General features: G+C 43.4%; 2 protein-coding genes across 3 annotated transcripts in view; both read left to right on the plus strand.

Annotated features, from left to right (window-relative positions):
• The first annotated feature begins 1,728 nt into the window (after positions 1-1,728).
• STAM2 (signal transducing adaptor molecule 2) lies at positions 1,729-81,618 on the plus strand. Its single transcript, XM_073634154.1, has 14 exons — positions 1,729-2,258; positions 32,906-32,990; positions 33,769-33,844; positions 33,941-34,036; positions 36,447-36,593; positions 36,717-36,786; positions 40,255-40,444; positions 42,588-42,682; positions 52,112-52,191; positions 54,773-54,860; positions 60,739-60,793; positions 62,909-63,062; positions 73,148-73,311; positions 75,643-81,618. Exons 1-14 carry the CDS (start codon positions 2,219-2,221, stop codon positions 75,857-75,859), a joined length of 1,557 nt encoding a protein of 518 aa, XP_073490255.1. The 5' UTR covers positions 1,729-2,218; the 3' UTR covers positions 75,860-81,618.
• Positions 81,619-111,064: 29,446 nt separating this feature from the next.
• The window catches only part of CACNB4 (calcium voltage-gated channel auxiliary subunit beta 4), a 284,190-nt gene continuing 251,075 nt past the window's right edge, over positions 111,065-144,179 (plus strand). Inside the window, exons 1-2 of one of the 2 annotated variants that reach the window (XM_073634155.1) lie at positions 111,065-112,106; positions 123,860-123,943. In XM_073634155.1, the coding sequence (XP_073490256.1) occupies positions 112,044-112,106; positions 123,860-123,943 (147 nt within the window). In that variant the 5' untranslated portion in view covers positions 111,065-112,043. The remainder of the gene's footprint in view (positions 112,107-123,859; positions 123,944-144,179) is intronic. The other variant, XM_073634157.1, reaches the window with a different exon arrangement.

Genomic DNA, 144,179 nt, shown 5'->3' on the forward strand with positions numbered 1-144,179 from the left:
TTGCTGGCGCTGTATTGTAATCAGGGCACTGATCATCAGTGCCCTGATTACATGTCTGGGTGTCCCCTGCGAGGAGATGCCACTGATCGGCTCTCCTCTCCACACACTCTGTCAGTGTGAGGCGATGAGAGCCGGTTACCAGCATTTCCGTGTTTACATGTGACCGGCTGTGATTGGACACAGCTGATCACATGGTTAAAGAGCCACATCATCGCGTGAGCATGCAAGAGCGGTGACACTGGGGCAATGTCATACAGAGATCGGGGTCCCGCTGTGTCCTAGCAACAAGGCGCGATCACCGCGCTGAGTGCCCCCGTGGGAGCGGCCGTTTGGGTGCGCCATCATATGAAGTCCACCCAGAACGAGAGCTGCACTGTCCCTCCGTCATTTGACGGTGGGTGGGCGGCAAGCGGTTAATCACAGGTGGGTTTTTTATTTTTTGTTGCCTAAAAAAATGAAAAACCGTTTTTCTTAGTTCCTGTCAGTAAAATTTTGGAAATAAATATTTTTTCTCCTTCACTGATGTGCGCTAATGAGGCTGCACTTATGGGCATTGATAGGCTGCACTGAAGGGCACGGATGAGGAGGCACTAAGATTCTACACCGATGAGCACTAATAGGTGGCACGGATGGGTGGCACTGATGAGCAGGCACTGAAAGGCAGCACTGATGGGCACTGCTGGGGATGCACTGATGATCAGTGCAATGATTATTTGTACAGTCTCAAGATGCCGCTGATCGGCTCTCCTCGCCTTGCACTCTGTCAGAGTGAGATGAGGAGAGCTGATAAAAAACACTTCTGTGTTTACATGTGACTGGCTGTGATTGGACACAGCCGATCACATGGGTAAAGAGCCACGTCATCACGTGGGCACGCAAGAGCGGTGAATAAAAATATGAGAGGATCCTGCCCGCCGTCATTTTACTATATGGCGGGTGGGAGGTGGTAAAGTAAAACTAAAGCCAAAACATTCTTTTTTTTTTTTGGAAAGGGGAGGTTATAACCCCTGTCAGTTTTTTGGTCATCTGTATCCCATACACTTTAAAGTATTTGTAAAGGCTCCAGGTTCTTTACCTTTATATGTTCTATGAATGAAGGTAAAAAACCTTCTCTGTGCAGCCCCCCCCCCCCAATACTTATCTGCTCCTGCAATGTGCGCGAGAGCCTGAGCTCTCCCTCCTCATTGGCTCCTGCTGCTGTCAATCACAGCCAGTGAGCCAATGAGGAGAGGGGGCGGGCAAAGGCATGGATCTGTGTGCATGGACAAGCAGAGCAGCAGCTCGGGAGCGAGTCGGCTCGGGTGCCTCCATTGCAAGCTGCTTGCTGTGGGGGCACTCGACAGGAGGGACGGGCCAGGAGGGACCCGAGAAGAGGAGGATCGGGGCAAAGACTGCATTTAATATCACTTTAAAATGTAACTAAAGGAAAAATACTATTTTATAGTTTTGGATATAGTGGAGAGGGGTTAGAAGGCCGACAGGTTTTTGTTACAGTCTGTATCCCCGCTAAGGGAGATTTAGCCTATTTATCTGCTTTATTGTTAATAATAATAATTCAAAGTAAAGGAAAATCCAAATGTTCTGGTTGAAAATCTTCCATTGGGGACACTAGTTTTGGTGACAACCGGCTATTCCCTCACTCTTACTTCTTATATTTTGCTATGGGACATAAAGTGAAAGGGAAACTACCCGACGGGGACACAGATGCAAAAAAAAAAAAAAAAAAAATGACAAAGGTTATAACACTTCCTTACTCCATACAAAATAAAAAAAGAACAATATTTAGCCTTTAGTGTGACTTTATCAGCCCCTCACTATCACATCTACAGCCCGTATAACGTCAGAGCTCCTGCGGCGCCATTACGCCGATGACGTCACCAACGTGACATTCCGGCTCCCAGCCTGCCTGCCCTTCCTTCTGCCGGGTCCTCAGAGGAAAAAGGGCCTCTAGGTGAGCTGCCCCGTGAAGCGCCTGCATTTGAAAAGCAGTCGGAAGCGCCCGGGGCGGACACGAATCCTTCCTGTAGTAGTCGGTAGTGTGTAACGTGAGTCGGCGGCGGTGCGAGGATTGGATTTAGCGTGTGGCGGGACGCGGTTAGGTGAGACATTGCAGACAGGCGGGAGGAGGGGCAGCCAGTACGTACTCCAGCTTGTTGTGACGGGAGAAGCCGGACAAGGAAGAGGGTGACGGGGCCCGACCGAGCCCACCACCGCCAGCATGCCGCTCTTCAGCACCAACCCCTTCGAGCAGGATGTGGGTGAGTGTGGAGGGGTGCCCGGGCAGATGCCTGTACTGTGTCAGCTGGAGCTCATTTCTAGGGACCACCCGGGACTGTACAGTGTGTCCCCCTAATGTCATCTCAGGAAATGTCCCCATCAATGGCCTGGACTGTCAGCCACTGTCCCTATAAATATGACGGATCTTCAAGGGATATCCTGGATCTATAGGGCTGTCCCTAAGACTGGGACCTCTGGTCTTCAAGGGTCAAACCCATAAATGTCCTGGTTTTATAAGACAGTCCTCATCATAGTCCCTTCACTTCAAGGGTTTGTCCTCATAAATGTCCTGGTTTTATCGGGTTGTTCCCCAGTTTCAAAGGAGCTTCCCAAGAAAATGTTCCTGATTTTTGAGGGCCATCTTAAGGACTTGGAGGATTGTCCTCATCACTGTGCCAGGTGAAGTGCCGATATACAGTGGGGACGGAAAGTATTCAGACCCCCTTAAATTTTTCACTCTGTTATATTGCAGCCATTTGCTAAAATCATTTAAGTTCATTTTTTTCCTCATTAATGTACACACAGCACTCCATATTGACAGAAAAACACAGAATTGTTGACGTTTTTGCAGATTTATTAAAAAAGAAAAACTGAAATATCACATGGTCCTAAGTATTCAGACCCTTTGCTCAGTATTTAGTAGAAGCACCCTTTTGATCTAATACAGCCATGAGTCTTTTTGGGAAAGATGCAACAAGTTTTTCACACCTGGATTTGGGGATCCTTAGCCATTCCTCCTTGCAGATCCTCTCCAGTTCTGTCAGGTTGGATGGTAAACGTTGGTGGACGGCCATTTTTAGGTCTCTCCAGAGATGCTCAATTGGGTTTAAGTCAGGGCTCTGGCTGGGCCATTCAAGAACAGTCACGAAGTTGTTGTGAAGCCACTCCTTCGTTATTTTAGCTGTGTGCATAGGGTCATTGTCTTGTTGGAAGGTAAATCTTCGGCCCAGTCTGAGGTCCTGAGCACTCTGGAGAAGGTTTTCATCCAGGATATCCCTGCACTTGGCCGCAATCATCTTTCCCTCGATTGCAACCAGTCGTCTTGTCCCTGCAGCTGAAAAACACCCCCACAGCATGATGCTGCCACCACCATGCTTCACTGTTGGGACTGTATTGGACAGGTGATGAGCAGTGCCTGGTTTTCTCCACACATACCGCTTAGAATTAAGGCCAAAAAGTTCTATCTTGGTCTCATCAGACCAAAGAATCTTATTTCTCACCATCTTGGAGTCCTTCAGGTGTTTTTTTTAGCAAACTCCATGCAGGCTTTCATGTGTCTTGCACTGAGGAGAGGCTTCAGTCGGGCCACTCTGCCATAAAGCCCCAACTGGTGGAGGGCTGCAGTGATGGTTGACTTTCTACAACTTTCTCTCATCTCCCCTCTGGAGCTCAGCCACAGTGATCTTTGGGTTCTTCTTTACCTCTCTCACCAAGGCTCTTCTCCCCCGATAGCTCAGGTTGGCCGGACGGCCAGCTCTAGGAAGGGTTCTGGACGTCCCAAACGTCTCCAATTAAGGATTATGGAGGCCACTGTGCTCTTAGGAACCTTAAGTGCAGTAGAAATTTTTTGTAACCTTGGCCAGATCTGTGCCTTGTCACACTTCTGTCCCTGAGCTCTTCAGGCAGTTCCTTTGACCTCATGATTCTCATTTGCTCTGACATGCACTGTGAGCTGTAAGGTCTTATATAGACAGGTGTGTGGCTTTCCTAATCAAGTCCAATCAGTATAATCAAACACAGCTGGACTCAAATGAAGGTGTAGAACCATCTCAAGGATGAACAGAAGAAATGGACAGTACCTGAGTTTTATATTTATATATATATATATATATATATATATATATATATATATATATATATATATATATATGTGTGTCACAGCAAAGGGTCTGAATACTTAGGACCATGTGATATTTCAGTTTTTCTTTTTTAATCTGCAAAAATGTCAACAATTCTGTGTTTTCTGTCAATATGGGGTGCTGTGTGTACATTAATGAGGAAAAAATGAACTTAAATGATTTTAGCAAATGGCTGCAATATAACCAAGAGTGAAAAATTTAAGGGGGTCTGAATACTTTCTGTCCCCACTGTAAGTCCCGGATCATCAAGGACCATCCCTTTTAAATGTCTCTTGGTTTTCAAATGGTGCCCCAATGAATGTCCCTGGGTCCGAAGGCTCATCCCAGGAAATGTTTTTTTAAGGGCCATCCTAAGAAATATCTCTGGTTTTCAAAGATTGTCCACACAGATGTCCATAATTTTTAAGGTCTGTCCCCATAATTGTCTTAATGGGCAGTCCTTGGTTTTATAAGGCAGCTCCCTAGTTTTGAAGGGTCATCCCAGGAAAATGTTCCTGCTTTCCAAAGCCATACTAGGGTTTTGAAGAGTTATCCTCATCGCTGTTCTTGTTTTGTGCCATGCCAATTTAAGTCCTTGGTCTTCAAGGTCCAACCTATAACTGTCCCTGTTTTTCAAGGGATATCACTGACTATCCCTGGCTTTCAAGGATGTTACATAAATATGCTGGATTTTCAGTGGCCGTTCCCATCAATGTCCCTGGTTTCAAAGAACCGTTTCTGGTTTGGAAGGGTTGTCTCTATGAATGTTCTTTGATGTCAAAGACTGTCCCCTTAGGTATTCATGATTTTCAAGGACTGTCTCTAATAAATATCCTAGATTTTCAAGGGATTTCTCCATAGATATCCTGGATTTATAGTACCATCCCTGGAATTCTAGGTCAATTCCTATAAATGTCCCTGGTTTTATAAGACTCTGCCCTAGTTTTAAAGGGTCATCCCAGGGGAAAGTTTCTGCTTTCCAGGGCCATACTAGGGTTTTGAAGGGATGTCTTTATCGCTGTTCCTGTTTTGTGCCATTCCAATTTGAGTCCCTGGTCTTCAATGGCCATCCCCATAAACGTCCTTCGTTTTCAAGGGATGTCCCCATAAACGTCCTTCGTTTTCAAGGGATGTCCCCATAAACGTCCTTCGTTTTCAAGGGATGTCCCCATAAACGTCCTTCGTTTTCAAGGGATGTCCCCATAAACGTCCTTCGTTTTCAAGGGATGTCCCCATAAACGTCCTTCGTTTTCAAGGGATGTCCCCATAAACGTCCTTCGTTTTCAAGGGATGTCCCCATAAACGTCCTTCGTTTTCAAGGGATGTCCCCATAAACGTCCTTCGTTTTCAAGGGATGTCCCCATAAACGTCCTTCGTTTTCAAGGGATGTCCCCATAAACGTCCTTCGTTTTCAAGGGATGTCCCCATAAACGTCCTTCGTTTTCAAGGGATGTCCCCATAAACGTCCTTCGTTTTCAAGGGATGTCCCCATAAACGTCCTTCGTTTTCAAGGGATGTCCCCATGAACGTCCCTAGTTTTCAAGGGATGTCCCCATGAAGGTCCCTAGTGTTCAAGGGATGTCCCCATGAAGGTCCCTAGTGTTCAAGGGATGTCTCCATGAAGGTCCCTAGTGTTCAAGGGATGTCTCCATGAAGGTCCTTAGTTTTCAAGGGATGACTCCATGAAGGTCCCTAGTTTTCAAGGGATGTCTCCATGAAGGTCCCTAGTTTTCAAGGGATGTCTCCATGAAGGTCCCTAGTTTTCAAGGGATGTCTCCATGAAGGTCCCTAGTTTTCAAGGGATGTCTCCATGAAGGTCCCTAGTTTTCAAGGGATGTCCCCATGAACGTCCCTAGTTTTCAAGGGATGTCCCCATGAAGGTCCCTAGTGTTCAAGGGATGTCCCCATGAAGGTCCCTAGTGTTCAAGGGATGTCTCCATGAAGGTCCCTAGTGTTCAAGGGATGTCTCCATGAAGGTCCTTAGTTTTCAAGGGATGTCTCCATGAAGGTCCTTAGTTTTCAAGGGATGTCTCCATGAAGGTCCCTAGTTTTCAAGGGATGTCTCCATGAAGGTCCCTAGTTTTCAAGGGATGTCTCCATGAAGGTCCCTAGTTTTCAAGGGATGTCTCCATGAAGGTCCCTAGTTTTCAAGGGATGTCTCCATGAAGGTCCCTAGTTTTCAAGGGATGTCGATAGTTTTCAAGGGATGTCCCCACAAATGTCCCTAGTTTCCAAGGAATGTCCCCATCCCCCCCCCCCTGCTTTTCAAGGGATGTCCCCATCAACATCTCAGGGTTCAAAGGGTCAACCCAGGAAAGTTCTTGTTTTTTATGGCTGTCCTAGCTAATATCTCTGCTTTTCAAGGAGTGTCCCCATAGATGTCCCTGATTTTAAGGTCTGTCCCCATAATTGTCCCTGGGCTTAAAGGGCAGTCCCTGGTTTTATAAGAATGTTCCCCAGTTTTGAAGGGTCATCCTAGGAAAATGTTTTCCAGGTTCATACTAGGGTTTTGAAGAGTTGTCCTAATTACTGTTCCTGTTTTGTGCCATGCCATTATGAGTCCCTGGTCTTCAAAGGTCATCCCTCTAAATGTCCCTGGTTTTCAAGGGATGTCTTTGTAAATATCCCTAGTTATCAAGGACCTTCCCCATAAATATCTTGGCTTTTCAGTGGCCCCATAAATGTCCCTGGGTTCAACTAGTCATCGCAGGTTTTCTAGGGCCAGCCTAAGAAATGTTCCTGGTTTGGAAGGGTTGTCCCCAGAAATGTTCCTTGGTTTTTAAACAATATCCCCATAGGTATCCATGATTTTCAGGGACTGCCCCTATACATATTCTGCTTTTTTAAAAGGAATGTCCCCAAAGAAATCCTGGTTTTCTAGGGGCATACCTATAAATGTCCCTGATTTTTGTATGGCTGTTGCCTGGCTTCGAAGGCTCATCCCAGAAAATGTTCCTGTTTTCTAGGGCCTTCCTAGGGTTTTGAAGGGTTGTCTTTATTGCTGTTCCTAGTTTTGAAGTGCCGTGCCAATATGGGCACCTGGTCTTCAAGGGCCGTTCTTCATAAATCTGGTTTTCAAATGGTGCCCCCATAAATGTTCCAGGGTTTGAAGGTTCATCTCAGGAAATGTTCCTGTTTTCTAGGGCTGTCCTAGGAAACTTCTCTGGCTTTCAAGGATTGTATCCATAGATGTCCACTATTTTCAAGAACCTTCCCCATAAATAAATGTCTGGTTTTTAAAGGATGTTCCTAGATTTCAAGGGTCATACCCAGATATGTTCCTGAATTTCATGGACTTTCCCTATAATTGTCCCTGGTCTTAAAGGGTTGTCCCTGGATTTAAAAGGCAGTTCCCTGGGTTTGATAGGTCATCCTAGGAAAGTGTTCCTGCTTTCCAGTGTCATACTAGGATTTTGAGGAGTTGTCCTCATCACTGTTCCTATTTTGAAGTGTCTTGCCAATATGAGCTCCTGGTCTTCTTGGGCTGTCCTCATAAATGTCCTAGGTTTTCAAGGACTGGCCCTATAAATAATCCTGATTTTTCAAGGGTCACTCCTATAAATGGGGCCATCCTTGGAAATGTCCCTGGTTATCTCCAGAAATTTCTTAGATTTTCAAGAGCTGCCCCCATAAATGTCCCTGGTTTTCGAAGGATGTCCCTTTAAATAATTCCCTGGATTTCAAGGGCCATCCTTTTAAATGTCTTGCTTACAAGAACTGTCCCCATCCCTGTTTTTCAAGGACTGTCTCCATAAATGTCCCTGGTTATCTAGGTCGTTCCCCATAAATATGTTTGGGTTTTCTACATCCCTACCTTTTTATTACCCCTTTCACACTGGGGTGGTGTGGGCGTTAGCGGTAAAGCGTCGCTACTTTTAGCGGTGATTTACCGCCGTTATAGCAGCGATATTCGGCTGCTAGTGGGGCGCTTTTAACCCCCCGCTAGCGGCCGAGGAAAAGGTTATTAGCTCCCATGTTGCGGCACTGCGCGCTTCGGCAGCGCTGCCCATTTATTTCAATGGGTAGGGGTGGTAGAGGATTGGTGTACACACTGCCCCAAAGCTGCTGCTTGCAAGATTTTTTTTTCCCGTCCTGCAAGCGCACCGCCCCAGTGTGAAAGTACTCAGGCTTTTACACTGGGGTGGCTTTAGAGGCGCTTTTCAGGCGCCTATTTTTAGCGCTAAAACGCCTGAAATGTGCCCCAGTGTGAAAGGGTTCTAAATGCTGCTGAGTTCGAAGGTTTGTCCCAGGAATTGTTCCCGTTTTTCTAGGGCCATCCTAGGAAATGTCCATGGATTTGAAGAGTTTTCCCCAGAAATTTCCCAGGTTTTCAAAGATTGTCCCCATAGGTGTCCATGATTTTCAAGGGCCTTCGCCCATAAATGTTCCTGGTTTTCAAAGGAAGTCCCTAGATTTCAAGGGTCATCCCTATAAATGATTTTTAGAAGATCTGTAAAGAAAAGTGGACCAAAATCCCTCCTGGGATGTGTGTAAACCTGGTCACCAACTACAAGAAACATCTTACCTCTGTGCATGCCAACAAGGGTTTCTCCACCAAGTATTAAGTCATGTTTTGCTTTGCGATCAAATACTTATTTTACTCACTGAACTGTAACTTAATTTATAGCATTTGTTTTATGTGTGTTTTTTCTGGATTTTTGGTTGATATTCTGTCTCTATCATTTAAAATACACCTATGATAACAATTATAGACCCTTCATTTCTTTGTAAGTGGGCAAACCTACAAAATCTGCAGGGGATCAAATAATAATTGTCCCCACTGTATGTTCCTAGTTTTAATGGACCGTGCCTATCAGTGTACCTGGTTTTCAGTTATTGTCCCCACAGGTTTTCAAGGCCATCTGGTTTTCAAGAGATGTCCCCATAAATGTCCCTGGTTTTTAAGAGCTTCCTCATAAATATCTTGGATTTTCAAAGGCCGTCCCTATAAATGTCATATTCACCATAGAAGAGGAACAGCCGGCTGTGTCTGTCCTAATGGTACGGGCTTCCTAATGGATAAGGAATATTCATTGAAGGATGGCCAAATAATTGTAGAGCCAGCAAGTAATTTAAAGTGGAACTCCATTTTTATTAGGAAAATAATGACCTGCTTTATCTGTGTTACAAGCATTCTATTAAACTTTATTGGAGATCCTCACCTGTTTCTGTTCTGTAGATATTGAGGTAGGCATTTCTAGTGCACTTGCTGAATGTGAGTGCTAAGTGAGGAGAGTCTGCCTTTATTAGAATGGAAATGTTTACATTCCTTGTAATAGAAACAAAAGTGATCAACAAAAATTTTTTTGGAAAAAAAAAAGTGTCAAGCTAAAATAAAAAAAGTAAAATTAACAAAAAAAAATAAAATTTGAAAGCGCCCCTGTCCCCGTGAGTTTGTACGCAGAAGCGAACGCATACATAAGTCCCACCCACATATGAAAATGGTGTTCAAACCACACATATGAGGTGTTGCCGCAAACCTTAGAGCGAGAGCAATAATTTTGGCCCTAGACCTCCTCTGTAACTCAAAACATGTAACCAGTAAAAAATGTTTAAAGTGTCTCCTAGGGCTCGGTTCACACTGGGACGACTTGGGATCCGACTTGTACGCCCTCAAGTCGCCCCAGAAAGAGATTCAATGGGAGTGAATGGGAGCGTCTTAATAGACACTACTGAAGTCGCTCCGACTTCAGAGCGTACTCCCTGTACTACTTGGATCCGACTTGGTAGGCGACCTGTACCATAGAAATCAATGGAAGTCGCCTCCAAGTCGGATCTCTCTCTTAAGTCAAGCGACTTTGCAGGCAAAAACTTTCGTTTGCCCAGGCAAACCCCTCCCTCCCAGAGAGCTGATTGTTCTGTGATTGGCCACAGCCGAAGTCGCCTGTCATGGAGGCGACTTCAAGTCGCGTTGTAATTTGCTAAAGTCGCGTTGAAGTCGCCGTGCAAAGTCGCGCTGAAGTCGTGTTGCCCCTGTGTGAATCGAGCCTCAGGGGATTTTTAAATAGTAATGAAGTTTGGCGCCATTCCATGAGCGTGTGCAATTTTGAAGCATGACATGTTGGGTATCTATTTACTCAGCGTAACTACATCTTTCAGGTTATACAAAAACATTGGGCTAACTTTCTTGTGTTTTTTTTTTTTTAAGCCCAAAACTGTTTTTTTACCCAAAAAAACGCATTCAAAAAATTGCTGCGCAAATACCGTGCTAGATAAAAAGTTGCAATGACCGCCATTGTATTCTCTAGGGTCTCTGCTAAAAAAACATACATAATGTTTGGGGGTTCTATGTAATTTTCTAGCCAAAAAATTATGATTTTTACATGTAGGAGAGAAATGTCAGAATTGGCCTGGTAGGCAAGTGGTTAATCTCCTTATATTTTGCTTTCTCTAGTTCCTCCTTTACTTCCTCATCAACCTGTCAAGGAAATGTTTAAAGAAAACCCTTTCATTCCACTCCTTACCTTAGTCCCAGTGATGTAATCAGCGTTATGTACATACCATATTTCCCCAAAAATAAGCCCAGGTCTTGTATTCATTTTGGCAACCAAAAACACAGTAGGGCTTATTTTTGGGGTAGGGCTTGTCATTTAATGTGCTGTCTTCTCTCCCCCTGCCTGGTAGGAATCTCCTGTGTGAAGTGAAGTAAAAGTGGTTGTGGGCTGCTAGAGTCCTCTCTATTACAGTAGTATATGGTGGGAAAGGTGTGTGTTTCTGCTATCTGTTTTGTCAGGTACCTTATTATAGCACCGCTCTGGGCTTCCATAGCCTGCCTGAGCTCTCTTCCACTATCTGAGCATTGCAGAGGGAGGGGGTTGAGATCCCCCGCTGACAAGCAGGAGAAGAGGAGGAGATCAGCTGAGCACCGCTCTGCTTTGTACCGAGGGTGTTTGAATACAGATTAGATTACAGGGACACACAGTTTGCATTGTGTAGTGCTTTAATAGAAAGGATTCTAGCAGTTTACAACCACTTCCAACTAGGGCTTATATTCAGGGTAGGTCTTACTTTCGGGGAAACACTGTAGTTTACTGAAAACATCACAGCACCCTCCCTCGGTACAACCTCCTGAGCCCTCAGGCCTGATCCAAGCAGTAGGCTGGCTCTTGGGAGACGTTACATAGAAATGTCTGCTGATTCAGGGAAAAGTCGGCAGTCCTAGGCAGGCTGCATTTCCATGCAGACCACTCCACTCTAGGTGGCGCTCACAAGTGATACTGAACCTCCATGACTGAATAGAATGTAAAGGAGCTCCAGGCTCCTTCAGAAAAAATTAAGTCAGCAGCTACAAATACTGTAGCTGCTGACTTTTAATATCAGAATTCTTACCTGTCCAGGGATCCCACAATGTCCTCACCCAAGCCGAATCTTCCGTCGGCTTCAGGTTCAGGCACCGGCATCTCTAGTAAAGGAAACCTAAAGTGAAGCCTTGCGACTTTACAGCCTGTTTCCTACGGCGCATGCACAAGTTGCGCTGTGCCTTGAGAATGGTCCTGTGGTCTTCTTGGACCTGTGATGTGTCCCAAAAGACTGGGTGGGGGAGGAGGGGGGCTGAACTTCTGGCTCAGTTTGTTCCAGTGCAAAAAAAATTGGATTTTTATAACAGTTTACCTGTAAAATCCTTTTCTTTGAAGTACATCACGGGACACAGAGCCATAGTAGTTACTATATGGGTTAAAGGCCTCTGCAGAGGCGCTTTGCCGGCAGTATAGCTGCGCCGTCCCATTGATTTCAATGGGCAGGAGCGGTATACACTCCGCTCCTTCATCGCTCCGAAGATGCTGCTAGCAGGACTTTTTTTACTGTCCTGCTAGCGCACCGCTCCAGTGTGAAAGCCCTTGGGGCTTTCACACTGGAATCAAAGCAGCGGCACTTTCGGGTCGGTTTGCAGGCGCTATTATTAGCGCAATAGCGCCTGCAAACTGCCCCAGTGTGAAAGGACCCTAAGACAGGAAGTCAACTCCCTATATAACTCCTCCCACTACTGGGAGTACCTCAGTTTTTGTAGCAAAGCAATATACGTGTATACCAGAAAGATGGGAGGGACCTCTGTGTCCTGTGATGTACTTCAAAGAAAAGGATTTTACAGATAAGCTGTTATAAAAATCCTATTTTCTTATCGTACATCACGGGACACAGAGCCATAGTAGTTACTATGGGGGATGTCCCATAGCAATGCCAACTGAAGGGAAGGAGACACAACAAAAGTAGGGCACCAAGAGTTCAGAGGACTTATACTGCTGCCTGCAGTATGTTGTGCCCAAAGGCGATATCCTCATGACCTTTTACATCTACTTGATAGAATCTGGTAAATGTATGGACTGAAGACCAAGTTGCGGCCTTGCAGATTTGAGCCATGGAGGCTTGGTGATGCACTGCCCAGGAAGTACTAACAACCCTGGTGAAGTGCACTTTAACCTCTTCCCGCCGAGCGTACGCAGATATGCGGCCTCGGCTTTCGGGGTTTATACTGGGATGATGCCCGCAGCTGCCACTTCCGGTGGCTAGAGACAGACTGGCACGAAGCCGGAAGCGGCTTCGTGCCAGTCTCCTGAATGTAAACACAGAAGCGACGTCATGTTTACTTGGCTGACAATGGCGCTGGATTTAAAAAAAATATACAGTATTTCCATTTTTGGCGACCTGAATACTTTGAAGTGCAAAGGAGGGATTAGAGGTCTTTCAGACCCCCGATTCCTCCATAAAGAGTACCTGTCACCACCTATTACTGTCACAAGGGATGTTTACATTCCATGTGACAGCAATAAAAGTGATCAATTTTTTATTTATTTTTTTAAACACAATTTAATATAAAAATAAATAAAAAACAATTTTTTTTTTTAAAGCGCCCCCATCACCATGAGCTTGCGCAGCAAAGAAATCACATATGGAAGTCGCGCCCGCATATGTAAATGCTGTTCAAATCACACATGTTTGGTATCGCCACGATTGTCAGAGCGAGAGCAATAATTCTAGTATTAGACCTCCTCTGTAACTCTAACCTGGTAACCATAAAAAAATTTAAAGCGTTACCTATGGAGATTTTTAGGTACCATAGTTTGTCGCCATGCAACTATAAAGCGTGACATGTTTGGTATCTATTTACTCGGCATAGCATCATCTTTCACATTATACAAAAAAATTGGGATAACTATACTGTTTCGTTTTTTAAAATTCATGAAAGTGTCCCTTTTCCCAAAAAGTTGCTTTTAAAACACTGCTCCACAAATACCGTATGACATAAAATATTGCAACAATCGCCATTTTATTCTCTAGATTCTCTGCTAAAAATATATATATATATATATATATATATATATATATATATATATATATATATAATGTTTGGGGGTTCTAAGTAATTTTCTAGCAAAAAATAGGGTTTTTAACTTGTAAAAACCAAATGTCAGAATTAGGCTTAATCATGAAAGGGTTAATATAAAAAGGTGGAACTTTCCTCTTTAAATCATAAGCTTGAACAATCACTTGACGAATCCATTTAGAAATAGTAGATTTCGATGCTGCCTGTCCTCTTAGGACCTTCAGGCAACACAAACAAAACATCTGTTTTCCGAACCTGAGCAGTTGCCTTCAAGTAGACTTTGACTGCTCTCACCACATCAAGAGAATGTAGTAACCTTTCTTCCGCAGAACAGTGTTCTGGGAAAAATGAAGGTAGAACAATATCCTAGTTTAAATGAAAACCTGACACTACCTTCGGTAGAGAATTAGAATGAGGACGTAATACAACCTTATCCTTATGAATAATCAAATATGGCTCTTTTTCAAGAAAGAGCAGCCAACTCTGATACCCTTCTTGCAGAAGATATGGCTACCAGAAAAACTAATTTCTTTGTCAAAAGGACCAAGGGAATATGTTGTATCGACTCAAAAGGCTGTTTCTGTAATACTGATGGGACTAAATTCAAGTCCCAAGGGTTCAGGGGTGACCTAACTGGAGGATTAAGTTGCGTTACTCCCCGAATAATGCTACGAACCAGAGAGTGCGAAGCAAGTGGTCGTTGAAATAATACCGATTAGGCTGAAACCTGGCCTTTAATAGTACTCAAGGTAGGGCTGGGGAAAAAAATCGATTTGAATCGAGTTGAGAGGTCAAATCGATTCAAATTTTCAGCAAATCAGTTTTTTTTAGATTTATTTATTTTTTTCTCACCAGGACCGGCGCTGACACCGCACCAGTCCTGAGGAGCTGCGGGCAGGAGTTTTTAGGTGAGGCCGCTGCTTTGGCCTAGTCCGCGAGGCTGGACGCCGCAGACTAGGCCGAAGCCTCGCCTAAAAAATTCCTGCCCGCAGCTCCTCAGGACCTGCGCGGTGTCCATCAAAAAAAAAAAAAAAAAAGCACGATTCAAATCATGAATTGAGTTTTTTTTTTTTTTTTTTTTGGAGAAAATCGCCCAGCTCTAACTCAAGGCCAGTTTAATTTCTAATCCCATCTGTAGAAAGTCAAGGATCCTACCTATGACATATATTTCCTGGGGTGCCAACCCCTGGATTCACACCAGGAGACATATGCCTTCCAGACTTTATAATAATATGACTCTGGAGGCTGGCTTGCATTAACCAGAGTAGACACTACTGAACCTGGTAGTCCACGCTTCTTCAGAATATGCATCTCAATAGCCAAACCATTAAATTTAGCGCTTGTAGGGTAGGATGGAATACCGGACCTTGCAAGAGAAAGTCTGGCCATGGCGTTAGGGTCCATGGGTCTCCTACCACCATCTTTACGATCTTTGCATACCAAGATCTCCTGGGCCATGCCAGGGCCACAAGAATCACCACCTTCTCTTCCTGCTTGATACTGCGTAGAAGCCGCAGAAGCAACAGAACAGGAAGGAATGCATAAATCGGCGAAAACTGATTCCACGGGAAAGCCAAGGCATCTGTTCCGCATGCCAGCAGATCCTTTGTCCTTGACACAAAGTTGTCGATCTTTTTGTTGAACCTGGACGCAAACAGATCCACCTCCGGAATTCCCCATCTTTGACATATTGACAGAAAGATGTCGTGAAGAGACCATTCTCCCGGGAACAACTGCTGGCGACTCAAGTAGTCCGCCTGGCAATTCTCTATTCCTGGAATGAAGACTGCAGATAGGGAAGGTATGTTGTTTTCTGACCAAGTTAGGATATGATTCACCTCTCTCTGGGCTGCACAACTTCTCGTGCCTCCTTGCGTAATCTGAGCATCCAGCCCTTCAGGGCCAGGCGTGCTGCCCGACTCTCTAGAATATTGATGGGCAAGGTCATTTCTGATTTGGACCATTTTCCTTGGACAGACGCTTCTTCCAGGACTGCTCCCCAGCCCATCTGTTGTTACCACCTTCCAGGTAACTGGCAGGACGGATTTTCATTTTTGGAGATTCTTGGCCATCAACCACCAACTGAGGCTTTGGCACACCTTTGGGGATAAACCCATTGGGAAGTGTAGAGCTTGGACCTTCTTGTTCCAAGTCGATAGGACACTGTTTTGCAGTAGTCTTGAATGAAATTGAGCATAAAGAACGGCCTCGAATGAAGCCACCGTATTTACCAACAATCTCATGCAAAGGATTCGTCTTTGCTTTGATCACCTGAATCAGTTTCCTCATGGAACTGATCTTTGCCTGGGACAAGAACTCTCTCTTCTGAGCTGTATCTATGATCAGACCCAAGTATTCCAATCCCTTTGATGGTTTAAGGAAGATTTCTCTAGGTTGAGAATCCAACCTAGGTATTCCAGGTAGCTGACTGTGGTGACCAAACTTTGGTCTAAGTGAGCTACCGACTGGTCTATCATGAGTAGATCGTCCTAAGTAAGCTAGAATCGTTATACCTTGAGCCCTTAATCTGGCTAAAGGGGGAGCCAAGACCTTTGTAAACACTCAAGGTGCAGTAGCTAGACCGAAAGGCAGAGCTACAAACTGAAAATGAAGATTCTCGAAGCGTAGATATTTCTGGTGAGCGGGAAAAATAGGTACATGGAGTTAAGCATCCTTGATGTCAATTGATGCTAGCAGTTCTCCACCTTGTAAAATTGATCGGATTGACTCCATGTGAAAAGAGCGGATATTCAAAAACTGGTTTAGATCTTTAAGATCTAAAATGGGTCTGACATCCCCATTTGGTTTTGGTGAAAAGGTTTGAATAAAACCCTAACCCTTGCTCTTCCATGGGGACCACCGATATCACCTTTTGAGACAAAAAATGGTCCAAAGCTTGAAAGAGAGATGACTTTTCCTCTGGATCCCTGGGAACGCTTGATCTGAGAAAACGAGGAGATGGGAACTTTCGGAACTCTAGATTTTGTATCCTAGAGATATTGAGGAAGCCACCCATTTGTCTCGACGCTCTTCCTGCCAGATCCTTGAGAACTGCAGAAGTCTTCCCCCCACTCGAGCCAGCGGGGGCGCCCCTTCATAATGAGGTCTTATTATTTTGTTTTGTGGGTTTCCTTCCCCAGGGCCTCTTTTGTCCCTGGGGTTTACCCTGAGGTTTACCTCTTGAACTTGACGGTGGAGGCCGTCGTGACTGCCTGGAGACTGATGCTCCTGGCACTGTAGAAGAAGCTTGCTTAAAAGAAAAATGCTTACTCCTCCTCTTAACTGGCAAAAGGAAACTTTTCCCATTAGAAGTTCTTTGGATGTATTTATCCAGATCGTCCCCAAACAGCCATTCACCACGAAATGGGATACACCGATTGCTGCCAGCGCAGGCTGAGCCATTGAACCTGCCAGAGAAAAATAGTTTTTAAATAGGAATTCCAACTTCTTATCCATTGGATCCTTCAGCATTTGAGCATTTTCTACCGGACAAGTCAAATTTTTATTCACAGAGGCTATAGTAGTGTCAATTGCTGGCATCCTCCTTTTCTTATTAAATTCCTTTTCCATAGGATAAGGTGTTGAAAACCTTTTCGGAGGAAAAAACTGTTTATCTGGGTTATCCCACTCAGAATACATAAGCTTTTTCAGCATTGAATGGATAGGAAAAGCATAAATAGCTTGGGGAAACTTTAGTGAACTCAAACAAGAAGTAGGCTCATCAACTGACTCCACTAATGGCAGCATGAATGTGGAGCGGACCAATTTCAGTAAGGGATTGTGCCATCAATCTTTCAGATTGTGAACCTGATCCTTCTGCATTCGACCCCTCAGAAGAGGAGTCATCAGCCTCTTCCTGGTCCCCTGAGCGAAATTCGTTATCTCCCACCCCTGGTTCCTCAGTTTGAGGGTTCTGGGTAATGAAAGGGGACCTATCGCGCTTAGTCCCACTCTGGGATGCAATTAAAGCATCAATCTTCTGTTCCAACCCTAAAATGGTTGAGGAAAAAAACCTCTTCAGTAATATAGACAGGGGCTGCAGTGTTGAAAGCAGTTGCAACACCTGATGGCTCACTCTGACCAGCCACCTCAGAACTCTCAGGGGAGGATGCCATTTTTTTTCGAGATGGTTCTAGGCTTTTTTGTGGCTGAAGTCCTTCTTGAGCCTTTTTTTGAGGTGTTTTTACCCCCCCTTTCGACTATAGCCCGATGCACAAAAGCCGAGGTTCTACCAGAAGGATCGCATCCGCAATAGTCCCGCCACTACCGCTGCTATTAATGCTCATCCTGATGCTAATAGTAAATGTGTCAATAGAAAATGCCTGTGTCAGCAAACCTCTTTCATGCCCCTCTTTGCTCTTGTGTCCCTCCGACAACTTGCAGCCAGCACAAATGGAGTTTTTAAAACACACTCCCGCATCGGACATTGGAGGACGCCAACGCCGCACTAAGCCCCGCCCCCTCTGTCGCATCTCACCCCCCCCCTCTCCTTCAAAAGAGAGTTTTCCTGAGCGAGCGCGGGCCTCCGATCCAACGGGATCGGCTTGTGAGGGAGGGATGGCGAGGAGGAGACCTGAGAGCCGCTGCCATGCAGGGGCGGTGAAAGAAAATGGCTGATCGCTGATCCTTTTAGCTCTCTCCTTCCCCGTGAAGAGGGGGGAGAGTTTAGCCCAAGTGAGGGGTGTCTGGTGGAAGCAACCCCCCCCCCCCCCAAACTCCCCGGAGGTCTGACCTGCTAGCCGGAAGAAAAAGCCTGCTGCTTCCTAACCCAGCGTGATCTCTGAGGAAAGCATGAGAAGGTATGTGCTCCATACAGCCACCAGTGGTGACACATAGGCATAACTACATTATTTACATTTACATATAACTACATTTCATAAGAAAATTTTAAAATTCCTTAGAATACTCCACTTACCTTTCCCGCCGCAGGGTTTTCTGTGGTAAAACCAACAGACCCAATCTTCACCCATCATGTTGGGTTCTGTTAACAAACCTTCAGGAACTGGGGCCCCTCGGGGAACCCACAGTCCTGGACCCGTAATAGCACCCCGCCAGTAAAACTTTATGGCTTTAAAATACCAAAGTACTGGATCCCGGGGTCCAGCTCTCTAAAAGAGAAGCGTTACAGGTAAAACCTCGTTTCTTCGGACACGAGGCCTGGGCACCATTCAATTTGGCCTAAAAGACACTTTGAATGGATCTGGCTGCATATCTAGCCCCAGGAAGGATTGCTCCAGTGGAGCTCAGCACAGCACATCTTCACTTGTGACCAACACCTTAGACACTGGCAAAAAAACTGAGGTACTCCCAGTAGTGGAAGGGGTTATATAGGGAGTGGACTTCCTGTCTTAGGGTGTACCAGTGTCCATCACCTGAAGGTGGCCTATAACCCACATAGTAACTACTATGGCTCTGTGTCCCATGATGTACGATAAGAAAGTGCCAAATGTGGCAGTGGAGAGGGTGCAGACAAGCGGAGCTTCACCTTTTGGGTTTAGATCCAATGAATGAAGTGAGTGGGTTAGGGGCAGTAAGGCTGTAGGGAAAGGGCTAGATCATGGGTGCCCAACTGGCGGCCCGCGGTGTCCTCTGATGTAGCCCCCGACCTCCTTCTCTGGGATGGTGGGTTGGCAAGCCCAGATCACATGTTGCCAACCCACCATCCCAGAGGATCAGGGTTGTCGCTGGAGCTGGTGGTAGAGGAAGCAGAGCCGCATTGGCCGCTTCATCTAAAGCGCTGGCTCCTGTCCCAGGTGGAGTGATACCAAATGCACTCCACCTGGAACAGCAAGACTACAGCCGGCGATGCCTGCAGATCAGAGAGTAGAGGATAAAATTAAAGGTCATTGTATCCTTCAGTTTAGCAATGGGCATCATATCTATGTTATCAGTTCTGCAATGGTTAATAGGCTGCTTTCAAACTGATTTGGCAGGTGCAGCTCAGTACACCTGTGGGTTAGCTAAACTGAGCCATAGACTTCTATTATATCCTGCAGGTTTGGTGTGCTTTCAGGTATTGCACCACACCTGCAAGATATAATAGAAGTCCATGGCAAACTGCAACTAACCCGCAGGAAAGCCGCAGTTGCACTGAGCTGCACCCGCGGTGTGGGTAAATCACAGCATCAGTGTGAAAGCAGCCTTATAGGGGGCTCAGGAAAGTAAGGTCTTGTTTACATTTGTGGTTTGGGGGGCAGTAAAACCCCATAGTTCATTGTGGCTAGGGATGCACCAATACCATTTTATTTACGACTACCGATACTTTTGTTTTTTGTTTTTGTTTAAGTACTCGCCGATTCCAATTACCGATACCTACCACAACTGTTTTGTTTTCACTTCAGCTGTCAGCAATTGAAAAGTTATTTACAAATGAAATTGATTTTTTTTTTTTTTTTTTTTTAAATTTTGCGCTTTTTCAATGTGATTTTAATTGAATGGGAGTTAATTAAGGCTGATTAGAGTAAATTAGGGGTTTATAAGGGGTTAAACAGAAGAACATTTGTTCATCCCTTTGATCTGCAGATGAAGAAACAGATTCAAAAAGAAACAATGTTTCTTTTTATTTTAGTGTTTCAGGCTGAGCAATGTTGTTAATAAACCTTGCCGGCTGCTTTTTTTTTTTTTTTTTTTTTTTTTGACAGCTCCAATTACCGGACTTTAACACTTCAGGTGTCAACAAGGGAGACCCACTGACAGCTCAAAGAACCGAGCCTGAAAGTAATCGGTTTGAGGTATCGTGCACTTGCACGAGTACTGATACTTGTGCAAATACTCGGTATCGGTGCAACCCTAAATGTGGCCCTTGACCGGTTACCAAATCGCTTAAGTGGCCTTCACTCTTGAAAAATTTGAGTACCCCTGGGCTCAATGATGCTGGATGTCCTCCAGTCAGGAAGGCTTTTTCAGCTTCTTATGCACACTGTAAGAGGGCATGAGGATTCTGGGAAATCTGATCTACAAATTAAGCTGTTGCTTTGGTTTTGAACAAGAGCACCCCCCCCCTTTTTTTTTTCTTTAAATCCTAGCTGGCTGTGTATAGAATTGGAATGGTGATATAAATGTATCAGGTACACATGCTCTCTCAATTTTGCAGTAACATCCCCTTTTACCTTATTTTTCCTTACTAATATACGGTGATTGTATTTGATGAGCACTGGCTTTGTGTATTACGTCTAAGGCCCAAAGCTGCCCAGAAATAAGTGTGTAGGACATACTGTAGTTGTCCATCTGTTCTGTTTTGGGTTGATGAGATATAACTGGACAGCACAGCCACCATCTGGTATGTGTGCGGCTTTTTACAGAATTCCTATGAATATTGGTCCAAAGAGTTGCTGGTCAAAGAATATTTAATGAGTAAATGCAACTGGACCAGCCAGTATAGGCCAACTGCACCACATCCCTATAGTAATCCTAGACCAATAAATGGGCACAGGGACTTTTCAGGTGCTACATCGATAGATCACACACACAAAGCATTTTAAATATTGTGAGTAGAACTTAAAGGGGTTGTAAAGGCACAAGTTTTTTTATTTTTTTTATCTATGCATTAGGATAAAAAGCTTTCTGTGCATCAGCCCCCCTAACACTTACCCAAGGTCCCACTCTGTCCAGCAATGTCCACAAGTGTCTCAGTCCTCCGAGATTCCCTCTCCTGATTGGCTGAGACACAGCAGTGGTGCCATTGGCTGTCGCTGCTGTCATTCAAAGTCAGCTAGCCAATCAGAGGAGAGAGGGGCTGGGTCAGGGCTCCATGTCTGAATGGACACAGGGAGCTGTGACTTGGCTCAGGTGCCCCCATAGCAAGCTATTTGCTGTGGGGGGAGGAGCCAGGATCCCAGAAGAGGTAATTATAACATGTTTGTAAGGCGCCTTTCACACTGCGGCGGTGCGGTAGCGCCTTTTTACCGGCGCTATTCGGCCGCTAGCAGGGAGGTTTTATCTCCCGCTAGCGGCCGAAAAAGGGTTAAAGCCGCCCACAGCAGCGGCTGTTTAAGGGCGCTTTGCAGGCACTATTTTTAGCGCTGTAGCGCCTGAAAAGCTCCCCAGTGTGAAAGGGGTCTTATTTTTATGGGGGGGGGGGGGAACACAAGACTTTACCAAAAGGAAAAAAGTATCATCTTAAAGTAATTGTAAAGTAAAGGAGGGTTAAAGCCCATCGGGGTTTTTTTTTTTTGCCTGTTATGTCTGATTGGGGAGACTTTCCTTTACTTCCTATCCCATGACCGAAATGAGAGGGAATCCCTCCAAAGTAAGCGAATCCCTGGTTGTCACCAGAACTATTGGAAGATTTCCCCTGTATTCCTGTTCTTGTTACAACCCAAAATGTGGGATATTCTTTCACTCTTGGTGATAATGGTAAACATGACAAATAGAGAGGGTCAATCACTCTAATGGGGCGCAGACAGCAATTCCAATCCCTCTCCACTTTATTTAAAACTTAAAAAAAAAAAAAAAAAGATAGCTTCAGGTATACTTTAACCTCCTCAGACCCACTCTATAGCCAAAAGACAGCTACAGTGCGGCTCTCTCATTCCAGGAGGGTGTCCATGGATGTCCTCCCAGAACCACACCCCCTGGGGCGCACACTCTAAGTTTGCAGTAAAGGGCCAATCACAGCGGCCCGTTACCATGTGATCAGCTGTGTCAAATCACAGCTGATCACATGTAAACAAACATGCCAGTTATCTACACTGATAATGGGGGCACTAAGTATCAGGGCCTCCCCATCAGTGCAGCCACATCAGCAAAGAAGAAAAATTATTTATTTGCAAAAAAAATAACCAAAATGTTCAGTCTTTTTTCGTTTGTTTACCAAAAAAAAAAGTATATGTTTAGGGTCGTCCTGCTGGAAGGTGAACCTCTGCCCCAGTCTCAGTCTTTTGCAGACTCTAATGCCGCCTTTTACACGACCGGACTTTCCGTCAGAGTAGACTCTGACGGTCTTTCTGACGGAGTTTAGCTGAAACGACCTTGCCTACACACGATCACTCCAAAGTCCTTTTGTTTAGAACACGATGACGTACAACGGGACTAGAAAAAGGAAGTTCAATAGCCAGTAGCCAATAGCTGCACTTGGGTCGTTTTTGGTCCGTCGGACTAGCATACAGACAAACACTTTTCCCGATAGGAATTGAGTCCGTCAGAAAGATTTGAAACATGTTCTATTTCTAGGTCCGTCAGAATTTTAGAAAGAAAAGGTCAGATGAAGCCCACACACGATCGGAATGTCCGACGGAATGATTCTGTTGGACCTTTTCTGCCGGAAAGTCAGGTCGTGTATATGCGGCATTACAGGTTTTCTTCTAAAATTGCCCTGTATTTGGCTCCATCCATCCTCCCATGAATTCTGACCAGCTTCCCTGTCCCTGCTGAAGAAAAGCATCCCCACAACATGATGCTGCCACCACCATGTTTCACAGTGAGGATGGTGTGTTCAGGGTGATGTACATTGTTCGTTTTCTGCCACACATAGCGTTTTGCTTTTAGGCCAAAAAGTTCAATTTTGGTCTCAACTGACCAGAGCACCTTCTTCCACATGTTTGCTGTGTCCCTCACACGGATTCTTGCAAACTGCAAACAGGACTTCTTATGGCTTTCTTTCAACAATGGCTTTCTTCTTGCCACTCTTCAATAAAGGCCAGATTTGTGGAGTGCACGACTAATAGTTGTCCTGTGGACAGATTCTCCCACCTGAGCTGTGGATCTCTGAAGCTCCTCCAGAGTTACCATGGGCCTCTTGGCTGCTTCTCCGATGAATGCTCTTCTTGCCCGGCCTGTCAGTTTAGGTGGACGGTCATGTCTTGGTAGGATTGAAGTTGTGCCAGACTATCCATTTTCAGATGATGGATTGAACAGTGCTCTGTGAGCTTGTTCAAGCTGTTCAAAGCTTGGGATATATATTTTTTTTAATAACCTAACCCTGCTTTAAACTTTACCACAACTTTATCCCTGACCTGTCTGGTGTGTTTCTTGGCCTTTATGATCCTGTTTGATCACTAAGGTTCTCTAACAAACTTCTGAAGGCTTCACAGAACAGCTGTATTTATACTGAGATTATATTACACACAGGTGGACTCTATTTACTTATTAGGTGATTTTCTGAAGGCAATTGGTTCCACTAGATTTTAGTTAGGGGTATCCGAGTAAAGGGGGCTGAATACAAATGCACGCCACACTTTTCACATATCTATTTGTAAAAAAAATGTTGAAAACTATTTATCATTTTCCTTCCATTTCACAATTATGTGCCACTTTGTGTTGGTCTATCACATAAAATCCTAATAAAATACATTTTAAGTTTTTGGTTGTAACATGACGACAAAATATGGAAAATTTCAAGGGTATGAATACTTTTCAAGGCACTGTACAAAGATGTAGAGCTTCCTTTTTATGGAGCACTAACTGGGATAAAAAAAAAAAAAAATTAGAGAACGTTATCTGCTTTCATTCTCTGTACTTTATGGTCTGTAATCTGAGTGCCCCACCTTGAGAACTGCAGAACTCTCACTACACACTCATTACAGCCACCTCTGGGCTATGTTTGTGTATATATATTTATGTATTTTTTTTACAGGTCTTTATTTCACTCACCAGGTACAGGCCTGGCAGCCTTCAGCCTGCTCTTTGGAGTAGATTCTATCTCACAACAAACACATTGCCTATCATTTTGGTCAGACCAGACTGGTCACCGGCTGTAGGTGTAGCTTTTGCATAGAAAACGCCTGTTTGTTGACAGTTTTCTTACAGGGAAGTGTTACTCTGAACAGTCTGTTAAAGGTAAAATTTAACTTTTAGTAAAAGTGGCTCTGCAGGTAAGGGGCCCCAGTAGGTTAAAAAAAAGTGTGTAGCTTTGAAATATAGTGATCATCTGTAGGCCATCTGCAACACCCACGAAGCCTGGCCTCAAAAACTCTCATACATTTTTTTTTTATTTTTGTATTTTTTTTTTTTATTCCCAATCCTGCCCTGTTGTGTTCATACTCTCCATTGGTTGGATGCTCTCCATTGGTTGGATGCTCTCCATTGGTTGGATGCTCTCCATTGGTTGGATGCTCTCCATTGGTTGGATGCTCTCCATTGGTTGGATGCTCTCCATTGGTTGGATGCTCTCCATTGGTTGGATACTCTCCATTTGTTGGGTGCTTTTCCCATGAAAAAACGGGCCAGCGCTCTCCCTAGTGCTGTATAATTCTGGGGGGGGGGGGGGGGACACATTCACATCTTTTAAATCAGGGAGAACGCTCATTCCTGTGGTGCTGGGAGCGAGTGTTTAGCATATGGAGGCAGGTTGGAAAATGAGAACTATATAGGAGTTGATTGGCCAAGCTTCAGAGATGCCACAAATGTCCTACAGGTATGGAATCTACATTTTTTTACATATAAACACACCATCAGCCATAACATTATGACCATTGTCAGGTACAGTGAATAATTAATTATCTGGTTACAGTGGCATCTGAAAGTGGGTGGGATATATTAGGCAGCAAGTGAACATGTTGTCCCTCAAGTTGATGTTTTGAAAGCCGAACAAATGAGCAAGCATAAGGATTTGAGCGTGTTTGACAAGGGCTAAATTATAATGGCTAGACGACTGGGTCAGAGCAACTCCAAAACTGCAGGTCTTGTGGGCTGTTCCAAGCCTGCATTGGTCAGGACCAACCAACGGTGGCCCAGGGAAAGAAAACCAGCGAAGCGGCAGCAGGGTCATAGGCAGCCAAGGCTCGTTGTGCGTTTGTATGTGACACCGACGCAAACAAATTAGTGATTGGGAAAAAATATACAAATTTTTTTTGTGTACATCAAAAAAAAATTTCTTTTCAATAAAAAATAAAATAAGTGGATGCTGTAGTCAAAAAAACAAATTCATCAAAGAGTGAATATCAAATGTGTATATATAGTTAGTGTTTGACCGCGCTACCTCCAACGCTTTAAACCAAATACACCAATCTATTCCAATAAATCATGTTTGTGATATAAACAAAAAACAAACAAAAATCAAATATAAATCCACTATTCAGTAACTATCATGCATGAATAATGTTACGTATAGTCCATTAAATATATTCTGCAAATACAGGGCTTAAATCCCAGTGTGGACTTTCCACTATGCCTGTGCTGTTTTTTGGTGCTCTTATTCTTAAAATCTGTGCAAAAAAAATGTGACTTCTTCACCACTCCAGTGACAACACCACCACATGGATCGGCCACTCACCAGATACTGGCATATATCTGCCTTTGGTTCATTTAGGGATAACCTTTCCACTTTGCTGCTTGTTATATGTTGACCCCAATGTAGTAATAAGCAAACACATCCGCCCTCATAGACAACAGACAGTGGTCATAGCGCAATATGCTAACACTGTTTATTAAAAAATCGTATAAAAAAAACTATAAACTCACATGCTTTAGGTGCCCTCGGGCCGGCACCAAGCTATTCCAGCAGTTTGAATGGGTAAAAATGCAGAGATACCAGCGCAGTGTTCCCTCCGCCTGTGTGGCATGCAAGCCTCGCTCCCACTCGGCGCACTGTTTGCGGTTCAGTCCTCGATTTCGCCCGGCCGGCAGTGACTTAATGACGTAGCGAGTATTTCCCCACAGCCTCTACGCATTTCGCCAAGGCTCATTGATGCAAGTGGGGAGCGACTGCTGGTCCTTGTAGTCTGATCCAATAGAAGAGCTACTGTAGCTCAAATTGCCTGAAAAAGTTAATGCCAGTTCTGATAGGTGTCAGAACACACAGAGCATTGCAGTTTGTTGTGTAAGGGGCTGTATAGCTGCAGACTGGTTAGGGTGCCCATGCTGACCCATGTCCACAGCCCGAAACACCTACAATGGGCACATAAGCATCAGAACTGGACCACGGAGCAATTGAAGGTGTTGACTTGGCCTCCAAATTTTCCAGATCTCATTCCAATCGAACATCTGTGGCATGTGCTGGAAAAACAAGTCTGATCCATGGAGGTCTCACTTGGCAGCTTACAGGACTCAAAACACCTGCTACTGACGGCTTGGTGCCAGATATCACAACGTACTTTCAGTGGAGTCCATGCCTCGAAGTGTCAGGGCTGTTTTGGAGGCAAAAGGGGGACCTACTCAATATTGGGTGGGTGGTCATAATGTTATAGTTAATCAGGGTGTGTGTGTTTTTATATTGTGTATATATTTTATTTTTTTTTTATTTTTTTTTTTGAAAGCTAATGATGTCCACACTTGCATATTTTAATATTCTTTTTCCCAGGAAAATGTTGTTTTTTTTTTTTTTTTTTTTTTTTTTTTTTCTGACAGCCCCCATCTTCTGGTTATAAAACTTTCCAGGGTTGTGGGGAAGAGGCCCTTGTCCCCATCAACATGGGGGACAAAGTGCTTTGGGGTAGGGGGCACAGAGGGCATGTGGCCTGGTATGGTCTAGGAGGTGGGGGGGGCACTTGCTCGTTTCCCCCTCCCCCCCCCCCCCCTCCTTACCCGCCGGGCCACATGCATGGATAAGGGTCTGGTATGAATTTTGGGGGGTAGGGAGGGGGGGCAGGCTACATAGCTACATAGTAGGTGAGGTTAAAAAAAGACACAAGTCCATCAAGTCCAACCTATGTGTGTGATTATGTGTCAGTATTACATTACATATCCCTGTATATTGCGGTCATTCAGGTGATTATCTAATAGTTTCTTGAAGCTATCAATGCTCCCCGCTGAGACCACCGCCTGTGGAAGGGAATTCCACATCCTTGCCGCTCTTACAGTAAAGAACCCTCTACTTAGTTTAAGGTTAAACCTCTTTTCTTCTAATTGTAATGAGTGGCCACGAGTCTTATTAAACTCTCTTCTGCGAAAAAGTTTTATCCCTATTGTGGGGTCACCAGTACAGTATTTGTAAATTGAAATCATATCCCCTCTCAAGCGTCTCTTCTCCAGAGAGAATAAGTTCAGTGCTCGCAACCTTTCCTCATAACTAAGATCCTCCAGACCCTTTATTAGCTTTGTTGCCCTTCTTTGTGCTCGCTCCATTTCCAGTACGTCCCTCCTGAGGACTGGTGCCCAGAACTGGACAGCATACTCCAGGTGCGGGCGGACCAGAGTCTTGTAAAGCGGGAGAATTATCGTTTTATCTCTGCAGTTGATCCCCCTTTTAATGCATGCCAATATTCTGTTTGCTTTATTAGCAGCAGCTTGGCATTGCATGCCATTGCTGAGCCTATCATCCACTAGGACCCCCAGGTCCTTTTCCATCCTAGATTCCCCCAGAGGTTCTCCACCCAGTGTATAGATTGCATTCATATTTTTGCCACCCAAATGCATTATTTTACATTTTTCTACATTGAACCTCATTTGCCATGTAGTCGCCCACCCCATTAATTTGTTCAGGTCTTTTTGCAAGATTTCCACATCCTGCGGAGAAGTTATTGCCCTGCTTAGCTTAGTATAGTCTGCAAATACAGAGATTGAACTGTTTATCCCATCCTCCAGGTCGTTTATGAACAAATTAAATAGGATTGGTCCCAGCACAGAACCCTGGGGAACCCCACTACCCACCCCTGACCATTCTGAGTACTCCCCATTTATCACCACCCTCTGAACACGCCCTTGTAGCCAGTTTTCAATCCATGTACTCACCCTATGGTCCATGCCAACGCACCTTATTTTGTACAGTAAACGTTTATGGGGAACTGTGTCAAATGCTTTTGCAAAATCCAGATACACCACGTCTACGGGCCTTCCTTTATCTAGATGGCAACTCACCTCCTCATAGAAGGTTAATAGATTGGTTTGGCAAGAACGATTCTTCATGAATCCATGCTGATTACTGCTAATGATATCATTCTTATTACTAAAATCTTGTATATAGTCCCTTATCATCCCCTCCAAGAGTTTACATACTATTGATGTTAGGCTAACTGATCTGTAATTCCCAGGGATGTTTTTTGGGCCCTTTTTAAATATTGGTGCTACATTGGCTTTTCTCCAATCAGCTGGTACCATTCCAGTCAATAGACTGTCTGTAAAAATTAGGAACAACAGTCTGGCAATCACCTGACTGAGTTCCCTAAGTAACCTCGGATGCAAGCCATCTGGTCCCGGTGATTTATTAATGTTAAGTTTCTCAAGTCTAATTTTAATTCCGTCCTCTGTTAACCATGTAGGTGCTTCCTGTGTTGTGTCATGAGGATAAACACTGCAGTTTTGGTTACTGAAGCCCCCCGATTCACTCGTGAAGACTGAGGAGAAGAATAAATTCAATACCTTTGCCATCTCCCCATCCTTTGTAACCAGATGTCCTTCCTCATTCTTTATGGGGCCAATATGGTCTGTCCTCCCTTTTTTACTGTTTACATAAAGAATTTCTTGGGATTTTTTTTGCTCTCCTCCGCTATGTGTCTTTCATGTTCTATCTTAGCCATCCTAATTGCACCCTTACATTTCTTATTGCATTCTTTATAAATTCTGAATGCTGTGGATGATCCCTCAACCTTGTATTTTTTTGAAGGCCTTCTCCTTTGCTTTTATATGCATTTTTACATTGGAGTTAAGCCATCCAGGATGTTTGTTCGCTCTTTTAAATTTATTACCCAATGGGATACATTGGCTAATGCCCTTATTTAATATGCTCTTAAAGCAAACCCATCTCTCCTCCGTATTCTTTGTTCCTAATATTTTATCCCAATTTATGCCTTTTAGCAAGGTTTGTAGTTTAGGGAAGTTGGCTCTTTTGAAATTCAGTGTCTTTGTGTTCCCTTCATGTCTCCTATTTGTGTGATTTATACTGAAACTAATTGACCTGTGATCGCTGTTACCTAAATTGCCCCGTATTTCCACATCTGTTATCAGGTCTGTATTGTTGGTAATCAGTAGATCTAGTAATGTTTTATTTCTAGTTGGTGCGTCTACCATCTGACCCATAAAATTGTCCTGCAAGACACTAAGGAACTGGCGAGCCTTAAATGAATGCGCGGTTCCCTCCGCCCAGTCTATGTCTGGATAATTAAAATCCCCCATTATGATAACACTTCCCATCCTTGCTGCTAATCCAATTTGTGATAGGAGATCCGTCTCCACTTCCTCCCTCAGGTTAGGGGGCCTATAGCATACTCCCAGTATTATTTTCCCCTTAGCTTCATCCCTTTGGAACTCTACCCATAAAGATTCCACCTCCTCCCTAGCCCCCTCAGTGATGTCATCTCTCACATTCACTTGTACATTATTCTTGATATATAGGCATACCCCTCCCCCTTTTTTACCCTCTCTGTCCTTGCGGTATAGGGTATATCCTTGAATGTTTGCCAGCCAATCATGAGAGCCAATCATGAGAGCTGTTGAACCAGGTCTCTGAAATTCCCACAAAATCCAAATCCTCCTTGTACAACAGTATCTCTAGTTCACCCATCTTGTCCGCCAGGCTATTTTTTGTTTTTTAAACGCCTTTTTTTTTTTTTTTTTTTTTATCTGCATATTTTTTTTTTTTTCATTCAACTGTCGGTGGGGTAGCCCGCTAACAGCTGATCACTCATCGGTTGTTGGCTTCCCAGCCCCCTCCTTAGCGACCAGTTATTGTAGGCGTTTGTGGTGCGGTTTTAACATCCAAAAGCGCTTGTCAACCGTGCCGCAAACATGCATAGTGTGATTGGGGGAGTGTTTTTTAATGCTCATTAACCACTTGCCGCTCACCGTCATATGACGGCTGGGCGGTGCGGCTCTCTTTCTGAGTGGACGTCATATGACGGCCTCCAAGAACGACCACTCTCGCGCCCCCCGTGGGCGTGATCGGGGCCGCGCCGTGTTGCTAGGACACGGCGCGACCCCTGATCTGTGTAAAGAGCCGCTGCTCTTTAACCATGTGATCCGCTGTGTCCAATCACAGCCGGTCACATTTATACACGGAGATGCCGGTAATCGGTAGAGGACATCTAGGGTTGCAATCGGGGCACTGATCGTCAGTGACCTGATTACAATTAAGTGCCCACCAGTACCAGCAATGCCACTGCCAGCAATCGGTGCCCACAAGTGCCAGCAATCAGAGGCCATCAGTGATGCCAGTCAGTGCTGGCTATCACTGCTGTCCATCAATGCCGCCTATCCGTGCCCACCAGTGCCGCCTATCTGTACCATCCATCAGTGCTCATCAGTGCCACCTATTGGTGCCCATAAGTGTGGCATATTCGCGCCTCCTCATCAGTGCCACCTAATCAGCGCCCATCAGTGAAGGAGAAAAATGACTTGGTTTCTGTCAGTACATTTTTTAAATAAGAAAACTTTTTTTTCAAAATTTTTGGTCTTTTTATTTTTTCATAAAAAAACAAACCAAAAAAATCCAGGAGTGATTACCACCAAAAGAAAACTATTTGTGTGAAGAAAATGATAAAAATTTCACATGGTTACAGTGTAGCATGACCACACAATTGTCATTCATAGTCTGACAGCGCTGAAAGCTGAAAAATGGCCTGGGCTGGAAGGGGGTGAAAGTGCCCAGTATTGAGGTGGTTAAACGCTGATCAACCGCACCTATTAACGGGGGAATCCCCAGATCCTCTCTTCCTCATTGAAACATTTTGCAAGAGAAACATGTATATGTGTATTATAAAATATGATTATATATGCTTTAATTTCTTGTGTAATAGTTTTTGGAAACAGACTTCAGTAGTATTTTGACATGAGCAGGGTCAGAATTGCAATAATTGCTGTGTGTCCTGATTTCAAAATTTAAGGGATTAGCTCATCACATTGACAGAAGCCTATTTATTGCTCAATGCAAGACAGAAGCATATGCTTATTAATGGAAAAGGCAAATCAGGTGTTTTTTCCAGCTACTTTTTTTTTTTTTTTATCCAAAAGGAGGCCATCATTTAGTAATTATGATTTGCAGTAGCACCATCAACAAGTAAAAGCCCTTCCTTCCTTCCTTCCTTCCTTCCTTCCTTCCTTCCTTCCTTCCTTCCTTCCTTCCTTCCTTCCTTCCTTCCTTCCTTCCTTCCTTCCTTCCTTCCTTCCTTCCTTCCTTCCTTCCTTCCTTCCTTCCTTCCTTCCTTCCTTCCTTCCTTCCTTCCTTTTTTCCCCCATGGTAAGCAGGAGTACATTAACATGCCCTTTTTTGTTTTTTGTTTTTTTTATAATGAACAAAAAAGTGTAAACCCTGAAATTTAAAAAAGGCATGCAGAGGACGGCATACTCCTGTCTATAGCACAACAATGCTGGAAAGCATGGTTTCCCTTTTAGGCGCATGTTGCTCTCAGCTAGAATTACATGGTTGTGTGGTGTTTTTCGGCACTCCAGTGTATTTCTCCAGCAGCGATGGCTTCCACTGACGACATATGCCCCTTATGCCACCTACCTGTTTGATACACAGCATCTCCTGTATTGACGGCTGCACAGAGGAGAGCAAGTACTTATGGAAGCGGCCTATGGTCTTGGTGGCATGTCATGTGATACACAAGTATGCAAAAAAAAAAAAAAGTCCTCGGGTAGAATTGTACAATCCAAATTATTATTAAAGTACGGGATTTATATAGTGCCAACAGTTTGTTCAGCGCTTTACAGTATAGAGGGAGACATTACAATTCATGAGGGTTAGGAGGGCCCTGCTCCTGGGAACTTACATCTAATAGTTGCTTGTAATGACCAGCACAGAATGGTGCTGAGTATAACCTGATTAACAAAACAGAGTTGCCAACACTAAGGCCGGCCATAGATGGTCCGAATCTCGGCCAGTTCAGCAGGAACCAACTGAGATTTGAACCCTGTGTTGGCAGGCTAAATGTACCAAGTTGATCGATTGATCAACTTGTGTACCAACAGGATGCTGGAAAACATCATCCCCCCCCCCCCCCCCCCCGGCGGGAACAGACATTTGCCCAGCAGGAGGAATTCAGAGTGCTGATGGGGGAATAGTTGCAGGAAAGAGATTTGCCTCATCTATGGTGGAGCTGCACGATTCTGGCCAAAATGAGAATCACGATTTTTTTGCTTAAAAGTAAAAAGATCACGATTCTCTAATGATTCTCGCGACGTAAAATCTTTCATTTCTGACCTCACAAATGTGCTTCTGGAAGAATGGTCAAAAATTCCCAAAGAAACACTCCTAAACCTTGTGGACAGCCTTCTCAGAAGAGTTGAAGCTGTTATATCTGCAAAGGGTGGGCCAACTCAATATTCAACCCTACGGACTAAGACTGAAATGCTATTTAAGTTCATGCGTGTGTAAAGGCAGGTGTCACAATACTTTTGGCAATATAGTGTATCAGGGAGTCCTTAGCACACATCAAGACACTTTGCCCATATTCACACTTTTACAAGCCATCTAAGCATCTGCTGGTTACTTTATGAGCCTTTTTTCTTCCATAATATTGTCACTTTAAATTTGCATGTTTCTTTTTTACGTGGTGACAAGGTTTGTGAATCTCCTTTTTATTTGCAAGTGTTTTTTTCGGTTTTGTGTTTATTTTTTAACATTCGAATCATCATTTGCCTTTTTTTTATTTTGCAGAAAAAGCAACAAATGAATATAATACTGCAGAAGACTGGGGTCTCATTATGGATATCTGTGATAAAATTGTTAATACACCTAATGGGTAAGGTTTAAACAGTTTGTCAGTGCAAAATGTGTAGAAACATATGTAGTACATTTTTGTAATCCATGCCTATTTTATTTCTCAACATGTTCTATGTTACACCCATATTTAGGGTGTACCATGTTCAGGATCTGCCCACTCCCCTCTGTGACAGCAGACCAGGGATATTGACCCTTTAGGGAATGCGTTGAATGATAACTGTTACAGTTACTAGTCTGCTTACATTGGCTCTCAACCAAACTGTCAAGCCATGAAATGGCTGATGTCCTAACTGATCACATGTTCAATACCATGGTACCTGCAGATTAAACAGAGGCCTAATGGCAGCTTCCTTGGCTTTAAAGGATAGGAGGGTTTAGTTACACTTTAGGGCTCAGTTCACATCTATGTGGGTGGCTGCGGGCATTGGAATCACAGCAATTCCCACACCCGCAGTAACCCACAGTGAAAATGTGCTGCTGTTAGAAAATGGAGCGCAGGAGCATGGCGGGGCGGGGCAACCCCCAGTGCGGAAGTGGGATGGGGTAACAGTCGCTACCTTTGTTACAGGTATATTTCTTTAAGAGCTCACTTTAACACTAAAAAATATGTAGTTGAATTTTCTAGTCCCGTGAAAACATTTTGCTGTTATGCCTCCTATAATAATCCAATGAGCTCATGCATGGGGCTGACACTCAGATATGTAGGTTTACCTTGGCACAGCTCATTTAATACATTCATCATTTAATCAGTTAATTTAAATTAGGGCATTAATAAATCCTTTTTCTTTTAATTCCAGAGCTAAAGAAGGCCTTAAAGCTATAATGAAAAGAGTGAATCACAAAGTCCCTCACGTAGCTTTACAAGCACTGACAGTAAGTACACTCCTCTCCGTATTGATTGTCGGTTGCATAACATCCTGTAGCTATAAAATATCTCCTGTCATACTGTCCTTTTCTGTACCTTCATAGCTATTAGGAGCCTGCGTATCCAACTGCGGAAAAGCCTTTAATCTAGAAATATGTTCCAGAGACTTCGCAAGTGAAGTGCGAGGAGTTATAAATAAGGTATGCTAATAGTTCTCCTTTGAGTGATATGTGTGTTATTTTTAACAAAGAACTTATTGATCTATGCCTTACCTTGAATCGACTGCCTTCTCCTCCAGAACACTAGTGGTAAAAACAAGCTGTCTGTTCCGCAGAATGTCAGATTCACTGGACATGGGAGAAACGGTCGATTTATTTACTCTTTCATTCTCTGGAAAATGCTACATGAACATTGCTTGGTTATTCTATATAAAAAGCTGTTTTTTTTTTTGTTTTTTTTTTAAATCTGACCCATTGTCTGAGAATTACATTTTTTTTTTTTTTTTTTTTTTGTTATACCTAAAATTTGAAGGTCAAATGCTGAGGATTGCAGTAGATTTTCACTTCTATTGCTGAGCAATCCTGAACCGAGAATCCTAACTAAGTTGGGTCATTAGAATGTAAAACAAAGTGTAGCGCTAAAATGACAACATAATAAATCATGTGCAAATATATCATAAAGTGCATGTAAGTCATACAACAGTGAAGAATATTAAAGTGCTGAGTGCAAATGGGTACAAATTCCACTGGACAGAACCAGATGAAATAGGACCATAGGAAGGTGAAAAAAGTTCAAATAGGTGAATTAATGGCAACGTATGCTGGAACGGTCCACACTGGAAGATAGACTCAGTGATGCAATCCAATATGGAAACAAACGGGATAACCACAACCGCGGTAAAATCACCAGGGATGGTGTGTCCTCCACCCAGGGGAGGGGGTAAACACTCTTACTAGATGTTGTGGACAGGCATGCCAGCGACAGTGGGTCAATCAAGCTGAAGAGATCAGGAGATGGAACTCCGATGATGGACACTGGAACTCTTGAGGATGTGGACTCACCAGCCAGCGGCAGTGGGTCTATGGAACGGAGGAAAGCAGGACTGGAACCCAGGCAGAGTCACTCAAGGTGCAGGTAATGTATGCAAACACTCTCATCCGGTAAAACCTTGGGGATCGGGAAGATGGGCAGGCTACACCGGTGCTGATAGATGCTGCACGCAGAGAGGTCACACATAGAAGATGCTCGCCGGTGTCGTGGCTGGCAGGAAACATACACAAAATGCGCATTAGTTGGTTCCCAGTAAGTTTTCAGTATGACCACAAGTAGATAAACAACCCTCCAAATGGTTAAAGCCAGCCATAGATGGAGACCCGGCCAGGAGAACACACACTGATTATTGCTAGCATTGCATGACGTTGCTCCAGTTCTCCAAGGCCATAGAGATGAGCGGAGGCCATCTTGCCTTTACTAAGCTCTATTGCAAGCCATTTATGATGCCGATGCCAGACGGGTTTCCCCAATCAGTCACATAAGCCCAGGGAGGGGAGACTCCTCCCGCTGCTTCTAAAAGTGATCAAGTGGCGAATTCGCCACTCGGACCACTTTTATCTTGTACAGAATCGCCGGCTGAAAAAAAAATACCGGGGTTATGGCATATTGCTGCAGCCATAACACCGGTATTCCACTTGCTGACCAGGACTTCATTTGTGTATGGTCTGGTCGGCAAGTGGTTAATATTTAAAAAAAAAAAAAAGTTTCAATCTTTTTATTTACAGTTTTTAGTTAAAAAACGCCAATGCATATAGACATATTAAAACCATGCGGTCCTCAAAATACCGCATCTGGGTCATAAGATGAATATACTCCTATCGCCATTTGCACCCCGCCATTTTACATAATTTGATACCCCATTCATTATGGTCCTGAAGAAGCTACAGCGTTGGGGAAACTCGTTGACCGCTGGATGGGACCTGTACACCTTGACCTATACTATAGAGGTGGTACTGTTGTGATCTGATTGGGGTATATTCATTTTATGACCTAGATACGGTATTTTGAGGATTGCATTGTTTTAATATTTGTATACACATAGGCATTTTTTTTTTTTTTTTTTTACTAAAAACTGTAAATAAAGATTGATATGCTTTTTATATTAAAGTGTCTGTCTCATATGGGTACCAATAAAGTCCATACAATGGTAGGATTTTTTCTCCGCAATCCGTCTGTTTTTATACAGCTTTGGGTGTGGCATGGTGGAGGTCTTCTTTACCTGTATATACTCCCAAATTGGAAGATCGTTTCTGCTCTCTTTTTGATGTGAGGCACACCTTTCTGAAAGTAAGGGACACAGGTCCTGCCAATCTGTGTTTATGATAATGATAAGAGTATGACTGATCTGAAGCATGCTGGTGATAGGAGGGTTGTCTGGGGTTGGCCTACAGTATTTCTTTTTTTTTTTGTGGGGGGGGGGGGGGTTGCAAGAGTCCAGTCCTTCTGTAGGCTGCAGTATAACGGGAAGGTGAAAAACCTCCTGTGACCCTCAGTGGACTCCAAGAAAAGGATTTTTATGGGGAGTACAAACATTCTACTTTCTTTTAATTCCCCTAGGCACATCCAAAGGTAGCTGAGAAACTAAAAGCTTTGATGGTGGAATGGGCAGAAGAATTCCAGAAAGATCCCCAGTTCAGCCTGGTAGCAGCCACCATTAAATCTCTGAAGGAAGAAGGAGTGACTTTCCCAACGTCTGGCTCTCAGGTGGGATAATTCTGTCATTTATAGTAGACCTGCTCCATAATTATGTGCTTTTCACATGGTATTGCTTATCTCCTCCCTCTTCTGATAATATACCCCCTTCTAATAAACATCTCTGTTCCACAGAGCACGTCAAATACACCTAAAAACGTGACATCAACCAGCAAAAATAAAGAAGATGATGATATTGCGAAGGGTAGGCATGCTTTACAGGACCTATGCAGCATTCAATTTACTTATGATTAGTACTATAAACTATGTTACTACTGTAAATTATCTTCTAATTTCTTTTAGGTGCCTAAATATAAAATTTTACATAAATATTATATATATATATATATATATATATATATATATATATATATATATATATATTATAATATTATAATATACATTTTTTTTTTTTTTTTTTTTTTTTTTTACTGCTTGCAGCCAACTCGCTTTGTAAACAGGAGAAGAATAGCTTGGAGTTTTAAATGCCAGTTGTCTGGTTTGGTAGTATTGTAGTATTTTCTGAGTCCCTAGGGTTGATTTACTAAAACTGGAGAGTGCAAAATCTGGTGCAGCTCTGCATAGAAGGCAATCCATTTTCAGAAATAAGATCAAAAAAAACCCAAAGAAAGGGTTAACGCTGCGCTAAAACAGTGTAAAATGATATGTGAAGTGTAAAAGCTGCCAGCACTAAAAGTCCAATACTAAACTCCAAAACACCAAACAATAAAAAATATGTGCAGCGCTAAAACTAAATGAATTAATAAAACGTGCTAAAAATCATACAAAAGTGATTAATCCACCACACAATGTATTAAGAGAAACACAACAGGTCTCCTATAGAAAATAGAGACAAATGTCACAACATATGTCATATGTGAAAAAAAATTAAATAATATAAAGCATAAAAAAATGTGATCCCAAAAATTATACCAAAAAAAAGTCCATAAGTGAAGTGGGTAGATGATCAAAATAAATTCTGAAGAGATGTGACACAGGTGAATCCAGCATCCACAGTGACTTGCACCCAAGTGAGGTATGAGGCTCCTTACCAGCTCAAGATGACCACCATAACAGTGGTCCCACCAGGCATTTGGGAAATTAACAGGTCACCCACAACCTATGCCGATCTTTCCAGTATGTAGAACTCAAAAGACAAAAAATCAAGAAAAGGCTCCCATAGCGTAAAATTGCAAAACAGTAAAATTTTAATGAGCCAAAAGATTGCACTTACAAGAAAATTCCATCAAAAGAGCAGCGTATGACCAAGCATCACGATCGCGGCGTTTCCACGAACCTCCGCCTGCCTACTGTGTATGTCCCATCAATCACGGAGAAAAACGTAATGACGTCAGCGTCACTGGCTCCTCCCTACGCGTTTCGTCACTAAGGGACGTCGACTGGGGATTGGCCAATCCCCAGTCGACGTCCCTTAGTGACGAAACGCGTAGGGAGGAGCCAGTGACGCTGACGTCATTACGTTTTTCTCCGTGATTGATGGGACATACACAGTAGGCAGGCGGAGGTTCGTGGAAACGCCGCGATCGTGATGCTTGGTCATACGCTGCTCTTTTGATGGAATTTTCTTGTAAGTGCAATCTTTTGGCTCATTAAAATTTTACTGTTTTGCAATTTTACGCTATGGGAGCCTTTTCTTGATTTTTTGTCTTTTGAGTTCTACATACTGGAAAGATCGGCATAGGTTGTGGGTGACCTGTTAATTTCCCAAATGCCTGGTGGGACCACTGTTATGGTGGTCATCTTGAGCTGGTAAGGAGCCTCATACCTCACTTGGGTGCAAGTCACTGTGGATGCTGGATTCACCTGTGTCACATCTCTTCAGAATTTATTTTGATCATCTACCCACTTCACTTATGGACTTTTTTTTGGTATAATTTTTGGGATCACATTTTTTTTATGCTTTATATTATTTAATTTTTTTTCACATATGACATATGTTGTGACATTTGTCTCTATTTTCTATAGGAGACCTGTTGTGTTTCTCTTAATACATTGTGTGGTGGATTAATCACTTTTGTATGATTTTTAGCACGTTTTATTAATTCATTTAGTTTTAGCGCTGCACATATTTTTTATTGTTTAATCCATTTTCAGATTCTTTTGTCAAAGCTTAACCACTTCAGGTCCGCCCTATAGCAGTTTTTACTGTGTACTACATCACGTGTGTGTGTCTATATGTATGTGTATAAATATATAGTGTGTGATCTGACATTCAGGGGTAGGGAGCACGCATGATTACACGCAGCGGAAGCCAGTTGGCATGTGCACAGTACCCAATGTCCTCCAGCACCCGCTGATCGTTCGGCAGCAGGTACTGGGGATGCAGGCAGAACGTCATTCTGACAGGAGGGAAGGAATGTAATTTGTGTCCCTGCTAAGCAGAGATCAAAATCCATCTCTTCCACTAGTAAAAGCACCTCCCACAGTACACGAGTACTGGCTAGGTACACAGTTAACCCTTTCATTGCCCCTGATGTTAACCCCTTCCGAGCCAGTGTCATTAGTACAGTGACTGTGCATAGTTTTTTCACACTGGTCAGTTAGTGTCAGAATGTCTGCCGCAATATCGCGGTCACGCTATAATTCGCTGATCACCGCCATTACTGTTAGAAAAAAAAAAATCTCAAAAGTTTGTAGACGCTATAACTTTTGCGCAAACCAATCAATATACGCTTTTTGGAATTTTTTATTTTTTATTTTTTTTTACCAAAAGTATAATAAAGTTTTTCTTTATTTTTTTTTACCAAAAGTATGTAACAGAATACATATTGGCCTAAATTTATGTATGAAGAAATGTGTCCCCACCCCCCCATTTATTATTTTTTTTTTTTTAATCAGATAAAAAATGGCCTGGCCGTGAAGGGGGGTAAATCTTCCTGAGGTCAAGTGATTAATTGAACAAGCAGGATTTAAAAGCTGATAGGCTACCATGCACAGTTGCACCAGATTTTGCTCTCTCCAGTTTTAGCAAATCAACTTCACTGACTTGGAACAAGTTTACAGATCAGGAAAATCAAAATGAGCTCCAAGCTCCTGATCTGCTTTCTCGTCCTAGGTCTTTAAGTTGGAAAATTTGAAATCATTGGATCGACATCTTAGCCAGGAAACTAACATTTTTCAGGAAGGTCAGACCTTAATATTTCCTTGTTATAATGTTCCACTAAAGGAGAATTCCTGGTTGTGGTGCAAAGTAAAAATGCATTAGCAGCAAAAGAGTTCATGTTAATGAGTGTTGTTTTCCCTGCTTTTGAAATTCTTTGCGTTGCGCTGCATTTTTGGAGATGCAGCATGCATTAATCAGGTCAAACGCTGCGTCTTCCATTGAAACACTGCTTACATGTGCTCAAAAAGCGAACTCTGCATTTGACTAGAATGCCTGTTGACCAGTGACACCCAATACAGCAATCAGGGATAAAATAAGGGAATGTCAATTTCATGCAGTAATATACACCGAAGTCTTATGTATTTTAATTTAAGTTCAAAATGATCCTCCGATAAAATAAAGACTGGAGTAAAATTACTCACAATCTTGGTGAACTGAGGCTTGTGTGTTGTTTTTTTTTTTTTTTTTTTGTGTGTGGTATAGTTGACTATAAAGCAATTGTTTTATTCATATTTCTAATTTTAATATATTTTTACTTTCAAATGACAGCAATTGAATTATCTTTACAAGAGCAGAAGCAGCAGCCAGCAGATACCAAATCTTTATACCCATCGGTGGAGGTGCCGCATGACAGTCAGCGCATGCCTAGAAAAGTGCGGGCTCTTTATGATTTTGAAGCTGTGGAGGACAATGAGCTGACATTTAAAAGCGGAGAAGTCATTTTTGTACTGGATGATAGGTGAGCATTGTGGCCAGTACATCTTGTCTGCAGGTCTTGTTTAGAGCGCTTTAACTACTTGACCTCTGGAAGATTTACCCCCCTCTTTATGGCCAGGCCATTTTTTGCTATACAGCACTGTTACTTTAACTGGCCATTGGGCGGTCATGCAGCTCTTTACACAAATGAAATGCATGTCGTCCCCCCCCCCAAAAAAAATATAGCTTTCTTTTGGTGGTATTTGATCTCCTGGGTTTTTTATTTTTTGCACTATAAACAAAAGTAGACAGACCATTTTGGGGAAGAAAAAACAATTTTTTACTTTCTGCTATAACTCCTATCCAATAAATATTTTTTAAAAATCAAATTTCTTCATAAATTTAGGCCAATATGTAATTCTGCTACATATTTTTTGGAAAAAAAATCCCAATAACCGTATATTGATTGGTTTGCGCAAAAGTTATAGTGAGTTATAGTGACTGCAAACTATGGTGTGTTTGTGTGTGTGTGTATAATATTATTATTATTATTCACGATTTATATAGCGCCAACAGTTTACGCAGCACTTTACAATGTAGAGGTGGGACATCACAATTACAGTACAGTTCAATACAAAAGGTAAAGGAGGGCCCTGCTCGTAGAGCTTACATTCTAAAGGGAGGGGGTGGTCGTACAAAAAGTAATAGCTGCAGAGATATATATTTATTTATTAATTATACTAGGAGTTTTATTTTGTTTTTTTTTTATACTTGTATACTTTGATCAGCACCTTTTATAGCGGGACTGCGATATTACGACGGACAGTCTGACACTAACTGACACTTTGTGGGAACCAGTGACACTAATACAGTGATCAGTGCTAAAAACTTGGGCTGCCACTGTACTAATGACACTGGCTGGGAAGGGGTTAAAGATCTAGGGCAATCAAAGGATTAAATGTGTGGCTAACCAGTGTATTTGTTCACATTGTGCTACCTTTACTAAAGAATGTGCTGGATTTTATTCCTTGCTTTACAGGGAAACCAAATCCAGCGCATCCCCGCTGACAGGACAGAGCTCTGCCTTGTTTTTTTAGAGCTCTGTTCTTCCGTTCTCCTCGACAATTAGTGGGTGCCGGCGGACATCCATTGGCCGGCACCCGCTGATCGGCTTCTGCTGTGATTAGTCAGGAAGTGCCACACAAGGTACATAATCCGGTGCAGGAGAGCCACTCTGCCATTGTATAATGGCGTATGCGGTCTGCAAGTGGTTAATCTGCTTAAATCAACCCTGTCACTCGATAGAGTATAAAGCAAGCCCGTACCTGAATGAATAAACAAAATAGTTATCTCACCTACTCTCTGTGCCACTGACCTCCATTCTGTTGCTATGAAATGGAGTGTGTCCAGGGGGCTGACTATGCTGGGACACTTGACAGTAGGGACAGTCACTTCCCTGGAAGGCAGAGTCACCTGAAAGGAGTGACCAGCAATTCTGGAACCCAGGATGGAATGCACAAACTGGAAGTGGTGTCTGGTACACATCCTGGGACATAGAAACACGCAGCCTGGAAGGATGGAGCTTGGAGTTTCTAGTTATAGGGCTGTTGGAAAGCAGGGCTGTGCCCTGGTTAAAAAAAAAAAAAAAAAAAAAAAAAGCTCATAATAAGAGTATAATATAGAAAGAAAGAAGGCACATCCACCCCCAGCACCTTACTTGGGAGCCTTAACACCTACTCTACCCAAATAATTATCCTTAATCCCTAACCCTTGACTCCTGACCTTAACATCTAACCCCTTACACTAAAAATTCACCGCAGTCTATTTAGACCTAATGAACAATTTTCATACTTTCCTGTCACTGTTTTGGTCATCATTGTATGTGTAAATTGACTGGATCTTATGTAACGGCACACGCTAATTTTTTTTTTTTGTATATTTTAGGGTAAAGTGGGCACATTGTGCAGTATGTTTGTAGTGTTTTTGTGGGGTCTTAAAAGGCATGAAAAAGCTTTAGAGTATATAGTTATTCTTAGGAGTGCTGTGACCTTTTTATATATGCATTTGGCTTGTGGCCTTGTACATTTATATGGTAACTGAATTCTTTGACTCAATATTCTCTGAATTTACAGCAGGGAAGGGGTGCATTGTCTCACACTTTACCAATACTTTACATTTCTCTGCAGTGACGCAAACTGGTGGAAGGGAGAGAACCACAGAGGTGTTGGCTTGTTCCCATCTAATTTTGTTTCCTCCACGCTAAATGCTGAGCCTGAACCAGGTATGTAAAGTAACAGATTGCACAGTCTGTATTTTGAATTCATTTTTTGGAGGGGAATTAACATATAAAGATTGCGCAACCAAAAGTATTTTCCAACTCCGGGAAGTTTTGTAGCATGTTGGTAAATGCAGGGGTCTTTCTTCAATGAGAAACCAAGAAGTAGCACACAGATGACCCATTTAATAAACCTAGACCTAGCACATTGCAGCCCTCTCTCTATCCCCAGAACCGCCCCTCTATCCCTCTCTATCCCCAGAATCACCCCTCTATCCCTCTCTATCCCCAGAACCACCTCTCTATCCCCAGAATCACCCCTCTATCCCTCTCTATCCCCAGAATCACCCCTCTATCCCTCTCTATCCCCAGAATCACCCCTCTATCCCTCTCTATCCCCAGAATCACCTCTCTATCCCCAGAATCACCCCTCTATCCCTCTCTATCCCCAGAACCACCTCTCTATCCCCAGAATCACCCCTCTATCCCTCTCTATCCCCAGAATCACCCCTCTATCCCTCTCTATCCCCAGAATCACCTCTCTATCCCCAGAATCACCTCTCTATCCCCAGAATCACCTCTCTATCCCCAGAATCACCCCTCTATCCCCAGAATCGCCCCTCTATCCCCAGAATCGCCCCTCTATCCCTCTCTAACCCCAGAACCGCCCGCCCCTCTCTGTCCCCAGAACCGCCCCACTCTCTATCCCTCTCTGTCCCCAGAAGCGCCCCACTCTCTATCCCTCTCTGTCCCCAGAACCACCCCACTCTCTATCCCTCTCTGTCCCCAGAACCGCCCCACTCTCTATCCCTCTCTGTCCCCAGAACCGCCCCACTCTCTATCCCTCTCTGTCCCCAGAACCGCCCCACTCTCTATCCCTCTCTGTCCCCAGAACCGCCCCACTCTCTATCCCTCTCTGTCCCCAGAACCGCCCCACTCTCTATCCCTCTCTGTCCCCAGAACCGCCCCTCTCTCTATCCCTCTCTGTCCCCAGAACCGCCCCTCTCTCTCGTGGTTTATTCAATATGGGCTTTCCTGGATTTAATACATTTGGGTGTGATTTGATGTAATTGGTGGGCTGCTTTCCTTTTGGGTTCACAGAGCATGGTTGGGATCCCTTTTCATTGACCCCTAGAATTCCAGAGGTGGGGGATTTTATTATAGGCTTGGAGCAGTGACATCTCTCTACATACAGTTCCCTTCAAACCTGCTCTGACTTTATCTGGATTATCCTGCTGGATCAAGCAGCTCCATTATGTAAATGTATCTAGAACTGCTTAGAACACTAAACATAAGCTAATAACAGTGGAGTTGATTTACTAAAGACAAAAAGACTGTGACTTTACAAGTGCAGTTGGAATTTGCAAGGGCATTTGCTCCAGAGCTTAGTAAATGCTTAGTAAATGTATTCATTTACTAAACTCTGGAGCAAATTGCATTGCCGAGTGCAACTGCACTTGCAAAGTCAGTCTTTGTTTTTAGTGAATCAATCCCAGTGTGTGTGTCCCTGTGGAGCTGGAAGGGGTTATAGTATTTAAATTAACAGTGTGCTGTCTGTATTCTCCATGCTTTAAGAGTTGGGGATATGAATTGGTAACATGCTTTGTCTGTACCCCTCCTCACTGCATCAATATATCGAACTCTGGAAGAACAGCGTATTTTATGGAAACAGCTGTCATTTCTGCACTCTCATTGGGTGATCGGGGGTGGCGTAGGGGGCGTCTCCAGAGCCAATGAAAGTTCAGTTATGGTGAGATTGAGGACACCCTCCCCACTCCCAGTTGCACAAAAGAGAAACCTGATAATTAGTGTGTGTATGCGTCCCAATGTCGTTTTTTTTTTTTTTTTTTTTTTTTTTTTTTTCTTCCTAGGCTGTCCACACCCATGAGAATGGTTGGACGTGTATGTGCAGTCTGACTGTCTCACAATATCTTTTGGTCAACGTCTTTGGTTGAATGAGGATTCCTATTTAGGTTGTGGGGGACTGAGTGGGAGAAACACCTACTGTAGACAGTTCTAGTGATGGCTTATAACAGTTGGGGGGAAAAAAAAGCAAAGGCTTTCTAATGTATCTGACCACTTCTTACTCAAATAGTTGATTGTGGTTGGCCCTTGGATGAGGAAACTGGCCAAAAATGAGAGTCTGCTGTGAAATGTTTATGGGCACCTTCATTTTGTATTGTTCTGAGGCCATGACAGGTTCCGTCAAACTCTCCCCCAGATGTGTAAACATGCGTTGTGCATAAGTAGTGTTGCACAATGATCGTTCTTGGTTAATCCTCATATTTTACATATTTTATAGTCTATCTGCAAACAATAGTCTCTCTGCAGCCTAGTGTCATGCGTTATTCATAGTGTCCCTGGTATCCATTTGTTAAGTGACCTTTGTCCAGGCTGGTAGACCCCATGAGCAAGCTCAGGAACAGCAGTGTTTTTTTTCAGAGCAAGAAAGACAGACATACTTTTTTATTTTTTTTAATTTGGCTATGTGATTGACCTGTGCCTTCCTAATTCCTGTGAAATGTACATCTTGCCAATGGGTTTACATAACCATCCAGCAGGTGGAGTTCTAGGCTCAATCTCAAATGTTTCAGAGGATAATGCTCTGCATTAAAATAAAAGCCTGTTAACAGACCTCAGAAGCCCCAGCTCAAAGCTAACAACTGAATGATTCAGAGAAGCAACTCACCCACCCTCCTTCCCCCTCACTGCCTGTTTTGTTTAGCGGGGGGCCATATGAAGACTTTAATTTAAGAGAACGTGAAAGAAAAACACTTTTTTTTTTTTTCTTCTTAAATAATGCATAGTGTGCTGTTAACAGAGGTGCACAATTAATCATCAAAAAATCGTGATCAACCCCCCCTGAAGATCTCTATTTCAGAGTTTGCTGATTCTTTCATATAACAAGTGGAGAGACTTATCTGTTTACTCAGCTGTCAAAAGAAAACATCTGGGCAGTCTTCCAAGTTTTTAACATGAAACATTGTAACTAACTCTTCCTTATTAGATCAAAGGAATAAACTTCTGTGTGAAAAAAAAATCCAGGCAGTCTGTTTTTCACAAGGTGTAAATGCAGGAAGTTTAACCACTTAAAGTCTAAATCTTTTTCTGACACTTCTTTCTTAAGTTAAAATCTATTTTTTTTTTGCTGGAAAATTACTTGGAATCCCCAAACATTATATATATTTTAGCAGAGACCCTAGGGAATAAAATGTCAATTGCTGCAATATTTTATGTCACACTGTATTTGCCCAGCGGTCTTTCAAACGCAATTTTTTGGGAAAAAATACACTTCAATGAATAAAAAAAACCAAAAAAACGAAACAGTAAAGTTAGCCCAATTTTTTTTGTTTTTAATGTGAAAGATGATGTTATGCCGCGAGAATCGTGATCTATCTTCTAAGCAAAAAAAATGTGATTCTTAGGCCCCTTTCACACTGGGGCGGTTTGCAGGTGTTATTGCGCTAAAAATACCGCCTGCAAACCGCCCCTAAACAGCCTCCGCTGTTTGTTCAGTGTGAAAGTCCGAGGGCTTTCACACTGAAGCGGTGCGCTGGCAGGAGAAGAAAACATCTCCTGTCAGCCGCATCTTTGGAGCGGTGAAGGAGCGGTGTATTCACCGCTCCTAAACCGCTCCTGCCCATTGAAATCAATGGGACAGCGCGGCAATACCGCAGCTACAGCCACGCTATACGAGTGGTTTTAACCCTTTTTCGGCCGCCAGCGGGGGGTTAAAACCGCACCGCTAGCGGCCGAATACCGCGGTAAAACAGCGCTAAAAATAGCGCTGTTTTACCGCCAACGCCCCCCCTACCACCCCAGTGTGAAAGGGGCCTTATTTTAGCCAGAATCGTGCAGCTCTGTCCTGTAATATCAGTGCCAAGGCTGAAATCTGTTTTTAAATGTTTATCTTCAGTTTAAAATCATATAAACAAGAGAGTACTTGACCCAAACCATTAGGCCTTTTTCACCCAGATGCAAAGACCTGTACATATTTGAAGAAGGGTTAATGTGCCTAGTCTACCATACACCCGTGTCTGAAAACTTGTTATAAATTCAACGAGAGCCTGACAGGTGCAGCAGCTGTATGGGTCTTTATGCACATCTGAGGGTGCATATGCAGAACAGACACGGACACAGCCCACTCTACTCTATGGGCCCTCCGATCTAATCTGCCCAGACAGAAGAGGATGGATCCCCTTCTGTTTTTTTTGGCGGATCAGATTGGAGGTAGATGCGTGCAGCACAGTGCACCTGTGGCATTCCTAGACTTCTATTCTATCCTGCAGGTATGGTGCACTTTCTGAAAGCACACCAAACCAGCAAGTAATAACAGAAGACTATGGCTCTGTGCAGGTAACACGCAGGTACACTGCAGATCAGTTTAAAAGCAGCCCAGTAACCACTGCAGAACAGATATGCCCAAATATACACAATTTAGTAATAAACTTACCTTTAATAACAGTCTTTCATTCAGGTATTAACGGCTGTTGCTGTTCCAGGCAGAGTGCATTTTAAGGGAGGTCTTGAAAGGTGTTCCATTTCTGAAGTGAGATGTCCATGTGGCTTGATGGTGGAAGTCTCTGTCATATTCCTTTTTTTATAAGCACCATTTACAATCCCTTTAAGGACTTTATGAACTTATCCGAAAAAACTTGATTGTTTTGCACCTCTTTTGTTTATCTTTTATTGGACTTTGTCTATCTGTAACATTAGCTTTGCACTTTGCTCAGATGCGTGTAGAGGTCCATATAGTCTCTGCGCCTGTCAGACTCTGATTTTTAACAGACTTCCCATTATTGCTGTATGCTGCTCTAGGTGCATAAAAAATACCTCTTCATAGATATACGGGTCTATGTGCCTGCGTGACTGCATCCTTATAGTTACCTTTTAAAAGAGTCAGATTAGCATAAACCGTGGCATCCGGTACTGGCCAAAAAGGGGGCATTACAGTTTTAAAGGGTTGGTAGAATTATTATGGAGATGTGGTAGATATTGGCCCACACCATTATTGTTGTTGGTCTTTCCTGTCTGACCAAAAGATATTTCAGGTGCCATTAAACACAATCACAGATGATCTGTGTGACTTCTAGAGTGTGCACAACTCCAAAGTACGACAGGCCATAGATGATGCAATTTTCTTTCCTGCAACCACGGGTTGCCATCCCATGGGTTGCTGGGAGAAAGAACACAGTGATTTTTTGCTAGTGGCTATAGCTGTTGGCAATAATTGCATTCTACAAATCCCACATGCTGGTTGAACCCAAGTCTGTTGATGGATTGACTTGGGTATAATCAGCCTGCCCATACATGGTTCAAATCTCAGCCAGTCCCTATTGAACTGGCCGAGATTCTAATCATCTATGGCTAGCTTAAGAGCAGACTGGCAGCAATGGTGTGGGCCTCTTTGAATAATTGTGCAAGTGTCTTTTCCAGTGTCAGTAGCAAAGGAGGCATGGCAGAATGTATGTGATGCCTTCTAATGCCTCCCCATGATGCCAACTCTGATCTGCAATTTATTGAAGTTGAAACCTGGGAGTCCAACCATATCTATAAGTAAGGGAGGAGTAGAGCATGATTCTACAATGTGGTTGGAGGTATGTGCAAGCTTGGTTTCTTCAATTTGTTGTAAAGTTCTACCAAAGTAGTCTTTAAAGACAGATTGAGTGAGAAGCTGGAGTTTTGGTCGACCTGATGGGTTTTAGACATAAAAACAGTATGTTTTTAGCCTGCATTTGTTTCTATTACATTAGCAGAAAGGACACCATTGCTATGTTTTCGGATGTCAGGAGCAGCTTTGGTCCATTTTGCAGGATTCTTTTCTTGCCTTGTAGATGACTGCAGTGCTTCCTCTTCTCTCTTCTTCCTGAGCAGTAAGGCTGCTTTCACACTGGGGCATTGGGGGCATCGGCAGTAAAGCACCGATATTTTTTTGCGGCGATTTACCGTCGTTTTTGCGGCACTTTTTGGCTGCTAGCTAGCTTTTAATCCCCACTAACAGTCGAAAAAGGGTTAAATGTGCCTGCAAAGCGCTGCTGCCCATTGATTTCAATGGGCAGGGGCGCTGTCAAAGATGCGGCTGGCAGGACTTTTTTAGGCGACCTGCCAGCACAGCGCACTGCTCCAGTGTGAAAGCACTCGGGCTTCCACACTGGAATAAGAGGAAAGGCTCTTTACAGGTGCTATGCAGGCCCTATTTTTAGTGCTGTAGCGCCTGTAAAGCGCCTCAGTGTGAAAGCAGCCTAATGGTTAATTGATGTGGTGTTAATGAGCTGTCTTCTGAAAATGAGATGATGAGCTCTGCTAAAGATCTCTTGGCTGGAAAAACCACAGCTGCATTCATTTCAGATACTGTACATGTCTCTCCTCTTATACCCAGATGTAGCTGAAAGGAGAAGGCAAACGGTGCTTCATCTTTGCTTCTGTTCTATAGCAGATACCACTTCTCAGCTGCGGTGCTTTAAATCTAAATGTCCCCTCTCTTTCTAATGACTAGTACACACACTGAGAAAATCTGACGGAAAAAGAACACACTCTGAGCCGCCATCCGATAATCTATTCATTAGTACACAGCTTATGAGAGTCAGTTACAATGGTTCATTTGAAAATATCCGAAGGGACAAGCAGAAACAACATTTTTTGTGTAATTAGTACAGTATTTTTGTAAAAAAAAAAAAAAAAAATCAAATGACCAAGACCACGCATACTCGGAAATGAAAGAATACAATACATTACTTTCGAAGTTATATCCTATCTTACAAAATTTTCCTAACTTTAGTAACCTTTTCGTTTTGGATATGAGACTAGAATGCAACAAAAAAAAAAAAAACCTGATCATTCGTCTGATATTCTCATGTGTGCTAGGCTAAATAGTGCAAAATTGCCAGTAAAAAAAGAAAATTAAAAAGAAAACAATTGGTCATATGCACTATATCATGGCCTAGTATTTTGTGGTCTATTGCTGATGATGATTGGAACAAGGAAACATAAACTGACTAGCTCTTTTAGTTGGGCAGTCCCTTTCTATCATAGTCTTGTACCTTACACTGATGAGGTTCAGGTAATAGCTGTATGCATGTTCTATGTGGCATCTGTGCTACAATATCTTGGTGAACAAGGCCACCCCCCCTGCCTTCCGCGGCTCTCCTGTCCCACCGGGAGACCCGAGTGACCAGCTGGTGCGTCCGTAAGCTGGCCGGACAGCTAAGCAAAGCCAGGATCATCTTTGCTCGAATGTTTGTAACAGTAAACTTGAAGCGATGACATGACATCACTTCCGGTTTATTCGGGAACCACCGGCGCCAGTTTTGAAAAATCTAAAGCATTCAAAAACGCTGATCTTGGTGTTTTTTAATGATTTTAAGGGCAGAGGAGGGATTTGTGGTCCTATAGACCCCAGATTTCTCCATAAAGTGTACCTGTCACTAGGACTGGGGGATTTTCTTAAAAAAAACAAAAAAAAAAAAAACACCTGGATTCATGAATTGAATCCAGGTGTTTTTTTTTTTTTTTTTATGGACACCGCGCCGGTGGAGGAGCTGCAGGCAGGAGTTCTAAGGCGAGGCCGCGGCTTTGGTCGCAGACTAGGCCGAAGCTCCGGTCTCGCCTAAAAACTCCTGCCCGCATCTCCTCAGGGCCGGCACAGTGTCAGCGCCAGTCCTAGGGAGCTGCAGGCAGGAGTTTTTAGGCGAGGCCGCGGCTTTGGTCGCAGACTAGGCCAAAGCTCCGGTCTCGCCTAAAAACTCCTGCCCGCAGTGCCTTGGGACCGGCGCAGTGAAAAAAAATAACAGAAAAAATCGATTTGCTTAAATTTTGAATCGATTTGACCTCTCAACTCGATTCAAGATTTAAATCGATTTTTTTCCCCCAGCCCTACCTGTAACTGACTATTGCTGTCACAAGGATGTTTAAATTCTTTGTGACAGCGATAAAAGTGATTAAATTAAAGCAATAGTGTAAAAATTAAATATACATTCATTTTAAACATTTAACCTTTTAACCTGAGGAGTAAGAGAGAAAAAAAACATTAGTCCTCATGCACACATGGATTTTATGCTTAAGCATACAGAAGCTAAGTGTTCGTGTGCATGGAGCCTTAAAGTGATTGTAAAGGCTCGTTTTTTTGTTTTTTAAATAACAAACATGTTACACTTACCTCCTCTGTGCAGTTGGTTTTGCACAGAGCAGCCTGGATTCTCCTCTTCTCGGGTCCCTCTTTGCTGCTCCTAGCCCCTCCCTCCTTTGAATGCCCCTCAGCCAGCAGCTTGCTACAGGGGGTCACCCAAGCCATGTCAGAGCTCCGTGTATCCATTCAAACACGGAGCCCTGACCTGGCCCTGCCCCCTCTGACAGCCACGAGAGCCAATAGTGCCACTGCTCTGTCTCAGCCAATCAGGAGGCATGTTCTGAGAGGATCGTGGACATGACTGGAGAGAGGAGTCCAGGTAGGTAATTAGGGGATGCTGGGGGGGCTGCTGCACACAGAAGGTTTTTTTATCTTAATGCATACTTAAGATAAAAAACCTTCTGCCTTTACAACTCCTTTAAACTTTTGAATAAAGAATGATCAGCTATTGGTCACACTTTTTCTGTTATAGTTTGGCTAAATGTAACCATACATATAATGGCATCTGCTGATTGGCTCTCCACTCCTCATACTCTGTGTGAGGCGAGGAAAGCCGACAGCCAGCATTTCCTTGTTTACATGTGATCAGCTGTGAATGGACACAGCTGATCACATGGGTGAAAAGCCACGTCATCGGCTCTTTACCGAGATCGGGAGGTCGCGCCATGTCCCAGTGACGCAGTGTGTCTGCTGCCGGCGCGCAAGCGAGGTGAGACTGGGGGCAACGTCATATGAAGTCGTCCCAGAACAACGAAGCATTCCGCCCGCCGTCCTTTGCCTATACTGCGGGCAGGAGGTAGTTAACAGAAGGTAAGTTCACCTTTATTACAAGTGCCACGCATTATTTATTTATTTTTTTAAGGGTGAAACATATAACATGTTCCAGCATCTGCAGCCTCCTGCCCCCCTGCACCCACGATCGCAATTTTAAAGCAGCGCGACCATGCGGGGCCCCGCCCCCACACAGCCGTGTCATTCAGTTACAGTTTGTTGTGAACAAATGCCTAAATGTATCAGTTATTGTGGCTGACGGCTTGTAGTTCTCAATGAGATGCAAGGCTGGTGAGCGCTCTCCTAGTCCATTGATCGTCCTGCTGATTGTGGACGCAATGCTCTGCAGGCTCCTTAGAAGAAAAAAACATACATTTTATCATTATTTTTTTTTTAAGGTGACTTTTAGTGATCGGGTTTATTTTGGTCAATGAAGTGCATTCAGTACAATAAAAATGACATTTTCTCCTTTTTGTGAGTACAATATAAATAGCCTACGTGTATATATTATTATTGTTGTTTTTATTTTTATTTTGCAGTTGCTGAAAATCCCGCTACTTATGATGAACCTCCAGAAACTGTGACAAAGTCAGAACCTGAACCAGTGTACATAGATGAAGTAAGTTAATATTTTTCTCCGTTTTACAGGTGAACGCAAGGCAAATGGCAAAGCGCACAAACTGGAATTGTTTTTGTGGTCCAGAGCCCATGGCCAGGAAACACATCCAGATCCTTGATATTGTAGTTCTGGTGCAACTTGGTCAAGAACATGCCTCCAGCCTTTTGATTAGATTGTGTAGCAAGTGCAGTATTGGTATAGAGTCATCCCTCTGCTCATTTTTTTAGTAAATTCATTGTTTTTTGGTATTGTCTGCTTTGTTAGAAATCTTCCTTACCATTGGCGCTTCTGCCTTCTTTCCTGAAATTAGGTAATTTGGTATTGAGTGTTAAAGGGTAACTCCACTTTTGTGTGGGGGGGGGGAAGCAAATAAAAAAATTGCGACACGTCATCTAATAATTGGATGTTATTAAAAATGACCTTTCCTTATCAGTCTGCAGCAATGTAACTTTCTGTAAAATGCAATATGGCAACCTGGAGGTACAGTGGAACCTCGGATTACGAGAATAATCCGTTCCAAGAGTATGCTCGTAATCCAAAGTACTCGCATATCAAAGCGAATTCTCCCATTGAAGTCAATGGAAACGAAAATAATTTGTTCCACATTGACTTCAATGGGATGCAATACCACATGCGGCCAGAGGCGGGGGGTGCCGGAGAGCCTCGGAAATGGCCAAAAAGGCCCGTGGACACTTCGGCTGACCTCGGAAAGACTTTCTACCCAAGATTTGCCAAGGTCAGCCGTGCTGTACTCGGTCCTTAACGTGCATTTCCTAATCTGACGTTCAGCTCCGGTCCCCCACCACCACCACCACCACCACCTCAGGCCAAAAGCGGTACTGCACACTGCTTTGGCCTGGTCCTGCTCATTTTGTGGGACACTCGCAAATAGAGCTACGATTTTTAAAAATACAGCTAGTTAACCGCGTTACTCGCAATCCGAGGTTCCACTGTATTCTGTACACAGATGGGGTATAGAACGCCACCCCCAGATATGTAATTGTGATTGGCTTAGTGACTTTCCCAGACGTCTGCACTAAAATACAAGTCATATTTTTGGCATGTAATTTTTAGTGAGATACTCCCAAAGGGAAATCATGTCTAAAGGGATGCAGCCCTGACCATTTCCTGCAGGTGCAGCAGCTGGTTGATCATTCTAAAATCACTACCATACAGATTCACTCTCAACATAGACACAGTCAGTCATTTATTCAAAATAACAAAAGGTAGGAATCTGCAACAATGGTTGTTAAAGTCCTTGTAATGTACACAGATCACCCAGAGGGGAATGGTGTGTTTTTGTTTTTGTTTTTTTTCCCCCTCAACAAAAGTGGAGTTACTCTTGTGTCCAGCATAATGCTAAGGCTACCCTGTTTAAAGACTTTTGGACTTGTTAAAGGATAAGTATACCTTTGGAACATGGTGCATGTTCCACCTGTTTGTACATGTACAATGTTCCAGCATCTGCACCTTCTCCCCCCTGTTTCCTGTGAATGAATAGACTACAAGTACTGTTTGGTGAGCACTCTCGTAGTTCATTGATCTTCCTGCTCACAGGTAACTTGCCTGTCCATATCAGAGGTATGGGTAGATCGCTATCCTGAGAGTCTTCAGGAGCAGGACACCACCCGCGATCTGCTGATTGAGGGTCCAAAGATATGCAGGCTCCTTAGGGAAATAAAATGTGCATTAATTTTTTTATTTATTTTTTTTTTAAAGGTGAACTTAACCTTTTTTAAAGGGAAAACTATATGGTATTATTGTGAGCTAAGTAGTCCTAAAATATACAATATATAGCCAGAAGTGAATATCTGACCATTGCACTTGCCTATATTGCCCTCCAAGTTATGGAGTTAAAGAGGAAGTAAACTCTTGAAAGAAAATTCTTCTTTTCTTTTTCCTCCCCTACAAAATAAAGGCATAATGTGGTAGTATGCATCACATACTACCACATTATGTGACACCTGCAAGCAAAGCCCGCGTTGACCCCACTGAGAGCCGCATCCATCTTCGCACGTTTTCCTTCCGGGACCGTGGACTTCGGCTCCGTGACTGGCGGGAGCCGAGTGACATCACTCCTGCGCATGCGCACGGGAGCCTTTGGTCACGGCACTGTCTTCTGAAGAAATGGCGCAGGTGGCCGTTTCTTCAGAGGGCACATGCCGATGACCTCAACAGCGCAGTGTACAGTAAATATCTCCTAAACGGCGCACGTTTAGGAGATATTTACAGTACCTATATGCAAGCCTATAAGAAGGCTTACCTATAGGTATAAATTATACATGGAGGTTTACAAGTGTCTCCAGTGAAAAGGGCTGTTAAAGCTGCAGCATACGATGACATTAGACAATTGTGCATTTCCAGCCTTATTGTAATAGTTTGGAGAAGGCACTATTCTGTCCCAACATGATTGTGCCCTGTGCATAAAGCCAGCTCCATGAAGACAACGGTTTGATGAATTTGGTGTGGAGGAACTTGCAAAGAACCCCTGACCTCGAATCTACTGAATAGCTAACGTTTTTATCGTATCTATTCACCCTTTTTTTTTTTTTTTTTTTTTTTTAACCTTTCACATCTCTAGAATAAAATGGACCAGACATTACACACACTTCAGAGCATCGATCCAACTGACCCCAAGCCAGATTCGGTCACTCTTCTCGATTTGGAAGGTAACAAAATCTACATAGTTTAACATGAAATAAAAGATGTACCTCATTAGTCACCAGGTTATAATATATATTCTGTTTTTTATTTATCATGGAAGGAAACTGTAGTCCTTCTACTTCCTTTCTTTTTTTTTTTTTTTTTTTAATTATTCTAATATGATTGGGAAATTGATGAGAATAGATTAATTTAACCACTTCAATACTGGGCACTTTCACCCCTTTCCTTCTCAGGCCAATTTTCAGCTTTCAGCGCTCCTACACTTTCAATAAGAATTGCGCGGTCATGCAACACTGTACCCAAATTAAATTTTTATAATTTTGTTCACACAAATAGAGCTTTCTTTTGGTGGTATTCACAAATCAATTTTTTAATTTTTTTGCGATATAAGTGAAAAAAAGAGCGGAAATTTAAAAAAATATATATATTTTCTACTTTCTGTTTTAAAAGAAATCCAATAAAATCTAGTTTTGTCATCAGCCAAAATGTATTCTGCTACATGTCTTCCCAATAAGTGTATAATATATAATATAATAATTGTATAATAATTGGTTTGTGTGATTACTGACATATGTACGCAGATGATCGTGTACAGATGTGTGCAGATGATCACGGACATGTGTGTGCAGATGATCGTTGGGACATATGATTTTAGTGTTACATATGTGGGGGACAGGTGTTTTTACTGTGTGGGGACAGTGTTTTGAGGACACTATTTAGGGGACACTGTGTGTGTTTACATTGTGTGGGGACACTATGCTGGTGATCAGTGTGTAAAAAGCTGTAAAAAAACAGCTCATACTCACTGATCATCGGCTGGCTGCAGCGATCTGCTCTCCTCTCCTCACTGACAACTTCCATGTGAGGAGAGGAGAGCCGATCGCCTAGCAACCAGCTCTCTATTTACATCACATGACGGCTCTGATTGGACACAGCCGTCATGTGATCAGGAGGACCAATCACAGAACCCTCCTGCCGATCGGAGATGCGCCATGTCCTGGTGACACGAGCGCATTGGGATCACGCTGCTGCACAGGCACACGTGCGCGTGATCCCCTCCTTCTGAGGGGACGTTCCTGAACATCCACTCAGGAGGAAGCTCCCACCCGGCCGTATATGTGCAGTGGCCGGGTGGGAGGTGGTTAAAGGACAACTTTACCTTTGGCAAAGTTCTCCTTTAATTCTCCCCACTCTAAGTGCTGCTCACCTTGTAACATAATTACCTGCCTTCCTCGAATCGGCAATGATCACTGTGCCGCTTGCGGACTCCAATTGCTCAGTAGGGATCGTTTTGCTGATCCCCGCTAACTGTGCAGAGACGGACCTGTCCTTTATTGGGAGATCGGATGAAAATGGACCACTTCTCCGTTTTTTCATCCGATCCGCCAGACAGATGGAAAATAGGGTCTCCATCCATCTGAATTTCTCAGATCGAATATTGGCAGGTGTCAGCGGACATGTCACCGCTATCATCCGCTGCTCCATAGGAGTGAATGGAGCGTCCGATCAGGCCTGTCTGAAAAACTGACCTAATCGGAAAGCCTGTGTGAAAGGGCCCTTAGTGTAAAAGTCAGCAGCTACACATGCTGTAGCTGTTGACATTTAAAGTGGATGTAAACCCTCTCGTATGCCCAGTGAAGTGCCTAGCCTCAGATGATACACAGAGAAGACCCCTTTCACACTAAGGCAATTTTCAGGTGCTTTTGGGCTACAAAATAGCACCTGAAAAATGGCTCCCCTGCGGTCTCTGTGTGAAAACCAGAGTGCTTTCACACTGAGACGATGCACTGGCAGGACGTTAAAAAAACTCCTGCAAGCACCATCTTTGGAGCGGTGAAGCAGCGGCACTTTTAAAAGAGTCCTTTTCCAGCTGCTAGCGAGGGTTAAAAGCGCCCCGCTAGCGGCCGAAAACTCACGCAAAAATGATGGTAAAGCACTGCTAAAAATAACGCAGACGCCCCAGTGTGAAAGGGGCCTAAGTTTTATTTTACCAGCAGTCTTCTCTTCCCTACATGCCTTCAAAGTGCAGATTTGTGATCAAATGCTTCAGGATCTGTGAGGAGCAGAGAGGAGGTGGCGGAGAGCTGCAGTTACTGTGTGTGAGAGCTGATTGGAGGAAAGGGACACCCCCTCCTCCACACAGTAACCAAGGAACATGCAGATCTGTGTTCTGAATAGACAAGCTGTGTGTTTTTAGCTCCCTCCCCGTCAAGATTTTTATCTCCTGTGTCAAAAACTTCTCAGAAGTGACACTTGCTAACAGAGGAATGATTCGCACAGGAATCGCACTGCATTCCTGTGTACATCACATGCGATGTCTGAGCAGTGCGATTTCAGCCATACATTTTGTATGGCTGAAATCGCATCGCATTTGCACCAAAATGATGCAGGGCCCTTTTTTTCCCTATGGGAACTGAATCGCATTGCATGGTTGTTCACACCCATGTGATGCAATTATGGCAATCGCACTGTATTTTGCAATCTTTTTTAGGGTGTTGTTAATATAACATTTACACCCGCAGCAGATTGCATGATGTCATGCAATGCAGGAAATGCACAGAATTCTCTGCAATTACCACATCACATAAGTGTGAATCACGGTTGAAGTGTAATCTGTGTGAAAAGATCCAAAGAGGGGCACTTGTAGATTAAATTTGTAATTCATATTTTGGAAAGTGCAGGAATAGTTACATCACAGATAACCCTGTCTGGGGCTGTGCAATGTAGGAGAGCGCATTTTGCCAAAGCTTATGGGATTTAGGAGTCAGTTTTGGCATTTCCTAGTTTCCTATAACTGTTTGCCAGCTCCACCCCCCCAATGTGACCCTAAAATGTCTGCTGTCACACCATGTGCTGCCTGCTGAGGTCTGGGCGGGAATAAATATAACAATAAGGATCTCTGACATCAGTTTCATAATTACGGCAGTTTTAAAGCAATATTGTCATTATTAATAAATAAAAAATAGTAGCAGTTTTCTCCGCTTCAGGTCAATATACGTTACATTTATAGACCGGCAAAGTGCTCATTCGGGCACATGATGGACTGTTCTGATTTATTACAGTCCTTGAATTTAGTTGAGCATTGTAGAGTATAATATATGGTCTATGACACACTGCTCCTGTGTGTGCATTGTATTGTAGATTACTCAACAGGAATGTGTTGTACATTTATACCCCATACTGCTTCACTCTGTATACTGAGCTGTACATTATATACCTGGCTCTACACTGACCCACTGTGCTGTACATTCCATACACCATAACTACACTCTGTACATTATATACTCCATAACTACACTCTGTACACTGTTCTGTACATTATATATTCCATAACTACATTCTGTACACTGTGCTGTACATTATATATTCCATAACTACACTCTGTACACTGTTCTGTACATTATATATTCCATAACTACATTCTGTACACTGTGCTGTACATTCCATACACCATAACTACACTCTGTACACTGTTCTGTAGTTTTCACTCTCACCACTATGTTCTGTACACTATGGATGTACAGTTTATAGTCTACACTACCCTACTGTGCTGTATGTTCTGTACTCCACACATTTTCACTCTATACATTCTATTCCACTTTAAAATGTGCCGTACATTATATACTCTATTGTGTATGGGGGGGGGGGGGGGGGAGTTGGAACTTTAGAAAGTACAAGATCTGTGTACACAATAGATCTGTGTGACCTATAAAATACACAGCACAGTCAAGACTGATAGAGTTGAAGATCTAAATAGCACTATTGCATGCTATTGTTTTCACTTAGACTAGAGTACCTATTTAAAGTGATAGTAAACACACGCACTGTTCATTTACATTATCCTCTCTATTTCTGTATGTGGATGATAGCACTGTAATTATGTTTCCTAATTGATATACAGCTGTCACATGACCCAGATCTTCCCCTGTCTGTCTGCAGGGAAACATAAGCAGGAGGAGTGTTAAGTCCTCTGCTGCTGGTCACATGTTCAAAAAAAAAAAAAACAGACTTTGGAATACAGAGTAAAAATAAACAATATCAACTTTTTTAAATTGTCATACGTATATATTTGAAATCAAATCTTTATTATTTTTTGGCAGTAACATGGTGTGAGTGGATTTCTGTCAGTCACAGTCTGTGTTACGCCCTCCAGCCTGTGTCTTAGAATAAGAGGGAGGCGAAGCCACCATTAATCTACATGTAATATCCCATCCCCATTGTGTTTAGCTGGTTGGTGGGCATGAGGGAGGGAGTGGGCTGTCATTTACCGCTGTGTATACTCCCACATGTGTGACTCTATAGTCACATGGGCTGCTCAGATGTGATAGGGAGGAAATGCTCAGCATAGAAACTCACTGAAAACTGAGCAGGTGCAGAGCTGCCAACACTGCTCTGCAAAATCCCTAGCTGCATTGGGGACATGGACAGAAGGGGCAGATAGCGAATGGGAGGATCAACCAGGTTTTTTGCAGAATACAGAAAACAAATCCCAGTGACTGACTATGAACAGCATGTAATACAGCATTTAGTGATAGTTTTTTTTATGATGGGGGTTTAGTAACACTTTAATGTCAATGGTGGTATCATTCCCAGTGTTGCCTTATTATCCACTTAAGGACTAGCCTCGTTTTGGATTTTAGGTGTTTACATGTTTAAAACAGTTTTTTTGCTACAAAATTACTTACAACCCCCAAACATTATATATTTTTTTTCTAACACCCTAGAGAATAAAATGGGGGTCAATGCAATACTTTTTTTTTTTTTTTTTTTTTTGCACCGTATTTGCGCAGCGGTCTTATAAACGCACTTTTTTTGGATAAAAAAATTAGACAACAGTAAAGTTAGCCCGATTTTTTTTTTTTTTTTTTTTTTTAATATTGTGAAATATAATGTTACGCCGAGTAAATTTGATACACAACATGTCATGCTTCAAAATTGCGCCCGCTCGTGGTATGGCGTCAAACATTTACCCTTAAAAATCTCCATAGGCGTCGTTTTAAAAAATTCTACAGGTTGCATGTTTTGCGTTTACAGAGGAGGTCTAGGTCTAGAATTATTGCTCTCGCTCTACCGGTCGCGGCGATACCTCACATGTGTGGTTTGACCACCGTTTTCATATGTGGGCGCTACTCACGTATGCGTTCGCTTCTGCGCGCAAGCTCGTCGGGACAGGGCGCTTTAAAAAAGTTTTTTTTCTTATTTATTTTACTTTATTTTTTCAATGTTTAAAAAAAAAAAAAAATTGGATCACTTTTATTTGTATTACAAGGAATGTAAACATCCCTTGTAATAGAAGAAAGCATGACAGGTCCTCTTAAATATGAGATCTGGGGTCAAAAAGTCCTCAGATCTCATATTTGGACTTTAATGCAAAAAAAAAAAAAAAAAAGTCGTTTGAAAAAATGACCAAAAAAAATGTGCCTTTAAGACAAATGGGCGGAGCCGACGTCATGACGTCGCTTCTGCCCTCCTATGGTATGGAGACGGGTGGGGGCCATCTTAGCCTCACTCGTCTCCATACCTAGGAAGTGAGAGGACCCGATTGCCTCCGCCGCTACCCACGGCTCCGGTAAGCGGCGGAGAGCCCCGGGAGGGGGGTGAGCACCTCTTCCGCCGCCGATAATGGCGAACCCGCCGCAGAGACCACCATTATCGTACACAGAACCGCCGGCCCTAAAGATGGATACCTCAGTTGTGGCAGCAGCTGCTGCCGTTACCGAGATATCCATCTTCAAAATAATGACTTATATATACAGTGGCCGGTCGGTAAGTGGTTATACTGCTCCAAATAACTAAATACTGTAATTTATTTAACTCTATGTATAACCTCAACAAAGTAAATTGAAAATTTATGCTCTTTTTTTTTTTTTTTTTTTCTTACAGATGTCTGCCAACAAATGGGTCCAATGATCGACGAGAAATTAGAAGAGATTGACAGGTGAGATACTAAGTAAACTGCCCATTATTGTTGACTTATATAGGCATACCCCACTTTGTACATTCATTTTATCACACATTAATAATCTCTTCTCTCAACTCAAGAAGTTGTCTGGCACTTGCTCAGTAAATGGCTTACTTTTTATGCTTTGCCTGTTTATTGCATACACCAAACATTTAAATATAATACTAGTGTTGCATTTTCTAGGCTGCAGTGGAAAGTAATCCATATATAATTGTTTCCTTTTGCATATTCTTAATCTGTATCTGAGATGTCCATGTTCCCTGCCAACCTTTACTGCAGTTTTGCTGTATTTCCTTTTTTTTTTTTTTTTTTTTTTTTTTTTTTTTTTTTTGCCTTAGAGCAGCATTTGTCAGCTTCGGTCCTCCATTAACCTCAGATTTTCAGTACTTCCCTTATCTAACACCAGTAATTTTTAAAGTGAACCTGTCACATGCAACATTTGAGTACACAGTGCTTAGTAGAGTGCAAATCACACAGCTGTTGTCCTCTCTCCACTTTCAGTCCTTTTGAAATGAGAACCTACGATTACGCTAAATAGCAGTGTGCTGGGAGCTGCCATTGTCTGACTTAGCAGCTGCATATTAGTTCCAAGGCATTCAAAGTGGTTCTGAACAGGTGACCTGGAATTAAGCTGGATACACATTATACAATTTTTGCTGTTCAATTTCCTTTAGATTTGCCTTCAACTATGTAGTGCAAGGGACTGCCCGATTGCATACAGATCAAAGGTGTTTAGGTGTGACCTCATTATTATATGGCTTTGGTAAACCTAAAGGAAAATTGTACAAGAAAATTGTATAAACATTGTATCGTGTGTAGCCAGCTTTAGCCTGTGAATCAGACAGTGCCAGCCTCCATCAGAAGAGTGCTTTGTTTAGATGGCAGATTCTCCTAAAGAGAAGCAACTGTGTGTGTGTGTAAGGCCCCATTCACACTGGTGGGTGTAAAAACAGGCAGTTGATCTGCGTCAGGGTAGATTTTATTTAAATCAAATTGATTTAAATCGCTAGTAAAAAGGCTTGATGTAAACCGACTCTATTTTAAATCATAATTTTTAAAGAGCAACTGTCATCTCTGTTCCGCAGAGGCGGCTCCTCTGACCCGCTGTTGACTCACCGACAGTCACATTCACTTTAATGGGACAGCTGGTGATGTGGCAGTGACACAACAAGGTGAGGGACGTGGTGGCAGCTGGGGAGTGGATGCCCGCTAACAGGCGCTGCCATGATGGATCTGAAATGACAGGTGCTCTTTTAATTGTAAGGACTTATTCTTGCTGGTAGTTATAATATTTAATATTTGCAAACAAAATGAAGGTTTCATATTTAGAATAAGTTGTCAGGTTAGTAAAAAAGCGATATCAGAAAGGATTCAATCATACAGTTTAAAGTGTACATAGATTTGCAAAACAATGGGATAAATGAATATGCCAGAACTTTGTTTTATCTCAGGGTTACTGTGAAATTGTGTGAATGCCTCAATGCAGCGCATGTTATCTCAGCTTGCAGAGCTTGGATTCATTGAATGAGACCAAAAATGTAAATATTGCAGAATATACAGCCTCATTCTACATAACCAAGAGCCATTTCATGCTAAATAAACTAAATTATTATTAGAAAACTATATAAATAGAATTTTACTCCAAAAGTATCTTATTAAAATAAATTTGATAACAATTAAAAAAATCAGATTTAAAAAAAAAAAAAAAAAAAATTAGAATATTTAATTAATTTTTTTTTTAATCATTGATTTTTATCCACCCTGATCTGCATTTTTAAATGGGAGGCACTGCCTGACGCACTCTCCTACTAAGGTCAATGTGACTACTCTGCAACTGCAAGCCAAACGCTTTGCGGCATTGTATTTCCATACCGGCTGCATCAACCAGGAAGAGACAGCCGGCTCACGATGCCCGAGAGCAAGGTGGCAGCACAGGACCTGGTGTGTGGCTGTGGCTCATTTTGGCATGTACATGGATTTACTGGGCATGAGTTCCTGTAAAACCTGGTCTCATGTTTTGTTTTTTTGCAAAATGTAAGTTATCTTTGGTCTAAGATTGTTATATTTTTTCCCCCCATGCGTTCTCTCCAGGAAGCACTCAGAACTGTCTGAACTTAATGTGAAGGTCCTGGAGGCACTGGAACTGTACAACAAGCTAGCGAACGAAGCTCCATTGTACAATGTATACAGCAAGCCCCCTCCACAGACGCATTATAACCCACCATCATTGGGGGTTTCTCTGCAGGTATTGACAATAATAAAAATACACCTGTCATCAGAAAGATACATAAGTCGTCATTGTGGAAAACACCAATTCCTTGTCTGCCTTCACTTCTCACTCACAAACCCAGGAACAAACATCCAGATAATTAATATTTGAGGAAAGTCATAATTGCTTATTTACATATTTTCTCCTAATCACTGCCTGAAAGTATTGAAGTCAAACATCAGCATGAGAGGCAGACACCTAGTGTTCTTAGAAGAATCAGTCATCATTGGCAGGATCCGTATTTTTCTCATGACAGATTTCTTTTGAAGGCCATCTGTTCTCAAATTTTTGTTTAGGTGGACATCAGGGAGTTGAATCATTGCTGGCATGTAGCTCAAATGTGAGATTTCCTAATAGTATTCTATCCTCCCCTCTCCTACAACACCTTACTGAGGGTGTTGCCCTCTAATAGCAGGTCTCCCAATTATCTGTATCATTTTTATTGTGGAGACTCCATTTGACATTGCGTAAGTGTGAATTCAGGAGGGGATACCTCCAACATTGGGTGGGTTTTAAGATTTATTAGTAACCATGGAGCAATTAAAGTGTTCATCTAATGGTGAGTTTTTAAAAATTAATTGATTGTATCGCATAGAGCAGGGGTCTCCAGACTTTTAAAACAAGGGGCCAGTTTACTGTCCTTCAGACTTTAGGAGGATCTGACTGTGGCCATTGGGAGTAGAAAAGGTCCTGAATGTCAGTGGGGAAAAAAATAACGCACCATCTTTTTTTTCCAGTGGTAGTTGAGTAATTGAGCCTCATCATTGGTGTTAGTGGGAGGAATTGTGCCCCGATGTTTGTGTCATTGGGAGGAAATGTGCCCCATCAATGGTGTTTTGGGAAATGTAAAATCATTGATGTCAGTGGGAGGATTAGTACCCCATCGTTGGTGTTAGTAGGAAGAATTAGCCCCATCGTGGGGGGGGGGGGGGGTGTGTTGTGCTCCATTGTTGGCATCCGTGGATGAAATGGTACCCCAAGGCCCAGATAAAAGCCAGTAAAGGGTCACGTCTGGCCCCCAGGCCGCAGTTTGGAGACAACTGGTATAGCGGAAGAGAGTTTCAGATCCAACATTAAGTTTTGTTTAGCATACTGGGGACCTGGTATGTATTCCCCTGCACAGTTTCTTAGGCTTTTGGTTCATGGCCCTGCATAGCTGAGGTATAACCACCAGGTCCAGCAAACTGTGCAGGGGAAATCACACCAGGCTAAAATATGCTGCATGGTTATGGACTGTGGGCCCCAGAAATGGTGCAGGGCGGCGGACACTGCCCCCCAAAGATGGCACACAGTGGCTGTGGACACCAGGTACCAAACAGTGCGTGGCATCTGCAGAGAGATGCCAAACCCCAAAGACCGTGCATGCAGACTACTGACTTAAGGCCCCAAAGATGGTGTGCAGCGGGCCCAAAAGTCTCTGCAGGCTGGTGCACAAACACCAAGCTTTATTTTGAGGCCTGACATTTTCTGTCTTGCATGCTCCCAAGAAATCCACTTGTCGACCTTCAGGGTCCCTGTGGCCTGCTGTTCTCCCATCCTTCTACTTTTAAAGGCATTGGCCTAACAATTGCAGCCCACACAGATCCCTTGTCAAGGCATTGCTTTCAAACGTAAAGGAAACAGAACAAATGCCTTTTCTTGAAGTCTTTTTAAAGCTGCACATTGATTTCAGCATCAATCCCTGTTCCACCTTCCTTTATTTGTATAGCAGAAAGAAAATGTATATAAAATTATTTATTTTTTGCAGAAAATCTTTAAAGTCTTTCTTCCTCTACAACGATTCTGCACATCTAGAATAGTTGACCCATGTAAGTCAGAAGCATCTTGAATAATAAGGTCAGCAGGCATTTTTCTCTGCACCCATAATGTAGCTTGAGGATAGCAGTAAATTGGATTAGGATCCTTTCATATACCTGGCAGAATGATGTCTCGGGGAAGCATCGGTTTTGATCTTCTTTCTTTATAAATGCTTTTATATTGACCCATGGCACTGTCTTCCGAAGGATTGGCTGTTAACAAGGCGAGCTTTATTCACAGGCTTCAGTCAGAGGGTACAGCAAACCGCCTCCTGCTAGACCGTGGCTATACAGTGCTCTGCTGTATACTGGATTTTCCACTGGGAAGCAAACTATTTTTATAACTTCACCCATAACTGCGCGTCATTTTTATAGCTGAACTCCGGGCAGACTGACAAATGCTTGAAAAATGAAATATGTATATATGTGAGCTGTTTTGTTCTGCATCTTTATAGTCGCTCATCAGATGAGCCATTGCCATGACAGCAGAAGGGGAAGTAAGAGAGGCAACACACATGCTCACTTACACACACACACACTCTCTCTCTCTCTCTCTCTCTCGCACTCTCTCTCTCTCTCTCTCGCACTCTCTCTCTCTCTCTCTCTCGCACTCTCTCTCTCTCTCTCTCTCTCTCTCTCTCTCTCTCTCTCTCTCTCTCTCTCTCTCTCTCTCTCAAACAAAAAAGGATTGCTGCACAAAAATGTTTTAATGAAAAATGTAATCAAATCATCCAAAATGGCCTATAATATTTTGGATGTTTTGATTACGTTTTTCATTAAAAAAATTTTGTGCAGCGATCCCTTTTTGTCGTTTCCTACTGTATAATATAAGCCTTTTGGAGGGCTTGATTGCTTGCACTTGTTAATTTGACCAACGTACACCTCACCCTTCTGAACTTCTCTCTCTCTATATATCTATATCTACATTACACACACTGTATCTCACAAAAGTGAGTACACCCCTCACATCTTTGTAACACTGTAAGTGTACAGCTTGTATAACAGTGTAAATTTGCTGTCCATTCAAAATAACTCAACACAGCCATTAATGTCTAAACTGCTGGCAACAAAAGTGAGTACACCCTAAGTGAAAATGTGGGCCCAATTAGCCATTTTCCCTCCCCAGGGTCATGTGACTCGTTAGTGATACAAGGTCTCAGAGGTGTGAATGGGGAGCAGGTGTGTTAAATTTGGTGTTATCGCTCTCACTCTCTCATACTGGTCACTGGAAGTTAAACATGGCACCTCGTGGCAAAGAACTCTCTGAGGATCTGAAAAAAAGAATTGTTGCTCTACATAAAGATGGCCTAGGCTGTAAGAAGATTGCCAAGACCCTGAAACTGAGCTGCAGCATGGTGGCCAAGACCATACAGCGGTTTAACAGGACAGGTTCCACTCAGAACAGACCTCGCCATAGTCGACCAAAGAAGTTGAGTGCACGTGCTCAGCATCATATCCAGAGGTTGTCTTTAGGAAATAGACATATGAGTGCTGCCAGCATTGCTGCAGAGGTTTAGGGGGGGGGGTCAGCCTGTCAGTGCTCAGACCATACACTGCATCAGATTGGTCTGCATGGCTGTTGTCCCAGAAGGAAGCCTCTTAAAAAGATGATGCAGAAGAAAGCCAGCAAACAGTTGCTGAAGACAAGCAGACTAAGGATATGGATTACTGGAACCATGTCCTGTGGTTTAAAGAGACCAAGATAAACTTATTTGGTTCAGAAAAGAGTGTCAAAAGTGTGTGGCGGCAACCAGGTCAGGAGTACAAAGACTAGAGTCAAGCATGGTGGTGGGAGTGTCATGGTCTGGGGCTGCATGAGTGCTGCCGACACTGGGGAGCTACAGTTCATTGAGGGAACCATGAATGCCAACATGTACTGTGACATACTGAAGCAGAGCATGATCCCCTCCCTTTGGAGACTGGGCCGCAGGGCAGGATTCCAACATAATGACCCCAAACACACCTCTAAGATGACCACTGCCTTGCTAAAAATGCTGAGGGTAAAGGTGATGGACTGGCCAAGCATGTCTCCAGACCTAAACCCTATTGAGCATCTGTGGGGCATCCTCAAACGGATGGTGGAGGAGCGCAAGCTCTCTGACATCCACCAGCTCCGTGATGTTATCATGGAGGAGTGGAAGAGGACTCCAGTGGCAACCTGTGAAGCTCTGGTGAACTCCATGCCTAAGAGGGTTAAGGCAGTGCTGGAAAATAATGGTGGTCACACAAATAATTGACACTTTGGGCCCAATTTGGACATTTTCACTTGGGGGTGTACTCACTTTTGTTGCCAGCAGTTTAGACATTAACCACTTCAGCCCTGGACCATTTGGCTGCCTAAAGACCAGAGGAATTTTTACAATTTGGCACTGCGATGCTTTAACTGGTAATTGCGCGGTCATGCAATGCTGTACCCAAATGAAATTTGCGTCCTTTTTCTCCCACAAATAGAGCTTTCTTTTGATGGTATTTGATTGCCTCTGCGATTATTTTTATTTTTTGCGATATAAACAGAAAAAGACTGAAAATTTTGTAGACACCCTAAAGAAATTGCTAAGAGGCATGTTGAGCCCATTGAATATTTTATTTTTTTGTCCCAAGTGACTGAATGACAAAAAAAAAATTTTTTTTTTTTTTTTTTTAGAAAAAGTTGTAACTAAATGATATATTGCTCACACATGCCATGGACATATGTGGAATTACACCCCAAAATCAATTCTGCTGCTTCTCCTGAGTACGGGGATACCACATGTGTGGCACTTTTTGGGAGCCTAGCCGTGTACGGGGCCCCGGAAACCAAGCACCACCTTCAGGTTTTCTAAAGGCATAAATTTATGATTTTACTCCTCACTACCTATCACAGTTTTGAAGGCCATAAAATGCCAAGATAACACAACCCCCCCCCCAATGATCCTATTTTGGAAAGTAGACACCCTAAGCTTTTTGCTGAGAGGCATGGTGAGTATTTTGCAGCTCTTATTTGTTTTTGAAAATGAAGAAAGAAATAAAAAAGGCATTTTTGTTTTTCTTTATTCAATTTTCAAAACTTTGTGACAAAAAGCGAGGTGTGCAAAATACTCACCATACCTCTCAGCAAATAGCTTGGGGTGTCTACTCTCCAAAATTGGGTAATTTGGGGGGGTTTGTGCCATCTGGCCATTCCATGGCCTCCGAAACTGTGATAGGCAGTGAGGAGTGAAATCAAAATTTTACACCATTAGAAAGCCTGAAGTCGGTGCTTGGTTTTTGGGGTCCCGTATGTGGCTAGGCTTCCAAAAAGTCTCACACATGTGGTATCCCCGTAGGAGAAGCAACAGAATGTATTTTGGGATGTAATTTCACATATGCCCATAGCATGTTTGAGCAATATATCATTTAGTGACAACTTTGTGCAAAAAAAAAAAAAAAAAAATGTGTCTTTTTCCCTCCACTGTGTCAAAATATAAAATATTCCATGGACTTGACATGCCTCTCAGCAAATGGCTTGGGGTGTCTACTTTCCAAAATGGGGTCATTTGGGGGGGGGGGGGGGTTTGAACTGTCCTGGCATTTTATGCACAACATTTAGAAGCTTATGTCACACATCACCCACTCTTCTAACCACTTGAAGACAAAGCCCTTTCTGACACTTTTTGTTTACGTGAAAAAATATTTTTTTTGCAAGAAAATTACTTTGAACCCCCAAACATTATATATTTTTTAAAGCAAAGGCCCTACAGATTAAAATGGTGGGTGTTTCATTTTTTTTTTTTTTTTTCACATAGTATTTGCGCAGCGATTTTTCAAACGTATTTTTTTTTGGGAAAAAAAAACACACTTTTTTTAATTTTAATGCATTAAAACAAAATATATTGCTCAAATGTTTGATGGAATAAAAAAAGATGATCTTTGGCCGAGGACATGGATACCAAACACGACACGCTTTAAAATTGCGCGCAAACGTGCAGCGGCGACAAACTACATACATTTTTAAAAGCCTTTACAGGTTACCACTTTAGATTTACGGAGGAGGTCTACTGCTCAAATTACCAAGATCGGTGTGATAAAATGCTTTCCCAATGGCGCTGTTTATATCTGGCGAAATCTAAGTCATGAAATGATCATAGCTTCCGGTTTCTTAGGTCATAGAGATGATTGGAACTGTTCTGGTCTCTGATTAGCTCTATGGTCAGCTGGCGGAACCACCGGCTGCATTCTCAGGTTCCCTGTTGGGACAGGAGAGCCAGAGAAAACCATGGAAGACTGTGGGGGGGGGGGAGATGACATTCCCTCCCACTGCTTGTAAAAGCAGTTTAGAGGCTATTTAGCCACTACGATTGCTTTTACATGAAAGCCGACTGCTGGCTGAAAAGAATGATACCAAAATGTTGCCTAAACCCGCAGGCATCGTTCTGGTATAACCACTCAAAGTCCAGCAACATACCAGTACATTGCTGGTCCTTGTTGGGCATATATTGTAATCATTTTTTTTTTTTTTTTTTCTCATGCAGCCTGTGGGCTGAACGAAAAAAGAGATTGATCAGTGGGTATGCCCACCATTAGAATACCTCCCTTCATCCACCCACTTTTAATGATCGGCATACATGCACCATTTTGTTTTTAACTGTGGTGGTGAAATCACCTCCTACAGCGCTGGAGTCACCGCTTTATGTATTGTGGGAGCAGACGCTGTTGCTGTCAAGATAAATAAATCTGCGCTGCAGCTGAATGGCGTACCTGCTAAGCAAATGATGGTTAACAATAAAACAAAGTAACATTACAATATAACAGTAAGACTTACCATACCTGCAAAGCAAATACAAAAAAAATAGTAAAAAATAAAACATTTTTTAACGCAACCTGTGCCTAAAATATATATATGCTGAAGCATGGGGGCATCCGCCCCAAAAGTTAGGAGCAAATCGTTCCTCCACCCCTGCTGCCCCCATGCTTCGGCATATATGCTCTTTTTTTTTTTTTTTTTTTTAACTGTGGTGGTGAAACCACCTCCGACAGCGCTGGAGTCACGGCTTTATGTATCGTGGGAGTAAACGCTGTTGCTGTCAAAATAAATAAATCTGCGCTGCAGCTGAATGGTGTACCTGAAAACAAAAAAAATGGTTAACAATAAAACATTGCAGAATAGAATACAGTAAAAAACAGCAGAACAATAGAGCGAGAACAATAAAATGACAACAATTTTTTTTTTTTTTATTTTATATATATTGTTTTGTTTTTTTTTTTGTACACTTTTATTTGTAACTGTAACAGTTCGGGTCTCTCAAAATGCAATGGCATCTTGGGAGACCCTTTGAAAGTGTGTCCTAGTCTGTGCAGTGCTGTACCCTACTCTAATACTCCACTAGTGTGTGGTAGCGTTCAAAACAATCACCAATGCAAAGACCAATATTGTCAGGACAGGAGGGACAATAATAGCAGGTGTCACGCCTATATCCGCGCTTTCTACAGACACAACATTTTCTTTGGGGGGCCTGTAGGGTAGGGGTACTCGGGAGGACATACGGAAAATGCCTCTCATGCAGCCGGCTTACCGCATTTGAATTGGGAAGGTGAGGTGGAGCACCGTCTGGAAACGGAAGGGCTCTGACGATCTCTTCCTGGAATTTAAGAAAGGATCCAGTTCGTTTTGAAGCTCTGTATAGCACATGAGCGTTCAGCAAAGCCAATTGAAATAAGTATAGAGACACTTTCTTGTACTAGCGTCTGGCCTTACGGGTGAATTGGGTACGGCGCCAACAACTGGTTCTTGAGGTCCACCCCTCCCATGTTAAGGTTGTATTCATGGACACAGAGGGGTTTCTCCACAACACCAGTCGCCGTAGGAATTTGGACCGTCGTGTCTGCATTAGGGGGGACAGAATGAAAACATTCTTATTATCCCTTCACTTCACAGCAAGCAAGTTATTACACTTCAAGTAGGCTCTCTCCCCCAGCCTAAGACGGGAATCTACAAGCCCCTGGGGTAAGCCTAGGTCACACTGTGCCACATGCACCAATCTGATGATTAAACGAGTGATTAAAAAGTGGCACGCTCGTGTAATGATTGTCCACATACAAATGGTACCCCTTTCCGAATAAGGGTGACGCCAAGTCCCACACAATCTTGCCAGCACTCCCTATGTAGTCTGAGCAGTTCTCCGGCTCTACATGACTATCTCTTCCCTTGTAAACCATAAAACTACATGTATAGCCTGTGGTCCTATCACAGAGCTTATACATCTTGACCCTGTATCTGGCACGCTTGCTGGGAAGATACTGTTTGAAAGACAAGTGGCCAGAAAACATAATCAGGGACTCATCAACTCAGAAAACTTGATGGGGAATAAACAAGGCTGCAAAATGTTCGTTGAAATGGTTTACGAGGGGGCGAATTTTGTAGACCCGATCGTATCCAGGGTCTCCACAAGGACGACAGAGTTCATTGTTGTTGAAATGCATGAACCGCAAGATCTGCTCGTATCGTGCCCTGGCCATGGAGGCAGAGAACACGGGCATATGGTGAATTGGTTCAGTGGACCAATATGACCGCAACTCGCTCTTTTTAGTTATGCCCATGTCGAGGGATAGGCCCAGAAAGGTCTTAAATTCAAAAACCGTAATTGGTTTCCAAGGGAAGACTGGGGATTAGCGGCGATGTACTGACCAGCATACAACAACAGCAGAAGAAAATCTGGGTCTGGTACACCTGAACTTGGCAGAGACCACAACTCCATCGTCAGAGCTATCTGTCATGGAGCTGCTGTTTACAGGATCGTTTTCTGAGCCTGAATCTGACAGATGAGTGACTGCCTTTTCACTATCTGATATGCTCAGAAACGTGTAGGCCTCTTCACTAGTGTACCTTCGATTTGCCATTTAGGGCTCTAAATTTACTGGTACACTAGTGAGACTCACAGGTAGAAAAGCTCCTAGGCTGTCAGCAACTGTATCAAACGCTACCAAAAAACCTGTTAGCGATCGCGGGGATCAGGCCTGACTCTGCGAATTCTGCAGTTATGTGTGTTGTGTTTTGTAAGTGACAGTGATCGATCGATACTGCACTTGGGTGGGCTGGGCGGAGGGGCAAAATGCAGGTGCTAGCAGGTCTCTGGGCTGATCCCGCTAACACTGCGTTTCTGGGAACCCTAAACTGCTGGGGACGCTAATATAGCTCTGATCAGATATTGATCCGTTCAGATACTATACCACTAAGGGAGGTGTATGCTGCGTGCGTGGGTGTTAGCGGTACTGGCACTAATCTGATGCTGCCTGGGGCGACTCAGACCCCAACTTACCCTAAAACCTGATATCACCCGCCGGGCAATCAGGTGGATTAAACCTTTATTGGATAATAAACGGCAGGTATAAAAAACAAACTAATCAGCGTCACCCGTAAAACATATACGGTGATCACTGGTGAAAGGGTTAACTAGGGGGCAAACATGGGGTTAAAACCTTTTACTTAGTATATGGGGGTACCTGACGCTATAAAAAGCTGTCGGTGAACCTAAACACCTACCTGTGAGACTAATACGGCGATCAGAAAAAAGATCGCTTAGTGACACTGGCGACAGGGGATGAAAGGGTTAACTGGGGGGTGATCAAGGGGTTAAACGTTTATTAGGGGGGTACCCTGGACCTTAAGGGGCCTACTACTAACTGCCCTAACACTTTTATAACAGTCACAAATGACACCAAATGCAGTGATCAGTAAAAAAATAAACACTGCAATCGGTGACACTGTGACTGGGGGTGCAGAGGGTGATTGGGGGGGTTTTATGTGCCTATGTGTACTGGTGTTAGTGTAGTGTTGGTGTAACTCACATTGATGTCTTCTCTCTCCGGAACGAAAAGGCTGCACGAGGAGAGATGACATCACTTCCTCTCCTTCTGTTTACAGTTCAGAAGCAGAGGAAGCTTCTCATTCGTCAGGAGCGATCACGAGGGGGTGGCCATGAATCGGTGGCCTCCCCCTCAGCACAAATCATTCCTGCAATGGACCAACCGCCTGCCCGTGCCATTCTGTTGACGTACATCGTCATGCGGCGGTCGGCAAGTGGTTAATGGCTGTGTGTTGAGTTATTTTGAGGGGACAGCAAATTTACACTGTTATACAAGCTGTACACTCACTACTTGTCACATGAAAAGATATAATAAAATTTTTACAAAATGTGAGGGGTGTACTCACTTTTGTGAGATACTGTACATAGATCTAATATATATATAATATGAGTATTTTATTTTTTTGTTTGAATATTTTAATTTTTAACAATTTTCTTTGTCTAGGGTTATGCTGGTCAAGCCCCGGGAGCTACTTATATGGTACATGGTATACCCCAGGTACACCCTGCTTATAGCATGAACCCTGACCAAATTGGACCCCTGAGATCTCTGCCACCGAATATGAACTCCACTGTCACCACTCAAGCAGCTCAACCCCCTTACTTGAGGTAACCTCTTCTTCTTTTTTTTTTTTTTTTTTCTTCATGAGGCCTTAGCAGTGTTAACATCTTTCAGGGTTCTTGTATATTAATTTTAGAGGAGGGCAGCCCACATAATATGCATCCTGAGATAAAGTTTGGAGCAGGATTTGTGTCTTAACTGGCCTGTACTCCCATTCATCCTGACAAAGACCCTGCCCTCCAGGCTTTCCCACAATAAATACTTAGGCCAGCCATACACGATTCGCATCCCGCTGAACCGGCCAAGATTCGAACCATTAAAGGGCAGGCTGAATGTACCAAGTTGATCGATCAACTTGGGTTCAACCAGCCTGCCGGATTCTGTTGCGATGATCGCTAGTGGCTGCTATATCCCCAGCAATATTCACTGTCTTCTCCTGGTGGGGACGGCTTCCCCCCCCCCCCCTTGCTGGGAGAAGACCATTACTGATTCCCCTGTCAACACTGTCCGTGTTGAAGGGAGAATCGCCCACATTTTTTTTCCTGCAACCATGGGAAGAAATTCACACCATTTGTGGCCTGCCTTAGTGGCTCCCACTCAGGCTAACAAGGTCTGATGAATTGGATGACGCTGATTGGCGGCGTTGCAGACTGGGAAAAGGTTCATCCAGCCTCATAGCACCCTGTAGAAGTAGTAAGAGATAGCCCAGCACCTGCACACCTTACCCGACCCGAGTGGTTAGCAGGTAAAAGCAGCCTCAACATGATTAAGCCCAGGGCTTAATCATGGAGGGGGCATGGCTTGGATGAATCCAGCTGAGGCTGCTTTTAACTGCTAATGACTCAGGCCGAGTGACCTGTGCGAAAGCTGGACTACCTTTTCCTACTTCTGAAGGAAGAAATGCTGATCCTAATATTTTAAGAAATACTATTGACGTGGAGTTCCACCCAAAAGTGGAGCTTCCACTTTGAGGCCTCCTCCCCAGCTCCTGTTTGAAACTGAACTTTTGGGGAGGAGGAGGGGAGCAGGTACCCGATTTTTGACAGGTACCTACTCACTTCTGCTCCGGTCGTCTTAGGTACTCGGAAGCGGAAGCTCTCCCTCCCGAAGTCTTCTTGGACACGACAGGTCCTAGAAGACTTCTCGGACAAGTCACAGAGCGCAGCGCAGTGCTGCATGCGCAGTGGGCACCCGGCTGTGAAGCCGCAAGCTGTCACAGCCAGGTGCCCATAGTAGAGATGCTGGGACCACTGAGGGAGAACACAGTGCGGGTGAGCGCATCGTTGGATCGTGGGACAGGTGAGTGGCTGTTTAGTAAAAGTCAGCAGCTACACTTTTTGTAGCTGCTGACTTTTAATAAACAAACTTTAAAGAAATTAAAACAAAACATTTAAAGGAGGTTTCATAACCACCAGGAGCCATGTAAAGTCCATTGAACTCTTGAAGAAACCACTCAAATTACCGTAGTGCCATCCTCCCTTTCGACTCCAATACATGTTGCAAAAATGGCACATTTTGCCAAGTGAAAACTCAAAAAAAAAAGTCAGCCCTACTAATAGAGATCGCTCGTGTTTTACGTTTTTAAAAGTTTGTTTTCATTTATAGTTTGTAATTTGTATATTTACATGAGGTTTCCCTATCTGCAGCCCCATCAAGAGGTAAAAAGTATCTAAAGCCAGAGAAGAGGACAAAATATTTTAAAGTGGTTGTAACCCTAAAAAAAAAGGAAAAAAATAAAAATATCCTGATCCTTAAAAGCATGGTATACAGCACAGTGCATGTACTGTGTCATTTACCCCCTGTCTGTGCTGACCACGATGATCATGGCTGCTGAGCCCTGATTACCGTGGTCAGTTTACGAGCCTCCGCCATCCACTGCTCTCCTCTCTCCCCCGTCCATCCCTCCCTCCCTCCCTCCCTGCCTGTCAGCACAGGAGTCTGTAGTATTAACATTAGGAAATCCTGTAATGTGTTGTGTTACAGGATTATACCATGTGCAGTGTGTATCTTGGTGTAAAATTATTGCGATAAATACCTTATTTACAGCACCGCTGGGTGCTCATGTGGCCTCCCGCTGCTCTCCTCCTCTCTGCCCCTCCCTCTCCAGTGCTCGGAGTGGGGGAGTAGAGCTCCAGTAGGTCCCGTGAGCGGATTATAGGATTTCTTCATGTTGATTTTACAACCACTTTAAAACTCCTGAAGGCTTTTTTTTTTTTTTTTTTTTTTTTTTTTTTTTAGAAGATTCCCCTTCACTTCCTGTCTTGAAGAACACACAGGAAGTGATGGGGGAAAGCGAAGGGAAATGCCTTCTTGGGCAGCTGTTTTAGCAATCGACTTTAAATATTCTGCTACTAAAACAATTCTTTTTCTTCTTTCAGCACTGGTCATGAAGCAAGCTCAAACCCGCCATACCTAAACCAGACCACAGGTCCCAGAGCAGCAAATTACAGCCAGCCAATGGGAATGTCGGCAGATATGGCAGCATATCAAAACACTACATCTGCTTTGCCTCCGGCATCTGCCTACTCAGCAGCTGCCCCTTTACACTCAATCCCCCAACAGCCCCCAAATTACTACCAGCAGCCTCTACTCTGAGACTCTGATACCCTCATAGACCTCTCTAAGGCTATCCTTATGTCAGTCACAAGCCTCTTAAGTCATAACCCCATAATAACGGTAGCAGACATATTAGAAAAGGGGTATTCTCACGTAAAATGGACCATGAACAGGTGCAAGATTCCAACAATACAAGCCCGCTGTTTCCCCTTCACGGACGCACATGCCACTTGTTTTTATTTGCAGTTACAGGAGCTTCCTGCGACCATTAGGCTGATTTAGTGCCGCCTTGTATTGAGCCGCTCCAGCTGCAAAAGGTTATGTAGAAATTACAGTGGCAGAGATTTGCCAACTGGTTCGATTAAAGAGATTTAAAAATAGCAGAGCTTTTAAGTAGCACTTTATGCAGCTAAAAGACTTAAAGGGGCAAGCAGTTTAAATATTTTCATTGTTGCTCTTCCTTCTGCACATTCTCTTTTGTCTGGCTGATTCCCCTACGTACAGTGAGAAATTCTTGTTTAAAGAAGAATTGACTATGTTTTTAATGCCCTTAGCCTGACTTCTGTTTGCCTGCAACGTGGCACGAAGGGAAAAGCCCTCCTCTTGAAAAAATTCCTTATGAAAATCCTCGGGTGAAAGTTATGCTTGGACTGTTTTGAGGCAACAACATTGCCTCCCCCGTAACAAGCGTAGGCTCGGGAGTCCCAGCCTTTTGCATTTGAGACTTATCACATAGGTACTTTGCTTCAGGACAGGTTCTCTTTATATTACAAAATGATTCATAAACAGCGCTAAAGTAAATCTGGTCAAAAATTTGAAAGTGCTGACATGAATCCAATTTAATTTATGCCTGTAATGTTTTTTGTTTGCACAATTGCACCTTCACATTTTTGACCCGGTTTACTTTAGCGCTGCTTATGAATTGTTTTGTAATGTTTAGTAACTGGTAGCACAGTTAGGTGGCTGCTGCTATTTTCTTACTATACAACCAAGCGCAGATTTTTTAAAATTATATAGGTTCTCTTTTTATAAAATAACCCTGCTAAGCCCCATTTCTCTGACACAGCCATATAACATAACCACATTTTTTTTTAAATGTACAACCATTTCTGTGGAAGATATATTACTGTGATTGCTGGTGCAAACATAGAGAGGTTTGTAACAGCCACTTCTCCATAGCATGTCATATAGCGGAGTTGGTTTGAGCCCAATAGAAAAGCTAATTTCCCGCAATGCAAACTTTATTGGCTTTGCTTTGTGTAAGCAGTGCTTTCATTTAGGAGGAAGTAGTGGAGCAAGTGGCACAGATACTGTTTATTAGAAAGTTTTTGGTGCTTTTGCATGGTAGCTGCTCTCTCAATTGCAAGGAAAGAAAGTACAAGTAAAGCATTATATATTGGGTGCTTTTTAAGAATGTCCAACAATCCTTAAATTAACTTGGAACCATGTGAAAGGTGGCAAAGGAGAAGGGAGGGTAGACATGGCAAGCACTGTTTTTTTAGTCACAAGGATTTTAAAATGCATTGGACGGGTTATGTGAAGCCCTGCATGAAGTCACCCATGTCATTCATCTTGCTATTAAATTTACCAGTACCTGTGCATGGAGGCTGTTGAAAACTTCTTTTTATTTTTGCCCTTCCCCATGTCATAGTACTAGCAGTCCCTAGATAGCAGCTGTGAAATCGCTGTGTAAAAATCAACTTTATCTCTTTTCACTTCCTTCCTTCCTTTTTTTTTTTTTTTTTATTGGCTGACCTTCCATCAGTGGGGGAAAAATATAATTCTATCCATTTGGGACAATAGGGGTGCTATCAATGTATCGAAGCCTACTGAACAACACTGATCGAAGAAAATTATACAGTGCTTTCGTATATGCTATGATATGCTGTGACATGGGAGAGGGAGCAATTAAGAGCCAAAGACAGAGTCTATGCACAGTGCCTTAGCAAAAGGCTGGTACAAGCCTTTTTTTAAGCCCTGTCCTGCCCCCACCTTTAAGTAAGTCCTGCCCCCACCTTTTGTCACTAAAGGGAACCTGTCATATATTTGATATATTCACAGTCAACTTGTCTTAAAGTGTGTTTTCTGGATACTCCCAGTAAAAATCAGTAGTAAGTGCTGTGTTCTTCATCAAACTAATTCCAGTTACATCACTACACTGCTTAGCTGACAACTGGATTTTGCTTACCTTGTTTTGAATGAACATAACAAACCAAGAACAAGTATAGAGAAAGCACAGTCATCCATAAACGTAGATGGTAATTTATAGCTGATGCTATGTTTTACTTTCCCATAGGTGTGCATGTACAAGTGCATTTGTTATGTTGCAGCAAGCATGCAGCGAGTGAGCAGGCACGGCAAGGCTATTCCCGAAGGCACCCATAGACACTTCAGTCGGCGTCTGATCCAAGAGTGCTGATTGGCGCCTCTGTGATTTCACATATTCATGGATGTTTAGAGTGAGCAAGCTCTCCAGTTAGGAATTCTGCTCCAAAAAGTCTTTCCTTTATTGAGTAATAAAGGAAGAAAATGTGTGTTTAAGTGAATGTGTTTATTTTTATTTTTTTCACATTATGCCAAAGCCCACGATATTGTTGGAATCTGTATATTTAGAATGCTGCACACCCTGGAATAACTTTTTAAAAAATCAGATTTTTATCTATATATATTTTTTTTTTCCACTCCATCAGCACTTTTTTATACTCTCTACTCTTCATTGACTGGAGATTGGCTAGGTGATATAACCATTGTGTTTTGCAAAGGGTGCACTAAAAAGATATTTCTCATTAGTTGTTTATAGCCTAAATATAATAAAGTTGAGGTCCAGTATTGGCCAGGGAGATAGTCTGATCTGTCCTGATAGTATCTTCCTAACTCTTGGGAGTCACTACTAAGAGAAAGGGCTTCAGCTTCCCCCTGCTTTTGCTTGTAATATATTAAGAACAATGAAGTTCGGAATGTGGCGTCTTGTGAAGCCATGGCATGTTTGGACTGATGTACATACTGCCTGCATATCAAAAACGAAAAAGACTTTCGCTAATGAGATCATTTTGATACTACGTGATACCCTATTTGTATCCAGACTCCATCTTGTATTTTTATGGTGACAAGCATATAATTTGTTATGTATTTTGTATTTGTAAGCTCTGTCTCCTTACTTAATGCTATATTTGGAATCTCTCATGTACTAGCTGGAACAGAAATGCTGAATTCATAGGTTATGATAAAGACACATAATATACCTGCTGTGCACAGGTCTCTAATACCAGCTCAATACAGTGTTTTGCATTTATTTTTTTCTACTTTTACTAATAGTTGGCTTTATTTAAAGTAGAACTAAATGCAAAACTTTTTCTTTAGTTTTGGATAGAGTGGAGAGGGATTAGAACGCCTGTCAGATTGTATTGCTGTCTGTGCCCCAGTTGGGGAGATTTATCTTCTCTATTTGCCCTGTTTACCATTATTACTGAAAGTAAAAGAAAATCCCAACTTTTGGGTTGCCCCCAGAAAAGTAATAGAGGGGATATCTTCCAATGGGGACATTAGTTCTGGTGACCTGGGACCCCCAAGGAATTCCTTTAATTTGCAGGGGTTTATCCTTAGTGAAGGTAAATTTCCCCAATGGGGCACAGATGGCAAAACCTAAACCAACAGAGGTTATAACCCTCCCTTACTCTATCCAAAATGAAAAAAAAAAAAGTTTTTTCCTATAGTTCTACTTCAAGGCTTGTGTACATGTACCTTGTTGTCTTGCATTTGAAATGCAACTCGAAGTTTTCCATGTAACTCAGTAGTTCAGCTTCCTGTGTGTGTTTTTTTTTTTTTGTGGTTTGCATCTAAATGCGTGTTTTTTATGCACTGCTGCATTAGGCTGGGTTTACATTATTGCGAATTGCATGCAGATTTCCCCCGCATGTCAGGAGATTGTGACCAGCTCTCAATGGAGCCGGTGTTCTGACATATACTGTCCTCCTATCGGATAGTGTCCGCTCCGTACTGCGCATGCGCAGCGCTTGCGCAGTACGGAGCAGAAGGAGATGCCGAAAGTGTCCGAAGTTGATCAGCTGACCATCAGCTGTACACGGCGCTTCGGCACTTCTTAGCGATGGCTGTGTAAGAGGGCCCCTCGCGGGCTCGCTTCGCTCGCCACGCTTCGGGCACGGCCTCGCTGCGCTCGGCAACTATTTATTCTCACTCTATGTCCACTTGGATAGTAGGGAATGAACCTGGACATAGGGTGAGAATAACAGCGCAGGCGCCGTGTACAGCTGATGATCAGCTGTTAAACTTCGGAGACTTTCGGCGTCTCGTTTGTCCTCCGTACTGCGCCTGCGCAGTACAGGGTGGACACTATATGATAGGGGACTGTATTTGACAAGACACCGGCTCATACATCTCCGGAGCGAAATGCACAAGAGTCCTGTGCATTTTCAGGTCCGAATTCAGCCCTGAAACATTGAACAGGGACGCGCCAGACCCCTGCTGTGAGCCGCTCTGTACGGCAGTGTGAACCCAGCCAAAAACTACAAAAACCAGCGTTTGACAGCAAAGCCCTTGTACAAAAGCCATTAGAAAACTGATGGAAGCCGTATTTTCTAGACCGCAACCAACATTGGCTTCAGACCTGCATTTGTGGTTGACCGCTGAAAAATAATAGTATGAATCTGGTTGCTGCGTTGTCTGAGAAAGCCTTTCCATTTGTTTCCCATTATTATACCCCAATGTGCAAAAAGGTGATGCAAATAACTGCACCTTAATTTAAACATGTACAAATATGTTTATGGCCTGATTTGAGTGCTGAAGTTATGTAAATAACTGTACCTTAAAGTGATATTTAAAGGTTCCCTTTTTTTTTTTTTTGGGGACACCAAGGCAGGCTTACTCCTGAGCCGCTGTTCTGCGTGTTCATTCACACACAAAGCTGTGGCTCGACCACACCCCCTCTTTCCTCGTTTGCTCCCTGGCTGTAATTGACAGCAGTGGGAGCCAAAGAGGAGTGAGTCCCAAAGAGCTGAGGCTTTCATACACATCGCTGGATCAAGATGGGGCTCGCAGAGCTTTTTTTGCCTTCATGCATAAAGGTAAAAAACCTTGAGCTCTTACAACCCCTTTAATTTAAATTCATACAAATATTTTTAAAGCCTGCTTGGTGTGATTAAGCCTTTTTTGTGATATAATACAGTATGACTAGTTACCAGAAAATGGTGTCCAAATGCCAGCTAAAGTAATCATTCTTGTGAGAGGGATCTGCATTATACCAAAATATAAAAACCTAGCCTGGTACCCAATGAGATGTCCAAGGTAAAAACAAGCAAGGCAGACGTGTTTTATATGCACCGATATTTGTGGAACCTTGTACCTCAGCAATGTTCTCATTGACCTGGTCCAAAAAATGGATACCTAACTAAATGTAGCCCACATGTGTCCTTTCAAATAATTATATAAATATTAAAAATAGAGATGTTTATCCTAATGTAAGCTGTTCTTTTTAAGATGTTTATTTTAGTTCACCCAGTGTCTTGTACCAGACAAGGTCTTAGCCATTTTGTGCGTTAGACCCATATTTTGAGACTGCAGCCTATGCCAGTTCTAGTACCCAGTGACAGGGAGGTGGCAATTGACATGTTTTAGTGGTAAAACTGGTTCCTGCAAATGGTAAGGCTGAATATTCGGAGCTTAAAATGGCTGCTAGTGAACAGTGGACTTCAAGACCCTCAACTTTCTGGTGGAACTTCACCTCGCTTATTGTGGCCTTGAAGGAAGCTATAATATAATTAAATGAGAATATGAACTTTAAATGCTATTGGCCTTTTATATAGATAAGTATATTATCCCTCCTTTTTTATATAATTTTTTTCACCGCTGTCTTGTATAAATGAATGGAGCTCAGTTTAAGCAGCAGAGAATTGGTCTGGAGATGCTGAGAGCGTGTTGAGCTGTGAATAAGGGCGAGCACAGACTGGAATTCAGCATGCATTTCCTGATTGCACCAGATAGCAGCTGCGTTCAGCATATGGCCACTTTGCAGAGGATGGAAATCACTTTTGAGCTACATTAGCTCAATAAAAACTTCTGATGCCATTTCTCATCCGTTTAGTGTTTTATGCTTTAAAAAAAATTGACCCACAGTGCGAGTCCTTTCTTCATTTTTGCTGGGATCAAAATCTGCATTTCCAGACTATCCTTAGAGCAAGATTTACTGGTGAAATCTGGTATTCCTAATTTTCCATCTACAGAAGCAGGGGGATGTGGATTTTATATTTAACAGGGCAGGCTATAGCTCTCTAAGACCCCTTTCACATGGGTGCCTCTGCTAAGCGGAGTCCACTTGCTCAGCGGGAGATCTCTCTGTGTCCACTCCACTATAGAGAGTGGACACGGACACAGTCCCAGTCTCTTCTATGGGGCAATTGGATGGAAATAGACTGCCTGTCCATTTCCATCCAATCTGTCGGACGAATGGGGAATAGGACCACCATCTGTCTGTTGAAATCCACCGCTCCATAGAAGAGACTGGAAGGTCCAATCAGGCCCGCCTGAAAAACTGACGGGCAGCCCATGTGAAAGGGGCCTAAGTGAATTTACAGAAGGGAAAGGTTTTCTTGGTACAGATCAGGTGGTGTCCCCTGGGAAGATGGGAGAAAATTTGGATCTTTCTGAAATTCAGGTTCCTCAAATGTGACACCATCATATATTTCCAACAAATGCAAAGGCAGTCCAGGAAAATATATGCTAAATGTCTAATATTTTGTACAAACTTTTTTTTTTTTTTAAATTAATTTGAAGTCATTGTAACAGAGTAATGCCATATATATCAGCAAAAGTTCACATTTCACCTAGTACAGAGTATTACAAGATCAGTAGGATTTATATTCAAAAAATGGAATAAGATCTATCACAAGTCTTATTGTTGGGATTATTACCATATATAAATATCTTTATCATTCTACTAAACATATTTCTGTGATAATATGTCAAAGTTAGATGGTGTGGATAAAAACGTCATTATTATGTCATCTAAATTTTTATCTTGTACAATGGGGAGGTTCTGATTTGGTTGGGTAAGTTATTTCATTCCAGAGAGTGACTAGGTGTCCCGGGAGCTGTACATCACGTCAAGACCTGCTGTATGATAGTGAATGGCTGTCTCAGCCCGGACGGACCTCTGTCAGGCTACGCCCCCAACACCTTTCACACCGCCCCCACCGGAGCTTACTAATGGGGATTAATTACAGGGTATAGATGGCATTGGAAGGAAAGAACGGGAAGGGAGGATAGGGAGAAAAGGAGAGGGAAAGTGGGGGAATATGGCATTGGATATGAAAAAGGGCAAATCATGTTAAGAGAAGGAGAAAAATAAAAGGGTCCTGAGGCCCGGGCACCCAAACTGTCATTCATAAAATATAAGAATTAGCATGTCACTAGTAGTGTATCAAACTGCTGAGACCAATAACAAGACACCCATAGTAGTCATCTTTAGTTTTATTGACTCATGTTCTTAAAATGAACCTGTACCCAGAGTATGCACATTTAATTTTTCTGAATGAATGCTTATAGCACATTGAGCAAGCCCCCAATCACTTCTGCAGCTATAGGTATTTTGGAGAAATACACTGGTAGCCTGCCAATCCTCTAATGTTAAAATAATAGATGGGATATCTTCCAATGAGGAAACTAGTTCTAGGGGCCCCAAGAGATTCCCTTACTTTGCAGAAATTTCCTTTCACTTCCTGTTTAGGCTATTGGACAGGAAGTGAAGGTAAATCTCCCAGATGGGACACAGATGACAAAAATAATACCACCTATTCACCTTTTGGAATATGTTACACCCATATTCAGGGTGTAACACGTTAGAAATCACCGGCTCCCCAAAGTCACAGGCGGCGGGGGATCTTCTCCCCCTGCTCTCTGTAAGAATCCTCCCTGCTATGTCACTCATTCACAGAGTTCTGTGATATGAAAACTACAATATCCGGCAGCCTTTGCCTGTTGAGCACTGTGGTAGTTCATTGATACTTCCTGTTGAGATGTAACTGTTTGGTTGTACGGCCAAACTATTTATACACAGATCTTGCAAGAGCCCTGCATAACACCCAAGATCTGCTGAACGTGGGTGCAATGCTTTCCAGGCTCCCAATTAAAGAAAAAAAATTATAAATGCACATTTTTTTTTTTACCTGCAAAAAGATGTGCATTTTATTTTTTTTGAAAGGTGAACTTATCCTTTAAGTAATTCCACTGTTTAAATTCATTAGTTCTATTGTGAGTTCTTTGGTGTGCCTTTAGTTTGGAATTAGATGGCAGCAGACATTTTGTTCATCAAATATTAAAGCTTCATTTGTACATGGATCCCTTTGCAGCAACTAGAAAAATATTAAACAAAAATATTGGAGGGGGCCAAAAGAGCTTGGCAAATTGGTCAATAATGAATTAGATCTATTACAAAAATTTGAACTTGCTCTTTAAAAATCTGCCAGCACAGCAAAATGAGAGCAGTGCTGATTGGTCCTTTCTACACTACTGGGTGAGCTGCTGACCTCCGACTACTATATGCACATCAGCTGTCACAATACCCAATATCCATGTTCTTATTTGGGTCAGTGACTCACCAGGTAGTACAAGAATAATAAGAATGAAAGCTCCAGAGCCAACCCCCTTCAAAAATTAAAGCAAAGGCAACTCTTTTTTTTTTTTTATTTGTATTTTTACAGTCACTTCAAGGGACTCCCTTTCCATACAGAGCATACGGATACTCATGAGTACCATAGATAAAAGGTATTTGTGGTTTGTTCCATGTGCCTTGTAACCATTTACCAATTGTGCATCAAGGAATACATCCCAAATACCAGTCTGTGCTCACCCTAAAGCAGTGATGGCGAACCTTGGCACCCCAGATGTTTTGGAACTACATTCCCCATGATGCTCATGCGCTCTGTAGTGTAGTTGAGCATCATGGGAAATATAGTTCCAAAACTTCTGGGGTGCCAAGGTTTGCCATCACTGCGCTAAAGTAATGGTTAATTAAGAGCGGGCCAATCTTGATTCAGTGCATTTATTAATAAATCTCATTTGATATATAAAATGTATAGTGTATATAGATTCTGCTGGCTGTAATGTGTAAATCCAGCTGCTATTTATAAGCAGTTATCATGACATACTGGTAGATGTTGTTTGAGCAACATCTGGAGAGAGTAGTCTATCACAGTGATGGTGAACCTTGGCATCCCAGATGTTTTGGAACTACATTTCCCATAATGTTCATGCGCTCTGCAGTGTAATTGAGCATCATGGTAAATGGTGAACCTTGGCACCCCAGATGTTTTGAAGTTACATTTCCCATGATGCTCAACTACTCTGCAGAGTGCATGAGAATCATGGGAAATGTAGTTCCAAAACATCTAGGGTGCCAAGGTTCGCCATCACTGGTCTATCACCTGTGCTATACACAGAACTTTTCTATACATGGCTATGTCATGCAGTTCACTTTGGTAAGGAGAACTGCGCCATTTGTATATATGGCAGCACTGTTGAGTCATATATGAGGATATTTGAAGGAGAACGTGAAACTCGTAATTTGTTCACATGATCTTAATGATATTCTGTAGATAATGTAAGAATTATTTTATTCTTTGCTACTGCAGGTTTCATGGTGTTTCTGGGATGTTGGCTTACTTTCTCTTCCTTGCACAATACTAAATTGTTATATTTATTTTAAGGATTGTTTCCAAATAAAAAAAAAAAAAAAAATTGCTGCCAAAGCTGTTTTGACTCTTTACTGGGTACTTTTCTTGACTATATCATTCTTTTGTAAGACTGGGTTCACACCTATGTGAATTGGATGAGGGTTTCTTCACATCCAATTCGCATAGCAGGAGAATGTGACTTGCCCTCTATGGAGCCGGTTCACATAACTCTGGGGCGGCTGCGGAGCGCACTGCACAGCGTGCGTCTTTGGCACAGATTCAGCCCTGAGACGGAGAACAGGGACGTTAGCCAGTTCCTGTCCGCAGCCAGTTCCAGTGTGAACCGAGCCTTAACGTGCATCTTTTAACAGAACTTCAGGCAAAAATCATTTTAAAAAAATAGTTTATAAAGACAAAAAAAAATGTTTTTGCTGCAATATTTATCTTTTATCCAGAGCTGTCCACATACAGTACCTATTTTCCATCACTAGATGTCCTCAGACTTCCAGGCTAAATGACTGTCAGCAGCATCCATTTCCTGAGCTTCCCAAACCTGTAACAGTTAGGGCCACCTTGCTAGCAACCTGCACAGGGTTGTAGTGTGCAAGTGTGGGGTTTAGGGGATAATGTGAGGAAATTATACAGTGCCTCTTTATTGCCTTTCAAATGCCCTTTGCACCTTAAAGCGGAGGTTCACACAAAAATTGAAGCTCCGCTTTTCGGAACCCTCCCCCCCTCCGGTGTCACATTTGGCACCTTTCAGGGGGGAGGGGGGTGCAGATACCTGTCTAAGACAGGTATTTGCACCCACTTCTGGGCATAGACTCCCATGGGAGTCTATACCTCTTCCCGTCCCGCCGCGCTGTCTGCTGGGACACACACAGGTCCCAGAGACAGCACGGACCATTCAGATTGCGCTGCGCGAGTTGCGCATGCACAGTAGGGAACCGGGAAGTGAAGCCGCAAGGCTTCATTTCCTGATTCCTATACTGAAGATGGCGGCAGCAGCATCCGAGGGACGGTTCGGTCTTGGGTGCCGACATCGCTGGACCCTGTGACAGGTAAGTGCCCATATTTCAAAGTCAGCAGCTGCACTATTTGTAGCTGCTGACTTTTTCTTAAAAATTTTCGTGGGACTCCTGCTTTAAGAGCTTTGTAAATACTCTGTAAACATGCCTATGGCATTTATAACACATTTAAAATGTGATTGCAAAGTGTCAAAAGTGACGATTTCCCATTTTAGCCTTGGTGGGGGAAAAAAAATCTCAGAACATTTGAGGAGCATTGCCTGACGTGATTTGGAATGCCTGCGCAGCACTTCCTAAATGCTATAGGTGCATTAATGCCCACTAAGGGCTGCTTCACACTGACAGTTGGAGAGGGCAGTAAAACCCTGTGGTTGAGCCGTGTTTTTTTTTTTTTTTTTTTTCCCTTTCTGCCCCTCCCCTCAAATGCTTACCCCCTTTAGCTGCAGAGGTAGTGACCAGGGCTGTACACATGCTGTAACAAGTGAATAGGTCTGCTCTGCAACCATGAGCGTTTCAGTTGTGGCGCATTAGTGCAGGGTTTAAGGGGTTATAACAGGTGTTGAGGTGATACAACATCACTGCCTGTTAAATGCTCTCTAAAGAGTGATCTGAATGTGGATCACTCCTCAGAGAGCAAAGCTAGTGAATAAGCCCCATAGCCCCTTGCCGACCAGCGCATGACGATATACGTCGGCGCAATGGCATGGCTGGGCAAATGGGTGTAAAGTTATGTCCCCTTTAGATCATGGCATTGTGGCCGCGCGCCACCGCGTACTCCGTGAGCGTGCCCGTGGGTCTCGTGGACTTGATGTCCTCCAGGGGCCCGCGATCGCGTCACGGAGCGGCAGAAGAGGGGAGATGCCTTTGTAATCAAGGCATTTCCCTGTTCTGCCTAGCAACATGACCGAGATCTACTGCTCCCTGTCATCGGGAGCAGTGGTCTCTGTCATGTTCTAGTGAGACAATCCCCCCTATAGTTAGAATCACTTCCTAGGATATACTTAGCCCCTTGATCACCCCCTAGTGTTTAACCCCTTCCCTGCCAGTGTCATTTACACAATAATCAGTGCATTTTTATAGCACTGATCACTGTATAAATGGCAATGGTACCAAAATAGTGTCCGCCATAATGTCGCAGTCACAATAAAAATCAAAGATCGCCTTCATTACTAATAAAAAAAAAAAATAAAAAATAAATTATAATAACAATGCCATAAATCTATCCCCTATTTTGTAGACGCTATAACTTTTGCACAAACCAATCAATATACACTTATTGCAATTTTTGTTTTACCAAAAATATGTAGAAGAATACGTATCGGCCTAAACTGAGAAAGAAATTTTTTTTTTTATATATATTTTTTGGGTATATTTATTATAGCAAAAAGTAAAAAATATTTCTTTTTTTTTTAAAACTGTCGCTCTTTTTTTGTTTATAGCGCAAAGAATAAAAACCGCAGAGGTGATCAAATACCACCAAAAGCTCTATTTGTGGGAAAAAAAGGACGTCAATTTTGTTTGGGTACAGCATCACACGACTGCGCAATTGTCAGTTAAAGCGACGCAGTGCCGTATCGCAAAAAGTGCTCTGGTCAGGAAGGGGGTGAATCCTTCCGGGGCTGAAGTGGTTAAAGGCTGCTTTAGAATTTGACGAAAAAAGTGAAAAAGTCTTAAAAGAAGCACGTTGCTTACAACAGCTGCTGACAAGCGTGCCATTGCTTCTGTTGCACCATAATCTTCAATACCCTGACAAGTCCATGTGCTGGCCATTCTACACTAGTAAAGTTACTGTCCCTCATTTATCTTTCTGGAATTAATTTTCATTGTAGTCAGAGTCTTCCAGTGAGAAAGTGATACTCCTAAGCACCAAGGCCTGAGGTGTGCCTTGGCCTGATTGGTCAGTATGCCTCAAAAGAGGGCATACCCCGAATGTAAGGAAAGTATTATGAGTATGTATGAAAATTGGGGGAAACGGGTGGGTGGGAACCCAGAAACGCAGAAGAGCCTTGGCCTGACAGAGGAGGAGGCTTAAATAGCCCTCTCAGACCCCTCCCACAAATACAGGCCAGCCTTTACACTTGTAGTCAGAGTCTTCGAGTGAGAAAGTGATACTCCTAAGCACCAAGGCCTGAGGTGTGCCTTGGCCTGATTGGTCAGTATGCCTGAAAAGAGGGCAAAAAGACACAAATGTAGGTGAAGAAGGGAAGGTGACAATCCATCACGTGGAGAAGCGCGTGCCCGGATGGCAACAGTAAATATCCGATAAGTGTTCACTATGACAGGAGAAACTTCCCCTGACTCCTGACTTGGTGATGAGACAGAACCCCCTATAGAACCTGCGAAGCTACCCAGAACCCAACTAAACGTCCCGTGAACGATTGGATGGAGCCTGAGACGACCCAGACATGAGAATTAACTGCTTGTGAATGAGAGGATGCGTGGAGGAAGGGGAGCAATGGCTGTCCCGAGGAGCCCCTGCAAAATGATAGCCGAGAAGATCGAAACTTCAACCGGACACCAGAGAAGTGCTCAGTGAACCCCCCTCCCCCCAAGCCCTGGCCTACCCATACTGGTATGGGGAAGTGCAAGGGTGAGTGCCAAAGGACAACTGGCAGGAATTCAAAATGCTAAATACCTGAAGGATGTGATGGAGTAGTAGGATGAGGCCCATGCACTATGGCAATAAGCATTGTCAACATGGCAAAACCATGCCAGACACAGAATACTGGTCCCACCTGATTTGATCTGGTCGTGCTTCAGCCTGTGACCTGGCAACCGAGTCTGAATCCTGAACCGAGGAAGGTGGGCCAGACTCCACCCCGGGAAATAAGTCCCATGGCATGAAACAGTCATACCCAAAGTGACTGAAACCCCCCTACCTGGAACCGGCTGGGGAACCAAAAAGATGACTGGACTGACGTCCCTGAGCAGTCTTCCGGACTACATCCTAGACAAGAGATCAGAGCCGAGAGTGGAATCCCGAATCATGACGACGTTTGCCCAAACCTACCACTTAAGGACCAACAAGAGGATGATGGATGCCAATACAGCCCAAACTGAGAACACGAACAAGAGAAATGACAGACAAGACATGAGAACAACGCCCCTCTGTGCCTACCTAAGAATGGAAATATGAGCAGAATTGACAAGACCACTGCGCGTAAATGAACCTGATGTCGGCCCTCCCCCATGTAAGTAGTGAGTGAGCCTGAGTAACCTACCGCACAGAGGCAGGTAATTAACTAAAAACTCAAGGCTGGTGTACCCACAGACCGTGGTGGGTAATCATACAGGTGTAGTGAATGAACGTGCACCGTATGACGTATGGTATACGGGCGAGAAGATTGTGGTCAACAATCATTAACAAATGAAACCTCAGCCCGTATGGATCTGTAGACGTGACAGATCCTGACATGTGAGCCCTAGCTAACTGACCCAGGTACAAACATTAACAAACAACGATGAGACATGACAAACAACGAAGATGAAAACAGCTACCGGAGTATATGCCGTGACTGAACAACAATGCCCCTCTGAGAAATGCTGAGGCTGAAATGCTATGGCAGAAATGCTGAGACTGAACACTGAGGCAGAAACGTTATGACAGAAATCTTGGGGCAGAAACACAAGGACAGCAACGCTATGACAGAAATGCTGAAACTAAATGCTGAGACAGAAACGTAATGACAGAAAAACCTGGGGCAAAAATGCAATGACAAACGCTGGGGCAGAAATGCCATGACAGAAACCCTGGGGCAGAAATGCCATGACAGAAACCCTGGGGCAGAAATGCCATGACAGAAAACCTTGGGGCAGAAATGCCATGACCGAAACCCTGGGGCAGAAATGCCATGACCGAAAATCCTGGGGAAGAAACGCTGACAGAACGCTGAGGCAGAAATGCGATGACAGAAATCCTGGGGTAGAAACGCTGAGGCAGAAATGCCATGACAGAAACGCAATGATAGAAACGCTGACACTGAAATACTGATGGCAGAAATGCAAAGACAGAATCCTGGGGCAGAAACGCTATGACAGAAATGCAGAGACAGAAAAAGTTGAGACTGAACGCCGAGCCAGAAAAGCTGGGGCAGAACACTATGACAGAAAACGCCATGACCGAATAAAGAAAAACGCTATGACAGAAATCCAGGGGCAGAGACGCTATGACAGAAATCCTGGGGCAGAGACGCTATGACAGAAATCCTGGGTCAGAAACGCTATGACCGAAATCCTGGGTCAGAAACTCTATGACAGAAATGCCGAGACTATACGCCGAGACAGAAATGCCGGGGCAGAAGGCTATGACAGAAATGCCGGGCAGAACGCTATGACAGAAATGCTAGGGCAGAACGCTAAGACAGAACGCTAAGACAGAAATGCTAGGGCAGAACGCTAAGACAGAAATGCTAGGGCAGAACGCTAAGACAGAAATGCTGAATGCTTATGACAGAAATGCTAGGGTAGAGCGTTAATACAGAAATGCTGAATGCTATGACAGAAATGCTGAACGCTATGACCAAAATGCTGGGCAGAACGCTACGACAAAAATGCTGAACGCTAGACAGAAATGCTGGGCAGAACGCTATACGCTATGACAGAAATTCTGGGCAGAATGCTATGACAGAAATGCTGGGCAGAACGCTATACGCTATGACAGAAATGCTGGGGCAGAACGCTATGACAGAAATGCTGAACGCTATGACAGAAATGCTGGGCAGAACGTTAAAACAGAAATGCTGAACGCTACGACAGAAATGCTACAACAGAACTGCCGGGGCAGAAACACCATGACAAACAATGAGGCCGAACGCCATGACAGAAATGCTGGGGCAGAACGCTACAACAGAAATGCTGAGGCAGAAACGCTATGACAGAAAAACAAACACTGAGACTAAACGCCTAAGCAGAAAACCTGTGCCGAAACGCTATGACAGAAATCCTGGGGCCGAAATGCCACTATATGAACACTTTTGACTGAAGCGGTGGATGCCCGGGAGGCGTGCGGGGATCTCCCCCCCCACATGATGCCCCACGTAAATACCGGGAGGTGAGCAGTCGGGTGAGCGCCCCCCACCCCCATGAGAACTGGGAGGCGTGCGGGCATCCCCTCCATGATGCACGGCGTGGTACCAGGGAGGTGAACTGATGGGTGAGCGGCAAGTGGGTGGGTGGAGGATAGATGTATGTATGGACGGACGGACGGACGACTCCCCCCCCCCCCCCTCGCATGGGAGCCGGGAGAAGCGGGTGGGCAGCACCCTGGACAGATGGAGCTGTGGGAAAAGTGGTTGGTTGGAGGATGGATGAACGGACAGACGGCCCCCCTCCCCCCCTGGTGGGCGGCCCCCACAACGCTGTCAAGAATAGAGGGATGAAAGGGAGAAGTGGGTGGCCCCCCCCACTATGCTGGACTGCACCCAGCTACGGTGATGGATGGATGGATGGACGCCCCCCGGCATGGAAACCGGGAGAAGCGTGCGGGCAGAACCCTGACCAGATGGAGCCGTGGGGAAAGAGGGTAGGTGGATGATGGATGGACGTGCTCCCCCCGGCGGCTCCCACGTGGAGCAAACTGGTAAGGGGAGAGAGGAGCTGGCTGGCGAGCGGCTGAACACCCCCAGGCGGGCGGCTCCCTCGTGGAGCTGGCTTTACATGGGGAGAGGAGTCGGCCGACCACCCCCCCCCGCTGGAACACTGGGAGAAGCGGGGACCCATGAATGTGGGTGCCGAGGGGACTCCAGGTGGGTGGGAAGGCAGGCAAACTCCCCGGTGGAGTACCGAGAGAGGCACCGCCACCATGTTGCAGCTGACCGTGGTCTTGGCAAGGACCCGGAAGTGATGTGCAAGCCCCACCTCCTTCTGAACCCAGAAACGCAGACGAGCCCTGGCCTGACAGAGGAGGAGGCTTAAATAGCCCTCTCAGACTCCTCCCACAAATACAGGCTAGTCTCTGGCTAGCCTTTACACTTGTGAGCCATGAAAAAGGAGGCAGACCCCCCAGAACATGTCTACATCTTCAGATCCTACGTTTTATGCTGTAGGTGAAATGCACACAGAGGCCTTAAAACACCATGCTTTTAGGCATGCAGTTTTTTTTTTTTTTAATGGCCCTGCACACAGAGGCATGTAAAGTTGTCTTGCGCTATGCAGTAGAATAACGTCCTACAGGATGTCTTCAACTTACAAGCCGACCTCAATGCACTGTTTATTTGGGCAATTACAGTCATGCTTCTGATCTACCAGAACATCTAGATCCTTCTCCATTGATTCCCCCACTTATAGTCCCCCCTAGTATGTATGATGCATGCATATTCTTAGCCCCCAAGTTCATTACTTTACATTTATCTACATTAAACCTCATCTGCGACATACAGTAATGTTCAAAAATATTGGCACCCCTGCATTTGTCCGATAATGCACTACTTTACCCAGAAAATTGTTGCAATTACAAATGTTTAGGCATTCTAACGTTCATTTCTTTGGTTTGTATTGGTATGACACAAAAGTGGAGAAACAAGTCAAAGTCAAATCTGCACATTCCGCGCAAACCTCCAAAAATGGACTGGACAAAATTATTGGCACCGTCACCTTCTCAAAATTGTACAAAATAATTTCATTCCAAGTTTGTGATGCTCCTGTAATTAATGAGGAGTTTCACCCCCCTCCAACCAAAAAAAAAAAAGTCAGCAGCTACAAATACTGTAGTTGTTAAGTTTTACTATCGGGGCAATTACCTGTCCAGGCATCCAGATGTGTCCTCCCCCGAGCTGATTCTTGAATTGGCTCTTGGTTGCTGGCACCCCCATCTTGACTAAGGGAAACTGGCAGTGAAGCCTTGCGGCTTCGCAACCAGTTTCCTGCTGTGCATGCGTGAATCACACTGCGCTTTGTGAATAGGCCGGCTGCAAGGGGAAGGAGGGGGGCTGGCAAACTTCCAGCTCACTTCTCTGCGGCAAACTGATTCGGAAGTGGGAGCAGGTACCTGTCAAAACCAGGTACCCGCTCCCCCCAAAAGGTGGCAAATGTGGCAGCAGAAGGAGGAGGGGAGGCAGACAAGCGGAGCTTCTACTTTGGGGTGGAACTCAATTTAAACTCACTTGTATCAATTAACAGGTGCTGACAATATAGAAATCACACTGGAAACCAGGTAAAATGGTGAAAAATTTACTCAACCTTTCTGTTGTGTGTCTCTGTGTGCCACACATAGCATGGAGAAGAGAAAGAGCAGCAAAGAATTGTCTGAGGATTTGAGAAGAAAAATTGTGGAAAGGCATGGACAATCTCAAAGTTACAAGTCCATTTCCCAAGATATTAATGTTCCTGTGTCCACTGTGTGCAACATTGTCAAGATGTGTTCAGTCCATGGCACTGTAGATAATCTTCCCTGGACGTAGACAAAAGAGAAAAATTTATCAGTTTGCCAAAACTTACCAGAGGAAGCCAAAATCCTTTTGCTAGAATGTGCTGTGGACAGACTAAACAAAATTACAGCTTTTTGGTAAAGTCCATCATTCTGTGGTTTTCAGAAAAAGAAATGAGGGCTTTAAAGAAAAGAATACAATCCTACAGTCAAACATGGTGGAGGTTCACTGATGTTTTCGGGTTACTTTGCTGCTTCAGGCACTGGATGTCTTGACTGTGTGCATGGCATTATGAAATCTGAAGACTACCAAAGAATTCTGGGGTGCAATGTAGGGCCCAGTGTCAGAAAGTTGGGTCTTCATCAGAGGTCATGGGTCTTACAGCAGGACAATGACCCAAAGCACATGCCAAAAAGCACCCAGAAATGGTTTAAGACAGTGGTTCTCAACCTGGGGGTCGAATGATGATTTGCCAGGGGTCACCGAATCCTGGGCTATTCCTGAAGCCTGCACCGCTCTCTCCTTTGCTTTTTGGGGCCGCCCAGCAGGGCTGTCCCTGGAGCCTGTGGCCACCCAGCTGGGCTGTTCCTGGAGCCTGTGTCCGCCCACTCAGCCTCTTTGCAGCCGCCCATTCAGTTCCCGGCATGGCTGGGGCGCAGAGACTAGAGGTCAGCTGACTGGTGAGAAATGTGAAGTGGGAGGGGCTGGAGGAGACCCTATCTCCTGATTTCAGCATAGGTGTCACTGCTAGGAGACACCACAAAGTCGGAGACACAGTGAGTAACACTACCTGTGATTATAGTTACCATTAAAAGTCCCCACTACAGTTCTCAGATCAGCAGATGACCCTGATCAAGAGCACCTAAATTGGTTGATCAGAATACCCCCCAGCATTGCCACTCATCCCAACACACACCCCCCACCCCCCACCAAGGAATAAAAATAGAAAATACATGGAAGGGAGAGGAACAAAGAAAAAGGGAGAGAAAGAACAAGAAATATGGCTAGAGAGAGGGATGGGGGGAAAAAAACAAGAAATTAGGATAAAGAAAGATAAAAGGGAAAGAAAGGAGAACAAAGAGAGAGTGGTACATCCTAAAATGTACCATTAGGGGTTTTAATACTGTACGAGTGGAAGGGACTCAGGAAGCGCTAAATGTCCATGGGTTAGGGCCGCAAATTACTTGCCTTGCCTTGGGTGTTGACAACCCAGGCTACGAAAATAATTTTACTGTTAGGGGTCCCTACAACTTGGGTAATTTTATCAAGGGGTCACGGCACTAGAAGGTTGAGAACCACTAAGACAAAGCGCTGGAGAGTACTGAACTGGCCAGCAATGAGTCCAGATCTAAATCCCATAGAGTACCTGTGGAAAGATTTCAAAACAGCAGTTGGGAAAAGGAACCCTTCCAATCTGAGAGACCTGAAGCAGTTCGCAAAAGAAGCGAGGGTCCAAAATTCCAGTAGAGAAGTGTAAGAAACTCATTGATGGTTATAGGAAGCGATTGCTTTTATTTATTTTTTCCAAGGGGTGTGCTACTAAATATTAAATTGAGGGTGAGAAATATTCGTAAGCCCTGGCGCCAACCAAAAGTAGGCTGAAAAATGTGAATATACCATCACTGAAAAGTGAACCAATAAAAAGCAAGGCGCTAACACATATGTGATAATTGCATGTGAACAAAGGATAAAAAACAAACCAAATATACTTGAGAGTCTAAAGGTGAAAGCATTTTATTTATTAGAATTATTAATAAATATTTCACAGTCCAAAAAAATGTTCCTAAATCTTTCTGAAGAAAGCTCCAATCACCATGCTCCTGGTCTTAAAGGTGCCTCGAATACTCCTCATATAAGTGCTCCACCGTAAAGTGTACAAAATGCACACTTACCAACAGCATCTATGATATGCGCCTTTGGTGTCATAGGGTACCACCCTTTTTGCACGTTGTCCCACCTTAAGAATGGTATATTGGGAATCCACCACCAGCTGATCTCCTCAAACATCATAACTGAGACCCAGGGAGAGATAATAATCCAGGATAGTGTGATACCATTTTATTAAAAGTCAAAACAAGGATTAAAAATATGAATTTGCCACTCACATTTCAGGTTGCTATAGTCAGCAGCACCAACATAACAAGCCTGTTCAATTGTCCTGCACACAGCTCAGTCGAGCCGGCGTGCGCTCCAAACGGCCGAATGTTCAATCCAGAACAAAACCCGGAAATTACTTCATGTATGGCGGACTTGCAGCCTCAACGCATTTCGCTTGTCAGCATCGTCAGGAAGCTCCGAAGCAAAATGGTATCACACTGTCGTGGATTATTATCTCTCCCTGGGTCTCGGTTATTGATGTTTGAGGAGATCAGCTGGTAGTGGATTCCCAGCAAATGTTACCCAAGACAATTACTCTTCCTCCAATATGGCCCAGGAAGGTCAAAAGGTTGAACACACCTGATGTAAAAGAAGCCAAACCTCTTGGAATGGTAGTCTAAGTGATAAGACCCCTCAACTTGGGTTGGAATTTTTTTAACTTTACCTTGAACTTTACTCATATGTTGAAATAGTTGAGGGTTGACTCTTAACCATTTCCTGAGACAGTTGTCAAAAATGGTTTGTGATATACCGTAAATGTTTTTTTTTTTTTTTTTACAACGGATTAAAAATTAAAAAATTATATCACAAACCATTTTTGACTGATATGTTCAGTGCTGAGGCGAACGTGCTGGGACTTGCCGTTCTGGTTCAACCAGAGTGTTACAGATCATCTAAGCCTGCCTGGGAGATTAAATGAACCACTTTTACAGCGACCTGCCTATATCGTTTGGAACCCGGTGATCACATGGAAAAGTAAGGAGCTCTATGAAGTATTTCAGTTCCTAATGAAACCTTCACTTCAAAGTCAATTTTGCTGCAAGCACTGAAGAATATTCAGCACTTCCAAAATCACTCAGACGCAGAAGAGCTAAAGAACTCCCTCTGTGAGATGAGAAACGGCTACAAACTTATCCACCTTTCCCCTAGTTTGCTAATATAATCCATTAAAAAAAAGAAAGATATAGGTGCAAATCTGCTAAACACATGAAATCCTAGTTTCATCACCACAATCTATCTGCTCATTGTTCAATCCTGGCATTGCTGTACTTTACCAGCTCACCAAATCCGACCCAAATGTTGGTTGGCTGTAAAGATTTTCCTTTGGCTGCTCATCTGTGATTGTTATATGGCGACTGAAATGCCAATAGATGACAACTGCTCTTTTGCACAGACTTTTTAGGTAGGGGACTTTTAAAAGTATAATATACACCCACCGTCCACTTTATTAGGTACACCTTGCTAGTACCGGGTTGGACCCCCTTTTGCCATCAGAACTTCCTTAATTCTTCATGGCATAGATTCAACATGGTGTTGGAAACATTCCTGAGAGATTTTGCTCCATAAATGACATGATAGCTTCACACAGTTGCTGCAGATTTGTCGGGTGCACATCCATTTTAAAATATCCCGTTCCACCACATCCCATAGGTGCTCTATTGGATTGAGATCTGGTGACTGTGGAGGCCATTGGAGTACAAGGACCTCATTGTCACGTTCAAGAAACCAGTGATGAGATGATCTGAGCTGTGTGACATGGTGCATTATCCTGCTGGAAGGAGCCATCAGAAGATGTGCACACTGTAGTCATAAGGGGATGGACATGATAGCAACAAGGTAGGCCGTGGGGTTTAAACGATACTCAATTGGTACTAAGGGGCCAAGAGTGTGCCAAGAAAATATCCCCCACACCATTACACAACCACCACCAGCCTGAACCAGTAATACAAGGCAGGATGGATCCATGTTTTCATGTTGTATACACCAAATTCTGACTCTACCATCTGAATGTCGTAGCTGAAATCGAGACTCATCAGGCAATGTTTTTCCAATTATCTATTGTCAAATTTTGGTGATCCTGTGCGAATTGTAGTCTGTTTCCTGCTCTTAGCTGACAGGAGTGGCACCTGGTATGGTCTTCTGCTGCTGTAGCCCATCTGCTTCAAGGTTCGATGTGTTGTGCATTCAGAGATGGTATTCAGCATTCCTTGGTTGTAACAAGTGATTGAGTGTTGCTGTTCCTTTCTATCGTCTCAAACCAGTCTGCCCATTTTCCTCTGACATAAACAAGGCATTTTTAGTCCACACAACTGCCCCTCACTGGATATTTCCTCTTTTTCGGACCATTCTCTCTAAACCCTAGAGATGGTTGTGCGTGAAAATCCCAGTAGATCAGCAGTTTTTGAAATGTTTAGACCAGCCTGTCTGGCACCAACAGCCATGCCACATTCAAAGTCACTTAGAATCCCCTTTCTTCGCCATTCCAATGCTTGATTTGAACTTCAGCAAGTTGTCTTCACCACGTCTAGATGCCTAAATGCATTGATTTGCTACCATGTGATTGGCTGATTAGCAATTTGTGTTACCAAGCGATTGCACAGGTGTACCTAATAAAGTGTCCGATGAGTGTATCTGTGAAGGTCGTATGTGTGTAGAGTAGACCAACAGGCTGTTGTAGGTGGAAGATAATGTCTGGTATGTTTGTAGAGAATGGTCTAAACTGGTATCGTTCATCCCCCAGTCAACAGAAGATATGTGTATGTGTAGACCGAATCCAAACCTGACCCTAATTATCTATGTAAGGTAGCAGTGATGCTGTAGCTGGAGGCCTGCTTGGATCCTAGGCCCTAGCTGTACATAGAACCTCTTCTACTTCCACTCATATCTAATGCTGTCCATATGCCAGTCAAAAAATCAATCAAACATGTTTTAGAAATTAGAACAAACGGTAGTGAAAGCAAACGTTATTGCCATCATGTAATGCCTGAATTTTGAATAATAAATCATCCAATGGACATAAATGAATCAGTTTCTCGTTCGTTTTTTGCTTCTGGGTTACATATGCGCAGTACCAACAGTTCAATTTTTAACAGGCGAGAAACACGTTGACCTTTCAATTTATCGTCTATTCAACAGAAGTTTTCCAAACTTTTCTATCGATTTTTTTTGGCTCAAATGTCACAACCCATTTTCAATTTGTGCCCATTAACTGGAGGAAAAACGAACAAACTGTCCAAATGACAGATTTGCGAACGATTTTCCATCCAGTGTATGGGCATCATAAGCCTTGCTCCTGGTCATCTGTCATATACCTCAAGAATCTCTACTACCCACTGAAGCACACCTCCCAAAATTGTAAAATGAGAAAGAGGGACACTTTGGGACGGAAAAGACAGTAGTGAATGCAGTGTGCCCTGACAGGGCGTGGCTATATTGAGATAAATATTGGCCACATGGGAGAAGTCAATCTCTGGATCAACTGTGGGTGAAGGATTGTGTATATGGGATTGTATTTTTTTTTGGTTGAACTAGATGGACTGGTGTCTTTTTTTCAACCTGACTAACTATGTAATGTGACGTCATCACGTCGGAAACACCCGAGGCACCATCTTGGATTTCCATTGTTGTATAGTAGTCAATGCTCTTCTATCCCTTTTGAATTACAAGTGCATTTTGGTTATTTTAATAAAAAAGTATAAGGCATTTTTACACTATGGAGTTTTTTTCTGATGTATGGAACATCCTGAACCGGAGGTGTAAGAGAATTGTGGTTGCTAACAATCCTTCCCAGAGAGGTTGTCATTGATCCCAAAAGGAATATCTGGGGAACATGTTTATTATACTGAAGTGCTATTTGACCTCCTAATAATATGAATAGTGGGATCCATCGCAGAAGGTGAGGGCACACCATACTGTATGTTATGGTGGTGGTATATCACAGCTGCATGGAATGTCAGACACTATCTGAATGAAAATAAGGAGTTTTATTGTGTAATGGACATTTCAAATACTTATGGATTGTGATTGATTTTATTTAGTTATCAGCATTTTGTGTCTTGCACATTGCACAATATAGCTCTATTTGGTTAATGTATGTTTCATCCAAACGCATGTTAAAGTGTTACTAAACCTGCAATAGTAAAATCAGTCTGTATATGCAGTAAAGCATGCTTGTTATACTCAGTGTGGGACCTAAGGGGTTAATCCGGCGCATTGTGTAAAAAGGCTGTTTGATCCTGTCTTCTGTGATCCTCCCCTTCTTCCACTGTCCCTAATACATCTGTTGATAGAACAGAGCATTGGAGGCACTCTGCACATGCTCAATTTGGTGTGTATTGCTAGAGAGTTTTTTTTTGGGGGGGGGGGGGGGGGGGTGCATGTGATCAGCAATCGGGCCAATCAGCACTATCCAGACAGAGAGTCAGGGGTCATGCAGCCTCATAGGACATGAAAGCTTCTCCTACAAGCTTTAACCAAACACTGATAGAAGTCACAAGACTGCTATATACTGCTGATAAGAAAAGGTATTTAGCAGTTTATATTTACTAAAATATTTCCATAATCCATATGTACTGACCAGATATAGTGAATGCAGGGTCCTGGGTTTAGTAACACTTTAAGTAATTAAAGCGGAGTTACACCCAGAGGTGGCCTTAAACAAAAGACCACCTCTCCACCGCTCATTTTTGGATATTTAAATTTTTATTTTTTTCCTTTAGTACCTTTTTTGGAAGTACTAAGTGTACTTCCGATCCAGCCGGGCCGCAGCCCAAGACGTCATGTCCTTTTCTGCGGCGAGCCCCCCGCTGTCTTCTGGGACCTGTGCGTGTCCCAGAAGACAAGTTGGCCATTCACAAAGCGCCGCGCGACTCTCCCATACACAGTCAGAAACTGGCAGTGAAGCTGCAAGGCTCCACTTCCAGTTTCCCTTAGTTGGAATGGCGGCGCCTGCACCCGATCTGATGGACGGATAGGCCTCGGGGGGCCAACATCGCGGGCTTCCTGGACAGCTAAGCAGTTTATTACCTATTGCTAAGGTCACTGTTAAAAATACTATTTTTTTGTGCGTTTGTGATGTATCTTGAGTGCTTCACAATTTTTTTACTTAATTTTTTTTTTTACTTTTTATTTATCTTATGTGAAGGGATAACACATGTTGGTGTAAGCAGCTCTTGTTACATTATTTTGTATACATTTTAGGGTGTAGCACAAGGGGTCATGTATATTGATTTAATTTATGTACAACTATTGTTGGATGAGGCAATCACTCCGCATGACAGTACAAAGAGTGGGGTGTGGGCATATGAGTATTTTTGTGTTGAGATCCCAGATACAGGGGACGTTGGGTTGGTGCTGAAATTCTGGGACAGTCCCACAGAATCCAGGACAGTTGGAGAGCATGACTGAAGTAGTGGCATTTCACAGATAAATGACACGGATGGCATAGTACCAGAGGAGAACTAGAACCTTCAGGGCCCTGGTGCAAGCCCCCGTGGCAGCAGTGGTGGGGGGATGGAATCAATGGCAGAGGTTGTGGTGGTGAGGGGGGTGGGATCAGTCCACTGATAGTGGTGGGAAGATTGGATCAGTGACAGCGGTGGTGATGGGATCAATATAATGAGGGTGGTGGGAGGTGGGATCAGTGGCAACGGTAGTGGTGAGGGGGGGTGGGATCAGTCCACTGATAATGGTGGGGGAGATGGGATCAGTGGTGATGGTGGGGGATGGAATCAGTAGCAGCAGTGGTGGTGGGGGGGGATGAGATCAGTGGTGGTGGTAGGGATAGGGATGACATCACTGGTGGTGGGGATAGGGATGGCATCAGTAGCAGTAGTGGGATAGGGATGACATCAGTGGCAGTGGTGGTGATAGGGATGACATCAGTGATTGTGGAGATGGAGGGATAGGGATGATATCAGTGGTAGTGGTGGGATAGGGATGAAATCAGTGGCAGTGGTGGAGATAGGGATGACATCAGTGGCAGTGGTGATGGAGGGATAGGGATGACATCAGTGGCGGTGGTGGTGGAGATAGCGATGACATCAATGGCAGTGATGGTGATAGGGATGATGGCAGTGGCGGGGATAGGGATGACATCAGTGGCAGTGGTGAGGATAGGGATGACATAAGTGGCAGTGGTGGGATAGGGATGACATCAGTGGCAGTGGTGATGGAGGCATAGGGATGACATCAGTGGCAGTGGTGGTGAGGATAGGGATGACATCAGTGGTGGGATAGGGATGACATCAGTGGCGGTGGAGGAATAGGGATGACATCAGTGGCGGTGGTGATGGAGGGATAGGGATGACATCAGTGGTGGTGATAGGGATGATGGCAGTGGCACGGATAGGGATGATGGCAGTGGTGGGGATAGGGATGACATCAGTGGTGGTGGGGATAGGGATGACAGTGTCCACTGCCACTGATGTCATTCCTATCCCCCCCACTGATGTCATTCCTATCCCCCCATCACCACTGCCTAATGGGATGTGGGTGGGGGAGGATGGGATCACCAGCTCTCAGTGTAGGTCGATTCCCCCTCCTCCTTGCTTAGTGTGTCTTTACCTCTCTGCTCCCTTCACGTGCCTCCACTGATGCCGCTCCTGACATGGGACATGGGAGAGCATCCTCCCCCACTCTACTGGCCATCAGCTGGTCAGCTGACTTTCTGCTCCAGTCTGCTCCGCCTCCCGACATCACTGGATTCTGCAGCAATAGGCGGCTGGCGGTGACCCCTTGCAACCCTTCCCCGGTGGCCTCCCGCCACAGTGGTGGAACATGCGGCTCCCCCCACAGTGATGAAACAGGCGGGCAGGGCCCCCCATAGTGGTGGATCTCCAGGGCCCGGTCGCAAGTGCGACTGCTGCGACCCTGGTAGTTCTGCCACTGGGTAGTACTATAATCATGTTTGCATACAAGTGGTTCACATACCTGAGATACTGACTTTTCCCTGGAGTTTCCCTGTGTTAGGGCTGGGCTCAGCCCTTCCTTCTCTATGCTGGCTGCTCAGCTGTTGGCTAATTGCCAGCTCCTATCTCTCCACAGTGACTCACCTATTGATGATATCCTGCTCATCAGCCCTCCCTACTTAAGCCATCCAGCCCAGATGATCTCTGCCTTCGCCTTGGTCACTTCTCTAGAGATGCTCTCCTGTGTTCCCGTTAAAGACTTGTTTGGCTGACATTCCTTCTGGCTCCAGATCCTGCTCATCTCTGGCTCCCTGACGTTTTGGCTTCTCTGACTATCCGTTTCGGTTCCTGAACTCTGGCTATGTTTTGACTACGTTTACTCTGATTACCTTTTTTTATTAATATTAAACAAGTGTGATTTAACTGTACTTCTGTCTCAGTCTGATTCATGGTTTCTGACAGTAGACGAAGTCCATGAATTCAGAAGATGCAGTCAATCCACTTGTTGGTAATATTTTTTCCAGATTGGATGAGCAGGATCACTGCATGGATCATGGCGTTACAAATGCTCCTGAGTCACATGGCTCACCTGGAATCTCCCACTGTGGCTGCTCCGTTACAACCTGTGTTGCAGGCCATCCCTGTTGCTGCTCTGTGCAGGCACCCGCCTCGAGTATTACCTCTATAAGAGTGTTAGGGCTGGGCTCAGCCCTTCCTTCTCTGAGCTGGCCGCTCAGCTGTCGGCTAATTGCCAGCTCCCATCTCTCTCCACAGTTACCCAGCTGTTGTTGATTCTGCTCGTCAGTCCTGCCATCTTAAAGTCGTCCAGCTCACTTGATCTCTGCCTTCGCCTTTGTCAACATCACAGAGACTTTCTCCTGCGTTCCTGTTGAAGACTTGCTCGGCTAACGTTCCTTCTGGCTCCTGATCCTGCTTGCTGTACTACTACGTTTATCTCTGGCTCTCTGACATTTGCTTGGCTGACTACCTGATCTGGTTACTGAACTCTGGCTTATTTTGACTACGCTTACTCTGTTTACCTTATTATTATTATTATTAAACAAATGTGATTTAATTTTACTTCTGTCTCGGTCTGATTCATGCTTCCTGATAAAGAGGTATGTCTGGTTCCGCTCCGCTTCCCCAGCGATTTGGGGGCGATCCAGTCCAATGCAGAGGGTTTCTCAACCAGGTTGAGATATACTTTGAGATGCTGCCCCAAGCGTTTCCCATGAACAGAAGCAAAGTAGGTTTCGGGATATCTTTGTTTTCTGAGAGAGCCTTGGCCTGGGCAAACCCTCTATGGGAGACACAAAAACCTGTTGTCTTAAGTTATCCTGAGTTTTTGACTTTTTTTTAAAGGGTATTTGACGTTCCCGCACGCTCTGCTTCTGCTGCCAAGTGCCTCATATCCATCAGAGTGCGAGAACTGTTGCTGACTACGCCATTGAATTCCATACTCTCAGATACCATCAAGGATGAGATAGCAGCCCGAGCTGAAGAAGTTGATCACGTTTGCCATCTTCATTGACTTTAGACTCAGAGAAAGAGTTCCTTTTAAGGAGCGCTTGTGGAAGCCTCCTGTACACTTACATAGTTACATAGTAAGGTTGAATAAAGACACCAGTCCATCCAGTTCAACCTGAGTGAGTGTGGGTGCATGTCCACAATTGTCCCTATCCCTGCATCATCAAGATGCTCCTCCATTATATATATTGCACATTGGTCCCCACCCCCAAGGAGCCAACAATCCAAGGTCCCAAACTCACATTCATATACTAGGGCCAATTTTTTTGGACAGAAGCCAATTAACCTACCAGCGTGTCTTTGGAGTGTGGGAGGAAACTGGAGTACCCGGAGGAAACCCATGCAAGCACAGGGAGAACATGCAAACTCCAGGCAGGTAGTGTTGTGGTTGGGATTCGAACCAGCGACCCTTTTTACTGCTAGGCGAGAGTGCTACCTACTACACCACTGTGCCACCCACTTGTCTATGAGCTTTGCAGTGCCACCCTTGCCTCCCTCACCTCCCATGCCTCCTGGTACCGAGTTGGTCTGTGAAGCTGGACCCATGCACTTGGGCTTCACGCATCTCTCTGCGGATGAGAGAACCCTTAGGAGGAGGGAGAGATTGTGCCTTTATTGTGGCCAGGCAGGTCACTTTTTGAAGTCTTGTCCTACCCATCCAGGGAACGCCCGAACCTTGAGGTCCTATCACAGACAGACCTTAGGTGGCGTTGTTTTATTCCCAGTTATCCAGAAGGATAAGCCCCTGGTTTCGGTTAGCCTTTATTGCGCTGAGTTGTCCGTCGAGATACAGTCTCTAATCAACTCTGGGGCTTCAGGCCTGTTCATTGATGCTGCCTTTGTTTCGAAGCACTTGATTCCACTGCAGCTGCGTGCCACTCCGCTTGCCATTGAGGCTCTTGACGGGAGACCTCTACAGCCTGACTATGTGACTCATAAGACTGTTCCGTTGTCCAAGGCCGTACGGGCTCTTCACCATGAGATAATCCAATTCCAAGTTATTTCCCCACCTAAGTTTCCGCTTGTTATTGGTTATCCTTGGTTACAGAGGCACAACCCCTCTTTTGATTGGCTCCATGCTGAGGTTCTCTCTTGGTCGCCACAATGCAGCAAGACATGCTTCCAGAGGGTAGCCAAGGTCCTGTGCACCTCTTCACTCTCCTCCCTGCCCGGAGGAGTACCACGATTTTAGCAATGTCTTTGACAAAGCTCAATCCGGTAGTTTGCCTCCACACCGGTTGTATCATTGTGCAATTGACCTTCAGCCTGGTGCCATACCCCCTTGTGGCCGGGTTTACTCTTTGTCGGTCTCGGAGTATAAGGCCATGGAGGAGTATGTTGCAGATGCACTTTCTCGAGGTTTCATCCACAAATCCTCATCTCCTTCTGGTACTTGTTTCTTCTTTGTGAAGAAGAAGAGTGGTGAACTGAGACCTTGTATTGATTATAGGGGTCTCAATCGTTTCACGATTAAGAATGCCTATCCGATTCCGTTGATTATGGGGTTATATGACCACCTCAAGGGAGCAACAGTTTTCATGAAGCTTAATTTGAGGGGGGCATACAATCTCGTGAGGATTAAGGTGGGTGACGAGTGGAAATCTGCATTTAACACCAGAACGGGCCATTATGAGTACCTCTTAATGCCTTTGTAATACCCTGGCAGTTTTCCAGGAATTTATTAACGATGTCCTCCGAGATTTGTTGCAGTTATGTGTGGAAGTTTATCGGAAGTTTATTCGTAACTTTTCGTCTCTTGTCAAGCCCCTGACTAATATGACCAGAAAGGACGTTAACCTACAGAGTTGGTCTCCGGAGTCCATTGAGGTCTTTGAGAGCCTCAAGGCTGCCTTTGTTTCTGCTCCTGTGTTGGCACATCCTGATCCTACATTACATTACGCCCTTCTGTCTCAACGTCCTACCTCTGAGAGCGCTATGCATTCTTGTGGCTACTTTTCCCAGAAATTGTCACCTGCATAGTGCAATTACGAGGTTGGTGACAGAGAGCTGTTAGCGACCATTGTAGCCCTGAAAGAATGGAAACATCTCTTCAAAGGTACCACTGTGCCGGTTCTCATTCTTACTGACCATAAGAATCTCACATTCTTGTCTGAGGCTAAACGCCTCTCTCCCAGAAGGGAGTGATGGGCTTTTTTATTGTCTAGTTTCAACTACATTGTCTCATTCTTACCCGGTACTAAAAATGTAAGGGCTGACGCTTTGTCACGACAATTTTCCTCCACTTCCAAGATGGAGTCGGTTCCTGTGATTCGTATTCTGGCTATGGTTCGCACCAGTCTCACTTCTCCTTTGGGTGACAAAATTCTTGCTGCTTAGGTCCATGCTCCTCCTGAGAAACATTGTGACTGCTGCTTTGTCCCAGAGAGTCTCCCTACTGCCGTGCTCCAGACTTACCATTCTTCCAAGGCTGCTGGCCACCCTGGGAGGAATCAACTCTTTTGGGCCATTTCCCAACAATTCTGGTGGCCTAGTCTACGTGCTGATGTAACCGCCTTCGTATCTGCCTGTTCCGTGTGTGCTCAGATTAAGACTCCACGACACCTTCCAGTGGGCCTCCAACAACCCATACCCAATGTTGAGAGGACCTGGACCCACCTGTCTATGGATTTCATTGTGGAGTTACCCAACTCCCAGGGCAACACAGTTATCCTCATGGTGGTGACCGGTTCTCGAAAATGTCTCATTGTATTACACTTAAGAAGTTGCTCACTTCTAAGGAACTGGCTTCCATTTTTACTCGGGAGATCTTTCGCTTACATGGGCTACCCAAGGTGATTGTCTCGGACAGGGGTAATCAGTTTGCGCCCCGGTTCTGGCCTTTTGTTCACAGTTGGGAATTCAGCTTGCTTTCTCCTCTGCGTATCATCCGCAGTCTAATGGGGCCACAGAACGAGCTAATCAGTCCTTGGAGCAATTCCTATGTTACTATATTTCTGACCATCATAACAACTGGTCAGACCTCTTACCAAGGGCGGAGTTTGCTCACAATAGTGCCTTTAATTATGCTTTTCGATTGTCCCTGTTTACGGCGAACAATGGTTTCCAACCTTCCATGTTGCCTGAATCCTTTGTTCCGCAGAGTATTCCTGCATTAGAGGAGCATCTCCGTGGTCATCGTTCCACTTGGGCACAAGTCCAGGAGGCTTCACAATATGTTAATGATAGGTACAGACTCCATGCTGACCGCAGATGCCTGCCTGCACCCTCCTACCAGGTTGGGGACAGGGTCTGGCTGTCATCTCGCAACCTCCAACTTCGTGTGCCCTCTCTGAAGTTCGAACCTCAGTTTATTGGGCCTTTCCGTATTCTTCGCAGGATTAACCCAGTGGCTTATGCATTAGACCTTCCTTCTAATATGCGTATCTCGAATGTATTTCATGTCTCATTTAAACCTTTGGAGTATGAAGTACAGTCCATTGTTGATTCCCGTAGGTTCCGTGGGCGTATACAGTACCTGGTGCATTGGAAAGGGTACAGTGTGGAGGAACACTCTTGAGTCTCATCCTCGGACGTACATGCCCCTGTCCTTTCCATTAACATTTTCCCCTCAAGCCTGGTGATCCTCCGAGGGGGAGGTGTCATTGAGGAGGGGGTACTGTCAGGGCTGGGCTCTACCCTTCCTTCTAAAAGCTGGTAGCTCAGCTGTCGGCTAATTGCCAGCTCCTTTCTCTTCACAGTGACTCACCTGTTGCTGATATCCTGCTAGTCAGTCCTGCCTACTTAAGCTGTCCAACCCAGATGATCTTTGCCTTCGCCTTGGTCACATCTCTAGAGACGCTCTCCTGTGTTCCTATTAAAGACTTGCTTGGCTGACATTCCTTCTGGCTCCAGATCCTGCTTGCTGTTCTACTACGCTCATCTCTGGCTCCCTGACATTTTGGCTTGTCTGACTATCCGTTCCTGAACTCTAGCTAAGTTTTGACTACGTTTACCTTTTTATTATTATTATTAAAGTGTGATTTAACTGTACTTCTGTCTCAGTCTGATTCATGGTTTCTGACACCCTGGAATTTTAAAGCTGAAGTTTAAAGGATAAGTTCACCTTTAAAAAAAAAAAAAAAAAAAAAAGAATAAATGCACATATTTTTGCAGGTAAAAAAAAATGTGCATTTATAATTTTTTTTACTAGGAGCCTGGAAAGCATTGCACCCGCTATCAGCAGGACTCCTGCAGACTTGTCCGTGTATCTGTCTGCTCGTACCTCCTATAGGCAGGCAGATACACACTGACAGGAAGAGACAATGAACTACTTAAAGCTTTCAATGGTGCCCCAGTATTTCATTGAGAACTACAAACCAACAGCCGCAAAGGTTGATGGTACTTGTAGTTTACCATTCACAGAACCCTGTGAATGAATGATGCGGTCGGGCCGCATTTTTTTAAAATAGTGACAATGAGCAGGGGGAGAAGATCCCCCACTTGCTGTCACTAGCTGCAGCGGATCAGGAACATGTTCCACCCAAAAAACAGGGGGATCATGTAACATATTATTTAATCTGCCTATATTTTGTTGTCCCTGTTTCCCCCGTCTCTTCTCTCATCATCAAGCTAATGGCATTAAAGTAGAACTCTGAGCTAAAACTATCTAATCTTAAAACTGCTCCCACCCCCCTTCTAACACCTTTACTAACTACCCTGTAGTAGAAAGATGTATATACTCACCTATTCTCAGGGTGCTCCGGTAATGTGATCTGCTCTTATTTATTGATTACAGGTACACTATATTGCCAAAAGTATTGGGATGCCTGCCTTTACACGCACATGAACTTTAATTGCATCCCAGTCTTAGTCCATAGGGTTCAAAATTGAGTTGGCCCATCCTTTGCATCTATAACAGCTTCAACTCTTCTGGGAAGGCTGTCCACAAGGTTTAGCAGTGTGACTATGGGAATGTTTGGCCATTCTTCCAGAAACGCATTTGTGAGGTCAGGTACTGATGTTGGACGAGAAGGCCTGGCTTGCAGTCTCCGCTCTAATTCATCCCAAAGGTGTTTGATCGGGTTTAGGTCAGGACTCTGCAAGCCAGTCAAGTTCCTCCACCCCAAACGCTCATCCATGTCTTTATGGACCAAATCATAAACCAACAGCTGATGACTCATTGGTTGTTAACCTCCCTGGCGGTATGATTATTTCGGATTTTAGGTGCTGAAAGCGGTACAATTATTTTGCATGGAAATTTGGCGTTTTATATTGTAGGTCTGTAATTCTTAACAATAACACACTTAAATCTGTCCAAACAAGAGTCTAGTAGATATCCCGGGTATGATAAAGTTTGAAACACAAAAACATAAATTATAATATAATAAATAAAAATAAATAATTAAAAAAAAATAAAAATAAATAATAATAAAATAAATTTCCCCACGATTCACTATCGCTCAATTCTGCAAGTGTTCTAATTTACTATCGCTGTTTTCTAGCTGGTCTAAAGCCACTTTTGACGTAAAGAGACACTTTTTGGTTGCTATGGACAATCTCCAGTTTCCAGGCAGAAAGAACAGTATATATCACATAAAACTGCATGCAGGGCATGGGCCAAAGCACTGGGGACAAAAGGGATGTGAAATAATTTCATACAGTACTGTAATCTGTAAGATTACAGTACTGTATGTGTTATGATTTTTACTTTTTTTTTTAATTTGCCACCAGGCTCCGCCCCCGTGCATCGCGACGCTCGCAGGGAACGGAGCCTGGCAAGGAGAGGCTTCGGAGGAGGACAGAGCCCACGGACACTGCGGGGGACATCGCAGGACCCCGGGGACAAGGTAAGTAAAGGCACACCAGGATCCTGCGATGTAATCTCGAGTGTGGCTCGGGGTTACCGCTAATGGTCCTGAATTTTAACCCCGAGCCACACTCGGGAAAACCGACAGGGAGGCTACGGACGCCGTGGCCGGCTTCCCGGCCCCACTCCTTAACAACCAGCTTACACTGCGCCTTGATTGGGCAAAGCTTTGCCCAATCAGAGTGCAGAATGCAGTGTGCAGCGCTCAGTGCATTGCAGGGTGTTTGATGTTCGATTCGAACGTAGGTTCGACTCGAAAATCGGGACCATCCCTAATGGGCATGGGTCTCTATATGGATACTGCATGCGTTGCATTTAATCCATTAATGCATCCATCATATGGACACATTTTTTAATACATTTTTGCTGCCTGGGCATCACATTAGAATTTGTATAGGGGTTTGCCATTGCAACGCCAATACTCTGTGTTTAAATTATATACAATATGCACTTGGCCATCTGTTTGTAGTACAGTGGAGGTTTTTTAGAAATTGCTTAGAAAAATATATATTCATGTACAATATAGTGGATTTATACAGTGCTTTGGCTATCAAGGCTATCAAGATTGTTGTAAATACATACACTTTCCAACGCTGGTTGAGTCCATATCTAGTATTATTATATTCTTAGGTAATTATTATAAGAAATGTTTGCTTTTGGGTTTAATAACCCGTGACTTCCAATGAATGTCAGTGGCAATCAGGTTTGGAAGGAAACAGTTGGATGACGCTGAGCATGCTGCAGCCAGGAAATGAGGTGGGATACCTCACTTTCTGCAACTGCTAATGCACATTGTGAGAAGCTCACAGTGTCCAGTGAAATCAGAATACACGAGAGGAGCCTGTACAACTGTGTAAAAATGAAGGTAAGGCTAGAGTTTAGCTGTAAAGCTTTGTGTTGAGTGTGATGAAAACATGAACTCTAGGAATAGTGACAATGCAAAAATTGTATAAAGGTACCAATTATCTGGATGTCTTCCAGGGCTGAGCCAAACCTGGTGCAGAGAGAGAAAAGGAAGAGAGAAAGAAATCACTGAACCTGGTCCAAAGGGGGTTATTTATTAAAGACAAATCCACTTTGCACTACAAGTGCACTTGGAAGTACAGTCACTGTAGATCTGAGGGGGACATGCAAGGAAAATAAAAAAACAGCATTTTAGCTTGCATATGATTGAATGATAAAATCAGCAGAGCTTCCCCCCATTTCAGATCTAACCCTCAGATCTACAGCGACTGCACTTCCAGTGCACTTGTAGTGCAAAGTGGATTTGCCCTAAGTAAATCAACCCCAAAGCCTGCAGATAGGATCCTGCACAGAATGTCCCCAAGAAAAGTGGAAGATTACAGCGTACAGTGATGCGCGGAGGACATATGGCAATGCCTTGTGAGAAGCTACTGCCAGCATTTCATGCAAAGCGTTCCTAAAATAATCATCTGAGCACGCAGACCCCTAGAGTGTTCATCAAAAATCACGAGCAGAGAGGATTGCAGCATCGAGGAAGCAGGGTGGGAATACAGCCAAGCCAACTAGAGCAGGCACAGCTGAGAGAGAAAAAAAAAAAAAAAAAAGAAGAAAAAAAATGGAATAAATTCTCTCAGGGGCTTGAAAGGTTAATTCACATCTCTTCGGTTAAGGCAGGTCCTGGGAGAAACGTCAGCCTATCAGATTGTCGTTTTTTAATTCACATTTCGAGATTGCCAGTCCACATCTCCTTTTTTTCCAGGAAGACCTTGAGAGGTAGGTCACAGCCTGCAAGCACCTTACAAGCATTGAAGGGCTTCCAGACAGATGTCATCTAAGGCTGCATTGTGGACCTGATGCCCAGACTTTGGTCTGGTGACACAGACGAGAGGCCGGTCAGTTCTTTCTGGCTCTCTCGGATGAGGATTGTGGAGCTGTGGTGAGGATGACATCCGTGGAAAAGACTCAGATGATGGACAGGTCCCACCAGAAACGTGATGAGCTCTGGTGACCGGGTATTGAGGTCCCCCTGCAACCCTTGGGCTGGGAGGAACATGTCCTTGTAGTCATGTCCAGGAATTCCTACCCAAAAAACGGGATATCAGAGGCTCTGAATACTCCAATCTTCCAGGTACAACTCTGCCACTTCGAAGAAAACTAGGATGTACTTTGAGAAGGTTCGGAACAGATTTAAGCATAAAGATTGTATGCTCTCCTGTGCTGGGCCCTCCTCATCCTCTTGTCTTGAATTGTATCGTAACTGTACTGCCCCCCTTTATTATAGTATTATTATTATCATTATACAGGATTTATATAGCGCTAACAGTTTGCACAGAAATTTACAAAATAAAGGAGACAATACAATTCAATACAAGAGTTCAGAGGGCCCTGTTCATGAGAGCTTGCAATCTATTTTCCGAAGCTCTGTGCAAACTGTTGGTGCTACAACTGTATAATATTTAATAATAATATTTTCTTGGGGACTTATTATTATTATACAGAATTTATATAGCAGTCTGCAAACTGTTGGCGCAATACCTGTATAATAGTAATTTCTTGGGGTTATTATTATACAGGATTTACATAGTGCTAACAGTTTGCACAGCAATTTACAAAATAAAGGGATTCAATACAATTACATTACAATTTACTACAAGAGCGTTCAGAGGGCCCTGTTCATGAGAGCTTGCAATCTGTTTTGTGAATCACTGTGCAAACTGGTTTCCTATACCTGTATATAAAAAAATATATATATTTTCCTGGTGCATGTTGCTTCTAAGTTCTTTCCAAATACTTAGAGGACCAGAAATGACTACATACCCAGATATATGTCAATGCTACTGAACTGTATTTCTGTTTCTTTTTAAATGCTGATTTATACTTTTACATTTTATCTTGCACTTGTTTGTCAACACGAGGGCATCCAGTGTATACCCCTAATAGCTGCTGAGGACCCGCTGGCCCCTGGGGCTGAAAGAGCGCACTAAGCCTAGGGATTCATAGACAGGAGCACATAGCAAAATGCTTGATTTTTTTGTATGATGTTCTAAAATAAACATGGATACGGGGTAGGAGTGTGCACATGTCTATATATGCCCCTTTAACTGGGCTATTACCCCCAGGGGGTTGGGGGAGATTTTTATCTGATCACATGACCACTGATTGGCTGTCACAGTGGTCACATGATCAGTAGATGGTCTCACCAGCTTCCGATCATTACTAGAGATCAGGAATTGCCTTTGACAGCTCAGTCACTGTGCAGTGAGCTCACTCTCAGCAATGAAACCTCGGCCACCCATTAATGCATATGTGCAGTGTATGGCCCATAAAGCCCACCCTCTTTGCTGCAGGACATCATTATAAACAACTGGTCACAATGGAGCATAAGCAAGAATCTGAATCTTCCATCTACAATACTTTTAACTAGGGGGCAGTGGCGTCTGGTGCTCCATTTTTTTGGGGGGAGCGGCAAGCAAACACCCCCCCCCCCAGGTTCGCACTTAACCCATCCAGGTTGCGGCTTCCCTGGCTTCTCCTCCCAGCTAATCTGATCTTAAGGTCTGCCTCCTGTCCTGATTGGCCAGAAGGAGAAGCTGGAAGACAATAGCGAATGTTGACGCGTTAATGTCACAAGTTGATGGGTTTGTGGCACAGTGCTCTGCGCCCCGAGCCCACCCTTTTTGAAGCCAATCAGAGCCTCAGGCTCTAATCATGTGCTTAAAAAAAAACAACTCATTGAAACCTATAAATCCGGCACCCCGCATGGAGATTAGGGGGGCAGCGCCCCTTATAGACCGGCCACTACTGCTAGGGTTCTCTATTATCTGATACTGTTATGCACTCTCAGGAGCTCAGAGACAGCATGTGAGCTCAGGCAATGGACAGGGCAGCAGCTGTCAGTTATTATATGACCCATAATACTCCTGGCACAGAAAATGTAAATGACCCTGTAAAGGCAGCAATTAATGAATTGTAATTCTGCACTATTATATTTATTTTGTCCACTATTTTCAAAACATTGGGGGAGATTTACTAAAACTGGTGCATGCAGAATCATGTGCAGCTGTGCACAGAAACCAATCAACTTCCAGGTATTATTGTCAAAGCTTAACTGAGCCTAGTTTCACATTGCTGCGGGTTAGAAATTTCAGCCCGGCAATGCAGTCCGACTTTGGGGGCGATTTGACAGACATCTGTGTAGGCTCCCGCACAGATGTCTATTGAAATCGCACCCGATGTCGCCAAAAGTAGTGCTGGAACTACTTTTGGGAATCGGTGCGGCGCGGCAAAGTTGGCGTCGCACTGATTCGGACGGTGCTATTGCCGGCGATAGCCGCCGATTTGACATGTCAAATTGCATGCCAAATCAGACCAATGTGAACCTAGGCTGAACAAGCTGAAATTAGAAGCTGATTGGTCACTATGTACAGCCGCTCTAGATTATGTCTGCTCCAGTTTTAGTGAATCTCCCCCATTGAGTGAGAATCTGGAGCAGCTGTGCATGGTAACCAATCAGCTTCTAGCTTTCATTTTTAAAGCATAGCTGAACAAGCTGAAATTAGAAGCTGATTGGTCACTATGCACAACCGCTCCATATTCTGTCTGCTCTAGTTTTAGTCAATTACCTTCATTGTATGCTTATAGCTGTAAGTGATTAATACTTACAATGAAAGTATTTAGTATTTTGTATTCACACGTTCTAACTTCAATTGCTGAAGCACCCTTGTCAGGATAATAGTTTGTCCCAACCTCTGTCACTGTCACTTTGGCTGGTCAGCTTGGTCTACATGTATATGTGTTAAAAAATGTAAAGGCATGTGAAAAAAAAAAGTTGACAAAATGAATGCTATTATTAATTAATGCTATTATTATATGTAGTAACCACATACAGCAATCAGAATGCAATATTTTTCACAATAGTAGAATATTCTTGCATAAGCTCGGTTTTAGGAGGTCCCCTATACCTATAATTTATGATAAGAGCTTAAGTTAAAATACAAAAAGAGAAGATATTACAGCAGATGGCAGGGCTAAACAATTTTAAATTGGCAACAGCACTGAATAGTGAACACTACAACCCTAGCCGTGTTTTTTGCAAAAATGATAAGGCAAATACCTTTTTTAATGATCTTCCCTTATGGTTAAAGTGATTTTAAAAGGTACCAATTTTATTTTCAAGTAATGAACGTGGTTTTGCACAGAGCAGCCCCAATCCTCCTCTTCTAGGATCCCTCGCTCGGCAGTGGCGGTGCGTCCATACAGGCACATGGGCGCTGCCCCGTCTCTCCAGCCACCCCCTCTATGACCAATGGATAGATTCATGCATTGCATGAATCAATCCATGGCCGCTGCTGCCACCCCCTATTCAGGCACCCAGCCCCTTTTCGCTTTCCTAACACTGAACCGCCAATCAGGTGCTCGGGTCTGATTGGCTGAGATGACAGGCGCTGTGATTGGACACCTATCAGGAGGAGAGGACGGGAGGAGACGCATGGAGGACACCACTCGCTGCTGTCACCCGCTGCCCCACCGAGACAGGGTAAGTGCCAGGCACTGCGTGCAGGTGGCGAGTGGGCGGGGGGGTCACAGTGGCGGCATTCGATGGCACAGTGGCAGCAGTCGATGGGCACAGTGGCAGCATTTGATCGGTACAGTGGCAGCATTTGTTGGGAACAGTGGCTGCAACTGATGTTTTTTTTTCTGAATTTTTCAGTTTGTTTGCGCCCCCCCAAAAATTTTGAGCACCAGCCGTAACTGCTCACCGGTACTCCTGGCTCACCCTCCCTTCCAAGTGTCCCTACAACAAACCGTTTGCTATTGGGGTAATTATGCGTGTTCAATCCTGAGTTGGGATGTGTGCATTTTTTGACACACTGGATTTGATTGACAGCAGCAGGAGCTAATAGTTTGCGGTGCTGCTTCCATGTCCAGTGAGGAGAAAGAGCAGCATTGTTGCCCTCAGGCATAGGACTGGATCAAGATCTGGCTCAGGTAAGTATTTAGGGGCTGGGAATAATCACAGAAGGGTTTTTACCTTAATGCAGAGAGTGCATTAATGTAACAATCCTGCCTTTACAACCACTTTAAGTGATCACTCAAACTTCATTCTGTGCAGCTGGTGGGCGGGGACATTACAGGAGAGGGGAGGAGCTCTTCATGCAGAGAGGATGACAACGTGCTGTAATTTCAACAGCAGAGCTGTCAGCCCTCTGCAGGAATTAAGGTAGCATTGTAGCAATTGGCAGGATCAACAGGTGAACACGGAGGGAAGTAAAAGGAGGAAATCTTGAGCATGATATGGATGTGCACATAGAGAAATTCACAATGGATATGCAAAAAATAATATTTGCCTGTAGGTAGGGACCCTGCTATATGCTGGAGTGTCTAGTTCAAATTTAGTGTTGCAGCTAGGCTGTAGCCAACTTGAGCTTTGAATGTTATTGTTATCTGAGTTTGGTGGGTTTCCCTGAGCCCAGAACAATGTTTGCATCTGCTTGCTACTAGGGAGTGCTCTCCAGTGGCTAGAGTGAGAAGATACAAGATATATAGAAGATACTGTAGGTTATGAATATTTATTTTACCCTCGACAATCACTGAGAGGTTTATACCAGTGATGCTAGGGTAGGGGATAAATATTTGGGGAGACTCTGTGGAAGAGTCCTTCCCTCTCAGACTTTGCCTAGAGAGGATGTTAGTGTGAAGGACCTGGTCTCTGGGCTCCTTTCAGGAAAGGAGGCCCTTTGCCTTCCAGGCTTGCTGTCTGCGGAGGACACAGTTCCAGGGCTAAAGACCAAGAATTGAAAGTCGGGCTATGCTAGGGCTTTGGAATACAGAAAGGTGGCTACTAAGCAGGAGAACCTTCAAAACAGTTCCACTCAGTCCATAGTTGGTCTTGGCCTAAAGGTCCACAAGTACAGATTGTTGGTCTTGGTTTATAGGTTCACTAATAGCCTATGAGAGGGGCTGAAGATAGAAATTATTACTGAGCACAGGGAATTTTAGTTGATGCTTTTGAGTATCCTGTAACCCCTTGCCCTCTCTCCCCTGGACATTGAACCAATAAAAACAGGAAACAGAAGATTGACAGAGTGGATGTCTGGTTTTCAGTTTTCACTGGTGGATTGGTGAGTGTTTTAAGATAACGGTAGGCCAGATCACCAATAGAAAGGCTAGGAGGTCCTGAAAATCCAACAGCATCCTAAGGGGGTTGGTGCTATATATAGATCAGGGGTGTCAAACTCAATTTCATCACGGGCCGCATCAGCATTATGGGTGGTAAAGGACAAAAATTGCGCATAGAGAATGGGTAAGCTGCCAACACGCCACTAGACATTTAGTGCAGAAAAATATAACAAAACGAGCAGCATTATGGTTGCCCTCAAAGGGCTGGTTGTGTCTGCCATGGTGTTCTGTTTTAGCAGTCTTCAATAAAGTTGCTTGTGGACGATATCAGAAGTGTGTGACCCTCCTTTTCAACTAGCGCATAATTTTATTATTCCCATTATAATTATAAGCAGATGTCCAGAGCACTCCCTCCCCCTCCCTTACAGTACATCAGATGTCAAGAGTCCCCCGCCCTCCCTTACATCACAGTACACCCCCTTTACCATGTGCTGCTGCCGGGAAGAAGCTGGGGACGGAGCCAGGAAGCAGAAAGTGCAGGGTCTGGAGGAGGACCAGAGGAGGGCTGGAGTCAGCTGCCGGAGTCTGCTGAATGCTGAGAACAGGGGAGGCGTAGTTGAGGGGGTGCTGTGGCTGCAGGATCTGTGGGAGGAGTTCTGTCTCTCTGCTGCTGACTATTAAGACGAGGGTGGGGGGCAGAGACAAGCCTCTCTGCAGCTGGACGGAGAAGTAGAGGAGTTCTGTCCTCCTAAGGAGACAAGGTGGGGGTGGAGACTGGTGACGAGGGGGGGGGGGTTTGCAGCAGCAGGTGAGGTGGGAGGGCCACATGAAATGGCCTGGCGAGCATTCGACTCATTTGATATACAGTGTGGACGGAAAGTATTCAGACCCCCTTAAATTTTTCACTCTTTGTTATATTGCAGCCATTTGCTAAAATCATTTAAGTTCATTTTTTTTCCTCATTAATGTACACACAGCACCCCATATTGACAGAAAAACACAGAATTGTTGACATTTTTGCAGATTTATTAAAAAAGAAAAACTGAAATATCACATGTTCCTAAGCATTCAGACCCTTTGCTGTGACACTCATATATTTAACTCAGGTGCTGTCCATTTCTTCTGATCATCCTTGAGATGGTTCTACACCTTCATTTGAGTCCAGCTGTTTTTGATTATACTGATTGGACTTTATTAGGAAAGCCACACACCTGTCTATATAAGACTTTACAGCTCACAGTGCATGTCAGAGCAAATGAGAATCATGAGGTCAAAGGAACTGCCTGAAGAGCTCAAAGACAGAATTGTGGCAAGGCACAGATCTGGCCAAGATTACTAAAAAAAATTCTGCTGCACTTAAGGTTCCTAAGAGCACAGTGGCCTCCATAATCCTTAAATGTAAGACATTTGGAACGACCAGAACCCTTCCTAGAGCTGGCCGTCCGGCCAAACTGAGCTATCGGGGGAGAAGAGCCTTGGTGAGAGAGGTAAAGAAGAACCCAAAGATCACTGTGGCTGAGCTCCAGAGATGCAGTCGGGAGATGGGAGGAAGTTGCAGAAAGTCAACCATCACTGCAGCCCTCCACCAGTCGGGGCTTTATGGCAGAGTGGCCTGAGGGAAGCCTCTCCTCAGTGCAAGACACATGAAAGCCCACATGGAGTTTGCTAAAAAACACCTGAAGGACTCCAAGATGGTGAGAAATAAGATTCTCTGGTCTGATGAGACCAAGATAGAACTTTTTGGCCCTAATTCTAAGCGTTATGTGTGGAGAAAACCAGGCACTGGTCATCACCTGTCCAATACAGTCCCATCAGTGAAGCATGGTGGTGGCAGCATCATGCTGTGGGGGTGTTTTTCGGCTGCAGGGACAGGACGACTGGTTGCAATGAAGGGAAATATGAATGCGGCCAAGTACAGGGATATCCTGGAGGAAAACCTTCTCCAGAGTGCTCAGGACCTCAGACTGGGCCGAAGCTTCACCTTCCAACAAGACAATGACCCTAAGCACACAGCTAAAATAATGAAGGAGTGGCTTCACAACAACTCCGTGACTGTTCTTGAATGGCTCAGCCAGAGCCCTGACTTAAACCCAATTGAGCATTTCTGGAGAGACCTAAAAATGACTGTCTACCAACGTTTAGCATCCAACCTGACAGAACTGGAGAGGATCTGCAAGGAGGAATGGCAGAGGATCCCCAAATCCAGGTGTGAAAAACTTGTTGCATCTTTCACAAAAAGACTCATGGCTGTATTAGATCAAAAGGGAGCTTCTACAAAATACTGAGCAAAGGGTCTGAATACTTAGGACCATGTGATATTTCAGTTTTTCTTTTTTAATAAATCTGCAAAAATGTCAACATTCTGTGTTTTTCTGACAATATGGGGTGCTGTGTGTACATTAATGAGAAAAAAAAAGAACTTTAAATGATTTTAGCAAATGGCTGCAATATAACAAAGAGTGAAAAATTTAAGGGGGTCTGAATACTTTCCGTCCCCACTGTAGATAAACTGCTAAAAGTACAGTTGGTCAGTTTAGAAAACCAAGAACAGTTCCAGAAACAAAAATATCCTAGGACCAATCCTTATGTTCTGAGGGTGTCTATGGAAGTCAGGGATAGTTGTTGACTATAGACAGGTGGGTTTTTTCATATTATGCAAAGTATAGCATCCAGTCTGTAATTGTCTTTCACTTTACCGAATGCATTTAAAAAGAATGCCAACACTGCTTCTTTGAAATAAAGGACGGGGTAGAGGCAGGTCGTAGAAGAAAAGAAGAAAGTAACAAATAATACTAGCACCATTTACATGGCTCAATGGGTGATGCTTTCATTGTCTGGGCATTGCAGGATGGGAAAAATACGTGAAAGGGACAATGATGGCGTGATAAAAATAAGTGTCCCTACCGATAAGGGGGAATTAGCAGGATTCCTGTAAACTTATAAAAGCCAGTTGCCATGGGTTGTTGAATTTTGTACATAACCCAACATCAATTACATAGATGATTGGACATATAGTTCTATAGCTGTAGAGCCACTGAATACTCATATCTAAATATTTAGAAAAATAAATTAAATTGCATAATGATTTGTATTATAAGGAAAAGAGCAATGTTTGGACTCGAACCCAAACAAGCAACAATCACTGTGCTTTGCATGTGATTGCATTTTTGTTGTTCAGCCAAACCCTGTCTGTTCTTGATCAGCATGGGGAAGGGTCAGGTTTTTATTAAAATCTGTGTCCCCGCTGGCAAGCTTTCCTGTCCCAATGACCACACAGAAGGTCAGGGAAAAATCTTTCCATTAGGAACCTAAATAGCAATTAATAGCTGACATATTCATAATTTAAAAAAATAGTTTCAGCTTGAAGCATATGTAATAAAACAAACAAAAACAAAAAAAGTGCAGTAAGTCTCTGCAACACATGCACATTTCCCTGTGTTTTATCCCTTTAAACCCTTTGTGAGTTCTAAAAGTGGGAGGCGGGCATTAAGGTCATGTGATCGATGTGATTGGTTGGCACAGCGGTCACATGATTGGAAAGCTCCTGTTCGCAAGTATGCATCGGGGCTTACCGATCCCTGTCGGCTACCATGCTGGGAGCGCGCAGGCAGCGCGCTCTCAGCACAGTAAGTGGTTTACACAGGACCGCATATATGCGGCCGCTTGGCGTTAAGGCCCATCCGCCGAGCTGCTGCATATATGCTTGTGGGCGGCGTCAAGAGGTTACCGACCCTGCAAAACAAAAAATACCAGTTGGTTTGCCAGAAAAAGACTCAGCTCTTAATTTGCTAACCACACACAGCATGTCTGCGGACTGAGAGGTGTCAGCTCTGCCCATTATCCTTTGCTAAACTACTCAAAACCTTTTACTCTCCTGATCTCTACAATATACTGTGATTCTCCGAAAATAAGACCTACCCTAAAAATAAGACCTACTGTTATTTTCCAGGAGGGCTGCAATATAAGCCTTCCTCTGAAAATAAGCCCTAGTTTAAAGTGGTTGTAAAATCCTATAATCCACTCTATTACAGTAGTATAAAATGTACAATGTGTGTGTTTCTGTAATATAATTGTGCCAAATACCTTCGGTACAGCGCCGCTCGGTGCTCAGCTGACTCCTCTTCTTCTCCCGGCTGAATTGTCACAATAAAGAGAATTGGAAGTTAAGAGTGTCTTGAATATTTCTCCATGGAAAATATCATCGGTTGAGTTGAAACATTGCCATGCAGATGATGGAATTTTTAAATATTTGCTCACTTTATTAGCAGCCAAACCATTTTTTCTTCTTTAGATTCACTTGCTTTGCTTTGTGTAAACTCTGGAGCTGGAAGACATAGCATATTGGCCCATTGAGGCCATACAGATTCTGACCTGTCAAATGCCTGACTTACAACTTACTACACTTGAAATCCCTCTTAATTTGCTGCTAGCTCCCACCAAGCTGGCCATGGGTTCCTCCCATTTCCTCTATTCCCAGAGATGAAAAAGGGTACACACGCCTGTAAGGGAAGAGACTCCGCCATCTTGGTCACTCGCATTCTCTAGGCCTGAGGCCCACCTCCGATAATAAGGAATGTCCACACAAGCAGCCTTTTTAATAGTTTTATTGTAGTAGCAATATTTCTTAAACCCCTACAATGCTTTCTTCTGCTCCATAGCTCCACATACAGAACACAGTTCAATATCAGAACACAGAGTGTCCAGTCAGCTCTCCCATACTCCTCCGTGTTGGTCCTCCATTAGTGAATTCTCCCTCAGAGTCCTATGGCCCACCCCAAAGGCTACCCAGCTAGCAAGGATAACTTGCCACACATTTGTGGTAGTGTTAAATTGTAAGTTTGTTAACTTGCTGCACATTTTCACTGGCGCGTTGTACACTTGCAGAGCACTTGAAACACAAGTTCTAGTTGGCACTTTTCCAATTTGTAGCAAATTTCTGTGGCAAGTTTCTAGCAAGAGCAAAGTTGCAGTGGCGAGTCTACAGCAAGAGCTCTGCAAGTATACAGCATGAAAATTCAGCCACAGTGCCCCCTGAGGTGGGATGAATATTGCACAACATAACTGAACCAGAACTTGCAGAAGACTTGCAGAATGTTTGTGAAGAAAATTGATCTGGAGTCATGCATTGCGGACTTGCTGCAATTGTGCAACAACCTTGTGAAGCCTGACAAGTCTAGCAATAACTTAGTAAGTCATTTTCAAATTTCCAGCACAATTGCTTGCTATCTGGGTACTGTCCTCCCCAGGCTACAGACTTACAGTTCAAAGCATATATAAGGGGCTTTGGATGTCCTTGATGACGCCCTGGAGGAGGGGCGAAGCGCATCAACATACTTCCGGTTCGTGTTAAACCATTGACGCAAATTTCCGTCTCTGTGGAACGCACCCCATTCAGCGGCGAACTCGGATGATTTTCTTACTGTTGCCTGTTTTTGTCAAAAATCCTGTAAGTTGCGCATTGAATGCGCTTGACAATTGATGCCAAACATTATTTTACTATGAGTTCTCTCTCTGTTTCCCCATCTATGGAGTGTGGTATATCCTTCCTGTCTTAAAATGTTTCCCTGCAAGATTTTACTGAGGAACCATCCAGCATATCCCCAGATCATTTGATCAATGCCTTTTTGATCCCAGACTGCGAAGCTGAGGATCCAATAATTTTGGTGAGTGGGCACACCAAAGGGGGAGCCACTTCACCGATTCAAAAGTTTTGGAGCACCGTTGCACTTTTCACTGAAGCACTTTTAGATTTTATGTTTTCTCTCAACATTGATACAATAGGCACTGTTTATTAGGATGTATATTGCTTGATATAGGCTGATAGTGCTGTTTATTTTAATATATTTTTTCATTATATAAGGGGTAGCCTGTTCCCATTACTCCTCTGCTTAAGACTCCACCCACACCATGTTTATAGGGACACCACACTCCACCCACTGGCCACCGCCCAAAGGAGGGATCTTACTAATAGGGGTACTAACCCCTGCTTACACGCTGTCTTCCAGTGCACGGGAGTTCATATCATTATCAACTAAGGATAAGTTTAGACTTATGTCTAAACTGCTGCACCTCTGAAAAGCTATCTGCATTTGGATAGCTTTTTGGAGGTGTTTGACTGCCTGTTTTAAGCTTGTAATTCCTTCACCAACGCTGCGACCACAATGTGACAGGAGGGATTATTTTTTCCACAGGTGGGAAGCAAAGTATAACAATAGTGGAGCAATGTGTACAGATAGTCACTTCTAGATGCAAAACAATAGCATACCTCCCAACTTTTTGAGATGGGAACGAGGGACACCTATTAGCAAAAGTATGTAGGCATAGGACACACCCCTGCCACACCCCCTTAAATGAGATTAATACAAAAAAAGATAATTGGTTAAACCCACAAGTGCTGTTTTACCATTACTATTCCTTTATACGGGCTTTTGACAATTACAAATGCAGCAATTTAGAAATTGGATGAAAGGTTTAGTGCTGGGAAACATTTACAGAAAGATAAAAAGAGCATTTATTTTACAACTATAGAGATAAGACCATAAAGAGGGACAGAGGGACTTTGTTCCAAATCAGAGACAGTTGGGAGCTATGCAATAGGAGATTCTTGGCCTCACCTAATGAAAAGATGTTGAAATGAATGCATTGATTGCAAATATTGGGCTTTGCATAGCAGATTTATAGCACATGATAATGACCAGTGTAACAGAATCCATTTGAAATTCTTTGGTGACCCCTGAACTCTTGAAATTTTGTGTTTCTCAGGTGTCCAGAGGGACCACATCCAGAAGAAGTAGATTAAAGAGATCCGATGGGAGTACCACCTCCACCAGCTTCATTCTCAGACAGGTACAGTTCATCTGTTATCACAGTGTATAATTCTTCTCATTGTCCTGGTGGTGTTATGCATTTTTCTTATGTATGGTTAGATTTTCATCAAAATGTAGTAAATAATCTCCATAAACTTTTTAATTCCACTAATCTAATATCTGAATCTCCTTATAAAACTGAATCCAGCAACTGTTCACAGATCATTTTAGGATAACTTTTTTTTTAAACATTTGGTGTGAACTCAGGTCATTATGTGTGTCCTAAAGCTGCTTAGAACTAACAGTGATTCTCCGCTCCTGTGATCTAGATACTGTATGCTTTCATTGTATATGGTATTTTAAAGGATTCCTAGACTTTAAAATATGTTGCATTGAAAATAGTTCTTCTAAGGACAGAAATGTGAAGATATGGTCACAAAGCAATGCAAGACACATTTTTTGGTCAAAAACTACAACCAAGGGTGCATGTTTAATTCAGGGTAAGCTGGCCATACACTGTGCAAATTTCGCCAGGTTCTTGTATGAAATAGTACTCCCGTGTGAATGAGGCCTAATGCTTGGTACACAAGATAAGATTATTGGATGAATGATCATCTTTTTATTTTTTTTGCATGCTAGTCTCATATTGAAAATAAATAAATAATTTACTACAGTTACAAAAAATCTCGTACGACAGAATGGAAATTCGGAAGTGATGTAATCAGGCCCGTAGATAGGATGGAACCACCAGCCCTCCTGTACGGGGCTCAGGCCAGCAGGTGGGCCTGGGCAGCAGAGTGAATCAGATGTGGGCAGGGAGGGTGATCAGTGCAGCAGGGGGGCAATTACTGGAACCAATCCCCTTCATGGCTCTCTCTCTGCAGTAGCTGAAAGCTGGCTTTGTCACACTGGTCACTGGAAGTTCAACATGGAACCTCATGGCAAAGAACTCTCTGAGGATCCGAACAAAAAAAATAGTTGCTCTACAAGATGGCCTAGGCTATAAAAAGATTGCCAAGACCCTGAAACTGAGCTGCAGCACGGTGGCCAAGACCAGGACAGTTTCCACTCAAAACAGGCCTCGCCATGGTCGACCAAAGAAGTTGAGTGCACGTGATCAGCATCATATCCAAAAGTTGTCTTTGGGGGAAATAGACGCTGCAGAGGTTGAAGGGGTGGGGGGTGGGGTCAGCCTGTCAGTGCTCAGACCATACGCCGCACACTGCATCAAATTGGTCTGCATGGCTGTCGTCCCAGCAGAAAGCCTCTTCTAAAAATGATGCACAAGAAAGCCTGCAAACAGTTTACTGAAGACAAGCAGACTAAGGACAAGGATTACTGGAACCATGTCCTGTGGTCTGATGAGTCCAAGATAAACTTATTTGGTTCAGATGGTGTCAAGCATGTGTGGCGGCAACCAAGTCAGGAGTACAAAGACAAGTGTGTCTTGCTGATAGTCAACCATGGTGGTGGGATTGTCATGGTCTGGGGCTGCATGAGTGCTGCCAGCACTGGGGAGCTATAGTTTATTGAGTGAACCATGAATGCAATCATGTACTCTAACATACTGAAGCAGAGCATGATCCTCTCCCTTTGGAGACTGGACCGCAGGGCAGTATTCCAACATGAGAACAACCCCAAACACACCTCAAAGACGACAACTGCCTTGCTAAAGAAGCTGAGGGTAAAGGTGATGGATTGTCCAAGCAATTCTCCTGACCTAAACCCTATTGAGCATCTGTGGGGCATCCTCAAATGGAAGGTGTTGGAGTGCAAGGTCTCTAACATCCACCAGCTCCGTGATGCCATCATGGAGGAGTGGAAGAGGACTCCAGTGGCAACCTGTGAAGCTCTGGTGAACTCCATGCCCAAGAGGGTTAAGGCAGTGCTGGAAAATAATGGTGATCACGCAAAATATTGACACTTTGGGCCCAATTTGGACATTTTCACTTAGGGGTGTACTCACTTTTGTTGCCAGCTGTTTAGACATTAATGGCTGTGTGTTGAGTTATTTTTAGGGGACAGCAAATTTACACTGTTATACAAGCTGTACACTCACTACTTTACATTGTAGCAAAGTGTCATTTCTTCAGTTTTGTCACATGAGAAGAGAGAATAAAATATTTACAAAAATGTGAGGGGTGTACTAACTTTTGTGAGATACTGTGTGTATAATATTATTAATGATATCATTATTACAGCCTATATAAGAAATATATTACATTAATAGAAAACTACACAGGAGTATTATATATTTATATATATATATATATATATATATATATATATATATATATATATATACTCCTGTGTATTTTTCTATCAATGCAATATATTTCTCATGTAGGCTGTAATAATAATGACATTAATAATATTGAAGTCCAGCCTTGGAGTCATTACAGTTCCATGAATTATACAGAATGAGCGCCTTCCTCTGAAATTGGTTTTCGCAGTGTTATAGTGACAGAGTGTTACCTGGTAATTAGTGGAGTGTAAAGTGGCAGGCCTGGAGTCACATATTCTCTGGTGCCTAAGTTTTGTTTGGATTCTGTTCTTTTTGTTAAGGTGGCTTTGGCCGACTTCCAGCAATGTGGATGCCCAGGCCAGCGTGCATTCAAACTGCTAATCTCAGGTCGGCGCTAAATGTAATGCTTCTATGATCACAAACCATTAAGCTGCTTATAGACTGGTGAGGGCAGTCAGTGCAACCCTAATGAGACCATCCCCAGTGCAAGCTATCTGCACACTATGGCTTACATGTAAAGTCGGCTCGCCAGTCAAACATGAGAAAATTGCATATAAATCAAAAGTTTGTGTGCTGTTAATCGCCTAATGCTTGAATAGAGTTCTGCAACTTTGTCATGTATTAGGCAACCCACCAGCAGGTTGAACGAAAAAAAATTACCCTCCCTGCTGAGTTATTGCATTCTGCCAGTGGGGAGACTTCCCTTTTGTCAGAATACACTGATCAGTGCTGCCAGCTATAGCCGGCGACACTGATCAGTCAAGAAATACCCAACAGGGTGGTTGTACAGAAGTCATTCTGTGCAGCTGAAGCTGCAGAGATGGAGATTGAGGGCTGTGTTCTCAATCTCTTTTCTCTGTCTCAAAAGTTTGTGTTTAGACCCCTGATATTTCACTAAAGCCCCCCAACAGGGCTGCTAAAAACTAAGAAAAAATAAATAAATAAAATAATAAAAAAGTAAAAAACTACTGACACCATCCACTGCCCTACTGACACCATCCACTGCCCTACTGACACCACCCACTGCCCTACTGGCACCATCCAATGCCCTATTGACACCATTGGTACAAGCAAACAGCAAATGCCCTAACCCATAACTGGCCTTAACAGCAAGGAGCACATGGAAGGGCAAAGCATGCCTAACAACAACAGAAAAATTTGCAACTCAACTTACCAGCCAGCCTGCAACAAATTGAATTATCCTGTCTAACAGTTCACATGAAAAACAGGGGTCTAGTTTGCACACATTTGCAAATACATGCGCAAGCTGCAGAGGCCACGGCCCCCCCAGTATTATCTGCAGTCCTAACGCTATGCATTTTAAGAGCCTCCATAGTAGGAGCACACATATAATAATGTATAGATTGAGGGCAGGTATGCCTGGAGGGAGCCCACCCCTCAAAAGCACAGGGGCACACTGACTGGACACCCAGCAAATAGCACAATGGCAGCGCCCCCTCGGCCTTTAAGGTGGGATGGGCTCCCTCCAGGCATACCTGTTATCAATCTATACATTACATATGTGCTCCTACTATGAAGGCTCATAAAATTTATAGCATTAGGACTGCAGATAATACTGGGGTACAAATGTGTGTTTAACATGAACTGTTAGCCAGGACAATTCGGTTTGTTGCAGGCTGGCTGGTAAGTTGAGCTGGGAATTTTCTGTTATTGTTTGCCCTACTGACACCGTCCACTGCCCTACTGCCCTACCAACCCCATCCAGTGCCCCACTAACACCGTCCACCGTTCTACTGATTTATATTTTTACAGTAACATTTGTTTCATTATATATATATATATATATATATATATATATATATATATATATATATATATATATATATATATATATATATATATATAATTTTTTTTTTTTTTTTTTTTACGTTGTTCTTATTATTTAGTTACTCCTTGCCAGTTAATTACTTTAAAAAAATGGTATTTAAATGAACTGGAGAGGTCTGTCAGAATGTGGACAGTTTCTCCAAAATCTTTTAAATTACCTGAATATTTAAATAAAGATCTGAAATAACTTTTAACCACATGGAGTATCTTGGTGCATGGTGGTGCAGCTGTGCGGGCAAAGCCACACATAGTCACATTAAATTCAACTAACAATAACAAGCTGGAGTAAGAATCACCCCAAAATTCAAAGAACCTGGAGGCAGTTTGAGGGTGGAGAATGTGATGATGTTTCCTATTGCACCCCAAGTACGGGTGTAACATAAAAATTGCTAAAAGTGGAGTATGACTATAAATTCTGAGAGAGCGCGAGAATCATATAACAGGAAGCTGCAGCCCCTTCCATAAGCACTGAAAAAGCTGCTTAATCTAAATGAAGTGGATTTTGTAAGACTCTATTTTAAAGGTATCCTAAGTGATTCTTCTGATTTGAGCATAGTCACAGTGTTTGCTCGACAAGAAACCCAATGACTGATTTCACTCGTTGCCTGGAATTGCCTTTTAATCAGATCAAAAGCATCAAGAACATTTGTTTTTATACTAATGCGCTGCCGTTTTTGTGGCATCTTAATCCCGCTGCCGGTGCCTGCTGCCTAATTATACAGTGACCCCTCTGGATATTATTGCCGCAGCACTATGTAGCATTTCAATTAATTCAGAAAGCCTTATTTTATTTTAAGGTCAGACTTTGAATGTCAAATTAAACATGTGCCAAGCGAAAAAATAGGCTTTTAACAGCTCTCTGTTTTCTAACCTTCGTCTTTCTGCCATTCTCAGCAAGAGCGATCGCTAACTAGTGATTTGGAACCGGTGAAAGAGATTGCTGTCAGGGAGGAGGAAACGTGCTCGGGCATTGATGAAGTAACCAGCCGAACGGCTCAAACAAGGGAAAATATACCCCGCAACCTGTGCTGTCATACCCCCCCTCCCCGATGATATCACCATCCAGGAGACTTGTTGTAGGAGCATACCTGTATATATGGGGGGCTCCTTCAACCCTTTCGCTGCCAGAGCCGTTTTGAATTTTTTTTTTTTGCAAACTTGTTTAAATCATCATTTTAGGCATGAGGATTAGTTAAACTCCCTGGCGGTATGATTATTTCTTATTTTTGATGCTGAAAGCGGTACAATTATTTTGCATGGAAATTTGGCGTTTTATATTGTAGGCCTGTTATTCTTAGGAATAACTCACTTAAATCTGTCCAAACAAGAGTCTAGTAGACACGAAATTATAAATTATAATATAATAAATAACTATAAATAATTATAACAAATAATAATATAATAATAATAAAAATTATTTAATAATGTAATCAAATCAAAAACACAGAAATTTGCTCAGTTGCAGAATTGTCGCTCTCATTACTTTCAGTATTTGATGACGGATTTCCCCACAAATCACTATCACTCAATTCTGCAAGTGATTCTAATTTATTATCGTTGTTTTCTAGCTGGTCTAAAACCCCTTTTGATATAAATGGACGGTTTTGGTTACTATGGACAATCTCCAGTTTCCAGGCAGAAAGAACAGTTTTTATAATATAAAACTGCATGCAGGGCACTGGAGAAACCACTAGGGACAAAAGGGAGGTGAAATAATTTCATACAGTAATGTAATGTGTAAGATTACAGTGTACTGTATGTGTATTGTGTGTTTTTTACTTTTTGAATTTGGCGCCATTCTCCGTCCCTGTGCATCGCAACGCTCGCAGGGAACGAAGCTCAGCTCCTAGATGATTTGAGCGGAGGTCGAGCCGCTCACACTGCGGGGAAACATCGCAGGATCCTGGAGACAAGGTAAGTAAGCTCTTCCTGGATCCTGCGATGCGATCCCGAGTCTGGCTCGGGGTTACCGCTTTTGGTACTGAAATTCCACCCCGAGCCAGACTCGGGAATACCGCCAGGGAGGTTAAAGTGTTACTAAACCCATAACAGTAAAATCAGTCTGTATACGCAGTAAAGTATGCTTGTTATACTCACTGTGGAACCTAAGGGGTTAATCCTCTGCGTTGTGTAAAAATGATGTTTGATCCTGTCTTTTCTGATACTCTCCTTTTTCCACAGTCCCCAGTCTATCTCCTGATAGAACAGAGCCTTAGAGGCACTCTGCACATGCTCAGTTTGGTGTGTATTGCTAGAGAATTTATTTTTTTCTTGGGAGAGTACATGTGATCAGCACAGGGCCAATCAGCACTGTCCAGACAGAGGGTCAGGAGTCCTGCAGCCTCATGGGACAGTCAGTGTAGAATGAAACTCTTCCTACAAGCTTTAACCAGACACTGATAGAAGCCACCAGACTGCTATATACTGCTGATGAGAAAAGGTATTTAGCAGTTTATATTTACTAAAATAATTGCATTTCCATGTCCCGTGTACTGTGGGAGACCACATATAGTGAATGCAGAGTCCTGGGTTTAGTAGCACTTTAAATCTATAACTAGCGGTAGTTTACATTTTTTCTGTCATTTGATATCAGTGCAAATTTTCAGTAAAAAAATACACTAAAAATCATTATAAGGCACACAAATGCAATATATTAACAAACAAAGCAAATCTGCGCTAAAAAGTGAAAAACGTACAAATAGCTGCTGTGTCCTGGTACCCGACATTATACAAAATTCAAATACAAACAGTGCAGCGCTTAAATCGGAACTTCAGTCATTTTTTTCATCTATTAAATCCTTTGCCGTTGTTGTTTTAACTTTGTGTAGCGCCCACCTGTTTAGGTGAGTGCTCTAATAGGAAGTTAGGTGTAGAAATAGGCCAAAATTGCCAGTATTCCACCCTGCGGTGCAAACTGGTGGGTTAGATTGGCATGGGAAGTTTATTAGAGTAGAGGAGGGTGTGACCCCCTGCACTCTGCTTGTGACAGTTTCCTCTATTTTCTGTGTTTTGACTTGGAGGATGGGAGGAATACAAGTGAGAGTGACAGGCAGTTTTGGGAGACCCCTCTGGACCAATCATTAATTTGTTTGGGCAGAGGCGGGACTTCTATTTAAGGCTTGGTCACATGGTTCTTGTTGGAGGATGTAGGATCCAGGAGGGTTCCCTGCGGGGGAGGGGAAGCATGCTATGGAGGAGGGATGCAGGAGGAAGAGAGACTGCAGGAAATCCTTTTAAAGGTTGCTGTTACTGACACACAAGGACTGGGAGAGGATCTTCTGTGCGCGGCATGGATGATCACTCAGCGACATGTGAGTGTAACCCAGGGGAACAGTGCTTCTGAAAGACTTTGCAGGGATTAGTGTGCGGGTTCAGGAGAGCAGAGCTGGGCCTCAGAGAACTAATACCCTGGAGGAATCCAAAAGTCAGCTCCTAAACGTTATTCAGTGTATCGTTCATGGAGTTAGAATCAGAAGGACTGTACAGCCAGGAAGTGGTGGCTAACAGGAGGAAGGAAAGATGCATTACATTATGAGGATGCATGCCAGATAGAAGCTTCATTAATGGGGGTTTCGTTTATTCTGGATTTAAAGTTGTATTTCTCATCACTCAACAACACTGGAAGTTATTCAGAGTGACTTTGCAGTGCAGCATTTCATATGGAAACCACAATAAAGTTGTACATAGTTTACTTTTCAATGACTGTCTGCGTGTTCTATCTGGTTGGGGAAAAAGGGGTGATGGAAGGCACTTCAGGCTAGAACAAACTTTTAGCTGCTCCTACGGGAGTAGGGCGCTTCATTTGGATAGTAAAACATTTTTTTTTCTGCCAGTAAATACCTTATACAGCCCACTTCCTGTTTGTTGTCTGGTCATTAGCCTAGGCTTATGACATCATGCACAGCTCTCTCTCTCACTCTTGTGAGAGTTTGCCAGGAAGGGTGGGGGGATGAGTCATAAGAGGGCCAATGAGAACTGCAGAGATGGAGGTGTGCCTCCTGTGTGTCTGTGTAAATCCAGGAAGTGAACCGGCAGCAGCTTCAGCTGCCCACAGTTAAAATGGCTGCAACCATTTCTGCAGTATAGAAGTACAGAATCACAGTATATATAATATATTATGCAAAGTGGATGGAGGGAAGCTTCAGATTGGCAAAGATGTTTTTATTACAAATTATGTAAATAAATGATTAGTGAATAATAAATGAATAATAAATGGATCATTAGTGAATAATAAAAATGGTAAAAATACCCAATAATGAGTGAAGAAATGAATAAATATGCAACTCCAATTATGGAGAATGAAGCCAGTAAAAATAGTCCAAAGTGAGAAGGATTCAAACAGGTAATCAGGATAATAGTCCCACATGCTGTGATGAAAACTGGAAATTACCAACCAAGCTCACGTTGCGCTTAGCGGAACATATGTGACCCCCCCCTTGCTAAGAGTGGTCTATGTGCACTTTATTTCAAACATCAATGCCAGCCTCCCAGGTTATGGAACATCCTCTTAAACCTTCAGGTAGTGAACACCTTGGGGAATATGGCACTCAATAGGCTCAATATCTGATACAGTGTCGCTATGGCCCAGGCTCCCAACCAGGATTAAAATCGGTAATGAGTGGCATAGAAAGAAAAGAGACTCCACATAGTGTATTGCTGTATGTTAAAATCAATTTAATATATTAAATCACACTCACATCGGTAGATTGCAAATAGATATAGAATAGATATAAAAAATGCCAGGAAATGGACTTCCTCCAGAGATCAAAATGGCTGACAATCATTTGCGCATGTGGTTGATTATGTTGAGCAGATAGATACCCAACATTTTGTGGCTAAAAATTGTGTTTGCCCATAAATTTCAGTACTGAAATGAATTTGAGTACTCCATAGCCAATGCTTTAAAAGAGTTAAAAGAGAAGTATGTGACTGAAAAAAACCCCCCAAAAAACACTTATGCCCTGTACACACGATCGGACATTGATCGGACATTCCGACAACAAAATCCATGGATTGTTCCCAACAGATGTTGGCTCAAACTTGTCTTGCATACACACGGTCACACAAAGTTGACGGAAAATCCGATCATTCTGAATGCGGTGACGTTAAACACGTACGTCGGGACTATAAACGGGGCAGTGGCCAATAGCTTTCGTCTCTTAATTTATTCTGAGCATGCGTGGCACTTTGTCGGATTTGTGCGCACACGATCTGAACGGATTTTGTTGTCGCAAAATTTTATATCCTGCTCTCAAACTTTGTGTGTCGGAAATTCCAATGGAAAATGTGTGATGGAGCCTACACACGGTCAGAATTTCCGACAACAAGGTCCTGTCACACATTTTCCGTCGGAAAATCCGAACGTGTGTACGGGGCATAAGACTTAATGTACACTACAGCTCCTAGACTTAAGTTTAGCAGCTTTTGGCGTTTTTTTTTACCAAAGCTCCTAAACTCAACTCCATAAAAGCCTTTCTGTCCATGTACACATAGGCTATGAGGATCGTTTAGGAGCTGCTGAGGTTAGAGGAGGTTCACGCAGAAGAATCACGTTCAGGATAGGAGCGTTTGGACCACCAGCCACAAAATGCAGTTTTGCATTTTCCCTGCGGCTGGTGGTCATAATAGGCTATGTGTACATGAAGCCTTATACTCACCTACTCATGCAGGTGGATGCTGCGTCTGTGCCCTGCCTCCTCTAGGACCGAGAAAGACAGCTGATTGTTCAGCTCTCGTTCTCAGTGAGCAGAGACCCACTGTCAGTCACGCTTCCTGCTCTGCCCCTTCAGCGCTCATTGGAGAGCCGGGTTGTGCAGGGAGAGGAAGAGGCTGCTATACCACTGTGGATAAATAATAATAATAAAAACAAACAAACAGAAAAACAACCAAAGATGCCCAGCTCAAGTGTGAATGGGGCCCAAGTGAAGGGAATAAGAAAAAAAAAAAGGAGGGTTCTAGTGTTTGGCATGAAATACCTTTAAGACCCCTTTCACACGGAGGCGGTTTTCAGGCATTTTAGTGCTAGAAATAGCACCTGAAAAATGCCTCCCATACATTTCAAAGTGACTTTTGACACTGGGGCGGTGCGCTTGTGGGACGTTAGGAAAAGTCCTGCAAGCAGCATCTTTAGGGTGGTTTTGGAGCACTCTATTTAGCGCTCCCAAAACGCCTTGCCCATTGAAATGAATGGGTAGCACTTCCAAAGCGCCTGAAAAGCGATTCTGAAGCGCCGCGATACGGACGCTTTTAACCCCTTCTTCGGCTAAAAAGTGGCACCTAAACAGTGCTAAAGCGCTGCTAAAACGAGCGGCGCTTTAGCGCTGCGGCCCCAGTGTGAAAGGGGTCTTAAAGATTTGTAGCAGAGAGGAAGTAGATTTGCTAGGAGGGGTGAAGAATTTGTGGAGGAGGATGTAGAACTGAGGTATGTGGTAGAAATGTCTTCAAAGCAGTATCATTAGATGTGGTGGCTGCGTTCGTTTTCTTTTTTTCCCTCTGTTTGCACCTGGTGATCTGGCCAGTAACACACCTCCTGTATTAGGGTGCTCCCCCTCTGGATAAAGGAGAACAGGCAGAAACCCGATGCCCCTTATTCCCCTAATTCCAGAGCAGCAAACATCCCCCTTTTCTCCGCCCATCCAGGTGTTCAGGTGAACACCGATGATTTTTCCATGTTTGATTTATTTCATTTGATTTTCACTGAAGACTTACTATAGTCCATCGTGGCCCAGTGCAACCTCTATGCACAGCAGTACATAGTAAGCATCCCCCTGAATGCCCAGAGTATATTGGAGCCAGCGAAAAAGTTGTCTGGGAGCTTGTCTATCCACTCCTTGGAAAGAGATACCATCTTTATGTGGATAATTTTTTATACAAGCTTGCCCCTCTGCCGCAATCTTCACCGGAGAGACACCCCAGCATGTGGTACAGTGAGAGCCGATAGAAATGGCTTCCCACAAATACTCGTCAGTGAAAGGCTATGACAAGGGGAGACAGTGTCTTTGCGGAACCAGGAGCTATTGGCTGTCAGGTGGAGGGACAGACGAAACATCCACATGCTCACATCAATCCATAACATCACCTACGTGGAAGTCCCCAGAGGAAACGGCCCAATCCAAAAACCAGCTTGTGTCCACGACTATAATTTGTTCATGGGGGGAGTGGACTTCAATGATCAGATGATCGAACCCTACCTTCCCACAAGAAAATCCTGCCATTGGTATAAAAAAGTGTCTGTTTATTTTTTCAGTTTGGCCATGTATAACACTCATGTTATTTTTCAAAAATCTACTGAGACCCCCGTATCCTATCTGCATTACCAAGAACATGTTATCCCTGCCCTTTTGTACCCTTAAGGCCCACCAAAAAATATTCGCTCTGATTCAGTGAGCAGACTCGACACGAGCGTCAATTTCCTGAGCACCCCCCCTGCTGAAACAGGCCACAGATGTCAGAAGAAATGCTGGGTGTGCTCCAGAGGAGGAGTTAGAAGAGACACCATGTATTATTGTCCCCAATGTCCTTCCCAACCAGTCCTCTGTATAGGTGACTGTTTCCACCATTACCATACTTCTCTACACTATTAGGAAAGTATGGTAAACGTAATTCTCATTTTCCTCCATACAGAGGAGTAACAGAATGTATTTTGGGGTGTCATTTGTGGAAAGCACATGCCATGTGAGCCATGTGAGAGAAATAACCTGTTATAATGACAATTTTGTGTGAAAAAAAAAAAAATTTAATTTTGCAAAGAATTGTGGGAAAAAATTACAACTTCAAAAAACTAACAATGCCTCCTACTAAATACCTTGGAATGTCTGCTTTCAAAAAATGGGTCATGGGGGGGGGGGGTATTTGTACTTTCCTGGCTTGTTAATGTCTCACGAAATGAGATAGGCCTTCATTAGGTCAGATGTGATGAAGGCCTATAATTGGCATGATGGCGTGTGGACTCTATCACTTTCACGAAGACCAAATAATTTACATTGATTTGGGTTATTTTTACCAAAGATATGTAGCAGTATAATTTTTGGCCAAAATTTCTGAAGAAAAATTACTAAATTTGCAAAAATTTTCCCTTTTTTGGGAAAAGGGACACTTTCATGAATTTAAAAAAAACAAACAGTAAAGTTACCCCAGTTTTTTTGTATAATGTAAAAGATGAGGTTACGCCGAGTAAATAGATACCAAACATGTCATGCTTTATAATTGCACGCACTTGTGGAATGGCAACAAACTACGGTACCTAAAAATCTCCATAGGCGAAGCTTTACATTTTTTTAATGGTTACCAGGTTAGAGTTACAGAGGAGATCTAGTGTTAGAATTATTGCTCTTGCTCTGACGATCGCGGCGATACCTCACACGTGTGATTTGAACACCGTTTACATATGTGGGCGCGACTTCCATATGCGTTTTCTTTGCTGCGCGAGCTCGCGGGCACGGGGTGCTTTAAAAAAAAATTTTTCTTATTTATTTTTATATTAATAAATTGTGTTTTTTTTAAAAAAAATTTAAAACTGGCGCCATTGGCAGCCGAGTAAACGGGAAGTGACGTCATGACGCCGCTTCCGTGTTTACTATTAGGAGGCTGGAATGAAGCCGCTCACGGCTTCGTTCCAGACTGTCCCAAGCCGACGGAGGCGGCGGATTGGACATTGGGCCTCCCGATGGAACGGGAGGCCCGGTAAGAGCAGCGGGAGGGGGGAAGTCCCCTCCCGCTCCTCCGTTATAACAGCCGAGCGGCTTTTAGCCGCATCAGTTGTTATACCATGAAAGACGATCGCCGGCTCTAAAAAACAGTACCGGGATGATGCCTGCAGCTGCGGGCATCATCCCGGTATAACCCCCGAAAGCCGAGTACGCACATCTGCGTACGCTCGTCGGGAAGGGGTTAATTTATAGCACAAAAAATGAAAACCCAGAGGTGATCAAATGCCACAAAAAGAAAGCTCTATGTGTGTGCAAAAAAGGATGAAAATTTCATATGGGTACAGTGTTGCATGACTAATTGTCATTCAAAATGTGAGATCACTACAGGTTGAAAATTGGTCTGGTTAGGAAGGGGGTTTAAGTGCTCAGTGGGCAAGAGGTTAAAGACCCTCGGGTGCAAGCCATCTGGTCCCGGTGACTTATTAAAATTAAGTTTTTCAAGTCTATTCCTAATTCTATCCTCTGTTAGCCACGAGGGTGCTTTCTGTGACGTGTCATGAGGATAAACCTTGCAGTTTTGGTTACTGAAGCCCCCCAATTCCCTCGTGAAGACTGAGAAAAATGAAAATCAATACCTTTGCCATCTCTCCATCTTTTGTAACCAGATTCCCCTCATCATTCTTTATGGGGCCAATATTATCTGACCGGCCTCTTTTACTATTTATATACCTTAAGAATTTCTCGGGATTTTTTTTACTCTCCACCGCTATGTGCCTTTCGCGTTCTGTCTTAGCTGCCCTGATTTCACCCTTACATTTCTTATTGCATACTTTGTAAAGTTGGAATGCTGATGATGACCCCCTCAGCATTGCATTTTTTGAAGGCCTTCTCCTTTGCTTTTATATGCATTTTTACGTTGGAGTTAAGCCACCCAGGACTTTTATTACCTCTTTTAAATGTATTTCTCATTGGAATGCACTGGCTAATACCCTTTAATATGCTCTTAAAGCATACCCATTTTTCCTCTATGTTCTTTGTTCCTAAGATTTTATCCCATTTAGTATCTTCTAGCAAGGATCATAGTTTAGGGAAGTTGGCTCTTTTGAAATTCAGTGTCTTTGTATTCCCCTTATGTTTCCTATTTGTGTGATTTATACTGAAACAAATTGACCTGTGATCGCTGTTTCCTAAATTGCCCCATATTTCCACATCCGTGATCAGGTCTGTATTGTTGTTAACCAGTAGGTCTAATAACGCATTGGGAGTCATTTACTATAGTGCCGTGGCGCTAATTACCGCAAATCGTGCTAATTAGAGCTAAAACGGTATTCACTATAGCGCTGGTAAAAAAATACTTCCAAAATCAAATTTACTATAGTTCCCGGAAAACAAATAGCACCCAAACCCTTTCCCTGTTTTTGTACAACTAGGTACCAACACAACTGAGCATGCTCAGACCTGCAAATAGCTCTCATTTTAGCTCCAATGTCTTTTTTACAGGGCGCTATAGTAAATACCAAAATTAGCTCTGTGTTAAAGAGCATTTTTTCTCTGTCACTTTCACTTGTTACTCTCCATCTCACAACAATATTTACCCAAACTCACACAGGTGTCTTTACAAACCACAAACAATACCATCGCTGATGCAAATTTAAAATGAGTCACAATTTTTTGTGCTTATTATTATTTCCAAATAATCATAATTTGAGCCCAAAAAATGTGTACTAACATCAGGATTCAAAATGTAATTCCCAAAAATTTGAGGGTAATATCACTATTCTACACTCACCACAAAAAACCACCAAATATCACAGAATAAATCAAGAAGAATAACTCTTGAGTAATGTACAGTGGGGATGGAAAGTATGCAGACCCCCTTAAATTTTTCACTCTGTTATATTGCAGCCATTTGCGAAAATCATTTAAGTACATTTTTTTTCCTCATTAATGTACACACAGCACCCCATATTGACAGAAATAACACAGAATTGTTGACATTTTTGCAGATTTATTAAAAAAGAAAAACTGAAATATCACATGGTCCTAAGTATTCAGACCCTTTGCTCAGTATTTAGTAGAAGCACCCTTTTGATCTAATACAGCCATGAGTCTTTTTGGGAAAGATGCAACAAGTTTTTACACCTGGATTTGGGGATCTTCTGCCATTCCTCCTTGCAGATCCTCTCCAGTTCTGTCAGGTTGGATGGTAAAAGTTGGTGGACAGCCATTTTTAGGTCTCTCCAGAGATGCTCAATTGGGTTTACCTCAGGGCTCTGGCTGGGCCATTCAAGAACAGTCACGGAGTTGTTGTGAAGCCACTCCTTCATTATTTTAGCTGTGTGCTTAGGGTCATTGTCTTGTTGGAAGGTAAACCTTCAGCCCAGTCTGAGGTCCTGAGCACTCTGGAGAAGGTTTTCGCCCAGGATATCCCTGTACTTGGCCGCATTCATCTTTCTCTCGATTGCAACCAATCGCCCTGTCCCTGCAGCTGAAAAACACCCCCACAGCATGATGCTGCCACCACCACCATGCTTCACTGTTGGGACTGTATTGGACAGGTGATGAGCAGTGCCTGGTTTTCTCCACACATACCGCTTAGAATTAAGGCCAAAAAGTTCTATCTTGGTCTCATCAGACCAGAGAATCTTATTTCTCACTATCTTTGAGTCCTTCAAGTGTTTTTTAGCAAACTCCATGCGGGCTTTCATGTGTCTTGCACTGAGGAGAGGTTTCCGTCGGGCCACTCTGCCATAAAGCCACGACTGGTGGAGGGCTGCAGTGATGGTTGACTTTCTACAACTTTTTCTCATCTCCCGACTGCATCTCTGGAGCTCAGCCACAGTGATCTTTGGGTTCTTCTTTACCTCTCTCACCAAGGCTCTTCTCCCCCGATAGCTCAGTTTGGCCGGACGGCCAGCTCTAGGAATGGTTCTGGTCGTCCCAAATGTCTTCCATTTAAGGATTGTGGAGGCCACTGTGCTCTTAGGAACCTTAAGTGCAGCAGAATTTTTTTGTAACCTTGGCTATATCTGTGCCTTGCCACAATTCTGTTTCTGAACTCTTCAGGCAGTTCCTTTGACCTCATGATTCTCATTTGCTCTGACATGCACTGTGAGCTGTAAGGTCTTATATACACAGTTGTGTGGCTTTCCTAATCAAGTGCAATCAGTATAATCAAACACAGCTGGACTCAAATGAAGGTGTAGAATTATCTCAAGGATGATCAGAAGAAATGGACAGCACCTCAGTTACATATATGAGTGTCACAGCAAAGGGTCTGAATACTTAGGACCATGTGATATTTCAGTTTTTCTTTTTTAATAAATCTGCAAAAATGTCAACAATTCTGTGTTTTTCTGTCAATAAGGGGTGCTGTGTGTACATTAATAAAGAAAAAAATTAACTTAAATGATTTTAGCAAATGGCTGCAATATAACAAAGAGTGAAAATGTAAGGGGGTCTGAATACTTTCTGTCCCCACTGTAATTCCAACACCTGTATGTCCAAAGAAATGCAGTGTTTATGTGTTTTCACATGTGGCAGCTCTGTGGCTTAGAGGTTAGAACTTCTACCTAGCATCCATGAGTGTCTGGGTTCAAATCCCAACACATGCCTCTTCATGTAGAGAAGTTGTCTCATCTCCCAGGTCCTAAAACTATGTGTAGGAGGTTTTCACATGTGGCAGCTCTGTGGCTTAGAGGTTAGAACTTCTACCTAGCATCCATGAGTGTCTGGGTTCAAATCCCAAACATGCCTCTTCATGTAGAGAAGTTGTCTCATCTCCCAGGTCCTAAAACTATGTCTAAATGTAGTATTTATGTGTAGGAGGGTTCCACCATTGTAAATCTTGCCGGATACACTATCTAGTAAAAACTATTTGGGACGCCTGCCTTTACACACACATGAACTTTAATGGCAGCCCCGTCTTAGTCCGTATGGTTAAAAATTGATTTGGCCCACCCTTTGCAGCTGGAACAGCTTCTGGGAAGGCTAGGAAGGCTGTCCACAAGGTTTAGTGTGTCTATGGAAATGTTGATCATTCTTCCAGAAATGCATTTGTGAGGCCAGGCACTGTTGTTGGATGAGAAGCCTTGGCTCACAGTCTCTGCTCTAATTCAGCAGGCCAGTCAAGTTCATCCACCCCAAACTCGTTCATCTATGTCTTTATGGACCTTGCTTTGTGCACTGGTGTGCAAGTCATGTTGGTACAGGAAGGGGCCATCCCCAAACTGTTTCCACAAAGTTGGAAGCATGAAATTATCCAAAATGTCTTGGTATGCTGATGCCTTAAGAATTCCCTTCACTGGAACTAAGAGGCCAAGCCCAACCCCTGAAAAACAACCCCACATTATAATCCCCCCTCCGGCAAATGATTTGGACCAGTGCACAAATCAAGGTCCATAAAGACATGGATGAGTGAGTTTGGGGTGGAGAAACTTGACTGGCCTGCACAGAGTCCTGATCTCAACACAACAGAACACCTTGGGGATGAATTAGAGCGGAGACTGTAAACCAGGCCTTCTTATCCAACATCAGTGCCTGACCTCACAAATGCACCTTCCCAGAAGAGTTGAAGCTGTTAAAGCTGCAAAGGGTGGGTCAAATGAATTTTGAACTCTATTGACTAAGACTGGGATGCCATTACAGTTCATGTGCGTATAAAGGCAGGCGTCTGTAAGGGTTAAATCTGCTTAGACCTGGACAATCATTAGAATTTTTTCGGAGCTCCGGAAGCATCGAATGCACAAGACAAGAGAGTCGTTCAATGAATGCTTGCTTTTAATGGTAAGAATCTTACTTTTATACAAATTATGGACAAAGAATATTGCACAACTTAAAGAGAAAGGAGGGAGGGAGGGAAGACAGAGTTCATCACATGACACACAATTCCTATACAAACATATAGCATCTCAGACATAGTCTAAACTAGTATTTTAGCTGACAGGATATTATCTAAAAACATAATTGAAACTATTTACTGCTGATGTTCTGACTTTGTCTGAAGACATCATTTCAAAACCAGTTCTTACCAGACCTAATCTATCCTGTGGTCATCGTGACAAACAAGACCCTAAAATAAAAATATTCCTCTGTCAGCTACATTAAAGTTTTAGTCATGTTAACTCTTTCTCCTCCTTCAATCCCCTCTTAAATCACCATGATCACTTAATGTTCTCTGTGTGGGGTAATTTTGTTGCGTTGTATAATTATAGATGCATTGAATAAACTTGAACAATATATAACAAGGATAAAAACCAGGCACATTAAAATTAACATTCCTGCCTGTCGGAACCAAGAGAAGATGGAACCAAAAAAAACTTACTAGTCCCTTAAAGGAGTTCCTCCCATCTTTGGCAATATCTCTCGCTTCAGCTTGGAGTTTTGACACCTCCTTTCAGTGTTTATCAATTATATCATAATAATCAGGTATTTCAATACTGGTATTATGAATCCATGTGCAGCACTCATAGTCCTCCATTACTTCAGAGTCCAGTCAGAGCAGCACTGGATTCGATAGCTACTTCGTGCATATCTAGTTGTTTACGAATAGCCCTTTGTTCAATACTTAACAGTTTGATGTCTACATAATTCTTTTCCATAATTTCATCCATAATTTTGGAGTAGTTATTCAAGCTTTTCATTATTTCTAATCCCCATCCTGTTCATGAGGGAAATCGTGCCCAGGCTTGGTCTTTATCAGAAAACAACTCTCTTTTCTCTATGTGTTTAAGGGGGTACCTGGGGTATGCGCTAGCTCTCAAAAGATGTTGGTGCCTTCCTTTCTCATCCCCTATGATTCCCATCACTGGAATCAATAAAGCCAAATAACACCACCCACGGGCGCCAACCGGTATCCATGGATAGCATTCTTTGCCGCAACATACATATAACTATCCCCCAGGGAAAATGATCGTTGGCTTATAGTGTCCTGAATACTTTCAGAAACGGCGGCTATGGTCAACTGGTTCAAAACGAAACTCACAGGGTTGTTGATACCAGCTCCCTGATTCAAGACGGTTCTTACATTTTTATTAAGTTCTGGGTTATATTTACAGGGGCAGCTAAGAAAGGAATTTGGAGTGTGCTTGGATGCAATTTACTACATATCCAACATGTGTCATAACCTGACTTCTGAGCATAAGAATACTTATACTGAAGTAACAACATTTTATCAGTAGGGGGGTATGAGTCCTTTGGGCCCTCCACGTTGGATTCCCTCCTTTGCCTAGTTACTGTTCCATTAGAAGGGGGGCTGCATATGACCTTTAGGGTGCCCAAGTCCTCAGGATGATGAATACAGTTAGTGATGATCCATGTGGGCAGAAACACCATCGGTGTCAACATAAAGAGTAGGCGTAAGGCTTTCCGAAAAGTCTGTTGTGAGATAAGTGCGGCCTTTTTTTTCAGAGTCTTATTATCACCTGTTTCACTCGCTCTTCGAGGATTTGCATCACCTGCTTGACCTCCTTTATCTGTGTCTTGCTTTTGGGTCCTTTGTGGTACTTTCTTTATCCTGTCATCGTGGATCCAGGCTCCGGATTGTTCCATGAGGACAGTGGTTCTGGTCACTGCGACTACGCAAATGGGCGGGCCAAAAGGGTAATCTTGCTTCTTGGTCCGGTTCAGCTGGCGAATTACGACCACATCTCTGGGTTGGAACTCGTGTGTTGGTTCCTGTGAGGGTAATGGAAAAGAAGAGAATACTTTACCGTAGATGCCATTCAACTTCATAATCAAGTTTCTACAATATTCTTCCTATATCAAACTCAGATCTCCCTGCTCTATTACCAAGGGTTTCTTAATCCAGGGCATGGGAAAAGGTCGACCCATCAGGATCTCAAAAGGGTACAAGTGATTGGTCTTGGAAGGGGTCATTCTTATTTCTGCTAAAACCGCAGGCAGCACAGTTTTCCATTTGGCAAATGTGACACTCATAGCTTTCCTTATTTTATATTTAATTGTTCGGTTCATTCTTTCCACTATACCTGAACTCTGTGGGTGATATGGAATGTGGAATTTCCACTCTATTTGCAAAGTCTTGTGTTAACATTTCCGCTGTAGCTTTCCATCCTTTATGTCCTATGCCATGGTACTGTGAGATGAATAAAGGTGCACTTGCTTTTGGTATGCCTGGTTTCCCCTCTTTGGCAATGAGTCCTGTCTCAGGACTCATTGTCAGACCCTGTTTATGCCAATAAGCCATATCTTCTGGTGAAGCCATAGCCTACAAGTCCTGCAAAACCTGTTCCCAGGGCAAAGTTTAGGGGTGTAAGGGGGGCATTTGAATAAAGGCTGGGACCGTCAAAGCAGCTTTTTTAGCAGCGGCGTCGGCCAGTGCATTTCCCTTTGAAATGTCATCAGTACTGTGTGTGTGCTTCCGTAGGGTGACCTAATGTAAATGATGTGGCCATGCTGTCAATGTTGTGTGTGTATTGTTCCTGTCTGACCATCCAAACATGGTTTGGGAGCATGTGCTGACCTAATCTTTGATCTCATTGATTAATCATGTACACAGAAATGCAACTTCCAGCAGA

This window comes from Aquarana catesbeiana, linkage group LG06 (assembly GCF_042186555.1).
Source record: "Aquarana catesbeiana isolate 2022-GZ linkage group LG06, ASM4218655v1, whole genome shotgun sequence".
Classification (NCBI taxonomy): Eukaryota; Metazoa; Chordata; class Amphibia; order Anura; family Ranidae; genus Aquarana; species Aquarana catesbeiana.

What these genes read in the sequence shown, in the direction of transcription:
- STAM2 (XM_073634154.1), top strand. Translation starts at nt 2,219, where the DNA reads ATGCCGCTCTTCAGCACCAACCCCTTCGAGCAGGATGTGG. An exon ending in CACTCTTCTCGATTTGGAAG is followed by an intron (nt 54,861 to 60,738) that starts GTAACAAAATCT and finishes TTTTTCTTACAG; the next exon opens with ATGTCTGCCAACAAATGGGT. An exon ending in CATTGGGGGTTTCTCTGCAG is followed by an intron (nt 63,063 to 73,147) that starts GTATTGACAATA and finishes TTCTTTGTCTAG; the next exon opens with GGTTATGCTGGTCAAGCCCC.